Source organism: Quercus lobata, chromosome 3 (genome assembly GCF_001633185.2).
Source record: "Quercus lobata isolate SW786 chromosome 3, ValleyOak3.0 Primary Assembly, whole genome shotgun sequence".
Classification (NCBI taxonomy): Eukaryota; Viridiplantae; Streptophyta; class Magnoliopsida; order Fagales; family Fagaceae; genus Quercus; species Quercus lobata.
This window is the reverse complement of record NC_044906.1, coordinates 6,061,348-6,183,243: the sequence shown is the minus strand read 5'-3', so window position 1 is coordinate 6,183,243 and position 121,896 is coordinate 6,061,348. Positions and strand designations below refer to the sequence as shown.

The following is a 121,896-nucleotide window of genomic DNA, read 5'->3' as shown; positions in this document are numbered from 1 at the left end:
GAACAAAATGAAATTTTGCATAGTTATATACCTTTTATTTTAATTTTTTTATGAAAAAATTGAAAATACTTTTTTATTCTTAATTTCTGTTTTTTGAGAAAATCAAATTGAATAAAATGCCAGTACTAGACAATAACAATACAAAATTGGTGAAAATCTTGATTATAATTAATATAAATGTTGGGTCCAAGTACAACTTACCTAATTACACTGATAGCTCTTATCCTAGGAAAACAGTGTATATATATATATATAGAGAGAGAGAGAGAGAGGAGATAATACAATAGACAAAAGAGTAGAATTTAAATATTGAACGACTTTGTTTAAAATATAAGAAAAATGTCAATTCAACATTTCAACCCCAAGGTTTTATTTTTTTTAATAAAGATTATTTTAATCTAACATAAGCATGATTAGGCTATTAATACCCAGTATTGGGCCCACATTCAGCAAAAAAAATGTATTGGGCCCACCAATACATTTTTTAAAACATAATTCCCAATAGCCCCCTAAAAACAAACAGAAACCTCATTACTTTTTTGGTTAAACTGATGTCATGTCACCACCCAAACGGGCCAAACCCAAAGGTGCCACACTGCTCTTGCGTCTGTGTTTTCCTTCCCAAATGAAATACTCACCACCCCTGCGCATTTCTAATGCTCTTTACTTGTTTTAGTGACACCAACCCAAAAACAAAAAAGACCCTATTGGCTTGAGTTGGTTAGTTTCTTCTCCTTAAACTCTATCTCTCAATGTTTGTGTGTTTTTTCTTAAAGAATTCATTGTCTATTGTTTGGTTTGGATTTCTTATAAGCTTGAGAATTGATTTCTGGGTTATGCTTGAATTTCACGTGGGGATTTAATAAGAAGACCTTTGTGTTTGGCATGTAGTGTTTGCTACTGGGTCAATTTTACTTTTTTTTCTAGCAGTAATATTGGGTTGGTTGTGTTTCCCACCACTTTTTTGTATATGGGCATTTGAGAATTTTAAGGAATAACCCAATGCCTTGTTTGGTTTGGTGATTAAGGTGAACTATCCTTAATTGCATGTGTCTTTGGTTGCTGCATGTGTCCTGACTTAGTTATATATGCCTTTGATAGCATTTGGAATTAAATGGGTTTGTTTAATTTACTTTGAACTTGGCTTCTATTCGTGCAAGTTGAGATTTTGAGGAATGAATTTATTTCCATGTCATGTAGTGACTAAGGTGGTGTTTCATTGAATGCAAGTTTGCATGTTTGATGTATGCTATATGGACTAGTCATTTTGTTTCTTTGTATTTGATTTCTATTTGAAGTATATATATCATAGTCATGAGAATTTTTCAACCTCAAAAAAAAAAAGAGTGTTGATCTGTTTTGTTGTTTGTACACGCTGACAAAATCTTTCACTCGGTTAATTTTTCATTTTATGTTGGGTTTTGGATTAAACTTTTTACATTTCTTATTCTTCTGCTAAATGTTTAAAATCTTGACATTATCCAAAGCAACCATCTCTGTACTCTTTTTCTCAAACTCACTGTGTTTTGATTGATTATCCAATACGTTGATCAAAATATGAACTTTTAGCTGAATATTCTAAATTTTGGACCATACTCTTCTAAACTTTGTCCAAGTTTTTGGATTCAGGGCTGAACTTTTACATGCCAATTACAATTACAGGATTCATCCAAGTTGACTGGATTTCTAAATTCCATGAATATATAAAGAAACAACATAATGTTTCGTAATCCATTTCAAATATTCAAAGTTGGGATTAAGTCTTGGTTGACTTGCCTTTTCGTTTTCCTTGATCATTCAGGCCATTTTACATACATGTTATATAAGCAAGGTAATAATCCTGTCATCTTTCTTGAGTTGCTGTTTGGCAATGTTCACAAAATATTGTCAGAATCGAGCTCCAAATTCCCATGACAGAGATTAAGTTGGCAAATCTTTTTCTGAAATAAACTCTAATATACAAGGCAAAGTGGTATAATTGTTAATTGTGTCATAGAAATTGTTATTTTTGCAATGAAATTGTAGATTACTCATTAGTTTAATGAGGTTGAAAATCAATCATGGTCCACATTGATTGTTGGTCCCTGCTAAAGTTTTTTATGTATCTAATGCCTGTCATTCTTGTGTGACATGTTTCTGGCCCATGCAAAGTTTGTTAACGTACCTTCATAGGATTTTTAGTTTCAAGAAAAAGCAGATCCTGTCCAGCATGCTCATTTTGTCTATCAAGTGAAGGCCCACAGAATTTTTTTTCCCCGCAAAATTAGTTGACTGATTTGTTTTCTTCTGTATTCTCTGAATTCTTGTTTATTCTTTGTATACCACTAGCCAAAAACCACAATTTGATGACAGCCTGTTAAATTTTTCTGCCTTAACGGTTAAACATATTTCCTGATTATTGTCAATAGGGCCATATTTTTTAAAAGCTTCCAGTTTAATTTGGGTTTCTGTAAAATTGCTGATAATGGGCTCTTTCATCATCAGCAGAAATCATTTTGAGTCCAAACAACACACACACACACGCAAAGCCTTCTCAAGTGCCTACTATTGTTTGAATTATAGTAGATACAAAGCTACATCGTCTAATTTATATAGTTATCAGCATAGGCTGACCCTATCTATATTCCAATTCCAATAAAGTAAAAGAAGTGTTGTGAGCAGTTAAGAATGTAAAAAACCTTGACATACTGACATAATTGCCAATTTGGTCACATTGGGGTCATGGCCTGTATATATTGGTTAGTTCATTTAGATGTATACCAATTCATGTATTCTAGTAGTTTTTTTTTCCTTGAGGAATAACCCAAAGTGTTTAACCAAATCAATTATTTATTAAATATGGGCAGTGCAATACACACGATACACTAACAAATTTATTTATAACTGTAGTATGGTTTTACCTCCTTCAGTATGTGAAAATAAGTATCAGTAAATAATTTCTTTTACAGTCTTCACAAAAAATGGTGAAAAGTAACTCTTCTCTCCTGAAATTGGAGGGCCTGAATTGATGAAAGAATTTTTGATACTGAAGATAATGATATGCATGTTTAATATACTGTTTATGAAATTCAACGTATAAAATCTGAAATTTATTGAATATTGTCAAATGATTTGGCACTGCATATTTAAATGCCTTTTTTATTTGGATAGTTAAGCATATTATAATTGTCTTTGATCTGAATATTACTCTATAGTTGGAATTTTCCCCATTTTGTGTAGCTGCATGCCTTAATCATCAATGGGTTTACGTTTTAAATGTCTTCTTAATTCAATCTGCATATTGCTGCAATTCACATAAAATTGATTTGTATTGTTAATAGCTAGCAATATTTTTCCCTCATGGTTGTGACTAATAACACTCCCAACTATAGGTAAACAAACTGAGCTCCTATTCCTTCTATGTTGGACTGTTACTATCTTGATAAATCTGCAGCTACCAATTTCGTGTTTAGCAAAGTAGTAAGGTTGATTTTCCAACTAAGAAGAAGCACATTCTACAACAGCTTTACTCATTGAATATCTCCATATGATCTATGAACTTAAAATTCCTTTGATATACTTTCAAGACTTGCATCAGCTAAAACTACCCAAAGAGGTGTATTAGTTATGTTTTTAAAGCAAGATACTCATATTGTGTCCAAAACATCGCAAATCCCTCTTTGATAGTGTTATCCAGATTCTTTCTAGCCATTTGTGATAACCATAGTGTAATTTCTTGATTGTGATTATTTCAAGAATATAACTAATGGATTTTAATATGTCAATTTTGTGGCAAATCTTCACTTAAAAGGGTGCTTCAAGGATAAGTAGACCATATATTCTGGGTGCTATCCAGCACATCACATCTGTGTTCTGAAACCTTCTTTGGGAACATCTCAGTGTATTTCTGGAGTGGTTCTACAAAGGGCATGGCTTTTAGAACTTTGTTTAGAGTGTGGATGTTGATATGTGTTGGTTCAGAGCTAAGATTCACTCCCCTAGTAGTTGTTCTTTTCTTTAACAGTGTTTGGACTACTGACCTGTGTCAAGATCTTAAAATGATTCTCTAAGATCAGCTGCACCTTCTTCCCCTTTTTCTCTGATGACCTATGAAAATATAAATTTGGTTTCCATTCTTTATGGTATTGGACAATGCAGCATGCCCTTTCTAACAAAGATTTAACTTTTGAAGATATTAATCATTTGAAAGGGATTTTTATAGATTCCATAAAATATAGTACCCTTAAGTCATGGTATTGTGCATTACGTGCCCTCAAATGTTGCAGAGTTTACTATATAGGACAAAGAATTTAGTGAAGAACACAGGAGCGTCAATGCTAAACTCTTTCTAGTAACTTTACTTGCATGTATTTCATCTCATCTATTGATGCTATGCTTTTTTTCAAACTCTTTTTTATAACTAAAAAATCATTGTGTCTTGTTGTCTTGTTCAATTCTAATAATCTTTGTGCCATTTTTATGCAGACCTCTGATTTATAACATCACTAGTGGCAATGGATGGCTCATCTCAGATTACTGAACCTATTACTTCTGGGGGATTAGAATCTAACAATATACAAAGTCATATACTAGATGATAATCAGCTTTTCCTCTTGTACTTCATCATGGGTACTTACTTTGGCCCGGATCTCAAAGGGGAGAGGCTGCAAAAGTCAGTTTTGCAAAGAATAGCTGAGGGACTTCCTCCATATACTTCTGATCATCTAGCTGGGACCCACATGAAAACAGTGGAAGTAGAACGGGTGTACTATTATGTACTTAGGAAGGCTGCTGAATCTGTCACCGTAAAATTACCGTTGTTGTACCAGTTCTTTGAAGGAAATGTCCCTGCTCAGGGACAGGACCCTGCTGCCAATTACCCTCAATTTCCTGATCTCTTTCCTCTGCAATTGCATCCTCATTCAAGGTTCAAAAATCGACATAAAATCATTGAGAACATTGTATTTATTAACAACCCGGAGATCGTTTACATTAAGCCAGAGGATATTGAAAGGTTTAAGAGGCTAACTGGGCTGGAGGATTTTCTTTTGGATAGTGATGCAGCAAGGTTGCACACTTCTATATATGGTGCTGGTTTACATAATGCAGCAGTGCAGGAGGATGAGTCTAACAGAGAGTTGCCTTCCCCAAGTTCTTCCCGTGGTTCTCAGAAAACGAGACGCATAGATGATATCCTCAACCCACAGGATCATCAGCAACATTTCCATTTTGTGGCACCTATCAGTAGTGTGCCATATAGTGGTAAACCTATGATGTATAGTTATATGGCTTCTTTGCCAACTAAAGATGATTCCAATCCCATGGAGAAAGTTGGTCCGGCTATGATTTTTCTTCCTTCTCACCCAACTAAAAAAGAGTGGACTAATATTGTAGCTGCTACCAAAAGTGGATTTGCATTGACTGGGAGTGCAGCCATGGGACAGGTGGGACCAGTTATAGGACTCATGGACATTGGGGAATGTGACGACTCGTACCTCTTTCGTGTGTCTCTTCCAGGAGTGAAAAGAGATGAAAGTAAGTTACTGATTAGGACTAAAAAAATTACTTATGACATAGTTGCTCTCCGTGGTAGCTGTAAAATGTCTTTAGGACTGAGATTTTGTATCATGCATTCTAAATATATGAAACTCCTCTTGTTTATTTTGCATCATATATTTTATAGATTTAGGAAATCTTAAGGAATGGAATCATAGCAGTGTATAGGAGAATGGCACAACCCCCACCTCCCCCCAATCTTTCTGCTTTTATTTTTGGTGATGTCTTCGTTGTATTGATGACTGAAAGTGCTAACTTGACATCAAAATCATCCAGTGTTTCCCTATTGCTCTTATAGCCTCTTGTTTCACCCTGATGGGTCTTACTATCAATGATTGATATGATTTTTCTCTCACTGCAGGGGAATTTAGCTGTGAAGTTGAAATTGATGGCAAAGTATTGATACAAGGAGTGACAACGACTGGGGAGAAAACAGTGTACAGGTACTCCCAAGTGTTTGAAATGCAGACACAGAACCTCTGTCCACCTGGACACTTCTCCATATCATTTCAGCTGCCTGGTCCAGTTGATCCTCAACAGTTCTGTGGTAATTTTGGCACTGACGGGGTTCTTGAGGGAATTGTGATGAAAGGGAGACATCAAAATGATCAATAACCTCATGTGTTGTTAAAATTCTTCATCTTAATGCATTAGAGGGGTCACTGTATAATCTGGATAGAAGTTCTAGGTTGATGAGTTTTAAGAACCATTGTATATCATCTCCATCTGTTTTTAATTTTATTTTCCTTAAATATTGTTTTCCTGTTGGGATTTTGATGCGACAGTGGCTTAGTTTTACGCCTTCCACAATCTCCTTTCTTTGGCCCCTGATATACCCTACAACAAATCCAAACCCATGTCATAGAGGATTTCCGAAAGAATATTTGAGGATGAATCGTGGCTGACTATTCTTGTTTATACGAATACAAAAATTAGTAATAGAGATTGAGCATGTTGACCCTTATTTCTGGGTATCATCTCATTGTATTAGGTTTTTGTACCCAAATACAGGTGCTCTACCCCATTCAACAAAGTATGTCAACCCTTTGATGCACATGCGATTTCTGGCAAAAGTCAGCATATGATTTTCTTGGCGCTTAGGAAATTCCCAATTAAAGAAAAGCAACAGTAAAATTGTATCGCATAGAAGGAAGACCCTACTCAAAAGGATTACCTAAATAATGCATGCAAAATAAAACTTTCAAAAGTTTGCGTAGCCCTTATCCTCAAAAAATATGTTTCAGAAGTGTCTTGGGCTCATTTTGATGTCATCTCCAAGAAGGCAATTTGGGCAGGTTTAACCACTCAGGTTCTACCGAACAAAACTCTCCATTCTCCAATGTCGAATCAACTGGGGCATGGAAGAATTACACAAATATCTTCTGAGCATTTTCATTACAAAGGTATTAGTTCCCAGCCTACTGATTGGCACTAGGTTATGTCGGTAGAAAAGTTGCATCTCTATCTTATAAGATACAAAGCACCTTCCAGGCCTTCGATGACAATTTCACATAATTCCAACATATTATCTGCTACTATTCCTTCCTATTAGCTAGATGGAAATCATCTTGCATAGGCAAAGAAAGAAACAAATCCATAGAAAAAGAAAACTCTTGTTTCATTTGTGCTCATCAAAGATGGAGGCATTACTTTTAAGTTGATTTCTATTCATTCATCTTAAGTAACAAGTTTTGGCTAAAACAAGAAATAAATAAAACAAGCAAGAAAGAAACTCCAGCTCAATCCAGCCCAATCAAGATTGGCTATTCTTCTCAAGCATAGTTATCTACATAAAGTTTGCTTGTCTTTAGCTCAAATCTTGATTGATTGTACTTGTTCATTACTAAGACGTCCCTAAACAGTGCGTTGACATTCCCCAGATATCTTGAGAAACAACAACTCTGCCAAAAAAAGGAAAAAAAAAAAAGGTAAGCAAAAAACAGACGTACATGAAATGCGAAACAGAAGCAATAGTCCTAGAAGACAAGAAAAAAAGATAAAAAATATTATTTTTATGTTCAAAACATATCAAATCCACCTAAACATTAAGTAAAACTCATCTTTATGTTTACAAAAAGTGCAAAATGCCTCACTGCATTAGAGGATATTTTGACTGACAAGTGCAGGAACTCATGTAAGATTTTTTAAATCAATATAGCATGCTCAGGTTTCTCATATATATTTTAAAAGGGAGGGAAAAATCCACGCAAGGGATTGGAGGCTTGGAGCATGTTATTGCAAGCTTCTTGTTATTCCTTCCCCGAGAAAACTTTCTCAGAGCCTACAGCCCGATCCATCTTAAGTCCAAGATATTTAGATCGTCCCTTTTACTTGGTGTTGCTTTTGCTAAACCCAAATGTAGAACTCAAAGGGCACAACCTCCAGCAGTGACAACTCTAAAGTAAAATGGCATATTTTTTGTGTTTATACCTCCCTTAATCTAAAAAGAGAATGACAAAAAACTAGGCTTTAAGGTGTCAAAGGATGAATAGTCAACATAACAACTAGAGTTCTGACTAGAATAAAGCAAACCAAATTTATTATGAGAAAAAAAAAACATTGTAGCATGGGAATTATCCATAAAACTACAGCTAAATTTATGAATAAATGCCATGTCATGATAAATGAGAAGATCATAAAATTTGTCTGATCAAAAAGAGAAGAATGTAAAATTTGGTTACCTAAATCACCATAGTTCCAATTTTCATCAGAAAAATCTAAGACAAGATACATTTTATTTATTTATTTATTTTTATAGTTGGATGCGGAGACTTGAACCTTGGATGTCTCTGTTGGAAATACCAAAAAATGACAGTTGAGTTACAAGACTCTTGGCAAAACAGAAGACAAATTTTGAAAAAAAAAAAAGGGAGGGAAAAGTGAAATTAAAGCAAAAACACTGATCTTTACATGTTTAAATGACCACTTCACTATTTCAGCTTTCATACACAACCCGGCAATAAATGGAAATGAATACTTACGCTACTCAGCTTCCATGCAACAGCTTCTAATGATCTGAGGGCGATGGCTGTTGGTCTGGTGCCTGTGGCCACATCTGTTGAGCCATGTAGGCATGCGACTGCTGAGCATACATAGCTGGGTCCATCACAGGCTTACCCATGATCATCCCAGGAGTCCCAACCTGTGGAGCATGCTGAGATGGCATATAGCAGTAAGGGAGAGCATCAGCAGGCCCTCCAACAGGCATTGTTCCTCTTGGGATTGATGCAAGCACTTCATCTTTCAGATCCTCCCTTGGCACAATGTCAACCAAGAAATCAAAGATATCAGTCCTTGTGATTGCTGCTGCAATGTCATTCTTTTGAAGTGTCCTCCTTTTGTTCTCTTCTGTGTGATTCCAAGATCGCAAGGTCAACTCCAAGATGAACATTTCGCATGCCCTGGCAAATATTACTGGTGCCTCAGCTGATATCATTCTTACATCCTCATCAGCCTTCATAATCTTTTTGATCCTTGCCAAAGGAAGGCTATGGTTCTTGAAATCAGTCACCTTCTCAATTTCTTGGTACTGATTTGCCCAAAAGGTTTGGAGTTGTTGCTGAAGTTGCTGTTGTTGCTGCTGGTGGATGTGCTGGTAAGCAAGTTGGTGTTGTGCAAGCTGAGCTCCAGAAGGCTGACTTGTAGATTGAATAGCCCCAACTGATGTAACCACTGATCCATGAGCCGGTGCCCCAGTCATTGGACCAGTCTGATATGGGTTAGTGGCATATGGCAATTGAGCTCCGCTACCAATCACTCCCATAGATGGGGCCTGGCTATGTCCTTGCTGATCCATTCTGATCAAACTAATAACACAAAACTTAATTCCTTCAATTTAATGCAACCATAACAAAACATATAAATTAGAATTAGGCACATATTTTGAAATGAATAGTCAACATGATATAATTTTATTTAATATTAAATGCATGAATGGAATTTGAATCAACAAGTGTAACATCCTTTTTTTTTAAAATGGTAAGTTACACAAGCACCCAGTAAGCTTGAACCGCAACCTCACCCTCCACCTAGCACTTACAAGAAGGAAGGTGCCAGTTGAGCTAGAGCTCATTGGCCATCAACAAGTGTAAAATCTACCTTGTCAACAGGGCAGTAGGCTCTTAACTTTATCATTCCCAACGATGAAAGACATCAAACAAATAAAAATTTGATTCTGAGTTCATCAAAATTACAAGAAAATTCGTCAAAAAGACAGACCTCTTGATTTATCATTCAGAACCAAGCAGAAGCTCCTAGGTGCAGATATATAAACAATGATATGCACAGAAAAACAGTAAAATGGGTGGACATTAGTAATTATGAGTTTCTATTTTTTCGGTAGATGAAATTTTTTTTTGAGATTTAATACAAAGGTTGGAAATTTATACCCAACAAAGCATAAGCATTATACAAAAATAGGCCTTTCTACACTTTCATTTCAAACCAGGATATACTTACCTCACAACCTGTACAAGAGATCTTCCATCTATTAATCATGAGGAGAAGCAGACAATATCTAACAGATTAAATTCAAACCTAACAATGATATGACTATTATTGAATCAAACAGCACAAACCCCATTATAGCTCAAAAGGCTACCAAATTTACCTATGCCACAAAGATTCACATTCCCAAGAAACATAACCCAAAAAGAGTGTCATACAGAATAAACGCTCACATGAACACAAACACATACATCTTTGCATGTAAATATTAGAGAAAGATATAAATTTGGAACCTTTTTCAGAAGGATATAAGCTGTGTTCTTCAAGATTGAGGACCTGAAAAAAGAAAGGAAAGAAATTTATGTATCAGAAAAATCTTTCCAGAGATCTGTTCTATACAACAGGAATTTTTATGGGTCGAAGCTATTTTTGGAAAATTCTCAGTATACAAAAAGATCCCAAATTGGTTTTCATACCAAATTTAGGGTTTCAAAAAAAACAATTTTTTTTATATTTTTTTTGTTAGAAAAAAGAAAAAGAAAAAAACAGTGATCAATGTTAGTTTTCTGGGAACGAACCTAAGAAGAAAGCAAAGGAAGAAAGGTAACGAAAAAGCTGAGTGTGTTTTTCGATTCTGACTTTAATACTGTCATAACCGAACTTTTATGGGTACCTTTATTATTTCTGACTATATTACCCTTTAGAAAAAAGTTGCATATTTTTACCTCCATTAATTAATTTATTAGCTAGTTTTTAGCTTTTACTTTCTTCCATTGTTATTCTAAACTAGCTATTCTAAACTCTCTTGTCAAAGTTAAATCTGTTATTATTATTATTTTTTTTTAAGTTAAATCTCTTCAAACCAATAAAAAAGAATGAAAAGACAAAAAGAGTGGTTAATATCAATTTGTAAAATAAATCTTTAAATAAAGTAGATGCAATTTTTGGCCATAATCAGAACTTTTAACTCTTATTATAACTTTGATGTCTTTTTCACCTCTTCCTTTTTCTTAAGAAATACATGAGAACACCAGTTACATAATGTTTTTAATATTTTATTATTTCAAAATGATTATTTAATAATTTATTATTTTATTTATCTCTTTCAAAATGTCAAAGGAATTTGATTTTTTTTTTGGAAGATAAAAGGTAACTTGATTTTAAGAAGTACACATAATTATTTTAAATTAGCTTTTCTACATTAATGACAAATTATTTATATGTATATTTTCTCTATATTTTCATAATATATAATTGAGAGATGCTACGTCTACAACATTTTTACAACATTTTTTATAACAAATCACAAGTGGTTAGTTGTTATTGGTTCAAATTTCAAACTAACGCTAAGATTACTTTTTTACCCCAACAATAACAACTAGTAACAACTTGCCATTTAGAATTTATTGTAGAAATGTTGTCGACATATCATTTCTCTATATAATTTCTCTATATGGAAGCGCCAGATTATGAGAGATAATTACATATTTAATATTTCTTAGCTTTAGAGATACTTGCTAACAAGGCCTTTTGAAAATATATTGCTTATTTTGTTAAAAAATAAAATATAATTAGGTATTTTGGGGCAATAAAAATGTATATTTCTTAAAAAGGTAAAAGATAAATATTTAAAAGAATAAAAAAAAATTCCCTAAGACAGAGGAAAAGAAAGAAACGAATGAGGAAGCAACATCACGGTAGTCCGTAGTTTGGCATTTTTGGTAGGGGTGTCAATATTTGACCCAACCCACGAACACAACACGGGTTTTTGTAGGTTAGGGTTGAACCTTAACGAATTTGGGTCATAAACGGGTCGATCCGAAAACGACACGATAAGAAACGTGTCATAAGCAGGTCAACCTGCATGATCCGCAATAGACACATTTGATATGCCAATTTATTTGTATCAACCCAGAATAACCCTTTTAACTAGTATAACAAATAAATATTCATTTTATTTTAAATTTGTCAAGTACCTTTTATATCCAACTTATACTTTAAACTTAAAAAGAAAAGTGGGTAATTACAAATACTTACAAGTGATATAATTGTAAATTGAAACTTCATAAACACTAGTCATGATCAATTTATTGTTTGCACCAATTTTTTCAATATTAATACTTAACAATTGGCGAGTCTTGTGGGTGTTATATTTTTGTTGAACTATGTTATTTTGAATTTGGATTGAAGTGCATGCACTTCTTTTGAAAAGTAAAGAACTTATTTCTAGATGAATGTTATATTTTCGTTGAAATATGTTATCTTAAATGTGGGTTGAAGATTTGAAGTGTATGCATTGCTTTTAGGATGTAAAGAACTTATTTCTATATAGATGATATATTTAATATTAAGCAGAATAAAATGGGTTGTGTTATATTCGTGTCAACCCGTCCCAACCCGTTTATTAAACGTGTCAAGTGAGTCGGATCGTGTCAACTTGCTTCATTAACAGGTTAGATTAGGGTTGAAGAGTCATGATGCGATTATTAAATGGGCCGGGTTCTAGTTGAGAGATTTAGTCAAATACCCCTACCTCAATACAACACGAACCCAACATGCTAACATAAATTGACACCCCTAATTTTTGGACAATGATTGAGTTTCGGTATAGACAAGAGCTTGTCAAATATGGGAACTTAGTTTGTTTAGTTCCATTTGTTTTTTGCCCAAAAGAAAGAGAATTGTGTCTTCCTACAATTGGACCCATAAACCCGGGGTGGAGATATTTAACAAGCATTAATTTAACAAAAGCAATTATGAAAGAGTAATACTACAGATACAAACTATTTTATAACATTTTTATAAACTGCTGATGTGGCTTTAACATTTTCCAAATAGTTATTGTAAGTAAAAATATGATGTTAGTGATGGGCCCATATTAGAACTAGTAAGAATTTGCCACATTAACAGTTTTTAAAAATATTGTAAAATAGTTTATGTCTATAGCATTATTTATTATGAAAACCTACTTTCCTTAGAACCCACTGATGGCGGGCAAATCAAACCAATCATAACTTTGTCTTGCACCGGTCACATTTAGGAACTTTTGTTTAATTTGAGATTTGTCAAGCCTACACATGTGATTCCTCAATACTAATGATTTACTAAAAGCATGAACTTGAATGTTTTAATAACTAATAGGTCATGCTAATGAGTGCCCATAGGACAATAATTAACAATTCATTTTAGGAAAGTTTTAAAACCACTTTTATGAAAAATAAAATAATAAAAAAATTGTTAAAATATTAATTATTTTTTTTTTTACCATAAAAATTTCCTTTAAATGAATTTCTGACCATTGCCCTAAAGACATCTATTAACATTTCCCATAACTAATGGCCCTTGACTTGTTTGGCTCATGAATGGCTAAGGGTCATTAATATTTTGGGTCATCTACTAAAAGTCGATGTAAATTATTTAGTTCAAATTAGGATTGGTCATAGGTCAATCAAAGTTAGATAGGGGTAAACTTGCCACTCAACCAGCCACGATGGTGAGGAAAAACAAAACCCATCACCATTTGACTCAATTAGAACACTTAACCAAACTGGGTTTTCATATTGGCATTTGGATGTGGTGGTTTCAACTTATGGTGAGGACGACTGAGCAATTAGGGAGTTTGGCAAAGGGAAAGGGTGGTGTAGATCGCAAGGAAAGAGGGACTTTGGTGGTCGCTGATGCTAGATTTGTAGTTGTTGGTGTTGAAAACATAACCTTAGGTGGGAAGGAAGGAGGCTAAGGCTTTAAATGAGAGAGACGAGCCATTGGAGGAGCGATGGGGGAAGGGGGATATACTAGTGGGTCGAGTTTAAAATTTGAAATTTGTTACCAACTGTCGATCCTATCAAACCGTTTGTTATCCTGACCGATATATATATCCCTTATGTTTAATGATCTAAGCACTATTTAATGATGGGAAAATAATGCAAATTTGAGATACAACAGAGTGGTCAACTTCTGGCAATAATTTGAAGTTTTCTATCTAAGAGATTTGTTTTAGACCCTTGCTTTATAGACAATGAAGAGTATTAATTAGAACATCATGACTCTTCATTGTCAGTAGCAACTTTTTAAAATCATGACTATTCAAAGTTAATTCATAACTCTTCAAAAATAGTTATTCTTTAAAAGTTATTTTGTTTCTTAAAAAAAAAAAAAAAAAAAGACTTATACTGTTATAATTCAATGCATCTCATCTTATTTTAATAAAATAAAAATCATCATCTTTGATCTTTATCACATGTGGTACGTGAGCGTATAATTATACTATTTTCCATGGATTCTTGAAACATCCTCACCTGAGTAATATACCATTTTTTTTTTTTTGAATAATTCTAGGAACACACTCTTTCTCACACTAAAATCTATACCATACTTAACTGTTGATAGTTGACTCATAATTAGTGCATAAGTTGACAAAACATGCATAGGTATCCATGGTAGACCTATGTCAAAGTGCTGAAATCCAATTACTAATTGACACATAAGTAAAGTTTAAATTTGGGTGTGGTCAGGGATGGACCCAATATTTCAAGCAAAGGGGAGCTAGAGTATAAGAAAAGAAAAGAAAAAAAAGACGCTTTATGTCCACAATATCTTTACAACAAATTCTAATTGATTAATTATTACTATTTTACTGAAATTACTTTTTTACCCACTAATAACAGTCAATAACAACCTACCACTTAAGATTTGTTGTGAAAATATTGTGAACATAGCATTTCTAAGAATAAAAATATTCACAAATAAGTTACATAGAGGAGCGGCCAAGCTACAAACATTGGGCTAAGGATTTACATGAGTTTGGGCTAGACTGGAATGAATTAGGCAAATGATTTTAGAGGGGAGAGGGCCAAGCTACATAGAAGAGGGGCCCAAATATAAATTTTTATTTTTTTGGCTAAAAATATGTCATATATATTATTGTGAAATTTTAAAGTACTCGCAAGTGTACGAAACGTACCGAAGTATAGTTTGACAAGAACGAGGTCAAACCCACATGGACTTGAATGAACGTAGGAAAATTAATCAAATCTTAACTAAATTAATCCTAATCTAGTTTAATAAAACTTGGTTGTTTGAAATTAAATATACTAAGCAAATAATTAAACTAAGCAAAGGTATAATATAAAGCAGTAAAGAGATGTAAACAATCCAGAGAAAGGAATTAAGGTTTTGGAATCCGTCTTGTTAATTTATATCAGCATATATTTATGATCATTAATTTTTCCCAACTGTTACATGATAATCTTGGTCTCAAAAAAAAAAAAAAAAAAAAAACTATTGCATAATAATCTAGAAATCAATCTTGCTATCATGGAAATTATTCTGATTAAAATCTTTGTTTTAAAAATCAAAGGCATGTTCTTCTTCACTTCTTAAGTATAAAATCAAATCATAAATTGTATCCGTAGTCAAACAAATCACAAGAGATATCCAATTTTAAAATCAAGAAATAATAAACCAAGCATTCAATTAATTAAGACAAATCCTAAATCATGAGAAAAACATGATTGAACTCATATCTAGAATTCCATCTTAGTCAATTGATATGAAGCAAGAACAATTTAAATCATTAAAGAACAAATACTATGGGAAAAACCAAATCACATAAATAATACTGATAATCCTTAACAAGGTTTTATCCTCAACCTCAATTATAAATTTAGCTATTCATGGTAATTGAAATAAAACACAAAAATAAAATATTAAACATTAAACTAGACAAATAAAATGGAGAAAGAAATAGTCACAATACTAGAGAAAAGCCACAGAGGAAGCCACATGCGGCTGCCTGCTTCCAACACTCCAGCCCTAGTACTAGCCTCCTCTGAATTTTTCCCTAAAAAGCCTTTAAATATGTCAAGGAATCCTAATACAAGTTGAGTTCCTATTTGGAAAAAATCCCAAATTTTTAAGTTTCACTTAACCGACGATTTTGGCCCATTTAACGTCAGAATTCGGACTTTTGGTAAACTAAAAAGTTGTAGCCCTTTAAGTTAAATTTCCAGCCCAACTTGAATCATCTTGATTGGATGTCTGATGCAAAAGTTATGCCAAAAATACTAACTGATGTGTAGACTGGAATCCTAATCCAAATTGAACTTGGATTTGGTGCAAATTTCCTTTGATTCCTTACTCCAATTGGACTTAAATTTAATTGAGTTGGCCTTCTTTAACTTCATCATAACCCTTGTAAAATTAAAGTCTACTAGCTTTTTTCTTTACACAAATCAACTTATTTAATTCCATTTTCCTACAAAAGATAAATTCACGCAATAAGATTCAATTAAGCACAAAATTGATTATTCAGCATTATTCCAAAACCAAATGTAAAATACATGAATTAACTCAAAATAAGTATGATAATGCTTTCTAACAGTGATATGAATATGCAAAATTAAACTATTATCAATGCATATCATATATATATATATATATATATATATGGTTCTGTTAATGTATATTTTTAGGGCACACATTAATCATTTATTTTTTAAAACATTTTATGGAGAATTGAAAAAACTGTCAAAAAAGTTGATAACTTTTTCATTTTTCCATAAAAAGTCTATATATATAACGTTTAAATAAAGATGTTCTATTTTGTTTGTCTGTTTGTTTGGGTTTTTTTTTTTTTTTTTAGGAACCCTTATCTATTGTATTTTTTAAATAATTAAAATTCAAATTATACTTGATATGTAAGTCTTGTTTGTATTTCATCACTTAACAACTTTGTGACTTGTATGTATTATATCAATATGACCCTTAACGCCTTTGTAATGGATGAGTTTTTTTTTTTTGGGTTGTTGACAGATTCATCGTTGTAATGCATTGTATCTATATACACTTTATATTTGCAAAATATCCAGACAATCAAAAACCTATATCTATCCCATATATAAAATATTTAAATTTCAAGTGTTTTAAATATCTTAAAATCATACTTAGAATAGAACGTGATTTTATGAATCGGATTGTAAATGATATTTGATTGAAACACAATTTGAGGTATGTATTAAGAATAAATGAAATGTGAGATTCAACAATGAGATTTTTAAAATAATAGGAATAATGTTACTGACACAAAATATTTTACAATTATTAAATTTTTTTTTTTTATGAAGTTTACAATTATTAAGTTGAGAGGTTATTATTAATTCTTATATAAGTCCGTTATTAACACTATTTTGCCTTTTTAATTGTGAAATTTGTTGTAAATTATGGTGTAACTCTAAACTTATTGTATACGTAAGTAACGTAACAACACACCTCAAATAGGTGATGACAATCACGTGTGAAAGTTAAAATCCTAACTCAAGCAGGGGGCTAAGCCCCTAATGAAGCAGATGAATCAATTGCTGTGTAATTTCGGGTCACGATGAAATTACACGTCTTGCAGCACGTTGAAGTCGGCAAAAGACATTTGTTTGTTTGTTTTTACTCTTTGCTTTGTTTCAACGACCTACTTGCTATGATACTTCAGCACAAACTCCATGCAGTTTCAAATTTAATTAAGCAAACCAGAAGAAAAAAAGTACTTCAATGGCATTCCTACTAGAACTTGCATTCCAATATATCAATGCCCCAGATCCAAACTAGTTATAGCAAATATTGCCATGTCTTCTTTGAACTTTCAACAACATAGCAAGATAGCCATTTGTGATGAAGAAAGCAGGTTGAACTTCAAAACCCACAAGCAGAGATGGAGGTTGGCTTACATGGCGTATACTTCATCAGGGTTCTTGTTTCTTTGTACAATAAAGATGTTTATTTTCGCTAATTAACTTTATGAATGGAATATTGATGATTTACCTGAACAAGAGATTATTATTAAAATGGGTCATATTTCTATGGTTGCAAATGCTTATATTACCAATCTTAATCTTGACCATGGTGAAATTGTTGATCTCCTTACTACTGGTTTTTTTGGAACCCTTCGCGGATGGTGGGAAAAATATCTTAGAAGAGATTTTAGAAAATCTATCAAAAAGGCCATTAAAAAAGATGATGATGTTTTACCCATTTTTGATGAAAGAATTGGTCGAGGTATTCCTGATGAAGTCAATACTTTAATCTATACTATTATTAAACATTTTGTTAGAACTCCTTCTAATATTTCTTCCTATATTAGTGACTATTTAAACAATTTGCGTTGCCCACTATACCTGATTACAGATGGTACCAAGATGTTTTTATTTCTAGAGTAATGTTTTGGAAAGACTACTTGAAACCTTATTGGAAAGAGAAGTTTATTGCTGGTCTGCCTCCTGTTTTTGCTCATAAGGTAAAAGAAGAATTAACTGATAAAAATGGTATTGTTAATTATGATGATTTAACATATGGTGATATTTTTAGCTCTATTAAAAAGCTTGGTATTAACATGTGTAATGATAAAAAAAATGTTAAAACAACAGTTAAAAAATAGTAAAAAAGCTAAATATGAAATGAGTAATTTCTGTGAACAATATGATTTACCTCCTATTGCCCCTTCTAAGAAAAAGGGGAAAAAGAAACACGATAAGGTCCATAAAGATTACAAATATAAAAGACATTTTACTAAACCTAATGATTTTTATGCTAAGAAGAAAAATGTTTATAAGAAAAAGGCGAAAATGCACTTTTGGTCCCTATACTTTGGGCCGATTCTCGATTTGGTCCCTAAATTGATTTTGCTCCTAAGTTAGTCCCTGATTTCATAAAATCGATTTTATTTTGGTCTATGCCGTCAACCTAATAATAGAAAAATCTAAGGTGGCAAACGAAATGCACTGTGTGCACAGTAAATACTGACGTGGCTAATAAAATAATATTAAAAAAATTATTTGGCATTTATTAAATGCCACATCAACATTTTAATTTAAACAAAAATGCCACCTCAGAAAATAAAAAAAAAATTAAAGAAAAACCTTAAATCTAATTAATTTAAAATTCCATGTCAAATAGTTTAAAAAAAAAAAAAAAAACCTTCAATCTAATATTTATTTTTACTTTATTATATATTTCTTATGACCTGTTTAGAAGTTTAGGGAGGGATGAGAGTAGAGGGAAGTGGAGGAGAGGAGAGTAGTGGGGAGGAGAGTAGAGTAGAATGATTCCCCTCCATCTTATTTGGATGTTTTTAAAATTAGTAAGGAGGAAGGGAGTAATTAGCCCTTCTCCTTGTTTGGATGTTTTAAAAATTAGGATGGAGAGGAGAGGAAATGATTAAAATAGACAAATTTACCCATATTTGAAAATGGACTTGTAACATTGGTCTATGATTAATTTATTCTAAGATTTTTTTTTCAATCTTAGAATATGTTATTAGTGAATTTTTTTCATTACAATTTCAAAATGTTAAGAACCTTAAAAATTATTCACGCTAAATATAAAAATCAACAAATTGCGAACCATTAAAGCTTATGTAAACTAAAAAATAACTAACTAATAAATTCAAATAAAATTTTTGGAAAGGCCTTGGGGTAGCTAAAATTGTACAAAAAGAAAATTAAATTGGAGCTTCTAAATCTCAGATTCATTATCATTTGTGACTACTTGACCTAATACAACTATGTATCTTTTTCTAAGTGAAAGCTCCTTATCGGTGGACAAAACTGAAGAACAAAAAAAAAAATGCAGTTTAATTTCCTCTATTTTCCTCTATTTTCTCAGCGTCGAAACAGAGGCCAAGTAATGAGAAACGACATGTAAACACAAAAATCAAGCATTGAACTCGATGAAACCAAAAATATAGTAAAACTAGCTGAAAGTTTGAATATGAGCTAGGGTTTTGGAGAGTAATACGACAAAACTGAAGAAGAAGAACCAAAAAAAAAAAAAAAAAAATTGCAGTTTCCTCTGTTTTCTCAGCAACGAAACAAAGGCCAAGTAATGATGAGAAATGGCACGTAAACACAAAAATCAAGCATTGAACTCGATGAAACCAAAAATACAATAAAACTAGCTGAAAGTTTGAATATGAGCTAGGGTTTTGGAGAGCAATACGACAAAACTGAAGAAGAAGAACAAAAAAAAAAAAAAATGCAGTTTCCTCTGTTTTCTCAGCAACGAAATAGAGGCCAAGTAATGATGAGAAATGGCATGTAAACACAAAAATCAAGCATTGAACTCGATGAAACCAAAAATACAATAAAACTAGTTGAAAGTTTGAATATGAGCTAGGGTTTTGGAGAGCAATACGTTGTTGTTGTTGTCATCGCCGTCGTCGTCGACATCGTATGAAGATAGCTCGGCTTCTTCTTTGGCTTTGGAAGGCTTTTCAGAGAGCTTCGTGTTGGCAATCAAATTCATAGGCTCTGATACTGTTGCTTTTGCCCTAACTAGTTTGATTCAATTTTTCTTTTCATTCACCTTAATTTTCTTAGGAAACAAAAAAATGTTATTTACATAATTAGTTTTTTTTTTTTTTTTTTTGACGTTAAAAAACCTTGTAATTTTTTTAATATAATAAGGGTAAATTAGGTAATTTACATATTCAATAATTTATGTGTTCTACTCTCCCTCCAAATCTCTCCAATTTTGAGGAATTAAAAATGAGGGGTTGCAGGTAGTTGAAACCCCTTCAAACCCCCCCTTCCTTAAAAAACTTCCAAATAAGATAATTGAATTACTCTCCCTTCCTCTACTCTACTCCCCCTCATTTTTTAAACATCCAAACAGGCCATTAATTCCCCCCCCCCCCCCCAAGTGTAAGATCAAAATAAGAACCATTCCAAAATCCCTACACAGAGAGAGAGAGAGAAGGCCAAAAAGAAAGAAAACCCATCTCGTTCAAGACTTAGTGAGTCAGCCATCGAGTCGACAGCCACCATGGATAGCAAGGAGGGAACTCAGCAACCGCACCTCGTGTTTGCTCACAAGCTCTTCCTCTTGAGGCATTGGATGTCACCGATTCGATATCAAAGCTCAGATCAGTGGTTGTGAAGCCCAGATCAGTGGTTCTCAAACCTCTTTGATCCATGGCAAAAGACACCAAGCTCCAAACCTAGACACCCATGGCCAAATAAAACAAAACTCTCTCTTCAATCTACCTAGAAACCCACCTTATTCTTCCTGATCGAGTTCAGTCCAGAGAACTCTCTCTCTGAACTGGGTTTGTTTTTCCCTATGGGTGTTGGTTTGTTTTAAATTTTTGGGTTTGGTTTTTACATGTGGGTTTGATGATTTTTCTGGGTTGGAGATTTGATGATTTTTCTGGGTTGATTTTTTCATGTGGGTTTGATGTTGGAGGATTTGGTGGAGGATAGGGATTCGGTATGAATTTTGCATCTTTATTTGCTAAGAAAATACAAGAAAAGAAAAGAAAATCTTAGATTATTTTAATTTTCTAGTCAACCCGAAGAACATGTTACCCTTGTTCTTCCGAAAATAATGAAAAGAAAAAAAGAAAAAAAATTCAACGTTGTTGTTGGTTTTTTTTTTTTTTAATTATAATTTTTTTAATATTATTAAATTATTTATTTTAATTAGATTAATGTTTTTTAATTTTTAGACCTGTTTTTTTTTATTAATTTAAATACTGATGTGGCATTTTAAATGTTGACATGGAATTTAATAAATGCCAAATAATTTTTTTAATATTATTTTATTAGCCACATCAGCATTTACTGTGCACACAGTGCATTCCATTTTTGCTACCTCTGATTTTTCTGTTACTGGGTTTACAGCAGGGACCAAAATAAAATCGATTTTCTGAAATCAATTTAGGGACCAAATCGAGAATCGGCCCAAAATGTAAGGACCAAAAGTGCATTTTCGCCTAAGAAAAATGATAAGCAGAAATCTAGTAAAAGAAATGTTTTAATTGTGGAAAATATGGTCACTTTAGCAAAGACTACAAACAAAAACCTGATAAATTGAAAAACAAGCTTAATATGTTAAATATCAATGACAGTGATAAAGAAGATCTAATTTGGATCCTTCAATCACGATCTTCTGATTCATTTTCTTCGTCAAATGATGATATTCACTCCTCAACTGATTCTGGCTATCATTCTAATGATGAAACTTCTGATTCCCCTAATATTAAATTTGGTTGTAGAGAGTAGGGACTCTTGTTGTAATACTATTAATGCTCTATCCAAAGGTCACAAAACAATTAATGTTTAACCAAAGGAGAAGAACAATAAAATATGCTAATAAATTTGATAAGCCAAATTGATAATCTCAAGCTTAAAGAAGAATATCTAAAAAAGCTCAAGAAAACTATGATTAAAGATGAAATCAAAGATAAGTCTTAATGAAACCTTGGAAAGATTTAATAAAAAGAAGTTCAAAGAAATAACTGTTAATGATTTACAACATGAAATTACTATTATTAAGAAAGAAATCATTGAGATAAAAGATGATTTAAAGAATGTTAAAAATGATAACTTTGGCTTAAAACAAGAAATGTTACTTTTAAAAATTGATAAACAACTTGATAATGAACAAATTGATAGTGAGCCTAATGAGTAGAAAGATGAAGACAACCCCAGTCAATAAGCTCTTCTTTCTAAAGTTGCTCCTACTGATATTAATAGACTCAGTCTTATTAATAGACTGATTCCTCCAAAAAGGTTTTCCAAAGTTAAAATTGTTGTTTGCTATGAATATGAATTCAATGTTATTGCAATGATTGACTCTGAGGTTGATATGAATTGCATTCAAAAAGGAATAATTCCTTCTAAATATTATGAAAAATCCACTGAGAAACTGTTTTTTGCTAATGGTACTGAAATGAAAATTAAATATGAATTAAATAATGCTCATGTTTGCCATGACAATGTTTATTTTAAAATCCCCTATGTTCGTGTTAAAAACATGATTGACAAAGTGATTCTTGGTATTCTTTTTATAAATTATTTATATCCTTTTTTTACCAAACATGATGGTATTACTACTGACCCTTTTGGGTAGAAAGTGAAATTTAAATATGCTTCCAAATTTGAAATTGATACTGACGATTCTTTAAACTTGATTCATGCTAAAACCAAATACCTAAATTTTCTAAAACAAGAGGTTAGATATAAGAAGATTGTTGAACAACTTTCCAATAAATTATTACAATCCGAAATTGATAACTTTCATAAAATATTGATTAATGATGTTTGTTCTGATATCCCCAATACTTTTTGGCATAGGAAAAAGCATATTGTTAATTTGTCTTATGTTATAGATTTTAATGAAAAAAACATTCCTACTAAGGCTCGTCCTATTCAAATGAATGCTGAAACTATTAAATTTTGTAAAAAGGAAATTCATGATTTGCTTGAAAAAAACTTGATTAGGAATAGTAAGTCCCCCTAGTCTTGTGCTACTTTCTATTTTAAAAAAAATATGCTGAAAATTGAAAGAGGGACTCCTCGCTTAGTTTAATTACAAACCTTTGAACAAAGTATTAGAATAGATTAGGTATCCTATCCCTAATAAGAATGGCCTAGTACATTGGTTAAGTGATGCTGTTGTATTTTCTAAATTTGATATGAAATTTGGGTTTTGGCAAGTCCAAATTAGTGAAACTAATGAGTACAAGACTGCTTTCACCACTCCCTTTGGACATTATGAGTGGAATGTTACACCTTTTGGTCTTAAGAATGCCCCTAGTGAATTCTAGAACATTACAAATGATATTTTCAATTCCTTTAGTCATTTCACCATTGTTTACATTGATGATGTCCTTGTCTATTCCAAATCCATTGATGAACATTGGAAACATTTGTATTCATTCCTTGATATCATCAAATGTAATGGTCTTGTTGTCTCTGCTAAAAAAATCAAACTATTTCAAACAAAGGTTCGTTTCCTTGGCTATGACATTTATGTAGGACATATTCGTCCCATGATAGAGCCATTCAGTTTGCTGATAAGTTCCTTGATGTCATTATTGATAAAACATAGCTACAAAGATTCCTTGGGTCTCTAAAGTACACTATTGAGTTCTATAAGGACTTGTGGAACAATGTAAACCTCTATTTGATTGATTACAGAATAATCCCCCTCCTTGGTCTGATATTCATACTTCTCTTGTTAAACAAATCAAGTCTCATGTTAAAACTTTTCCTTGTCTTGGTATCCCTACTATTAATGCTTTCAAAATTGTTGAAATTGATGCCTCTGACATTGGTTATGGAGATATTTTGAAACAACTACCAGACTCATCCGAAAAAATTGTTTGTATCCATTCAGGAGTCTGGAATACTGCACAAATAAATTATAGTACTATTAAAAAAGAAATTTTATTTGTAGTGTTATGTATTTCTAAATTTCAAAGTGATTTGCTAAATCAAAAGTTTTTGTTATGAATTAATTGCAAAAATACTAATTATGTTATAGAAAAAGATGTTGAAAATATTGTTTCAAAACATATTTTTGCTTGATGGCAAGCTATTTTAAGTGTTTTTTATTTTGATATTGAATATATTAAAGGTTCTCAAAATGCTATACCCGATTTGCTTACCCGTGAATTCCTGCAGTGCCAAAATGGCAAGTAGAAGGTCCAAAGACAAACACCTTGCTACAGATACTACTAAACAACTTGTTAAACAAGGACCTGTTTCCCTTGTTGACATTGCTAACCGTTTTACTACTTTGGGTACTATCCCAGACCAAACTACTCCACTATGTTAGCATCCTCGTATGATCTATATGCTATAGTCCCTGCCAACCAATCTATTAAATCCACTTTCTCCAAAAACCCCCAATGCTTCTCAATATGTTAAAAAACAATACTTCCAAAACTTGTTTTCCGTAGAACCCAACAGAGTAATGATCAAAGACCTTCTTAAACTTGCTACATATTATTTTCCCCTAAACTTCCACTGGATGCTTGAACACAATGGTAAAAATTTAAATTATTACTTTGCTATCCTGTTTCATGAAAAATCGGTTTTTATCAAATCCATACTTGATAAGATTGATAAATCAAAAATTATTTACCATAGTGTTTTCATCCTTAATATTGTTATTGAAGAAAAATGAGGACTCCGTCCTACTTCTACAAAACCTTTACCTAGTTCAGCTATTCGGCTATTCCATATTCATACCATGATTATATTCATGCATGGTTCAAGTTCATGCTACACCAAGATGCTACTATGACCCACTCTTGGTTTGTTAAGTTTGATAACGATTTCAATTCTCAACTTCCTTTGTGGTTCATCCATTGGTGGACACAATTTGGCCCAATTACTGATATTTTTCCAGGACCTCTGACTGGCTCCTTCATGTATTTTACAAGTGTTTTTAAGACAGATGCACATGGTGCTAAGTTTCTTGCAACCTTACATTTTGTTAAAAAATAAGGTGCCATGGATTCTGAAATGGCAATATGTCAAGGAAGGCAATGTTCTTACTTGGTAGTGGTATGTTAAATGGTGGGACACATTTTCCCACACCCAAGATGTTATTGATAATGTTACCTAGAAATCCCCGACTTCTTTTCAAAGCACTATTAACACTACTACTTAGGTTAAAGCTCAAGCACTGCCATACCCACTTGTGCAGGTAGCCATGCCTCAACCCACTACACCTGCTACCACATCTACTACTAAACCTGCTAAGTTTTTTGCCAAGAACAAAAAGAAAAAAAATCTGCTTTTGATGGTCTCAGCAGATCTGATATAATTGCACTTTTAAAACAAAAATGGAAGGATGGAGAAGAAGTTGCAAAATGCAAATGCTAACTCTGAAGAAGAAGAAGATGACCAAGAATCCAAGGCATCCTCAAAAGCCTATGTTACTAATAACGATCCTTATTACCCTTATAATCAGGAATTATTTGGACATGATGAGGCTTCCACACTAGACTTAAGTGAGAATTAACTCTGTTGGCATAATGACCAAAATTGCTAAGTCCACAAACAAAGAATCTCTTGTTAAAGATATCGATCTGCATTGATTCCTTACTAAAGTTACTAAAACTACTTTGATTCCTTGATAGGAGTATGGCTCTTGCTCTGGTTGTTCCTCATGGGGGATGATTCCATCCAGACAGCACATGCTGATAATTTTGCTAACCAACGATGAATAGTAAAAAAGTCAATTTTATTGTTCACTCTTCACAATTTACTGTTTAAATAGTGTTTTATTTTGCCTATAAAGGGGATGTCCCTTTCAGGTTAGATCATCACTCAATTTTCCTAGTTTCAAATTCCATATAGTTTCCAGATAGCTTCCTAAGCTTGAAACCTTTTTCCATTCCAGTTCAAATCCTTGTATCTACTATTATCTCTTGTAAGTGTTTTAATCTATTATTGAAACCTTATTTTGTTAAAATACCAACTGCTTTTACTATACTGTTTTTTATTTTGAAGTTATCTTGGTATCAGTAGGGGTGTGCATAGGTTGGATTGGGTCATGTTAAGGAGATTTTTTGACCTAACCCACTATTGTGGGTTAAAAAAAATTCAACCCAACCCAACCCAACTCATCACATAAGTCCAATCTAATCCAACCCAACCCATATGGGTCGGGTTAAACCCATGGGTTGGACAAATTTTTATTATTATTATTAAATTGAGTAAAAAAAATATAAATATAAATATATTAAAAAACCCAAAGATTAGTATTAATGTAACTCCTTAAAGGCAAACAACACTAATGACTAAACAACAATAGTAATTTACTACGGTTTGTGTGAACTAATTGGTTTTTATATAGGATAGCAAGAGCTAGTTATTTTAAAAAATTTATTAATTATATAATATTTTTTAAATATATATATATATTAAATATATGGGTGGGTCGAGTTGGGTTTGGCGGGTTTGAACTTTTATGACCCAAACCCAACCCAAACCGCTATAAAAAAATTTTGTAACCCAACTCAACCCATCAAGCCCAAAAAACTGACCCAACTCGGCGAGTTCGATTGAGTCGGGTCGGTTTTGACGGGTCAGTTTTGACGGATTAGTGGGTTGGCTGCACACCCCTAAGTATCAGCATTTTACTTTAAATATCTTATATATATAAAAAAGAAGAAGCCCGGGGGCCCTCCCGAGTCCCAAGTCCATCCCTGATCGTGGTAAATGGTGTGCTCGCCTTAGTTTGGTTAAAATAATGGAGCCACAATTTTTTTTTTTTACTCAGAATTTGAATGTTAGAGCAAAAACAAAGTACCTAATATATTTATATATATAAAACAACGTTTAATGTTCAATTTTGTTAATTTTTTTTATAGGAACCCTCTATTGTATATTTTAAATAAGTTAAATTCAAATTATACTTGATATGTAAGTCTTGTTTGTATGACATCACTTAACAACTTTGTACTGGATGACTTGTTTGTATTATATCAATGTGACACTTAACGCCTTTGTAATGGATGAGCATTTCCTCCTCTCTCTTTTTTTTTTTTTTTTTTTTTTTTTTGGGTGACAGGTTCATCGTTTGTATTGCATTGTATCTTTATATACTTTATATTTGCAAAATATCAAGATAATCAAAAACCTATATTTATCTCATATATAAAATATTTAAATTTCAAGTTTTAAATATCTTAAAATCGTACTTAAAATATAACATGATTTTATGAATCAGATTGTAAATGACATTTTGATTGAAACAAAATTTGAGGTACTCTAGTATATATTAAGAGAAATGATATGTCTACAACATTTCTACAATATTTTTACAACAAATCCTAAATGGCAAGTTGTTACTAGTTGTTATTGTTGGGTTAAAAAAGTAATCTTAACGTTAGTTTGAAATTTGAACCAATAACAACTAACCACATGTAATTTGTTGTAAAAATGTTGTAGACGTAGCATCTCTCATATATTAATAACAAATGAAATGTGAGATTCAACAATCAGATTTTTATATATTTGGAATATTGTTATTGACATAACAAATTTTACAATTATTGAGTTGAGAAGTTAACATTGATTCTTATATGAGTTCACCATTAACACTATTCTGCCACCTTAATTACAAAATTTGTAACTATGGTATTACTCTAAACTTATTATAAACGTAAGTAATGTAACAACACACCTCAAATAGTGAAATAGGCGATGACCATCAAATATGAAAGTTAAAATCCTAACTCAAGCAGGGGGCAAAGCCCCTATTGAAGCAGATGAATCAATTGCTGTGTAATTTCAGGTCACGATGAAATCACACGTTTTGCAACCTGAGATATTTGTTTGTTTGTTTGTTTGTGTCTGTGTTTTTTTTTTTTTTTTGCTCTTTGCTTTTTTTCTACGACCTACTTGCTGTGATACTTCATCACAAACTCCATGCAGTTTCAAATTTAATTAAGCAAAACAGTAGACAAGAAAAAAAGACTTCAATGGCATTCCCACTGGAACTTGCATTCCAATATAACATGCCTCAGATCCAAGCGTTAGCTATGGCAAATATTGCCATGTCTTCTTTGAGCTTTCAACAACTTGTCAAGATAGCCATATGTGATGAAGAAAGCAAGTTGAACTTCAAAACCCACAAGCAGAGATGGAGGTTGGCTTACATGGCGATATACTTCATCAGGGTTCTTGTTTCTTTGTACAGAAAAGATGTTAACAAGAATGGCCCTCTCTTGGGCACCCTCTCTCATGTTGCCATTGAAGTGCAGCCTGTAGATAAGGACTCTCTGGGTGACAACTCCATTTCATTTCTCGATGGTGATCAGAAAAAGCTAATAAGGGAGAGAGTTTCTGAGTCTTTGAGGCAGTGTGAGGTTGACCTTATTCTCAGACAAAGTGTTTTTGATGCCAAGCGGAGATGGAGGTTGGCTTTCAGGGCCATATACTCTACCAGAGTTCTTGTTTCTTTGTCCAAGAAAGTTCTTGACAAGAATGGCCCTCTCTTGCCTACCCTTTCTTTTGTTGCCATTGATGTCCAGCCTATCCATGAGGACTCTGCAAATGCCAAACCTATTTCGTTTCTAAATGTTGATCGGCAAAAGCTTGATGACATGGTAAGGGATAAAAATTCTGAGCTTTTAAAGCAGCTTGGAGGGGTAAAAGAACTTGTATTACTTCTTGAAACTGATGTAAAAGATGGTATAAAAGGTGATGAAGCTGATCTTATTCTTAGGCAGAACGTTTTTACTACCAATAGATACCAAAAGCTACCTCCAAAAGGCTTTCCTAGCTTTGTGTTATTTGAAGTATTTGAAGATATAACTATTTGTATACTTTTGGTATGTGCTATACTCTCTCTCTTCTTTGGTATCAAACAAAAAGGATTCAAAGATGGGTGGTATGGTGGTGGCAGTATCGTTGTTGATATTGTTTTAGTTGTTCTTGTGTCTGCAGTGAGTAAATTTGAGCAATCAAGACAATTTGAGAAGCACTCAACAAAGTGTAGCGATATCAGAGTGGAAGTTGTGAGAGATGAGAGGCACCAGCCTATATCAATCTTTGAGGTTGTTGTGGGTGATATTGTGTGCTTGAAGATTGGTGATCAGATTCCTGCAGATGGATTATTCTTAGAAGGGTATTCCTTGAAGGTGGATGAGCCTAGTATCACAGGTGAAAGCCATCACATTCAGATTGATGAAAGGAATCCCTTTTTGTTATCAGGCACAAAGGTGATGGATGGCTTTGGTTTCATGGTTGTGACTTCTGTGGGGATGAACACTGCATGGGGTAAGTTGATGAGTTCAACAAGCTCTGACTTTAAAGAGGAGATGCAACTGCAAGCACGCCTCAGCAAAATAACATCTTATACTGGGAAGGTTGGGTTGGTGGTGGCTGCGCTTGTTTTTGCTGCTTTGCTGATTCAATACTTCAAAGGGAACACTGCAAATGACAGAAAGACTAAGTTTGTAGACGTAATGAATTCAATGGTGGGAATTGTCGCTGATGCTGTCACTATCAGCATGGTGGCTACTCCGGAGGGCTCACCTGTGGCTGTTACTCTGGCTTATTCTATGAAGTGCTTGATGGCGAATAATGTATTGGTCAGAAAACTATCTGCTTGCGAGACATTGGGCTCAGTCACAACAGTCTGTACAAGCAAGACAGGCGTCCTTACTCTAAACGAAGTGAGAGTAACAGAGTTTTGGCTTGGAAAGGAAGAAGTGAAGAAAGCAGTGAAGGATAACACTTCTTTGGATATATCAGGCGATCTTCTTAAACTACTGCAACAAGCTGTTGGTTTAAACACAGCTGGTACAGTTCACAAACCACATTCTACATCACTTCCTGAGATTTTTGGTAGCCCAACTGAGAAAGCAATACTTTCTTGGGCTGTGTTTGATTTGGGTATGAATATTGAAGATGTAAAGCAGAATTATAAGATAATCCATGTAGAGGCTTTCAGCTCAGAGAAAATGAGAAGTGGGGTTTTGGTGGAGAGGAACAATGAGAAGAAGATTCACATTCATTGGAAGGGAGCTGCTGAAATGATATTGGCCATGTGTTCAACTTATTATGACAGAGCGGGGGTGCTGAAAATAATGGATGAGGAAAAAGCACTGCAACTTGGGACTATTATTAAGAATATGGGACAAAAATGCCTGCACTGCATTGCCTTTGCCCACAAAGAAGTTGTAGAAGAAAGTGGACAGGTACTTGAGAAATTAGAAGAAAATGGACTAACACTAATAGGGTTAGTTGGCTTGAAGGATCTGTGTCAGCCAGGAATCAGAACAGCTGTGGAATATTGCATGACTGCTGGAGTGAATGTCAAAATGATCACTGGTGACAATAAGCATACTGCAAGAGCTATAGCTTTTGATTGTGGGATTCTCACTCCTGAAGACTATTTGAACAATGAAGCTGTAGTAGAAGGAGTACAATTTAGAAATTACTCACCTGAAGAGAGAAAGGGGAAGATCGATAAAATACGTGTAATGGCCAGATCATCCCCTTCTGACAAGCTTCTAATGGTACAGTGCTTGAAGGAGAAAGGCCATGTGGTTGCAGTTACAGGTGATGGAACCAATGATGCACCTACTCTAAAGGAAGCAGACATTGGACTTTGCATGGGGATCCAAGGAACAGAAGTAGCAAAAGAGAGCTCAGATATAGTCATTTTAGATGACAATTTTACTTCTGTGGTGACAGTGTTGAGGTGGGGAAGGTGTATACATAGCAACATTCAAAAGTTCCTTCAGTTTCAGCTCACGTTAAGCATCACTGCCCTTGTTGTCAACTTTGTTGTAGTTGTTTCTTCTGGTAAGGTCCCACTGGCTGCAGTGCACACATTGGGAGCTTTAGCTTTGGTTACTGAGAAACCAATTGAAGATCACATGAAAAAGCAACCTGTTGGTCAATCAGAACCTCTTATAACCAAAATCATGTGGAGGAATCTCATTGCTCAGGCCTTGTATCAGGTAACAATCTTATTGGTTCTACAATTTAAGAGAGGATCCATCTTTGGTTTGGATGAGAAGGTTAAGAGTACCTTCATTTTCAATACTTTTGTCCTCTGCCAAGTCTTCAATGAATTTAATGCAAGGAAACTGGAGGAGAAGAAGATATTTGAAGGGTTACTTAAGAACAAACTGTTTTTAGCAGTCATTGGGTTAACCATAGTTCATCAATTGGTGATGGTGGAGTTTTTGAAGAGGTATGCTAATACTGAGAGATTGGATTGGGGGCAATGGGGTGCTTGCATTTTACTCGCAGCATTTTCATGGCCAATTTCTTGGCTTGTAAAGTGCATTCCAGTTTCAGGCAAACAGTTGGCAAACCAAAGAGATTCTGCATCTTGAAAGACTGGCCAAGATCAGCTCTTGCCAGAAAAAAAATTGTATTTTCCTTTCTCTGATGGAACTGAAAGGAAAGTTTGGTACTTTATGATTCAGCTTTCATCTCTGTAATGAATCTCTCTCTATTCAAGTTTATGTAAGTATTTAATCCAATTACTAGCTTTTACTTCTCCATATCATGAATGGAATTTTCTTGAATAGAATATAAAAGAAAATAGATTACAAATTTGTCTATGGTGCTTTGCTATTGTTTTCCTTTTCGTATTTGTGGAGTTCTCAACTTGAGATACAGTAACTGCTTTAGATGCAACCAGCAACTGCCTTTTGGAAGAAAGAACAACAGAAAATTCAATAACCAAGATTGCTAGATAAGAACTACCTAGTACTTTTTTTTGCATCTATAGACTTTCACATATAAGGTCTCCCAAAGTAGGACAATATTTTGATGCAACCTATTTTACCACATAAAGGTATATAAACAGCCCTAGTATGTGTCTCTGAGGAGAAATGGACCCTGGTGTGCATTGTTCTACAAGGGGAAAGGGAAGTGATGAACTACATTCTCTAAGAAGACAATTCAAGATGCAGATTCATGAAGTTTGGCATTGTTCATATTAAGTACCATTTATACTCCTTAGTCATACTGCCAAAAGATGCAGGGTAAACATTTCAAAGACTGGGAACACCCCTACAAATAGGTCACATCTTTTGTAATTTACTTCCTCCAGAGACATTGACATATTACCATGGAAGATCCAAAATTGCTCTTATTCACATAATATTTGACAGGCATATCCTAAGAAAGGATCTTTTCCAGCTGAAGCAGTGACAAAGTACCTGCCATTGACAAGACCCTAGGAAATAGGAGTTCATTTGGAAAAGGAATCAGAGGAATTTTATCCTTGATTTATTCTTCAAAACAGGATGGTGTCAGATTCTTCATACCAAGCATAAAGAGGAAGAGATAGAAACCGATGCTATATATGATCCCCAACACCCTGCTCAAAATTCTGGGCACTTTAAACCTTATGATAGATTACTCTTTTAAATGATGCCAGTAAAACAAACAGAATAGAAAAGAAGAATTGAATCCGCTTACTCTTTTAAATGTTACATAAAAATTTAAGACAATTTATTATTAGTTGGTCAAAATATTATATAAAATGTATGCCTATCCATTTTTATTATCATTTTCCTTCTTTGGCTGAAATAAAAAACCAGTCAGACACATGGTACTGATATTACAATTTAAAAAAAAAAGTATAAAACCAGATTTATATGCATAAGAAGACTATTATGGTAATATGATTTTATAAAATGACCAAAAGAGAAGATAAAATAGAACAGTTAAAGAACGACAGAGAAGAGGTGAAGATGGTCGATGACTGGATGTAACTTTTATGTTTGAAACTGCCAATCTACTATGCTTAATTAATCTCTATTTTGAAGCTCAACATAGTGAGAACCCAGAATATTGCCTAAATATTCTACATCTACTTGTCTAGAAATTTGAAAGGACATTATTTAAGTACTTCTGACCTTCGAGTGATTTTATGGCTACTATGATAGTGGCTTATTCAAAATTCTAAAATCTGAGAAAGCCTGACTAGCTTTCCCAAAGTAAAGATTGATTTCATCTTCTTTTTGCTTGGTTCTGTCATCATTTTCCCATTTATTTTATATGTATTTGGTATTTAGATTCCAAATATAAATTGCTTTCATATTTTTTAGCTGTATCATAACAGATTATTACCATATAAAAACAGAAGCAGCAGGTTTAAACCATAAGAAATCGTTTCATAATTATATCATTCTTTCAAGTCCATACCACTGCAGGTTGAAGAAAAGGCTACATCTGTGTGTGGTTCCAGAATAAAAAATAGGTTAAAAAAATTAGGAAAACAAGAAAATAATTGGCAATAAAATTATACCATTTGAATAGAGAAGTAAATTTTGAATTGGACATTCCTGTAATAATTTGCAAAGTTTTTTGAAATGAGATCAAAGAATTATAGGAGTTTGAAGATATCATCTATTGCACTGAAAGAGTCTAGTTAATTTTTGGCATGCTCATTCTTGCCATTATAATGGAAAATAATGCCAACTTAACACAAAATTTATGGTAGATACCATCACTTTCATCTGAATATCAGTCTTCCAAGGTCACACACACACACCATACATTTTATGTCATTTCAGCATTCCAATGTCCTTAAAATATGCAAAAACTCATAAATGCTGAGCCAAAGTGCCAGTCTATAATTTCTGGAGAAGCTTAGTCATGCTTTTATTTGTTTTTAGAAGTGGCAGATTCAGAAAATGTAATTTTAAAATGCAATACATGTACATATCCTAACACCTCAAAAACCCAAAAAAGAAAGACCAACAAATAATATTTATGACCAGCCTTAATCTCATTCAGCTTGGCGCTAGTATCTGCTATCTCTGACTAGGAAACTTTAGGTAAAGAAACCGCAGCCTTAAGAACTAGTTGTCATCATGCCTTAAAATTACTCTCTGGTTTTGTAGGCACAACATCATATGAACCAAAGTACAAGAATTCAAGTAAAATTTTCTTAAATATAGTAATCATAATTCATAACTAACCATTAAAGCTCCATAAAAGCACGAGTTGTCATATAGGGAGCTTCATTTAGAGCGTCCCTCCCAGCTTTGCTCTGCATCTACTTCTTATCCTTGAGTTTTTCATCATGTAGCTTTGCTTCTGCACCTTCTAGTTATCCTTGAATTTTTCTTCATGTTCTGCAGCCAGCACTTCCTCAAACTTGCCCTTTGGTTATGTACTTGTGATGAATTCACGCACTGAAAAAGCAATTTAACCAACTGGTCATTCAAATTTGACGAGTTCATATAAGCACCAAATGCAAGATTTTTCCGAGAATACAATTGAAGGTGTCAATACACTTTCTGATACAAAGGAGCCTCATCTTCACGTTTGAAAGAGGAAGATGAGACTCCTTTGAAGGTAAGAAAAGCCATAAAGATTAATAAGCAGACGAGTGAAAGCACATTGAATTTAATGTGCATTCAATTTTAGCACTTGGGACGTTCAAACTCGGTACCTTCTATATAAGCACCATTGACTAGATACGTACTATGAAATAACACTCGAGGGTGAACACGCAACATCTTCATCAGAAAAGAAGAAAGTATGGATTAAAATGCGACCATTGACCTGTATGGTCAAGGTCTTTAACAAAAGAGAAGTATCATAGAAGTTGCTCAATAATGTCGAATAAGTATATATATATATATATATATCCATGAGTGTACCAAGAAATATGTATGTAAGTTATAAATCCACCTAAAGTCGACAGTATTCGGTTCGGTGAAACCGAGTCTGTTTCAACTTTTGTTCTAGAAGGAAAAAATATAAACAAATTCTCTTCCAACTTTCAAACTTTCAAAGCATCATCACACAGCTATTGTCGCGTTCACGTTGCATCTTAGATGTTTCTTGAGAAACCAAAAATAATTGTTTGAACTTTCTAAGTAATAGATACTCCTTTGTCCTAAAGCATATAAAACACTGTATGCAACATTTTTTTTCCTGGTCTTATCTTCCATGTTTGGACATTCTCAACGTCGTACACTTGGACAATGGGCCTAATACTAACCAGATTACAAGCGGGTTTATTTTCCTATATCTATTTCCACCCCTTTACAGGTTGGGTCAGCCCATCATGATTTGTTTCTTGATTGTCTATTTTGCCTCTGTTTAGGAAGCGCGTTTTGTGCATTTTTCAGAAGAATTGTTTTTTTTATTTTTTATTTTTAGGTCCTGTATATTGTTTACGAGACTTACAAGTATGGAATTTAGCAACTTTTTCTTTAAAATTGGGTCACACGGCACTATTCACACGTTTAAAAATTATTTTGCTATAGTGTTTTCAGTTTTCAGCAATAAGCGGTATCCAAACGGAATTTTTATGTTTTTTCCCCCTTCTTTTTAACATATGTATTAATATGGAAAATATTTAAGCATATATATAATATTTAAACACCACCAAAGGGACTAAAATCACTCATGAAAAGTTTGAGTCATGCTACATGCCTACATCGATAATATTTTTACAATAAATATTAGGTGAAAATTTGTTATTGGTTTTCATCTAAATCCACTATTGAAATTATTTTATTTATTTATTATTATCTACTACTAACATTTTGACACCCCTTTTGTTGTAAAAATATTGTCTATAGCTTTATTTTTAAAGTTTAGGTACTATGTACTTTTACCTTATAAATTATTTAGATCCTAAAACACCCACAATAGTTTTTAAAAAAATATATGTAATATAATTGGAGCTTGAAAAGATAAACATAATATCTCAAATATACTAACTTATTAATAGTTTAAATTTTTTATTAGAATATGGTCTTTTTTATTTTATTTTAATGAAAGATGATTTTATACTTCTTATTACACTATAGCGATTACATACGACATCTCTTGCACATTAGGGTGAGTTCCTCACTTGTGGGGTCTACTCCCATATAAGAGGGATGTTGCATATAATTTTACACAAAATAATAAATTTTGAATGCCACATTTTGGAAATTTTTTTTTTGATCATTGATTTGTCACTTAGATATAGTGAATAAAATGTTTAAAAAAATGGATGGGTTAATGTGTGCCCTTAAGACCCTAAAAAAAGAATATTTTCAAAAAGTGAGAGAAATAAATGAGGAAGCGACATTTAAACTGCTTTTACTAAACACTCGCTTTTTAAAAAAGTCAAGTTTCATACATCACTTTTTGAAACCATCACTTTTTTCAAAAAAAAAAAAAACAGTATAAAAAAATTGAACCAAACTCACTCTTAAGATAGTTAGACATCTTTGGGCAATGGGCTTTCGTTGAGTCTTAGTCTAAACAAGACCTTTTGCTGAATTTGAGAACTTAGTTTATTTAGTTTCGTTCGTTTTTGCTAAGAATTATTATTATTATTTGTTGATAATACCAAACCTTCATTAAACAAAGCAAAATAGTTAAGACATCTTTGGGCAATGGGCTTTTGTTGAGTATTAGTCTAAACAAGACCTTTTGCTGAATTTGAGAACTTAGTTTATTTAGTTTCATTCGTTTTTGCTAAGAATTATTATTATTATTTGTTGATAATACTAAACTTTCATTAAACAAATCAAAATGCAGTCCTTTCTCCGAGCATCCCATAGAGTCCCCAGGAGGGAGGAATTTAATGAGCATTAATTTTATAAGAGAAATTATAAAAATCCTATTTTCCTTAGAACCCGCTTATTATGATGGGGAAATTAAACCAATCATAACTTGCCTTGCACCAACCACATTTAGCATTTAGGAGCTTTTGTGGGCTTTGGGAGTGTGTCAAGCTCACATATGTAATTCCTCGATACACTCTCTTACGATTTACAAAAAGCACGGAGTTGAATGTTTTAAGGACTATTGCCCAACTTGGTGAAGTTAAATTTTAAGTTCGAGAGCCCAAGTAATCAAAGGAAGATGGATGCGCGAAGTCCAATAATCCAACAATTAACACGAAATGAGCTAACTAGAACTCACAACAATGCAAATAATAGGTAGCTTGAGAAAACCTAGATAATATTATTTGTAAACCTCTTTTATACAATTTTTTTAAATATATTTATTATATACATTTTTTTTATAAAATATTTATTATATATGCTTATTCTGCGTAAATGTTAAAGAAGAATTAATTGAAAGCACTATGAAAGTGTGGACAAAAGGCCCAAAATTGTCACAAAAACATTGGTCAGTCAAAAACACACACAGAGAGAGAGATTCGACAGAGGAGAAAAGCCTTGATGCGAACTCCTCACATTAGGGTAAGCCTTGGTGAAGTTAAATTATTAGGTTCGAAGCCCAAGTAATTAGAGAGACGGATGCACAAAGCCCAATATGCATAAGTGCTAAATGCTAATCGGGTCCTAGGACTTTATGTACTTGGCCCACCTTTCATCTAGGGTAGCATTAGCATTTACATTATTGTGTTATTATTTATTTTTATTGCTTTAAGCCTGAATCTAACAAGATCTACGCTCCAACGACTAACACGAGGTGACACACAAAAAGGAATCCAACAATATGTAATATTAATGATATATATTTTTTACAAGAGAATATTTTTTTTTTTTTTGGGCTAGAAGTGCTATGTCTACAATATATTTACAACAAATTGTAAATAGTTAGTTGTTATAAGTTTAAATTTGAACCTATCACTGAAATTATTTTTTTGCTCTACTAATAACAACCCGTAATAACCTGCCATTTAAGATTTATTGTGAAAGTGTTATAAAAATATTGTGATTATATCATTTTTTTTTTTTTTTTGAGTTCATCAAAATTTTTTTTTGAGATATATATTTTTTTGACAGGAATGAGATAGAAATATTGATGATATATGGATGATAGATTTGCCCAAGAAGTCCCAAAAACTAAACATATACTATACAGCATGAAAAAGCCTAGATAATATATATATATATTTTTTTTTTTGCTGAATGCCTGGATAATATTATTGGTAAACCTCTTTTATACATCTTTTTTATATATTTATTTATTATATACTTATTCTGCGTAAATGTTAAGAAGAATTGATTGAAAAGCAATAGAACCGCGGATGCACTGGCTAGGACAGGAAGTGCAATGCAAGAGGACTATGTTGTTTTTGATATCTCCCCATCTGATGAGATTTCATCTTTTGTGTATTCTGATGTAAATGGGGAGAACTTTTGTAGGCTTATTGCCACTAATTTAGCCATTTTGTCCTCTTAGTTTAATGAAATTTCCGTTTAACAAAAAAAAGAAAAAGAAAAAAAGAAAGATTGAAAAGCACTATGAAAGTGTGGACAAAAGGCCCAAAATTGTCACAAACACATTGGTCAGTCAAAAACACAGAGAGAGAGAGAGAGAGAGAGAGAGAGCGATTTGACAAAAGGCCTTGATGCGAACTCCTCACATGGAATGATGGAATGGCCTTCTCTCTTCTCCTGTCCCTCAAAACCACTGCACTATCCCTCGCTCTCATCTCCACACTCCTCTTCTTCCTCCTCAAATCCCAACCTCACACCTCTTCTTTTCCCACAATCCCCACCAGATCCCTTCTCACAAAACCAACCACATCACCACCACCACCACCACCACCTTGCTCCAAATCCCACTCCAACACTTTCCTAAACTACTCTTGCCTCTTCACCCAAAACCCATTTCTCTCCATCCCTTCTCTCTCCCTCCTCATCCTCCTCTTCTTCTATATCCTCATCAAAACCGCCCAAGACCACTTCTCCATCGTAACTACCAAACTAACTAACCAACTGAATCTCTCCCCAACTATTGGTGCTGTTACTCTTTTGGCCTTAGGCAATGGCGCCCCCGATGTCTTCGCATCGGTCGCGGCGGTCCGAGGAGGCCAGTACCGAACTGGGTTCGGAGCAATACTCTCTGCGGGGACCTTTGTCTCTGCTTTCGTTGTTGGTTTCGTGGCAATCTACGCCGCACCCTTTTCGTTGAACCCTGTGACTTTTGTGAGGGACGTGTTGTTTTACTTGGTGGCGGCATTGTTTTTGTTCTACGTGTATCTTAGTGCCGAGATTTTTCTGTGGCAGGCTGTTGGGTTTGTTGGGTTTTATGTGTTTTTTGTTGGGATTGTGTTTTGGATGGATTTTGGATTGGGTGGAGGGAGGAGGAAGGTTGGGGCTGAGGTGGGTTTGGTTGGGGAAGGTGAGGTGGAGAAGGGTTTGGTTGAACAAGACTGCGAGATCGGAGAGGTTTCGAGGAATTTGGAGGAAGTGAAGCCAAGGTTCGGGTTCTGTCGAGCTCTTGGAATGGTACGTTTGAGATGAGACTTTGTGTTTTTGTTGGAATGCTTTTAAAGTTTATGTTTGTTTTTGGTGTACTATGTGTGTACTAGTTTATTTGCCTCGAGAATGAGCTTAATTTAGTAATCATGTGTCAATTGGAAAGTAGTTTTGGAGAATTAGATCGGATTTTATAATCTATATAGCTACATCCTGACGAACTTGATGCCAATTGTGTTTTATATTATTCATGTTATAGGCATTTCTTGTATCCATAAGAAAAGACTTGAACTTGAATTGGATTTTTGCTTTTTTTTTTTTTGGTTGTTAATCTTATAATTTGTTTACTTATGATGCTGTTTAGCACAATGCTTCCATAGTTCCACTAGGAAATCTCTTCAGGGTAGTCGTTTCATTTTCCTCCTCTTTTTAGTAGCTTGAGTGCAATAAGCACTTTATTGCTGTGTATGTAATCTTGCAATGCTATTAAAATAGAGAAAAAACTGTTTAACTGCTTGTTTACTTGAAATACAAATGATTGAAAATGATCTGAATCTTATAGTTTCTCACTCTCAACAATTACACGTGTGTATACATACATATATAATTACCTTTGTATAAATTTCAAATGACAATGATATATATATTAGGGTTGATTATCCAAACCAAAGTCTACCCCATTATATCAGATCATATAGGTGAGCATTTGTAATTCTCCTAAAGCCAAAGGTTGAATCATACTGTAGAATTTTGGGTTTTCTATGTATAAGGGTCATAGAAAAAATGCAGTGTCGGTTTACTTATGGATTGGCATAACATATGGTTGGTTGTGCAATATAAATTGTAAAAGCTAGTTCTATAGATGAGGTAAAGAAGAATCAGAGTTTTATAGCTAGGATTTTTTGCTTGATCTTGGAGGATTAGACAAGTTCCAAGGAAAGAATACAGCTTGTAAGGAGTTTTTGAGAAAGGTGTATGCAGATGTCCTAGATATACCAAGCTTGACCAGGTAGATGGAAGGGATGTTAATACTTAAAATTATTGATACTAGGAATATTACACGTGGGTAGCTGTCTCGTAAACTGGATCATGGAGCAATATTAATCTGCATTGATGTTGATCCAGTGGAAACTGTTGAATGCTATTGTATTTTTTGAGTACTGTTTGTTGGAAGTGTAGAATGACATTCTGTTAAATGTTGATAATGATCAATTAAGCTAAATACATTAATGACTCTTGGGTTTTTGTGTAATGTGTATGTCAATAATGATCAACAATGCTAAATGCCTATTTGAGAGAGCTAATAGAGTAAGGTGTACTAGTTGAATAAAATTGAAGAAATGGTTTCTATGTGCTTGTTCAACATATTGGTCTTGAAATGTTATTGGGGTCTTCTGATCAGTAACCTAGCTTACCTTTTCTTTGGTACTAAATTTAGTTGCATACCTGCTTTTGATATATAGACTAGATCAATGAGATGAAGGTCATCAAAGAAACGCCGACAATCTACCGAAAATTCCACCCTAAAATACCTGAATGAAAGAAGCAAAAAATTGATAAAAGAAAATGCTAGCAATTTGGAACTAGAAAAGTAGAACTGTGGGCATTATTATTACTTCTCTTCAATTCTCCTTGAACTGGGAGATACCATGAAAGTGTATGTTCAATTTCAAATTGTTTTATTTTACAGGAATCAATTGGAAGTAGATTTCTTCAATTTGTATTTACTTTATTTTTTATTTAAATTGTATATGCAGATCTCAAAAGCATGGGAACTTCCAGTCATGTTTCTATTAAAGCTCACTATTCCTCAAACCACACCTTCAGAATGGAGCAGGTTCTATGCATCAGCCAATATTGTTCTTTGCCCCCTAGCTCTTTTATATGCTTGCAATTCATTCATGCCATTTGATCATCCAATTGTTTTTCTCCTTCCCCAAACCCATTTCCCTCTCTGGTTTATATTACTATTTGCTAGCTCCTCGCTTGCAGTGCTTCACTTCATAATAGAAAAAGAGCCCCCAAAAACTGAGCAGATACCTGTGCTGCTCATAGCATTTGTCATGAGTGTGTTTTGGATATCCACTATTGCTGGGGAATTGCTGAACTGCCTTGAAGCACTTGGATCACTTCTTGAATTGCCGCCAGCACTTCTTGGGCTCACAGTACTTGCATGGGGAAATTCAGTGGGGGATCTAGTTGCAGATGTGGCAGTTGCCAAAGCTGGTCAGCCTGCAATGGCCATGGCTGGCTGCTTTGCTGGGCCAATGTTTAACATGCTTGTTGGGCTTGGAACAGCTTTGGTGATACAAACTGCCGATGTTTATCCAAATGCTTATGAGCTCCATTTTCATTTGGGAATTGTGACTGCATTTGTCTTCCTGTTACTGAGCTTGATGGGGTCTCTACTGGTGATTATTTGGTACAGATTCCGGGTGCCTAGGTTTTGGGGGTTTTGTCTTGTTGGTCTGTATATTCTTTTTATGGCCGTTAGCTTAATAATTGCCAAGTTTTCTGGGTGAATTGTCTGAGATATGACCGATAGAGTATGTCGATAAATGCCAACTAATGTGAGAGGATGCAGCTGCTACCTCTTGGGTATCTGCTTGGTAAACTAGGATTGCAGCTAAAGAGGAAGAATGGAAGGATCGAGTAGACTGCAAATTGAAGATAGGTAGAGGTTATAGGTCGGATTAATTTTTTTAATTAATTTTTTTCCATTACATAGATTAGATGATTCTTTTTGCATTGACTACCAAATCTTTTTATGATTATATCAGAATTATCCTTGTCCACTTGTAATATGAAAATATCTATGTATTAAATCTTTTGTCACATATATACCATTATTGCAGTCACTTGCCTGTACCTTCATGCTCATCTGAGTATGCCTTGGTTGGCTTTTCAAACTAGTCAGTATTAGAAGTTTCCCTAAGATATGTTCATCAGCTTATTAATTACTGTGTTTATATTTACCATTTGTTTTTTTTTTTTTTTTAAATAAAAAAAATCCTTTGTTTTTCTTTATCCTCTGAAGTCTAAAACTATGGACAACGGCAGCCATTAGCATCAACCAATGGTCCAAAAGTTTCCCTTGTACCAAAGAATGTTTATTTGGAGTGTGTTTTGGCCCCCAACTTATTTATATTTTGCCTTTTTGGCCTCTGTTTTTATTTTTTGCAAATAATCTAACTTCTAGAGATTATTTTTTATTTTATTTTATTTTTTTTATCACACATTTAAAATAGTAAAAGTTATCAAAAACTATATCATTTCATAAACACTATTCAAATATGCTGTTCCCAAATGCACTCCTAGAATAAATCTGATAATTTTCTTAAATTTCGTAGCAACCTTCTTTTATGTCTTACGATAATATAGTAAAGGAAATTAAAAAAATTTGACAAAATTTTAAAACACTTTGATAGGTACCCAAAAAGTTGTGATAAACCCAATTGCTAGAGGTATTCAAAATTATACATCAGATAATTAATTAATATATATATTTTTATAAATATAATTAATTAACATTTTTTCAAATGAGTAAGTAATCATTACTAATTAGTATTTGTGACCAAATAGTTGCTATATATATATATTTTTTAGAGATAGTTTTAACTAATGACATCCGCTCCTGATCATTATTATTTATTATCAGACTAAGACACTAATTAATTTTGGTGTAGGCGGATATCGAACCCCAGATATCTTGTTTGACTATAATAGATTTTACCAGTTGAGCTAATTAAAAATCACACAAATATTTAAATGCTGACTAGGTTGTTTTTTCAAAAGATTCGTGCCCTCCCAATGAAATTTCCAAGTTAAGAGGTTATTGACACTTTGCCCTCTAAAATAAAACAAGCTTGACCATTGTTATACATCTTACAAATCTCCACACACTTGTGAAGATGATTTTTTACACTATGTAACTCATTTCCGTTATAGGCACTATGTAACTCATTCATACTCATTTTCGTTTCATGTTTGGGTGTTAATTTGTGGTTAGCAACTCTTACAAATGGGAACAACACTGCTACTTGGTGAAAAAATACATTTTGGTGCAGCAATCACAAGCTGACACTTGAGCATGCTGTGGATTTGGAGGTGAAATAGGCGTGTCCCTAGAAATTTTTTTCTCTGATAGCACAAAAGGAAATCTGGACCTTACTAAGGCTCCAAATACTAATAGTCTACAAAATACAGAGGCCCGATCAGCCCAGCTTTAGCTGTTGCTAGGATCAATTCATTAACCAAAAAACTTACTATGTATAAGCCTACAGTGTTCCATTGTTTCATGTCTTCCGATAGTATTGAATCTTTCCAGTTCACCAGTTGGTTTTCCTGCTATTATTTCACTTACCTGCTTGTCCTTGGTCTGTAGTTGGTCAGGATTATCATACTAGTGAAACCTTGAGCTTTTGCTTGGTGAATAGCTTCCCTTGCTGCCAGCATTGTTGAGTGCTTTGGATTTGGGTCTTTACTGGAATGACACCCTTTAAACACTTCTTTTCCCTCCCTGTATCATGCTAAGTACGCTATTCCTCCTCGTTCCAGCTTTTTTCTGCTATGGCCTTCTGTCAGTAGAAGAATCTGCTGGTCTTGCTGGATTTTCTTGGGCAATGGTCATTTTGGATTGGTATTGAGTCACTGAGTGATTCCTGTCTTCCCTGTTGATGTAGGCTCTCTGTTGTACCTGTCAATCAAAATGTTACCAGCCATTAGTATTTCATGAGGGTTTGGTACCTTACCTTCAAATAGGGGTTAGTTTCTGCATTTCCATATTGTCTAGAGTCATAGCAATGGTGCTGTCAAAGCTGGGGTTGAGGTTTTTATACTGCCTTCATGTTCTGCAGCCAATGTTCAAGCCAGTGATGGATATAACTAGGCTGCAAAATATCTGGACACTATTTCTGTTACTATGTTCCTTTTTTTTTTTGCCTGAAACTATGTTCCTTTTTTGTTAGCAAGATTTCACAGGCAAGGCATATTGCAACAAACCAAATGATGACTTTCTTTCATTAATTCTGCTTTTCCTTTGCATTAATGCCCTTCCATATTTTATTATGTGCCCATTTTAGTTTGGATTAGGATCAATTAGACTAGTTTGGATTAGGATTAGTTTTATTAATAGATTGTTAGATTAGATTTCTTTTGAATTTAAATGTAATCTTTATCTTATAAAGCCACTATTTATTTGGCTTGATGTTGAATAATAAAGCAGGTTTGGAGTTTGGACTCCCTTGAAGTAGTCCATAAGTTTTGGTTCCTTGAAGCAACCAATAAAAAATTGGGTACGCATCATATTTAGAGATTAGGAGAGAGATAGAGAAATGATAAAGACATCCGAATATGCAAATGAAATAATACAACTAAAGGAGAGATACCTTACATTAAACACCACAAAAGAAATTGAACAAAAACGATGCAGAAAAGACATATTTCAAAAAATATCATAATAGGACCTTGATATATTTCCTCATTCAAATTTTTGACCAAGATATTCTAGTATCCCTGGTTGGACTGTCCAAATTCATTGAACACACTGAAGCCAATCCCACTGAGTATGCGGAGCACACCTCCTTTGGACACTGGCAACTGGCTTGAGCTCCACACAAACATATGCAGCTCCTTGCTACTAAAGCCCTCTTTCTCTTGCGATTGTTGTTGTTGCTAAGTTTTCGTGCTTTTAGTAATAGTTGACGAGAAGTACTCCAAGTTGGGTATAGAGTATGGCACAATAGTCTGCGTAGGATGAAACTTGGACCTCGGAGATGAGATAGTTTGAGCCGTTGGTGCACAATTCTCTTTGAAATTTGGCGGCCTCTAGATTGGACCTCTTCATAGTTGTCATGGAAGATACTAGAATTCCGAGGAGGAGGAGGAGGAATAGAACACCTGCATTCTACATGGACTCCCATCCTTTTAACAAAAGGAGTAGATTTTCTGGGTGCAAAAGATGGGAAAAATATTTCACAAGACAGCTTAACTTGGTTTCGATAGCCTAGCTTCAAGTCTTGAAATTGCTTCTGCAATGAGCTTTGAGGTTTGCAAAAAAACCAAAGATGGTCAAAGCTATTTTTGAATAAGATTCCTCTTTTGAATGTTTGCCTACTACCATTGATGGAAATGTCAACACGATAACAATAATCACTATAATCATCCTCCATTCCAAAAGCAAGACATAGACCAAATGTGGGAAATTCTGGACCAATCCAGAATGATATGGACTTTCCGACACTTTGATGGTTGAACCAATTTGGAATGTCATGTCCGGGTAGTATAATTTCATATTCATCATCTCCTTGGGATATTTTTCTAGATAACTGTGGATCCATTGATATGTTGCTTCTGACACCTAAACATGGTATATTTGGTGGAAGTCCTAAAATTTCTCCAAACTGCATTGAATTAGCAAATTCAAGAAATTACAACTTAGCAAATCTAGTCATGTATTTGTGAAGGTAACAAAATTGGTTTCTTGATAACTTTAAGAGAGAGAGAGAGAGAGAGATGGAGAGAGAGAAACCTGAAGGAACAATTTGCTTGATGATTGTGAAGTCAGCGAGTGGCAGTTTGATATAAGTACTTTTATTATACTTTTTGGAAGCCTTGGAATTTCCTGAAGTTCATTGCACCTTTCAATGAAAAGCATACGCAATCTCTCAAATTTGCCAAAGAATTTTGGAAGGGTAACAACATTGCAATCGGTGATGTATAAACTTTCCAATGAGAAGGGGCAAAAAGAAGTCAATATAAAATCTATTTCCGAGCGAATTTTAAAGAAATTAAGAGATAGATAATTCAAGCTCGGAAAAACATATTTGGGAAAGTCTTCATAAGACTTGCATGGTGGTTGTATATCATTCTCGATGTCCTTTGGAAATATGACATCTCCATAAAGAGAGAGCCTTTCAATATGTTGTAATTTATAAATGCTACTTGGAAGATGTACCAAATGGTTTCCGAGGAGTAAGCTCTTAAGTCCAATGAGATTCCCAAATGATGAAGGAAATTCACAAATACCAGTTGGGTGTAGTGCTAACTTGCCTAAACATTTCATTTCTTGAGAAATATCTGGGAACTTCTTAAGGCTTGAGCAGCCAGTAAGAGTCAAAGATGAAAGAGATTTCATCATGAGACAACTTGGAAGAATTCGAAGTTTAGTGCAATTGTTGAGTTCCCATACTTCAAGCTTTTCAAGATGCCCAACAGAGTCATGAACCTCAACTAAATTCGTACAATACCTAAGATCCAATTCTTTTATGTTTGGGGCCTTTGATAAGTCAGGTAATTTCCTAATGTATTTACACCAACTGAAATTTACATATTTCAAGGTTTCGGAAGAAAATATCTGTAGAAGAAAAAAAAAATTAGAATATAGTTTTAAAAAGTAATAATTTATAAATATTATTAATAACCATACCTGCTTGAATTTTTTCTGTAATCGGCTGCCCGACATGTTGAGTGCAACCAATTTCTTAGGACAAAAATTGGTTGGCAATGAAGAAAATGGATATCCAGGCCAATCAAGAAACCTTAATTCATTGGGAAGATATTCAAGGTGTCCAGAGCTATGTAGATTACGAATTATAAGTAATCTGAGATTTTTCATCTTAAGAAATTGCTCCTTCAATTGTACCTTCATTGGTTTAGGTGGGCACAACATTATGCCTTGAATTTTATCTGACCCCTAGTTGGACAAAGCAAAAAGTGAATCACATTACACAATAGAATTAAAAAAAAGAAAAAAAAGAAATTACTAAAAGGAAAATATGGAGAAGAAACTGAATACATCTACCATGTGAAGAAAATGGAGAAAGTGAATCAAAACAGATAATACCTTATTTTCAATTAGTAGGTCAAGACCATCCTTATAAAACCATAGCCTGCTACGTTTTCTAGGCTTCCGTGGTGATTCTTGTCGAACAATTTCCCTACCCATTTGTTGTAGCAAGTCTTGCATCGACAATTTATTGTGTTGATCAATAGTCACAAGACACTTATCAATAAGTTTTGGAATACCAGATACTGGGTATAAATCACAGGTTTCCAGTATATCCACAACATAATCCATGTAATGTCCATTGAAGAAACATGCAATATCGAGGAAAATATCCCTTTCAGTTTCGTCTAATCCTTCATGACTTATTTTCAATATTTTTTGAATATCTTTATTAGGAAAATTTTCATACTCATATGATGAATTTTTCCATTTGGGTTTTTTTCTTCCATGCAAATCAGCACCCATTATTGTTAAAGCTAATGGAAGGCCTTCGGCATTACGTATTACTTGGTTTGCAAGTTCCAAATAATCTTCCTTGGGTTCGTTTCTCTTGAAAGCATATTGATTAAAGAGTTCAAAAGCTTCATGTTCATTTAATCCCTTTACCTCATAGGTTGAAAGACCATTTCCAAAAGTAGCTAGCAAGTGCTTATCTCTTGTTGTTATAATAATTCTACTTCCAGAAGCAAACCAATCACATCTTCCAAGCAATTTTTCTATCTGGTCTAATTCATCCACACCATCAAGAATTACAAGAACCCTTTTGCCACAAAGAGTTTCATTTATCATGTTGATTCCTCTAGATATGCTGCCCACCTTCAAATTCTTATTCCCTAAGATATCAAAAAGAAGTGTCTCTTGCAGTTGGATTATGCCTTCATTTGTCTCTGACTTCTCTCTAATGTTCTCTAGAAAGCTTCTTCCATCAAAGAGATAAAAAATCCTATTATAAATAGCTTTTGCGATTGTGGTTTTACCGACTCCACCAAGGCCATATATCCCTACCATGCGAACATCATTTGATTCTATATCTAAAAGTAATTCTATGGCCTTTGCTCGAGAATTTATTCCCACTGGATATTTAGCAACAAATAATGGCATACGATATAATTTTGAATTTGATACCTCTTCGACAATTCCTTGGATAAATTCGAATTCAGTACAACTGCCATTCATTGAAAATTAATAGCATGTAATGAGTTAGATTATAAAAAGGAAATAAGAGTATAAACTAAATTCAAGATGTTTAGTTTGTACATTACAACTAAAGTATCACTAATTAAAGTAAGGGACATGTAACTCATAAATTGAATAACTATAATTTTATTAGGATGTTTTTTGGGCACTTAGCAATTTAGTTGTCACACTCCAACCTAACGAGTGGACTAGGCACGTGAAAGCAGCCACACTTATAAAGTTGTCACTATACAAGCATTCAACGCCTTTTTATAGAGTAGTAACTATCCTCAAAGAACTATCACATCAAACTAAATTCAATTGCTAGAACAATCTCCAAAGTAACAACGAAAACAAAAATCCAAAATCTCAGGTGCATAAAATATTAAAATTTTACAAGAAATATAATAATTTAATAATCTTGACAAGATTATTAAATGTGTCGTGTTAGGGTTAATTTTTATTGTTAAATTTTTACAAGATTACAAGTTATGTTATGATTTAGCAACTTTGACAAGATTTCAAGAAACAACTTATGACTCTAGGAAGGGATAGGTTCCCTAACCTAGGGTTTAAATATTATAACATAGTAGTGGCAATTTGTGTTGGTGGATCATGTCAAAGTGGAGGTATTATATTACAAAATGAGTTAACCCTAACACAACACATTTAATAATCTTGTCAAAGTTGCTAAATAATAATATAACTTGTTTGTTAAATGAGTTGAGACCACACAATTTATGTAGCATGTTTAATAAATAATTCGTGTTGAGTTGACATAGACACAACCCATTTCAACCCACTTAAAGAATATGACTCAAACTAGGGGTGGCAATTCGTGTTCTCACGTCGAGTTCGTGTCGTGTTAACTCATGCGTATCTGACTATATGAGTCAACACTAATCCGACATGTTTATTAAACGAGTCAAGATTCCTCAACCCTAACATGACCTATTTATTTAACGGGTCAGTCGTGTCGGCCTGTTTATCTGATTTTATCAAAATAAAGAAAAAAATTTATGAAAAACAAACAAATAAATATTTTAAATATAAAATTCAGAACTAATGAGTAATCGCATCACAAATAATCATTGAAAACTAAAACATATCTCAATATTTCAAATAATCAATCACAATATGTCAAAGAAAAAAAACCATAACAACTAATAAGTTTATATACTTAGGACTTGAAGGGTATATTGGTAAAATTTCATTTAATTAAACAGGTCAGACGAGTCAAACGGGCTCCATAGATTGAACACTAACCCGACCCGTTTATCAAACGAGTCCGTCGTGTCAAGTCGAATATGACACAAACATATTAAGCCTCAACATATAAGCTACTAATTTCGTGTCGAGTTCGTGGGTCGTGTCCGATTTTGCCACCCCTAACTCAAACTGACTAACATATTTTATATTTGTAAGCATATAAACTATATTTTAGGCAAAAAGGTTAGGGGTTTTCGAATTTCAGTGATGAATTTATCAATATAAAAATTAAAATTATTTTAATTACTCAATTGTATATTTAAAATTTAAACTTATACTGGATAAAAATGAAATTTATTTTTATAGGTTAAACGGGTTTGTGTCCAAATGGAACTTGTCTTGACACGAATAATGAATCTAGTCATTTTAAGTTGACTGCGTGATGCAAGAGTATAGGGATGGGTAATAGATTGTGTGGCAACCATGTAAGCAACATGTGTCATTTTGTGTATGTCTCTAATCATCATTTTTTAAAAATTATTCATTCAAAATCATTCATGGGGTCTTGTCATTTTGTGTGTGCAACAAGTGTCTTTTGATTAAGAAAATTATTTGCAAGTTTGTGTTGCTTTGGAATTGAGTAATTCCTCCTCACAATCAAGAGTCGCATTGAGTGGCATATGTAAGTTACTTCTGCTCCCCCTATTGAGTAGCATCCTGAGACTATCATTTTTTTCGTTGGTTGAATCTTTGGTTTAACCAACACAACAAGTTATAACCTACATCATCATTGTGGGTCAAACAAGTCAACATAGAATTGACTCATTTATTAATTATGTAAAAAATGGATGATCTATTTTGATATGAACCCATTTACACTAAACACTAACCCATAAAAAAACTTGTTGGATTAGTGAGCCATGTCAAATATTCCCACCTCAATTACAAAGACCAGTGTCAAAATTACTAAGTCCTCTCCTACCAAAAAAAAGTCCTGTTGTCTTTTTCCTTTGGAACCGGGTATCATAATCTCCCCCAGTTATAAGATTTAGTCCTCTAAATTCATCTCAAAGTGAACCAAGCCACTAGGCTTCTGTTGCGCATGGACACTAATGCTACCATTTGTGATTGTCTATAAGATTTTCCTAGTATCGTAAAAGAACTACTAAATTACCAAAACTTCTTTGGATACATATAATTCCGGTCTAAGTAGTTCTTTTATATTCCTTCCATAATGAATGAAAATATCAGTGCCTATTCTGTCAAAATATCCCAAATAATGTGATAATTATCAATCACTATTCTCTAATTGCTCAAAAGTTAAAACTTAAAAGTGATCTCCAAAATTATAATGAAAAAAAAAAAAAAAAAAAAATTCATGATTTCAACGTTCATCATATAAATCACTAAACTCTGATAGCCATTTAACTCTATACCTCAATATTAAGTAATGCTTTCATTCTTTCACGAGTTCAAACTAGTTCACATGCATGTGCATGTTTTTCCTTCCTCAAAGTGCGTAAAAGGAAATTTTCAAGATGACCGTAGAGAATCAACTAAGCACTAACATTGTGTCCATGTCATAGAATACCTTGGTAATACCTCAATCATGTAATCTATCATTTGCGATTAGAATAAATAAGATAACCTAATAATAAGTTCTTTTATTTCTATCTTTAACCTATAACTAATTACCTTCTTAGAAAAATATGATGACAAAAACAAAAATTACTTTCATAATTTGTCAAAACTTAGGGGAAACAAAGAAGAAGAAGAAGCAAATTAATAATTAGGGCCGGGTAGTTGTTTAACAATAATCTAGTGGTCATTCCAAAACTATTAAAACTCTTAAAAGCAAAAAGTAATCAGTAGATACATACTTGTGCTTGTAATGCCAACCAGAAATATTGGCCACTTCATATAAAGCATTCCTCCACCTTTGTACCTTCTCAGCATCCTTAAATTTTTCTTCATGTTTAGCGAGTGCTTCCCCGAACTTTCCTTTTTGCTTACGAATTTCTGATGGATCAACATTGTAAAAAACTGGTCGCACCAACTGATCATTTTTCTTACACTCAAGAATCTTGACAAGTTCATCCAAGCACCGAGTAGAGAATGCATAGTTTTCAGAGAATACGATTATTGAAATCATTGAACCCTCAATAGTTTTGAAAAGTTCAGTAGAAATTTGTTCTTCCATTAGGAGATTATTATTGATGAAAGTGTGAATGCCCTGCTGACACAAAGCGTTATACAAGTGACTCGTGAAATCTAGACGAGTATCTTCACCTTTGAAACTTAAGAAGACATCAAAGTTCTTGGATTGGTGAGTGAAAGCGGAAGATGAGGCTCGTCTGCTGGTTACAAGCGCCATTGGGATCTCTATGAGTAGAAGGACGAGAAAAAAAATCTGAAAGGAGAAAGGAAGATGTGAAAGGGGTTGCCAATATATGACTGAGAAAAGTAACCGACAAATTAGGAAGGTGAATTCAAGCAAGTGGAGATTTTGAAGAAGGGCTTGCTTTTGGTGTGGCATTGACATACTCTTCGAAATTTCAAGTGCCACATATTGATGCTTTATAGTTTTTAAGACCCTTTATTAAAAACAATTCAACTTAACGAATGCTATTCCTTAACAAAAGCCCTTCTTTCTTTCTTTATTTTATTATTATTATTATTATTTTTTTTTTTTTGAGAATAAATGGTAGATCAAAGTAATAGCAATAGATTTAGATATCCATAATCCTACGAAGTTCAAAGAAAGGTTTTCACGTTTTTAACTTCTCTAGAAAAGTACCAATCTTTTTTTTTTTTGGGAGAAAAGAAAAATAACAATTTTTAATCTTTAGAGAGGTCCACACATTTTTAACTTTTCTTGAAAAGTAGCTATTATTATTTTTCTTTTAAAGAAAAGAAAAGAAAAGAAACTATATATTTTTAGTCTTCCAAGTTTCACCACTCCTTCAGTAATCAAAAGTTATTCTTTTTCCTACAAAATCCTCACTTTTCCATTTCCTTGAGATTCCTCACTCACTCAGATATATTTTTCCCTGAGGTTGCCCAAAATCAATTCTGCTATACACGCCACAACAAAGAGGAAAAAGGAAAAGGGAATGTGTGAAATGTTCATCGATTTATTGTACATTAATACGCCGGCTAGAAAGCAAATAATTAATTAAACATTGATCTTTTATTGTTGTGCATAAAGTTTTATGCTTTCTAACATTGACACGAATATAAGTCCACCTTTATGGTTGAAAGATAAAAGCGTACAAGACGTGGCATCAGAGGAGACTTTGATTTGATGCAGTCTTGATTTTACATTGCTGTATCATTGAATTTTTTTGTGTGAAACCGAGAATAACTCTTTGAACTTTCTTATTTTTATTTTTTTGATGTAAAATATTCTTTAACTTTATTACAAGTTACAACCATACCGGTCCTTACGGTGTAACATTTCACATTACAAAATCTACTCCTCAGTCCTCACGCGTAAACTGGGCCCTTATGAAAAATTTGTCCTTATAGTGAATTCATTTTCCGAGAACAGTAAACAATACAGCTTCTCAGTACTTGGTCAATCGAACACTTTCCTTATATTATTTTTTATAAAAATTTGGTGCCTTTCGAATTCGAATTATTTTAAATCAATATGCCAAAAAAAAAAAAATTACAATTAAACTTTGATTTTCTTTTTTTATTGTATAAAATTTTACAATAAATCTAAAGTTATAACATATTCGACAATTATTTAGATAACAAGTTATTAAAATATAATAAAGTAGTAGGCCAATTTTCCTACCAACTCAACAGTTATTTGTTGTGAAATTTTTTGCCTATGTAGTCGTAGTAGCAATTAATGGCATTACTCATGATTTTATGCTTCTTAACATGGACATAAATAATTCCATTACTGTCATATATGTTGAAAGATATAAGCTGGCGTCTGCGTGCTACGCATGTTTACCATAGTGTGGCGTTCTCAGTACTCTTTAGTAATAACCAAAGGAAAAAGGAACAAGAAAACTCTTTATCCTAGCAACATTACTATAATGAGAAAAAATGGCACCTTCATTTTCCAAACAAAATAGTTTTTCGACTCTCCACTTTTCTATTCTTTCAACCAAACACACATTAAGAAAAATTAAATATTTTCTTTCCCCTTACTTTTCCATTCCCCAACCAAATAGACCTACGTTTCCATGCCTCTTTCATTTAGTCACCTTCTTTTTAGACTAATGTGTGAACCCATTTCCATGCATGCCCGAAAATTAATACTTTGTCTTTGACCAGTGGTTAGGGTCTCGTGTGGGGTTAGGCCATTTTTGTCCGACGAACTTGAGGATCCGTCAAAGGATATTTTGAATTCCATCATTTTTTTTTGAGGAATGAATTCCATCAATTTTTTTTTTTATCTCATCAAAGGGTATAGATTTATGTGTCTATTTGCGTTAATATACTTATGTTTATGTGTTTATATAGTACCCTCAATATATATATATATATGTGTGTATATATATATATATATATGTTGTTGCGTGTTTATATTGATAAAAATATAAACACACTACATATTGATGGAATAAATGTTTGTATGTTTATGTTTCATAATATATTTTTACGTGCATATTTACGTATTTATCATTTCTTTGTGTGCAAACACGGATATTAACACACACACACCAGTATATGAGTTGTACGTCTGAATGTGTTCTCCAAGCATTGATCGATATCTCTCGTCCGGAATGCGTGTCCCGTAATAACTATCCTCCTCGTCCTTACTATTTTCACCCTGCCTCCTTTTCTTCAACAAACCCAATTCTCTTTCACGCATAACCCCGTTACCGTGTTTCACATTCTGTTTGTGTAACTAGCAATAAACCACAATGCAGGCAAACATACATACATAAGTGCACACCCCACTAAACCAATAGTCCATACATACATAAAGTGCATAATTTGCACACTAAAATTGCAATCACAAGCAATGGTTCCAACTATGACCAAATCCAAATTCTCTCCCAAGTAGGAGCTTTCTCTCACACATACCGTGTGGATTCTTCCTCCACCTTTGTGTGGTCTTCTCCACCATCTGTGGGTGGGTTTCTCCACCACTGGGTGAGCCTTCTCTACCCATTCTCTTCGTGATCACTTTACTATTTTTCTGAAAATCCCTAAATCTAAATCCCAAAAATCTCAGCTACATATCAACCATCAACCATCCCATATCTCTCACAATTGTCACTCATTTTGTCTGCTGGTTTTAGTGCCTCAATCATTGGATTCAGCAGGAAGTGGGTCGGCATCTGATTAAATAAATCCCGGTCATTTTGGAGCTTTTCTCTCTCGCCGAATGAGCAAAGTTCTTCTGGAGAGTGGGTCTTCTTGGTCTGGGTGGGTTTTGATCTATTGTTGATCGATACTCGATGGCTTTTCTGCCTGAAGCAACTGTTGCAAGGATCATTTGTAGGGCAATTCACCGACATTTAAGGGTAATTCTGATTTGTATTTCTTTATTGCTTCTAGGCTCTGAATTTTGGGATTATCTCTTTGTTTGGTTTTGTTTGGATGTTTTGTTTGTTTCAATGGGCATTTTTACTCCTGGTTGGATTCGCTTTGTATAGACTAAGATATGAAAAATACAGAATGGCCACACCACTGAAAACAATGAATTCCCTTTGTTGGAATTGTCGGGGAATTGGGAACCCCTGGAAAGTCTATACGCTCCGCGATTATGTGCGGCGCTGGAATCCCAACTTAGTTTTCCTCTCGGAAACTAAATCAAAATGCAGACGTATGGAAAAAATAAAATTCAAACTTGGTTTTACAAATGGATTATGTGTATCGAGTAGGGGCCGAAGTGGAGGGCTTGCTCTTCTTTGGTCCAGTGACACAAAGCTGGAGATTAAGAGCTATTCTAACCATCACATTGACGCGATAATTACAGAGGTAGACACTGGTCTTGTTTGGAGATTCCCCGGGTTTTATGGATACCCGGAGACCCACCTTAGGGAAGAATCCTGGAAACTCCTCTCCTATCTACATAGTCAATTTAATTTACCTTGGTTTTGTTGTGGTGATTTTAATGAAATCCTTTCAATGACTGAAAAAGCTGGTGGAGTTCAACGTTCCTAAAATCAAATGGATGGCTTTCGTAGAATTGTAAATCACTGTGGTTTTAAGGACCTAGGATTCTGTGGCCCAGATTATACTTGGTGCAACATGAAGGAAGGGAGTAATAGGATTTCGCTTTGCCTTGACAGAGCTTTTGCTACTAATGAATGGCTCGGGCATTTCAAGGACCCTAGTATTCACCATTTGGCTGATTCCACATCCGACCACTGCATTCTTGCCATCACTGACTCTCCTCCTCCATCCCGTAGAAGTAAACGTCATTTCCATTTCGAAGCTATGTGGGTCAAAAGGGAGGATTGTCATGATGTGATTGAGGCTGCATGGCACTCCGGTACTTTCTCTGCCACTCCTAAAGGGGTAGCTTCAAATCTCCAAAAATGTGCAAGTGCGTTGGCAAGCTGGAATCAGAATGTAGTAGGCAATATTCCAAAGAAAATAGCCGAGAAAAGGAAAGCTCTTAACTCCATTACAACTGTTGATCAGCAAGGCAGCAGAGGAGCTGAAATTAATCAGCTTTGAAAGGAAATAAATGACCTTTTGGACAGTGAGGAGACCATTTGGCGACAATGTAGCAAAGTCCATTGGTATAAGGAAGGTGACAGAAATACAAAATTTTTTCACGCTCGTGCTTCGGAGAGGAGGAAGAAGAATTCCATTTTGGGGCTTTGGAATGAGGATGGTGTTTGGTGTGAAAGTAAGGAAAGTATCACAGCCACTGCTATAGATTATTCTGAGAAAATCTACACTACATCTTCTCCCACCGGAATCAATGAAGTCACTAATGCAATCCCTAGGCGTATCACAGATGAAATGAACTCTAAGCTCACCAAAACCTTCACAAGTGAGGAAGTCTTGAAGGCACTCCAGCAACTCCACCCCACCAAAGCACTTGGGCCTGACGGTATGTCCGCGATCTTCTTTCATAATTACTGGGACATTATTGGACCTAGCATTATAAACATGGTTTTAAATGTGCTGAATTCAAATCTGCCCATGACTGAAATAAACAAAACCAACATCTCCCTCATACCAAAAACCAACCAGCCAGCCAGAATGACAGAATTCCGTCCCATTAGTCTCTGTAACACCACCTATAAAATCATTGCAAAGGTCCTTGCAAATAGGTTTAAAGACATTCTACCAAACATCATATCTGAAAACCAAAGTGCATTTACCCCTAATCGCTTGATCACGGATAATGTTCTTATTGCCTTCGAGTTCATGCATTATCTAAACCATAAAAAAGAAGGAAAAGAAAATTACATGTCTATTAAATTGGACATGAGCAAAGCTTTTGATAGGGTAGAATGGAGCTTTATTAAAGGTGTGATGGAGAAATTGGGTTTTGTGGAAAAATGGATTGATATTATTATGAATTGTGTCTCTTTTGTTTCTTATTCAGTGCTTATAAATGGGAAAGCTTGTGGGAACATTCCTCCCTCAAGGGGCATTAGACAGGGGGATCCTCTCTCCCCTTGCCTCTTCCTCCTTTGCGCCGAGGGCTTTTCAGCTCTTATTCATGAAGTTGCCATGAATCAGCAAATTAATGGATTTTCCATTTGTAGAGGCTGCCCTTTAATTACTCACCTTTTCTTCGCCGATGATAGCCTCTTGTTTTGTAAAGCAAAGGAGCAAGAATGTCATACACTTGTCAGTATCCTTAACAGATATGAAGAGGCTTCGGGGCAGAAAATTAACACTGACAAATCCTCAGTTTTCTTTAGCCCGACCACTCCACAAGAATTAAGGGATGGCATCCTAAACATCCTTGGCCCAATGCAAGATTCCAGACATAACAAGTATTTGGGGTTGCCTTCCATCATTGGGAAATCCAAAGCTCAGGTGTTTGCTGAAGTTAAAGACAGAGTGGCAAAAAAGCTTGCCGGTTGGAAGGGTAAACTCCTTTCAATTGGTGGGAGGGAGATCCTAATTAAAGCGGCGGCTCAAGTAGTGCCTACATACACTATGGGTTGCTTCCAACTTCCCAAGACTCTTTGCCAAGACTTGGAAAGTATGATGAGGAGCTTTTGGTGGGGGCAAAAGGACAAAGAGAACAAGATTGCGTGGGTTAGTTGGAGGAAGATGTGTCGATCTAAACTTCATAGAGGTATGGGCTTCAGAAACATTCAAGCCTTTAACCTTGCCATGCTAGCTAAGCAAGGTTGGAGAATTCTCACAAACCCCGACTCCCTAGTGGCTCGAGTTTTCAAAGCAAAATACTTTCCTTTTGATGATGTCCTCAATTCCAAAAAAGGGAGTAACCCCTCATATGCTTGGCGAAGCATCCACAATAGTCTTGAGGTTATTAAAAAGGGCACAAGATGGAGGGTAGGCAATGGCCGGCGAATCCATATTTGGGATGATAGATGGTTGCCAACACCATCAACCCACAAGGTGATCTCCTCCCAAGCTGGCTATGGAGACTTTCCTTGGGTGTCTTCCCTCATAGACATTGACACTAGATGGTGGAAGATTGATGTAATTAATGCTACTTTTCTGCCCCATGAAGCCAGCACCATCCTTAAAATCCCACTAAACTATAATTTGCCCGAAGATTGTCTTATCTGGATAGGCAACAAAAGGGGTGAGTTTACAGTTAAAAATGCATATCATATAGCTTCAGGTATTGTGGATTCAATGGAGGAAGGTGAAAGCACCTCAAGCAGCTCATGGACCCTTTTATGGAAGTGGATTTGGCAGCAAAAAGTCCCTTCGAAGATCAAAATTTTTGCTTGGAGGACTTGTATCAACGATCTTCCAACTATGAAAAATCTAAACCACAGAGGTGTTCATTGCTCTAGCTTCTGCCCTCTATGTGACAAAGCCATTGAGACCACAGCCCATGCACTTCTTCATTACGATCATGCAAAAATGACTTAGGCATTTTGGTATAATTGTCCTGTGGACCTCTCTTCCTCTTATTGTGACTTGGTGGATATTGCCTTAGATTTTATTGCAAAAGGCTCCCCGAATGATTTAGAGCTCTTCTTTGCCATTGCCTGGTCTATTTGGTGGAATCGCAATCAAGCAATCATGAGGACTCGGGTTCCCCTCCAATTCATGCTTGGGAAATGGCAGGTGGAGTCTTGGCCGAATTCAAGGCAGCTTGCTCCTGTCCGAGATTATCTCAGTCCATTCCTCAGTCCAAGTGGAAAGCTCCACCTACGGGCTTCATTAAAATTAACACTGATGCAGCAGCTTTTGAAGATGGGAGGAAATCGTGCATTGGTGTAGTCATTCGCGATAATATGGGTGAAGTTCTAGCAGCATCAAACAAGGTTCTACCCGCGACATACTCTGCTGAGATCTCAGAAGCTCTGGCCATGCAAGATGGTGTGCTTCTTGTAGCGGAAATGGAAGTCTCCCACGCTATTTTTGAGTCCGACGCCTTATCCATTATTCTAGCAATTAACGATGGAATCCATGGTGGTGAGCTTGGGCACATAATCAGAGACATCAAAGAAGTGGCTGCTTTGTTTTCCTGGTGTTCTTTTAAACATCTGAAAAGGGAAGGCTACAGAGTTGCCCATGAGCTTGCAAAGGTAGCTGGGAATTCTGGTGTTTCACAGGTTTGGAAAATGTCTTTTCCAAGTTTTCTTAAGCATCTTCTTATTGAGGATCTCTATTTGTAAAGTTCAAGTTTTTTCTCTCTTTTGTAATTCATTTTCAGTTGAATGAAATTCTCTTATTTCCCATAAAAAAAAATATATATATATATATATATATATATTACAATCACAAGCATCAATCAAACAGGTCATTGCGATTTCAAAGTAAAAAAATAATAGTAATAAAATTAAAGTTAAGAACAAAAAAGCCTACCTTGGCTACCTCTGCTCTCATCCTGACTACTATTCCCATAATAATCAAAATCATCATCCTGTTGTGGAAGTTGAAAGTTCACCAAAGACTACAGCACAACCCAACACACAAATTCAAAAAAAAAAAAAAAAAAAAAAAAAACAAAACAAAAAAAAACAAAAACTTTAAGCTTAATATTACCAAACCCAAGATTCCAAAAACAGTGAAACATCAAGAAACCCCCAAAATTCTCCACTGAACAACACCAAATTAAATCTCAAACTTCAAAAGGAGGCAGTAATATCCGTGTTTGCACACAAAGAAATGATATTTACACAGATATCAAGACCACTTCTCCATTGTAACTACCAAACTAACTAACCAACTGAATCTCCTTTGTCTCTGCTTTTGTTGTTGGTTTCGTGGCAATCTACGCCGCACCCGTTTCGTTGAACCCTGTGACTTTTGTGAGGGACGTGTTGTTTTACTTGGTGGCGGCATTGTTCTTGTTCTATGTGTATCTCAGTGCCGAGATTTTTCTGTGGCAGGCTGTTGGGTTTGTTGGGTTTTATGTGTTTTTTGTTGGGATTGTGTTTTGGATGGATTTTGGATTGGGTGGAGGGAGGAGGAAGGTTGGGGCTGAGGTGGGTTTGGTTGGGGAAGGTGAGGTGGAGAAGGGTTTGGTTGAACAAGACTGCGAGATCGGAGAGGTTTCGAGGAATTTGGAGGAAGTGAAGCCGAGGTTCGGGTTCTGTCGAGCTCTTGGAATGGTACGTTTGAGATGAGACTTTGTGATTTTGTTGGAATGCTTTTAAAGTTTATGTTTGTTTTTGGTGTACTATGTGTGTACTGGTTTATTTGCCATGAGAATGAGCTTAATTTAGTAATCATGTGTCAATTGGAAAGTGGCTTTGGGGAATTAGATCGGATTTTATATTCTATATAGCTACATCATGACAAAGTTGATGCCAGTTGTGTTTTATATTATTATTCATGTTATAGGCATTTCTTGTATCCATAAGAAAAGACTTGAACTTGAATTGGATTTTTGTTTTTGTTTTTGTTTTTTGGTTGTTAATCTTATAATTTGTTTACTTATGCCGCTGTTTAGCACGTTGCTTCCATAGTTCCATTAGGAAACCTCTTCAGGGTAGTCGTTTCATTTTTCTCCTCTTTTTAGCAGCTTGAGTGCAATAAGCAATTTATTTGTGTGTATGTAATCTTGCAATACTATTAAAATAGAGAAAGAACCGTTTAACAGCTTGTTCACTTGATATACAAATGATTGAAAATGATTTGAATCTTTTAGTCTCTCACTCGCAACGATTACACGTGTGTATACATACATATATAATTACATATGCATAAATAACAAATTACAATGATATATGTATCAGGATTGATTATCTGAACCAAATTCTACACCATTATATCAGAACATATAGGAGAGCATTTGTAATTCTCTTGAGCCAAAGTATGAATCATACTGTAGAATTTTGGGTGTTCTATATATAAGGGTCATATAGAAAATGCAGTGTTGTTTTACTTATGGATTGACATAACATATGGTTAAGGTATCTGGTGTGTAATATAAATTGTAAAAGCTAGTTTTATAGATGGGGTAAAGAAGAATAAGTGTTTTATAGCTAGGATTTTTTGCTTGATGTTAGAATATTAGGCAGGCTCTGAGGAAAGAATACAGCTGTAAGGAGTTTTTTAGAAAGGTGTATGCTGATGTCCTAGATATACCAAACTTGATTGGGTAGATGGAAGGGGTGTTAATACTTAAAATTATTGATACTAGTAATATTACAGGTGGGTAGCTGTCTCATAAACTGGATCATGGAGCAATATTAATCTGCATTGATGTTGATCCAATGGAAACTATTGATTACTATTGTATTTTTTGTGTACTGTCTGTTGGAAGTGTAGAATGACATTCTGTTAAATGTTGATAATTATCAATAAGCTAAATACATTAATGACTCTTGGATTTTTGTGTAATGTGTATGTCAATAATGATCAACGAAGCTAAATGCCTATTTAAGAGAGCTGATAGAGTAAGGTGTACTAGTTGAATAAAATTGAAGAAATGGTTTCTATGTGCTTGTTCAACATATTGGTCTTGAAATGTCATTGGGGTCTTCTGATCAGTAACCTAGCTTACCTTTTCTTTGGTACTAATTTAGTTGCATGCCTGCTTTTGATATATGTGTACATGAACTTGTGATGATGTATAGACTAGATCAATGAGATGAAGGTCAACAAAGAAACACCAGCAGTCTACCGAAAATGCCACCCTAAAATACCTGAATGAAAGAAGCAAAAAAGTGATAAAAGAAAATACTAGCAATTTGGAACTAGAAAAGTAGAACTGTAGGCATTATTATTACTTCTCTTCAACTCTCCTTGAATTGGGAGATACCATGAAAGTGTATGCTCAATTTCAAATTGTTTTATTTTACAGGAATCAATTGGAAGTAGATTTCTTCAATTTGTATTTACTTATTTTTTTATTTAAATTGTATATGCAGATCTCAAAAGCATGGGAACTTCCTGTCATGTTTCTATTAAAGCTCACTATTCCTCAAACCACACCTTCAGAATGGAGCAGGTTCTATGCATCAGCCAATATTGTTCTTTGCCCCCTAGCTCTTTTATATGCTTGCAATTCATTAATGCCATTTGATCATCCAATTGTTTTTCTCCTTCCACAAACCCATTTCCCTCTCTGGTTTATAATACTATTTGCTAGCTTCTCGCTTGCAGTGCTTCACTTTATAATAGAAAAAGAGCCCCCAAAAACTGAGCAGATACCTGTGCTGCTCATAGCATTTGTCATGAGTGTGTTCTGGATATCCACTATTGCTGGGGAATTGCTGAACTGCCTTGAAGCACTTGGATCACTTCTTGAATTGCCAACAGCACTTCTTGGGCTCACAGTACTTGCATGGGGAAATTCAGTGGGGGATCTAGTTGCCGATGTGGCAGTTGCCAAAGCTGGTCAGCCTGCAATGGCCATGGCTGGCTGCTTTGCTAGGCCAATGTTTAACATGCTTGTTGGGCTTGGAACAGCTTTGGTGATACAAACTGCCGATGTTTATCCAAATGCTTTTGAGCTCCATTTTCATTTGGGAATTGTGTCTGCATTTGTCTTCCTGTTACTGAGCTTGATGGGGTCTCTACTGGTGATTATTTGGTACAGATTCTGGGTGCCTAGGTTTTGGGGGTTTTGTCTTGTTGGTTTGTATATTCTTTTTATGGCCGTTAGCTTAATAATTGTCAAGTTTTCTGGGTGAATTGTCTGAGATATGACCGATAGAGTATGTTGATAAATGCCAACTAATGTGAGAGGATGCAGCTGCTACCTCTTGGGTATCTGCTTGGTAAACTAGGATTGCAGCTAAAGAGGAAGAATGGAAGGATTGAGTAGGCTGCAAATTGAAGTTAGGTAGAGGTTATAGGTCGGATTAATTTTTTTAATTAATTTTTTTTTTCCACTGCATAGATTAGATGATTCTTTTTGCATTGACTACCTAATTTTTTTATGATTTATATCAGAATTATCCTTGTCCACTTGTAATATGAAAATATCTATGTATTAACTCGTTTGTCACATATATACCATTATTAATTGCAGTCACTTGCCTGTACCTTCATGCTCATCTGAACATGCCTTGGTTGGCTTTTCAAACTAGTCATTATTAGAAGTTTCCCTACTGTGTTTATATTTACCATTTTTTTAAAAAAATCCTTTGTTTTTCTTTATCCTCTAAACTATGGACAACGGCAGCCATTAGCATCAACAAATGGTCCAAAAGTTTTCCTTGTACCAAAGAATGTTTATTTGGAGTGTGTTTTGGCCCCAACTTATTTGTTTTTTGCCTCTGTTTTTTTTTTTGGCCAAATAATCTAACTTTTAGATATTATTTTGAAATGAATTCGCTTTTAGGTTTTTTCTTTTATTACACATTTAATATGGTAAAAGTTATCAAAAACTATATCATTTTATAAACACTATGCAAATATGCTGTTTCCAAATGCACTCCTAAAATAAACCTGATAATTTTCTTAAATTTCGTAGCAACCTTCTTTTATGTCTTACAATAATATAGTGAAGGAATTTTAAAGAACTTCGACAAATTTCAAACTCTTTGATAGGTACCAAAAAGTTGTGATAAATCCAACTGCTAGAGGTACTCAAAATTATACATCAGATAATTAATTAATATATATATTTTTATAAATAATAATTATAAATATAATGAATTAACCTGCTTTCAAATGAGTAAGTAATCATTACTAATCAGTATTTGTGGCCAAATAGTTGCTGTGTGTGTGTTTTATATATATATATATATATATATATAAAAGTTTCTTTTTAGAGATAGTTTTAACTAATGAAATCTGCTCCTGATAATTGTTTTTTATTATCAAACCAAGACATTAATTAGTTTTGATGTAGGCGGATATCGAACACCAGATCTCTTATTTGACTATAGTAGACTTTACGAGTTAAGTTAATTGGAGCTTACACAAATATTTAAATGCTGACTAGGTCGTTTTTTCAAAAGATTTGTGCCCTCGCAATGAAATTTCCAAGTTAAGAGGTTATTGACACTCTACCCTCTAAAATAAAACAAGCTTGACCATTGTTATACATCTTACAAATCTCCACACACTTGTGAAGATGATTTTTTACAATATGTAACTCATTTATGAATCTATATAATATCTAAAAGTTGAAGTGTAACATTTATTGTTGCTACGCTCTTATTGAGCCATATTAGTATAGCATTTTGGTCCATTTGGTTCACCTTAGTCCATTTCAGTCTAGTTCAGTCTAATTTGGTCCACTTCAATCAATTTGGCTATGATATGTTACTCTTCAATCCATGATACTCCTTTTTTTTTTTTTTTTTTTGATATCCAATCCATGATACTCCTTAAATGTACAAAAACATGATAGAAATAGCATAAAAAAATAAAATAGATAAATATAACAGGAAAGCAACTAAGCCATGCTGTTCTATTTTATAAAATGATTGAAAAAATTATAATTAATAACTATAATTTATTAATATAATTTTTTGATAAATATAATTAATTAACTTGTTTTCAAATGAGTAAGTAATAATTAAACTAATTAGTATTTGTTGCCGAAAGGGGGTGACGAATATTTAGATGTTGACTAGGTCTTTTTTTTTTAAGATTTGTGCCCTCTGAATGAAATTTCCAAGTTATGTGGTTATTGACACATTGTCCTCTAAAATAAATTATGTAACTCATATTCTTAGAAAGTAAAAAATAAGGTACATTTTATTTTTAATCATTTATATATGAAAGAGATTACAGGCACAAGGGTGGATGGGTAAGATTAGACGTTTCTCAAAAAGAAAAAAGAAAAAAAAAAAATATTGGACCTGGGTTATTGAAGAAAATGTAACTTGGTTCTTTATGATGTTGAAATAAATAGCAAGTAGGGCATTCTTAGGCTTAAATATAAAGTGAGAGATGTGTACTAATACAACTCATGATTCATTAACTCAAAATTGAAAATACTAATACGCATCTCCCACTTTATATCCTGCGTACTGGAACCTAAATTCATACTCATTTTCGTGACATGTTTGGATGTCAATTTGTGGTTAGATTACAACTCTTACACATGGGAACGACACTAATACTTGGTGAAAATATACATTTGGGTGTAGCAATCACAAGCTGACACTAGAGTATGCTGTGGATTTGGAGGTGAAATAGGCGTGTCCCTAGAAATTTTTTTCTCCAATAGCACAAAAGGAAATCTGGACCATACTAGGGCTCCAAATACTAATGGTCTACAAAATACAGAGGCCCGATCAGCCCAGCTTTAGCTGTTGCTAGGATCAATTCATTAACCAAAAAACTTATTGTGTATAAGCCTACAGAGTTCCATTGTTTCATGTCTTCCGATAGTATTGAATCTTTCCAGTTCACCAGTTGGTTTTCCTGCTATTATTTCACTTACCTGCTTGTCCTTGGTCAGGATTATCATACTAGTGAAACCTTGAGCTTTTGCTTGGTGAATAGCTTCCCTGGCAGCCAGCATTGTTGAGTGCTTTGGATTTGGGTCTTTACTGGAATGACACCCTTTAAAGTAAACACCTCTTTGTCCTCCCTGTATTATGCTAAGTATGCTATTCCTCCTCGTTCCAGCTTTTTCCTGCTATGGCCTTTTGTCAGTAGAAGAATCTGCTGGTCTTGCTGGATCTTCTTGGTCAATGGTCATTTCAGATTGGTATTGAGTCACTAAGTGATTCCTGTCTTCCCTGTTGATGTAGGCTCTCTGCTGTACCTGTCAATCAAAATGTTACAAGCCATTTAGTATTTCATGAGGGTTTGGTACCTTACCTTCAAATAGGGGTTGGTTTCTGCATTTCCATATTGTCCACAGAGTCATAGCAATGGTGCTGTCAAAGCTGGGGTTGAGGTTTTTATACTGCCTTTATGTTCTGCAGCCAATGTTCAAGCCAGTGATGGATAGAACTAGGCTGCAAAATATCTGATCTGAGATTGATACTTGAACCTAGCCACATTACTTTTGTAGATAGACATGTGAGGAATAAATGATCCAGGTGTTCCTCTTGAGACTGGCACAAGACACTTTTTCTGTTACTATGTTCCTTTTTTGTTAGCAAGATTTCACAGGCAAGGCATATTGCAACAAATCAAATGATGACTTTCTTTCATTCTGCTTTTCCTTTGCATTAATGCCCTTCCATATTTGATTATGTGCCTGTTTTAGTTTAGATTAGGATCAATTAGATTAGTTTGGATTAGGATTAGTTTTATTAATAGCTTGTTGGATTAGATTTATTTTGAATTTAAATGTAATCTTTATCTTATAAAGTCACCATTTATATGGCTTTATGTTGAATAATAAAGCAGGTTTGGAGTTTGGACTCCCTTGAAGTAGTCCATATATCAATTAAAAGGTTTTGGTTCCTTGAAGCAACCAATAAAAAATTGGGTACACATCATATTTAGAGATGGACAAAGTTTAGCTATAAAATTGGTTGTATCTTAAGGCTACAACCTTACTCAATATCTTTTTCTTGGAGGTGAATTTTTACAAATCCACCATTGGGTCACATTTTCTTCTTATATTCTCCATGCTTGCAAAATTTCTAGAAAATTAAAGATTAATAGTTATATTATCAATAACTTGTTTAAATTGCAAGTTTTTGTAGTTTAATATTATACATAAAATATAATCTTATAGATCATATAGTAAATAATATCCGATTGACACAAAATTTGACACGTGTATTAAGAGCGTAAAGAACATGCAATCTAGCGGTTAGATTTTTGAAATATGTAGTAATGTTAATGATATTGAGTAAGGTTGTAGTTTTAGGCTACAACCAATATTGTAGCTAAACTTTGTCATTTAGAGATTAGGGGAGAGATAGAGAAGTGACAAAGACATCTGAATATGCAAATGAAATAATACAACTACAGGAGACATACCTTTACATTAGACACACAAAAAAAATTGAACAAAACGATGCAGAAGTACCTTGACATATTTCCTCATTCAAATTTTGATCAAGCTGTTCTGATATCCCTGGTTGGACTGTCCAAATTCATTGAACACACTGAAGCCAATCCTGCTGAATATGTGCAACACACCTCCTTTGGACACTGGCAACTGGCTTGAGCTCCACACAAACATATGCAGCTCCTTGCTACTAAAGCCCTCTTTCTCTTGCGATTATTGTTGCTGAGTTTTCGTGCTTTTAGTAATAGTTGACGAGAAGTACTCCGAGTTGGGCACAGAGTATGGCACAATAGTCTGCGTAGGATGAAACTTGGACCTTGGAGATGAGACAGTTTGAGCTGTTGGTGCACAATTCTCTTTGAAATTCGGCGGCCTCTAGGTTGGACCTCTTCATAGTTGTCATGGAAGATACTAGAATTCTGAGGAGGAGGAGGAGGAGGAGAACACCTGCATTCTACATGGACTCCCATCCTTTTAACAAAAGGAGTAGATTTTTTGGGTGCAAAAGGTGGGAAAAATATTTCACAAGACAGCTCAACTTGGTTTCGATAGCCTAGCTTCAAGTCTTGAAATTGCTTCTGCAATGAGCTTTGAGGTCTACAGAAAAACCAAAGATGGTCAAAGCTATTTTTGAATAAGATTCCTCTTTTGAATGTTCGTCTACTACCATTGATGGAAATGTCAACACGATAACAATAATCACTATAATCATCCTCCATTCCAAAAGCAAGACATAGACCAAATGTGGGAAATTCTGGACCAATCCAGAATGATATGGATTTTTCGACACTTTGATGGTTGAACCAATTTGGAATGTCATGTCCAGGTAGTATAATTTCATATTCATCATCTCCTTGGGATATTCTTCTAGATAACTGTGGATCCATTGATATGTCGCTTCTGACACCTAAACATGATATATTTGGTGGAAGTCCTAAAATTTCTCCAAACTGCATTGAATTAGCAAATTCAAGGAATTACAACTTAGCAAATCTAGTCATGTATTTGTGAAGGTAACAACATTGGTTTCTTGATAACTTTAAGAGAGAGACAGAGAGGGAGAGAGAGAAACCTGAAGGAATAAATTGCTTGATGATTGTGAATTCAGCGAGTAGCAGTTTGATGTAAGTACTTTTATTATACTTTGTGGAAGCCTTGGAATTTCCTGAAGTTCATTGCACCTTTCAATGAAAAGCATATGCAATCTCTCAAATTTGCCAAAGAATTTTGGAAGGGTAATAACATTGCTATCGGTGATTTATAAACTTTCCAATGAGAAGGGGCAAAAAGAAGTCAATATAAAATCTATTTCCGAGGGAATCTTAAAGAAATTAAGAGATAGATAATTCAAGCTCGGAAAAACATATTTGGGAAGTATTCATTCTCGAGGTCCTTTGGAAATATGACATCTCCATAAAGAGAGAGCCTCTCAATATGTTGTAATTTATAAATGCTACTTGGAAGATGTACCAAATGGTTTCCGAGGAGTAAGCTCTTAAGTCCAATGAGATTCCCAAATGATGAAGGAAATTCACAAATACCACTTGAGTGCAATGCTAACTTGCCTAAACATTTCATTTCTTGAGAAATATCCGGGAACTTCTTAAGGCTTGAGCAGCCAGTAAGAGTCAAAGATGCAAGAGATTTCATCATGAGACAACTTGGAAGAATTCGAAGTTTAGTGCAATTGCTGAGTTCCCATACTTCAAGCTTTTCAAGATGCCCGACAGAGTCATGAACCTCAATTAAATTCGTACAATACCTAAGATCCAATTCTTTTATGTTTGGGGCCTTTGATAAGTCAGGTAATTTCCTAATGTATTTACACCAACTGAAATTCACATATTTCAAGGTTTCGGACGAAAATATCTGTAGAAGAAAAAAAAATTAGAATATAGTTTTAAAAAGTAATAATTTATAAATATTATTAATAAAAATACCTGCTTGAATTTTTTCTCTAATCGACTGCCAGACATGTTGAGTGCAACCAATTTCTTAGGACAAAAATTGGTTGGCAATGAAGAAAATGGATATCCAGGCCAATCAAGAAATCTTAATTCATTGGGAAGATATTCAAGGTGTCCAGAGCTATGTAGATTACGAATTATAAGTAATTTGAGATTTTTCATCTTAAGAAATTGCTTCTTTAACTACACCTTCATTGGTTTAGGTGAGCACAACATTATGCCTTGAATTTTATCTGACCCCTAGTTGGACAAAGCAACAAGTGAATCACATTACACAATAGAATTAAAAAGAAAAAAATTATTAAAAGGAAAAATATGGAGAAGAAATTGACTACATCTACCATGTGAAGAAAATGGAGAAAGTGAATCAAAACAGATAATACCTCATTTTCAATTAGTAGGTCAAGACCATCCTTATAAAACCATAGCCTGCTACGTTTTTTGGGCTTCCGTGGTGATTCTTGTCGAACAATTTCCCTACCCATTTGTTGTAGCAAGTCGTGCATCGACAATTTATTGTATTGATCAATAGTCAAAAGACACTTATCAATAAGTTTTGGAATACCAGATACTGGGTATAAATCACAGGTTTCCAGTATATCCACAACATAATCCATGTAATGTCCATTGAAGAAACACGCAATATCGAGGAAAATATCCATTTCAGTTTCGTCTAGTCCTTCATAACTTATTTTCAATATTTTTTGAATATCTTTATTTGGAAAATTTTCATACTTATATAATGAATTTTTCCATTCGGGTATTTTTCTTCCATGCAAATCAGCACCCATTATTGTTAAAGCTAATGGAAGGCCTTTGGCATTACGTATTACTTGGTTTGCAAGTTCCAAATAATCTTCCTTGGGTTCGTTTCTCTTGAAAGCATATTGATTAAAGAGTTCAAAAGCTTCATGTTCATTTAAGCCCTTTACCTCATAGGTTGAAAGACCATTTCCAAAAGTATCTAGCAAGTGTCTATCTCTTGTTGTTATAATAATTCTACTTCCAGAAGCAAACCAATCACATCTTCCAAGCAAGTTTTCTATTTGGTCTAATTCATCCACACCATCAAGAATTACAAGAACCCTTTTGCCACAAAGACTTTCATTTATCATGTTGATTCCTCTAGATATGCTGCCCACCTTCAAATTCTTATTCCCTAAGATATCAAAAAGAAGTGTCTCTTGCAGTTGGATTATGCCTTCATCTGTCTTTGACTTCTCTCTAATGTTCTCTAGAAAGCTTCTTCCATCAAAGAGATAAAAAATCCTATTATAAATAGCTTTTGCGATTGTGGTTTTACCAACTCCACCAAGGCCATAGATCCCTACCATGTGAACATCAATTGATTCTATATCTAAAAGTAATTCTATGGCCTCTGCTCGAGAATTTATTCCCACTGGATATTTAGCAACAAATAATGGCATACGATATAATTTTGAATTTGATACCTCTTCGACAATTCCTTGGATAAATTCGAATTCAGTACAACTGCAATTCATTGAAAATTAACAACAATGAGTTAGATTATAAACAGGAAATAAGAGTGTAAACTAAATTCAAGATGTTTAGTTTGTACATTATAACTAAAGTATCACTAATTAAAGTAAGGGACATGTAACTCATAAATTGAATAACTATAATTTTATTAGGATGTTTTTTGGGCACTTAGCAATTTTGTTGTCACACTCTAACCTAATGAGTGGACTAGGTACGTGAAAGTAGCCACACTTATAAAGTTGTCACTATAGAGGCATTCAACGCCTTTTGATAGAGTAGTAACTATCCTCAAAGAACTATCACATCAAACTAAATTCAATTGCTCGAATAATCTCCAAAGTAACAACAAAAAGAAAAATCCAAAATCTCAAGTGCATAAAATATTAAAATTTTACAAGAAATATAATAATTTTTCATAAATAAGACATTTATTTCTAACAATTTCATACTAGTAAGGGAAAATGTCATAAATCTCAAATAGTACCTACTCAAAAACTCCTTTCAAACTTCTAGCATTCTCCAAACTTAACCAAAAACTCAATCATACATCGATGCATGAAATTGCTGAAAGAGTATCCAAAATACTGTATTTGATTACTCTAAGGTCTTCTCAATGATATAAAACCATTCTTGAATTCCCTTAACTACTAATATCAATTCCTAATGGTAAGAACTATCAAAATTCTATTATTCAGGCACAATTCACAAAGAAACATTCATAAATCATGACCTATATGTCTAGATCTACCATCCGTATTTCACATGAAAACATGCCAAAGATATATATATATATATATATATATATATATATATATAACTAACCTCCTAGGCAATCACTATTCCAAAACAATAGATCAATAGCAAAAAGAAATTTTTTTGGAAACTTAGCTTGAGAATTGATAGCCTCTTCTCTCAAAGTCTTTGGGTACTTTCCTCTTTGGGATGTCTAAGAGGCGGAAACAACTTATGACTCTAAGAGCAACCGCATTAGTAAGTGTAAAAGTTTCCTTTTGTTTTACACTAAAAGCTTATTTTTTCTATTTTACACAATCAATTTGCAAAAACACCCGCATCAGATTATCTATAATACACCATCTTTTATTAAAATAATTCTTTTTCACATTTTTTTATTACTTCCCTTACACACACACGGCCCGACCACCTTACCAAACACCACTTCTCTGAACACACTCTCTCTTTCTTTTTCTCCTTCTTCTTTCTACTTTCTTCTTCTCCTTCTTTCTTCTTCTACGATTTTTCTTCTTTAGCATCTTCTTTATTTCTTCTTTTTCTTTTTCTTTTGCTATTCTTTCTTTCTTTCTTCTTCTTCTTTTTCATTTCTAAAAAAAAAATTCTTTCCCTTTCTCCCCCTCTCTTTCTCTATCAAATTGGTGCTCTCTTCAAATCTGAAAAAAAATCTCTCTACCAAGCTTCCATGGCTCAATACATTCACACACTCTCTCTCTCATGGCGGCGGCAAGCTTGGGTTTTGGGTTGATTTGTATTTTGCCAAATGAGTTTTCTATTGTGTTTTATTTTGAGTTGATTTTGCTTTGAGTTGATTTTAATTTGGGTTTGTGAGTTGATTGTGTTTGGATTAAATTGATGTTGTAATGGGTTGGTTGTGGTGGTGGTGGTTGGTTAGTTGTAATGGTGGATGGATGTTGGTGGTTGGCTTTGGCTTCTTCTTCTTCTTCTTCTTCTTGGCGTTGAAGAGTGGGTGAGAGAGAGTTTGACAAGGCAAGGGAGAGGAGAGAGAAAAAAAAATCATATAGAAAGCTATAGTAACCGTGCATATATGCACGGTTACTGTAGCAATTTTGCATATAAACAGTGTTTTAGACAGATGGGTAGTTTTTGAGCAAGAATGTGTAAAATTTGCAACTTTTTCTATTTTGCACGGATTGGTGCGATTGCTCTAAGGGGGGGGGGGGGGGGATAGGTTCCCTAACCTAGGGTTTAAATATTATAACATAGGAGTGGCAATTTGTGTTGGTGGATCATGTCAAAGTGGAGGTATTATATTACAATATGAGTTAACTCTAACACGACACATTTAATAATCTCGTCAAAGTTGCTAAATATAATATAACTTGTTTATTAAATGAGTTGAGACCACACAATTTACGTAGCATGCTTAATAAATAATTTGTGTTGAGTTGACATAGACACAGCCCATTTCAACCCATTTAAAGAATATGACTCAAATTAGGGGTGGCAATTCGTGTTCACATGTCGGGTTCGTGTCATGTTAACTCATGCATATCCGACTATATGAGTTAATACTAACCCAATATGTTTCTTAAACGGGTTAAGATTCCTCAACCCTAACATTACCCATTTATTAAATGGGTCAGTTGTGTCGACTTGTTTATTTGATTTTATCAAAATGAAGAAAAAAATTTATGAAAAAAAAAAAAATTTAATATAAAAGAATTAATGAGTAACTGCATCACAAATAATCATTTAAAACTAAAACATATCTCAATATTACAAATAATCAATCACAATATGTTAAAGAAAATCAACCATAGCAACTAATAAGTTTATATACCTAGGGTTTGAAGGGTATATTGGTAAAATTTCATTTAATTAAATAGGTCAGATGAGTCAAATAGGTTCCATCGATTGAACACTAACTCAGCCCGTTTATCAAACGAGTCTATCGTGTCAACCCGAATATGACACGAACTTATTAAGCCTCAACCCATAACTACTAATTTCATGTCAAGTTCGCAAGTCGTGTCCAATTTTGCCACCCCTAACTTAAACTGACTAACATATTTTTATATTTGTAAGCATATAAACTATATTTTAGGCAAAAAGGTTAGGGGTTTTTGAATTTCAATGAAGAATTTATCAATATAAGAATTAAGATTATTTTAATTACTCAATTGTATATTTAAAATTTAAACTTATACTGGATAAAAATGACATTTATTTTTATAGGTTAAATGGGTCTATGTCAAAATGGAACTTGTTTTGACATAAATAATGAATCTAGTCATTTTGAGTTGACTGTGTGATGCCAGAGTATAGGGATAGGTAATAGGTTGTGTGGCAACCATGAATGCAACATGTGTCATTTTGTGTATGTGTCTAATCGTCATTTTCTAAAAATTATTCAGTCAAAATTATTTATGGAGTCTTGTCATTTTGTATGTGCAACAAGTGTCTTTTGATTAAGAAAATTATTTGCAAGTTTGTGTTGCTTTGGAATTGAGTAAATCCTCCTCACAATCAAGAGTGGCTTGGTCGAATTGAGTGGCATATGTAAGTTACTTCTGCTCCCCCTATTGAGTAGCATCCTAAGACTATCATTTTTTTCTTTGGTTGAATCTTTGGTTTAACCAACACAAGTTATAACCTACATCATCATTGTGGGTCAAACAAGTTAACATAGGCCAAAGGCCTTGTAGCTGAATTGACACCTCCCCATGCACAAAGTGCTTAGGGGTCTAGGGGGAAAGGGTTCAAGTCGCGGGGTTAGCAGCATGTTGTAATTATCTAAAAAAAAAAAAAAAAAAGCAAGTCAACATAGAATAGACTCATTTATTAATCTATATATATCTAAAAACTGAAGTGTAGCATTTATTGTTGTTACGCTCCAGTTGAGCCACATCAGCATCCACGTCATTATCATTTTTCTTTCCAATTTACCTATAATTTTTTTTTAACATTTACTCTTTTTTTTTTAATAAAATATTTACACTTTCTCCAACATTTCTCTATCTCTTACTTTTTCATCTCCCCACTACCCACTACCCACTACCCTCTACCTTAATATCACTCTTCATCTTTCCCTTCATCTTCCTTTTTTTTGTCCTTTCTTATTCACAACCTCTTACTATAAATTTTTCATTCTCTCTTCCATTCTTTACATACTTTTCCCTCACAAAAAATGGTTCTCTCTCTCAATTTTTCGGTGGATTTTTTTTTTTTCTTTTCATCTTTGCTTTAGGTTGATAAATTGTTGTGTTCTTTAGAACTTTATATTGAGCTGATGCGATTTAGTTTTGTGATTTAAGTTTTTTTCTCTCTTTAATTGTTAATTTTATTATATGTGTTTTTCTTTAAATTCTTAGTTTGAGTTGCTTTGAATTCACCTATTTAGTTGTTCTATATATGTTATTTTTGTACAACATGACATTTGTTCTATAAAATTCCTTTTAGACTTGATACCTTACCTTTTCATTTGATTTGTTTTTTCTCTCCCCATGTGTAGTGATTGACTTCTAACAAAAATTATTCTATTTATATATTTAGAAATCTATTTCTTCTTAATTCCAATAGATTAAATTTTGTATGGGCCATAAGGAACAAAGGGGTCCATAATGCACTCATGTTCTCCTCATATCATGATAAATCTGAGTAGTTGAATAGTGTTGTTTAATTTACCACTATTACATATTTTTTCCTAAAAGCTACATACCATCGATCATAACACCAAATGAATATTTCAAAGTTCATTTGCATGATTACTTTGCTGTGTGGTGAGTTGAAACATTGTTGGGTAATGATGTACGTTAGATTGAATGTGTAGCCTCTTGACTTGCAAAGGGTAAGTATTGATTTATGCTAAGTTTTTGTTTTTGGTATTCTTTAGAGCTATAATGGTTGATAGGTCTAATGATGGTCCATTAATTCATGCGAGGCTTCAATCTCACCCAAATGACAAGCAACAAAACAAGACAATTCATGTTTAGCTTTTAGGTTTATTCTTTCAAAAAAAAAAAAAAAAGCTTAGCTTTCTTGTATAACCACCAATTCGTTTTGTTAACTCAACATCATAAAGCAACTTTAATTTAGTTATATGGATAGGGTTTATCATTTTTCATGTTGCAATCTATATATATATATTCAAGCTAAAATCAATAGCACTACAACAATTGACCATTTAAATTCAGTCATATCCTCCATATCATTAAATTATTAATATTTTCTCTCATTTTTTTAATTTTTAAAAATTAAACATATAATGTTTTAATTAAATACAAATAAATAAAAAATTCCTTATAAAATCACACTCATTTTTTTAACATTTATACTTTCTCCAACATTTCTCATTCGTTTCACATATTCATCTCCCCACTACTTTCTACCTTAATATCACTCTTCTTCTTTCTCTTTATCTTCATTTATTTTGTTTCTTCTTATTCTTATCCTCTTGTTATAAAATTTTCATTATCTTTTCTATTCTTTATTTCTATGCATAATTTTCCCTCACAAAAAAAGGTTATTCTCTCTCTCTCAATTTTTGGTGGATTTCTTTTATTTTTCTTTCATCTCTACTTTAGGTTATTAATTTTTTTTGTATTTTTAATAACTCTACTTTGAATTGATGCAATTTATTTATTTATTTTATTTTTTTTCTCTCTGATTGTTAAATGTTATCCTATTGCATTATAAAGAATATAATATTATTTTATTACATAACGTGATTTGGATAATTTTATCATATAAGAATTTTACATAAGTTAAATAGACAATAGTAAAACAACAACAACAACAACAACAACAACAACAATAATAGTAACTAGCTTTTGAGCACGCGCTCATGCGCGTGCTTAGAGGCTCTTCTATTTTTTGGGTAAAGATTAATAATTTGCATTTATTATAATTTGGGATTTCTACCTTTTCTAATCCAAAAAAAAAAAAAAAAATTAAGGGTGTAATGAAATTAAAAAAAAAATTGAAAAAAAAAAAGGAAGACAGAAGAAACAAATACATTGTGATGAAGTTAAAAAAAAAATGAATATGTGGGGTGGGTTTTGTAAATTGGAGGAGTTTTAAAACTAACAAAGGAGTAATCCTATTTTGTAGGAAATTAGTGAGTAGAAGTAGGAATTTAAATCAACGTAAAAGTAAGAGTTTATTAGAAGTAAGAAGGTATTTCAATGTAAAAGTAGGAATTTATTATTTTTGTCAATTTACTATTTTAACCCCATTTTTAAGTTGTTGGTTAATTAATTTAAGAGTATTTTTGACAGGAAAAAAAACAATAACTAACTTTTTGAATCCTCTTAATATATGCAGATAATAATAATAATAATAATATATATATATATATATTTATTTATTTATGAGATAAGTCTAAAAAAATTATCATGCACAATGTGCGGGTTTGCGACTAGTTATGTAAAAAATGGATGATCTATTTTGATATGAACCCATTTACACTAAACACTAACCCATAAAAAAACTTGTTGGATTAGTGAGTCATGTCAAATATTCCCACCTCAATTACAAGACCAGTGTCAAAATTACTAAGTCTTCTCCTACAAAGAAAAAGTCCTATTGTCTTTTTCCTTTGGAACCGGGTGTTGAGGCTCATTTTCGACAAAGCCCAGTAAGAGAAAAGGCCCAGCAACATGGGCAGAACAAAGTTAGCAAGCAAGAAAAATCCATTGAGCCCAAGTGGCAGGAATGAATGGCTTACAGGCTCATAAAGTGGGCCCTGAAGAAGCAAACGGGCCTGAATGGGCTCGGAAATAGAGAAGAAGCAAACCCATGGATAGTATGTAGAAAAGCGAGAATAGGCCACAGTAGGTCCAAAGTAATGTAAGCAAAAAAAGTAAGGGGCTAATGGAAGACCCATCAGCCCCAAGGATGAAGTATAAAGTAATTGGGCCAGGGAAGCCCAAGAGAGTTAGTAAAGGCCCATGGGAAAGCAGGATTGGAAAAGGGCCGAGGAAGCCCAAGGAAAGTAGATGGGCTAAGGATGCCCAAGAGGAAAATGGGACACAGGAGCTTGCAAACAGTGTGAGGAAAGACCCAGTGAATACACTGAGTCACTGGGAGGGAAATAAACAGCAGGCCCAAAGAAGCCCAACAAGATTGAGCCAAGCAACGTTACAGCAGGAATAACAGAGTGGTATGGCAGGAAAATACTAGCCAGGCCACGGAGTGAACACAAAATAGGCCGGGGGAAGGAAGACCCATGATCCAACAAAGCCCAATCCCCAAAAGAAGCAAGTCATAAAGAATGGTAGATTGGAAAACAACCCACGCTATAAGAAGCCAAAAATGCACGACAGAACATACAGACCAATCTCCAGATCACGGCAAATGGGTGAGCAGTAGACGAAGAAGGTGAAGCACGCGTGAGACCTAGGCACCACCAGCCTGTGCCCAGTCAATATAGGCAGTGGTGGGTCATGGGTCAGAGAGCATGGTTTGGCGGTGGGGAGAGTAAAAAACCTATTCTGAGGTTCTTACTTAGGCTCTTTTGGGGGAAATGTCCTGTTGGGATGACATACCACCCAAAAGAAGAAAGGATGAGTTGGAACCACCAGGTGCATGCCATAAGGGATAGAGAGAGAGAGAGAGAGAGCACACACATTGTAATGGGTAGAAAAAGCCACAACAAGCAAAAAAACAAAATAGCCTTCTTTGTCTGGTAGAGGGGAACGGCACAGCCAGCACAGGTAATTGGTGGTGGCTAAACCACTAACGACCAGTAAATGGTCGGCAAGGACACCCACACTAGACAAAGGCAGTTAATGGCTAAAACAGTAAATATTAGTCACGGTAGGCTCTATAAAGGACCCCTTGTTGTGCACTGAGGAGGGGGATTCGAAAAATCACGGTAATACAAATTTTTAGAGAAAAACATAACCTAGAAGTAAGCATTGAGAAGGGAGGAAGTAAAACAAAATAAAAGGAAAACTAAGAAGTAGAAAGGAGAGAAAAAGAAAAAGCAGAGAGTTTAGAATGGCAGACATGCACCAATATGTTGATTTCCTCTCTCCCTCAATAGCCTTGCTCTCTATAAAAGGCAAAAAGATTTGTATTTGGGCATGGACCATTTAGGTCTGTTCTCTCAAATCAATTAATTTCTTCTCTGAGATTACTCGCGTTGAGGGAACAGTTTTTCCCTTCTTGGTATCAACCCCGTGTATTACTTGGCGTGGCAGACTAACACTTTGATTTTGCTAACTCTATTTTTAGCTTATTCTGTGTACAAAGGGCCTTTTGTTGCTCACTTTCATTTATTGTGGCTAAAAGTAGTGATTGTGCTTCTTATACCATCTTTATTATATCTACCTGCCATAACTTACTCACAGTGATTCTGCCTGCCATGGGTCTGTGATTAAACTCTAACGAACGGGGCATAGTTTGTGCACAACCCAGACCAAAATGAGTTACAATTAGACCGGTCCCGACTCCCTTACTCAGAACATTTGGGCCAAATACCGCAGGAGACAGCCCAGCCCAACATTTCCAAAAAGGCCCACTACACCGGGTATCATAATTTCCCCCATTTATAAGATTTAGTCCTCTAAATTCATCTCAAAGTGAACCAAGCCACTAGGCTTCTGTTGCGCATGAACACTAATGCCACCATTTGTGATTGTCTATAAGATTTTCCTAGTATCGTAAAAGAACTACTAAATTACGAAAACTTCTTTGGATACATATAATTCCGGTCTAAGTAGTTCTTTATATTTCTTCCATAATGAATAAAAATATCAGTGCCTATTCTGTCAAAATATCCCAAATAATGTGATAATTATCAATCACTATTCTCTAATTGCTCAAAAGTTAAAAGTGATCTCCAATAATTATAATGAAAAAAAAAATTCATGATTATTTCAAAGTGCATCATATGATATCCATTTAACTCTATACCTCAATATTAGGTAATGCTTTTATTCTTTCACGAGTTCAAACTAGTTCACAATGCATGTAAATGTTTTTCCTCCCTCAAAGCGCGTAAAAGGAAAGTTTCAAGATGACCTTAGAGAATCAACTAAGCACTAACATTGTGTCTATGTCATAGAATACCTTGGTAATACCTCAATCATGTAAACTATCATTTGCGATTAGAATAAATAAGATAACCTAATAATAAGCTCATTTATTTCTATCTTTATCCTATAACTAATTACCTTCTTAGAAAAATATGATGACAAAAACAAAAATTACTTTAATAATTTGTCAAAACTTAGGGGAAACAAAGAAGAAGAAGCAAAGTAATAATTAGGGCCGGGTAGTTGTTTAACAATAATCTAGTGGTCACTCCAAAACTATTAAAACTCTTAAAAGCAAAAAGTAATCAGTAGATACATACTTGTGCTTGTAATGCCAACCAGAAATATTGGCCACTTCATATAAAGCATTCCTCCACCTTTGTACCTTCTCAACATCCTTAAATTTTTCTTCATGTTTAGCAAGTGCTTCCCCGAACTTTCCTTTTTGTTTACGAATTTCTGATGGATCAACATTGTAAAAAACTGGTCGCACCAACTGATCATTCTTCTTACACTCAAGAATTTTGACAAGTTCATCCAAGCATTGAGTAGAGAATGCATAGTTTTCAGAGAATACGATTATTGAAATCATTGAACTCTCAATAGTTTTGAAAAGTTCAGTAGAAATTTGTTCTCCCATTAGGAGATTATTATTGATGAAGGTGTGAATGCCCTGCTGACACAAAGCGTTATACAAGTGACTCGTGAAACCAAGACGGGTATCTTCACCTTTGAAACTTAAGAAGACATCAAAGTTCTTGGATTGATGAGTGAAAGCGGAAGATGAGGCTCCTCTGCTAGTTACAAGCGCCATTGGGATTTCTATGAGTAGATGGATGAGAAAAAAATCTGATAGGAGAAAGGAAGATGTGAAAGGGGTTGCCAATATATGACTGAGAAAAGTTACTGACAAATTAGGAAGGTGAATTCAAGCAAGTGGAGATTTTGAAGAAGGGCTTGCTTTTGATGTGACACTGACATACAACTCTTCAAAATTTCAAGTGCCACATATTGATGCTTTATAGTTTTTAAGACCCTTTATTATAAACAATTCAACTTAACGAATGCTGCTCCTTAACAAAAGCATTTTTTTTTTTTTTTTTTTTTGGAGAATAAATGGTAGATCAAAGTAATAGCAATAGATTTAGATATCCATAATCCTACAAAGTTCAAAGAGAGGTTACACGTTTTAAACTTTTCTAGAAAAGTACCAATCTTTTTTTTTTTTTTTTTTGGAGAAAAGAAAAATAACAATATTTTTAATCTTTAGAGAGGTTCTTCTCAAAAAAATCTCTAGAGAGGTCCACACATTTTTAACTTTTCTAGAAAAGTAGCTTTTTATTATTATTAATTTTTAATTTTTTTATTTTTAAAGAAAAGAAAAGAAACTATTTTTAGTCTTTCAAGTTTCGCCACTCCTTCAGTTTTCAAAAGTTATTCTTTTTCCTACAAAATTCCTCACTTTTCCATTTCCTTGAGATTCCTCACTCACTCAGATATATTTTTCCTGCAGATTTCCCCTCTTTTTCCCTGAGGTTGCCCAAAATCAATTCTGCTATACACACCACAACAAAGAGGAAAAAGGAAAAGGGAATGTGTGAAATGTTCATCGGTTTATTGTACATTAGTAGGCCGGCTAAAAAGCAAAAAATTAATTAAACATTGATCCTTTATTCTTGTGCATTAAGTTTTATGCTTCCTAACATGGACACGAATATAAGTCCACCTTTTATGGTTGAAAGATTTAAGCGTACAAGACGTGGAATCAGAGGAGACTTTGATTTGATGCAATCTTTTTTTTTTTGAGCAAGATTTGATGCAGTCTTGATTTTACATTGCTGTATCATTGAATTTTTTTGTGTGAAACCGAGAATAACTCTTTGAACTTTTTTATTTTTTATTTTTTTGATGCAAAATATTCTTTGAACTTTATTACAAGTAACAACCATGCCGGTCATTGCCGCGGTCTAACATTTCACATTACAAAATCTACTCCTCAGTCCTCACGCGTAAACTGAGCCCTTATGAAAAATTCGACCTTATAGTGATTTCATTTTCTGATAACAGCAAATAACTTCTCAGTACTTGGTCAATCGAACACTTTCCTTATATTATTTTTTATAAAAATTTGGTGCCTTTCGAATTATTTTAAATCAATATGCCAACCAAAAAAAAAAAAAAAAAAAATTACAATTAAACTTTGATTTTTTTTTTTCCTGTGTAAAATTTTACAATAAATCTAAAGTCATAACATATTTGAAAATTATTTAGATAACAAGTTATTAATAATGAATATAATAAAGTAGTAGGCCATATGAAAAATTTCCTACCAACTCAACAGTTATTTGTTGTGAGTTTTTGCCTATGTAGTAGTAGTAGCTAGCAATTAATAGCATTACTCATGATTTTATGCTTCTTAACATGGACATAAATAAGTCCATTACTGTCATATATGTTGAAAAATATAAGCTGGCGTCTGCGTGCTACACATGTTTTCCATAGTTTGGTATATATTCTCAGTACTCTTTAGTAATAACCAAAGTAAAAAGGAACGATAAAACCCTTTATCCTAGCAACATTACTATAATGAGAAAAAATGGCACCTTCGTTTTCCAAAAAAAAATTGTTTTTCAACTCTTCACTTTTCTATTCTTTCAACCAAACACACATTAAGAAAAATTAAATATTTTCTTTCCCCTAATTACTTTTCCATTCCCCAACCAAATAGACCTACTTTTCCATGCCTCTTTCATTTAGTCACCTTCTTTTTAGACTAATGTGTGAACCCATTTCCATGCATGCCCGAAAATTAATACTTTGTCTTTGGCCATTGGTTAGGGTCTCATGTGGGGTTAGGCCATTTTTGTCCGACGAGCCTGAGGATCCGCCAAAGGGTATATCCTGATATTTTGAATTCCATCATTTTTTTTTTTGAGGAAGGAATTCCATAATTTTTTTTTATCTCATCAACATACACATTTATTTATATGTAAACACATAGGTAAGTATGTGTATATGTTTGTGTATTTTCGATTCGGTCAACGTACACATTTATGTGTCTCGATTCCATTAAGCTATAGATTTATGTGTCTATTTGCGTTAATATACTTATGTGTATGTGTTTATATATTACCCTCTCTCTCTCTCTCTCTATATATATATATATATGTATGTTGTTGCATGTTTATATTGATGAAAATATAAACACACTACATATTGAGGGAATATATGTGTGTGTTTTTATATTCTCGCCAATATAAATGTTTGTATGTTTATGTTTCATAATAAATGTTTACGTGCATATTTACGTATTTATCATTTCTTTGTGTGCAAACACGGATATTAACACACACACAAAAATATATAAATATTTATATATATATTTTTATGAAAACATATTTGCATATTTATGCATGCATGATGTAATATATTTATATATTTTACATGTGTAAACCTAAGAAGAATTTGAAGTTTCGACCCATGTTAGATCCATGGGCCCACCTTGGGTACCTCATCCATTAGGTTCGTCTTCTTAGCCCATGACCAATATTGTTAGACTAATGGGCCAAGAATGTGCTAAAAATGCTTGGATTTAACACAACTCTTGTATCTTTTTAATTTGCACATTAATTTGCTGAGAAATAAACTGCTTGGATATTCATCACTAATGATTCCACATTGGAATTTTGGTCCAGGTTAACCTTGCTAACCCCTTTAAATTATTTATTTGAGCTACGTGTTTTTAATTTGAGTAATATACATGTGTTATGTTTTCCTATGTATGCACTATTTTGAGTCAATGTGCTATTTTGAGTCATTCAACCTATTGTGGTCTTTTAAAATATATATATATATATATTAATTTTTATTTTTATTTTACTTTATTTTATTTTTAAGATTTTGATTTATGAAAGTTTGCAACTCATTGTGCTCTTCGCTCGCTCCTCAAACTCGCAAAATTATCCTTAAATTGGCAAAGTTATTGGGTACTATAAAAATACAGCGATTTGGTATATATTCCATTCTCTTACATAAATAATGAATACAATCATGAATTCAATTAGTGTGACTCATTTATTATGTGAAAGGATAGAGTACTTTTTTTTTTGAGAATGAAAGGATAGAGTACTTTGTTGTTGTATTCCCAAATATTGAATAATTACTTATTCTAGACATAAACTAGTAATGAGTAATGACCCTTCCCATCCCTTAATAAAGCTTGTGATCAGGAGCAAAATGTCACATGTGCTAATATATGCTAGTTTTGTATTTGTGAAGGATAGGATCTGCTATGGAATTCACTGCCATGTATCTAATTCTTATTTACTTATTTCATTTTAAAATTTTGAGTACTTTTTACAAGGGGGGGAAAATGTTGTAAATTGTGATTTTTTTTTTTTTTTTTTGAAACCATTGTGAATTGTGATTGGTAGTACAAAGTATAGCACTCACAGTCATATATAGTAAGACATAATATTTCCATTAAAAAAAAAAATTACAAAACAAAGCATTAAGACCGGCCGAAGCATCGAATAAATTCAAACGTGTGAAAGCCGAGCTTGTTTGGCAAGTATTTTTATTTGGAGAAAAAAAAAAAAAAAAAATTCCACAAAGCATCAATACCGGCCGTAGCTTCGCTTGGTTTTCGCCACAAGTGGCAAAGAATAAATTCAAACGCGTGAAAGCCGAGCTTGTTCAGTAAGTTTTTGCGTTTTTAAAATTTGTTTTAAGTGCTCAAAAGTAAAATCATGTAAGAAACTTGTTTGACTGCACTGTTTTTGAAAACTCATCACAAAAATCATGTCCCAAAAACATTTTGCAGACTAGTTGTGCAGTTAGCTAGCTATTCACACTTCTCTACACGCTGCTATATTGCTACTAAAACAAGCTAACCTTCTGTGTGAACCGTGATCTAGCTCTCTTGCAATGGCGACACGGGACAATCCCGTGAGGAAGTTGGCAGATTCACTTCAGGTGCTTGCTGATACTGTAAACTCGGACAATCCACACATCAAGGTCAGCGACCTGGTTCAGTTTTGCCGTATCAGTTATACTGCTATCTTCTACTTTGGCATCACTGTTAAGTTTCCGGACCTGGACCCCCAAACCAAGGTGTGTGAACTATAGAATATATAGTTTTGATTATAACTTACAATATATCTGCTTCAACCATAGAATATAACTGCACTCAGTTTGCTCACTCTATCTCTCCTTATATGTAATATAACCAAAGGTGGATCACTTTTTGGAAGCCTCAAAGAAATACGACACAATACAGGATTTAGTGGAAAGTGAAATTAAGAATGGTACTGCGAGGGATAAAGGTAGCCCATGCAGAACCCTGGCGCGATTTAGGCGTGTAATTGACTTGGCGAGGGAAGTGCTTGAGAAAATTCTTGCTAGCGGCAGGTACGTCAAATCATCGATTTTCCATATGTTAATTCTGTGTTTTCCATTAAAAAATATCTCTGTTTTTAATTTAACTAACTTAATTAAGGGTTCTTCTCAAAAAAGAAAAGAAAAAGAAAACTTAATTAATTAAGGGTGTTCATGAGTTGGGTTTGGACTCAGCTTGAACCTGACCTGAGCCTATTAGGTGGCTGAAAACATAACCCACCATTCATTGAAGAGCAACACTAGGTCGAATCGGAAAATAGTTGTAATTGTAGCGTTACTCTAATTAGATTTATATGTGAATAAAAATATCTTATTATTATCATAAAAAATTCTTTTTTTATTATTATTTTTTTTTTTTTGGAGAAGAAATTTTCAAAACTATTTAAATTATTAGTGGGTCATGATTCATGTGTGTAAAGGTTTTTTTTTGGTCACCTTGCCACACCTTCAGATTTAATTGGGGGGTTCTTGAATTCGGGTTAAAGAGAGGACATTAAGAGCATGTATGACATTAGTTTCAGTTTTTAGTTTTTAACTTTTAGTTTTTATTTATAATTTTTTAAAACTTCATTTTTTTCTACTTTTTTTTTTTCTTCCTTTTCAAAAATTTTTAAGGTATAAATACACATTAACACATTTTCAGTAAAAAGTTAGATAAATTATCTCCAAACAAACGCTAAGTTCGAAATTTCTTCATTGTCAAATGGTCAAAGAATTAACGCTGCCATTTTGTACCCTAATGAAAATACGAGATGTATTAATAAACAATATTCATGCCTAAGTAATGTATGGAGAGAAACATAAATGACACAGCAAACTGTTGGTGATGAATTTGGAAGATTGAATTGGATTTAATTATATTAGGGAAGTAGTAGAATAAGAAAAGAAAAAATATTAGAAAATTACTTAAATAAGAAAAGTAGTTTGCATGAATTAATAAAAAAGATGCTTAAGAGTCTTAGCTTAGCTTAGGTGCACTTTGGCGATAGAGCGCGCTAACAATACAATACATAACTATTGCTTTAATTCTTTGGCAAAAGCCACATTTCGTGGTGAAGTGACCCATTTAGTATCAACAAAATTTGTTCAATAACAATTATGCCTATTCTACGACAACTCGACTGGTCTGGATGCAAAGTATTACTCATTTAGCAATATTCTTGGACTTTTAGCTGTAACTTTATTTACCAGTTCAGTGATAGAGTACTCATCCAATGGCAAACTCTTACATCCAGCAATAATCCAAGATTTGGAGTTTTACTTTGCTGAGTATTAGCCGGATCTACAACTCCGCCATTATTGATTTTTTAAGCCACAAGTCCGCCAAAACTTCACAAAAATAATCAAAATGCTCCTATGAATGCCAAACTCACCCGATGGAGACTGTACTCTAAATTCCTGTAGTTCAATTTTATTCCTGCTCGGCCCAGGCCTCGCTTAGGTCTTTGGCCTTTAGTTGAACATTACTGATTTTTTTGTTTATGTGGTAGAGTTGCTGCACAATCGACCGAGAGGAACATCCAACAATATTTGAGGCAGGTTTTCTTCTTTATTTTAGGAATCTTTTATCGTGTATTTTATGTTTTTTCTAATGATGGATATTGGCCCAAGTATATATTATAGCATAATATGCATAAAGTGATGGAAAATTGGATTAAAAACAATACTGCATGAATCTAAATCTATTAGATGTTTATTTATTATTATATATAGCATAGTTTATGTAGCATTTTTGTCCATTCGACCCACTTCTATCCAATTTGGTCCATTTCCATCCACTTCGATTCATTTTGATTTACTTCAAAAAAAAGTATTAATTAAACACACCAAAAATAATAAAATAAAATAATTATAGAGATAAAAAGATTAAAAAAAAAATACTTGTAAAAATCTTAACAAAAGAAAAAAAATACTTGAAACAAAAGTTTCTTTTTATATATTACACTTTATTGAAAAATAGTTATATATTTCCAAGTGTTGTGTAGGGTTGTGACTAGTAATAATAAAATAAAAATTGACCCACTTTAATCGAACTGGGACTTGCGTCTTAATAAATTGGGAATTGAGTGAATTTTCAAGAAATATGTATCTTCCCAATAGAATTTATATAGGACCAATTTAATAATTAATCATGAAAATTCGTTGCAAAATGATTGGACATAATATAAAAATAATTTTACATTCCATGAAAGTCAAAGGATTTCCCACAATTAAAATGAGGCTTCAAGGTGTGCATCTTAAATCAATGAAATGATATTTTTGTCCAAAATAGTGGGATTCATCTAGCCAAAGGAAAAACGATTAGAGCGCAAACTCCATTAGAATTCAGAATGACATTTCAAAGGAAACTAAAGCAGATTTTACAACAATAAAACACGTTTCCTAGGAAATATCAAAATAAATATTTAATTGAGTAGTTTTCTTATTTTTGCGATATCTCTCTCGATTCAAACTTAATTTTGTTTATGACATTGAAGGGAATTTCATGGTGTTTACTTTGTTATTAATAGAAAACAGAGGAGAGTTCTGGAGAATGAAACTCTATCTCATTGAAAATGAATTGAAAAATCAACTAATACAATCAGATAGGTATATATACACCAAAGCTGTAACTGAACCAGCTGTAACTAATCTTTCTCTCTACCAGTAACTAACTAACTAGCAATCTAACAGATTTAACCAAACTGATACACGTGCCTGTCACATGCTAAGTTAAATACATATGTGAAACTAAAAACTACATGCCGTTTCTATCTATTATGCTTGTCGTCATTTACTGTACAAACTGATTGGAGCTCAGCTTCGTATCTGTGCTCTGCTTCTTATCTGTGCTCTTGACTCTGCTCCTCTTAGCTACTGCATTACTTCCTTTTGTATCTTGACACCCTCCCTCAAGTGGAAGAGGGGCATGAATATTGACCATATTCAACTTGGATACAAGAAAGGAGAATTGTTGGGCATTCAAGGCTTTGGTTAGCAAGTCTGCAATCTGAGAATTTGTCCTAACATGTAACATTCTAATATACCCTTCCAAGACTTTATCTCTGACAAGATGACAATCAATTTCTATATGTTTTGTTCTTTCATGGAATACAGGGTTTGCAGCAATGTGAAGGGCTGCCTGACTGTCACAGAACAAAAGGGCTGCTTGAGGATGCTTTATTTGAAAATCATGAAGAACATATAAAAGCCAAATGATCTCACAGACTGCTACTGCCATTGATCTATACTCAGACTCTGCTGAAGACCGTGAAACTGTTTGTTGCTTCTTTGACTTCCATGAAATCAAAGACTCACCAAGAAAGACACAAAAACCAGTGACAGATCTCCTAGTGTCAGGGCATGAAGCCCAGTCTGCATCAGCAAAGGCCTTCAAGTGCAATTCTGATTTGCTTGAGAAAAACAAGCCTTTCCCTGGTGAACTCTTTAGATATTGCAAGACCTTATGAGCTGCTAGCAGATGGGGTTCTCTAGGATGTGCCATGAACTGACTGAGTCTATTTACAGCAAAGGTTATGTCAGGCCTGGTTATTGTTAAGTATAGTAACCTTCCTATCAATCTTCTATAAGAGCTTGGATCTTGCAACTCCTTTCCCTCATACTTACTAAGCTTGAGATTCTGATCCATAGGCACTTTGGCTGGTTTACATCCTAACATACCAGCATCACCCAACACTTCAAGTGTATATTTTCTTTGGCATAAATTGATACCATCAGTTGTCCTTGCAACTTCAAGGCCTAAGAAAAATTTCAAATCACCCAAATCTTTTAGCTTGAATTGTTGATCTAATAGAATCTTCAACTCATCAACTGCTTGCTTGTTGTCACTAGCAATCAATATATCATCAACGTAAACCAATAGGGCAATGAAAGAAGTAGAGTTCTTCTTAATGAAAAGAGAGTAGTCAGCCTTGGACTGCGTAAATCCAAGAAGAACTAATGCAGTGGAAAACTTGGCAAACCATTGCCTTGAAGCTTGTTTTAGTCCATACAAGGACTTAGTAAGCTTGCATACCAGCCCCCCCTTGCTGTGGAAGCCTGGTGGGAGATCCATATAGACTTCTTCCTTCAATTCACCATGAAGGAAGGCGTTATTTACATCAAGCTGACAGAGATACCAGCCTTGCACAGCAGCCACTGCGAGAAGACATTTGACAGTAACAAGTTTGGCAACAGGGGAGAAAGTTTCAATGTAATCAAGGCCTTCTTTTTGAGTGAAGCCTTTAGCCACCAACCTAGCCTTATATCTTTCCACAGTCCCATCAGATTTGTACTTCACCTTATACACCCACTTACAACCAATTGTCTTTTTGTGAGGTGGAAGAGTTGTGAGGGTCCAAGCTTGATTAGCTTCAAGAGCAGAAATCTCAGCTGCCATAGCCTCTCTCCACTTGAGAGTTTTAACTGCTTGATGATAGAATTTGGGTTCCTCAATTGAGGAAATGGCATTACAGAAATGCAAGTGTCTAGGAGACAATTTTTGGGAAGACAGGTAAGAAGATAAAGGGTAAGCAGTACTAGATGGAACTTGAGACACCTGATTGCACTTATAAGCTTACAAATAAGCAGGTCTGTGAGAAATCCTAGTGGATTTTCTAAGGGGTGGAATGGAAGAAGAAGGAGGTGCATCATGGACAGAAGGAGAAGGATGACCAAGGGAAATAGTAGGCTGATCAAGATGGACATTAGACTGATCAAGGGGAATAGTGGACTGATCAAAAACATTAGAATGACCCAAGGGAACAGGTAAGGAACCAATAAGAATAGAAGAAGGGTCGGGACAAGGATGAGAATTAGGAATATGCTCAATATTAGAGTCTGCAATTGGAATAGGAATGGAAATTGGACAAGAGGGAGAGTCAAAAACAGTAGCAGGTGAACCAAATGAAGGAAAAGAGTGGGAACCAGACAAGGAATGAGAAGAATCTGAAAAAGGAAAGATAGACTCATGAAAGACAACATCTCTAGAAACAGTGATTTTCCTAGTATGAAGGTTAAGAACCTTGTAACCTTTCATGTTAAAAGGGTAGCCTAAAAAAACACATGGAGAAGCTCTAGAATCAAACTTCAACATGTGAACAGAAGGGGTGGAAACAAAACACAAGCAACCAAACACTCTAATATGAGTAAAAGAAGGTTGTTTATGAAATAAAAGCTCAAAAGGGGATTTTTGACCCAACAAAGGCATAGGCAACCTGTTAATCAGATAAGTGGCTGTCAAAATACATTCTCCCCAATATGCTGAGGGTAGATTGGATTGAATTTTAAGAGATCTAGCAACATTCAAAAGATGTTGGTGCTTTCTCTCAACCACAGAATTTTGCTGAGGTGTATAAGCACAACTCTTTTGATGCACAATGCCATGATCACTATAAAAGTTTGATAAAGAAAATTCAGGAGCATTATCTGATCTGATTGCTTTAATACCAATGTTAAATTGAGTCAAAATCATATTATAAAATGAAATTAAAAGCTGTTTAACATCAGACTTAGCTTTCATGAGATATACCCAAGTAGACCTAGTGGCATCATCAACAATGGTAAGAAAAAATCTAAAACCATCATAAGTGCAAACAGAATAGGGACCCCAAACATCTACATGAATCAAAGCAAATGGTTTAGTACTCATATTATTGTTTGAAGGAAATGGCAGCCTCTTCTGCTTAGCCAAAGGACAGATGGTACAAATGTCATTACATTTTGAAGAAAAAGAAGGCAAAACATCTTGCAAAGATGACAGTTTATTAAAAGAGGGGTGTCCTAATCTAAAATGCCACAAAATGGACATATCTTTATTAGAGACAGATGCTGAAAAAACTGACTTGGGAAGCTTGTTGATGGAGAGGTAATCTGACAGAGAAGGTGGAGTCCTATGAGTACTGTTCTGCAGCAAATACAGACCATGTTGGACTTCACCCACTCCAATCGTCCTCTAACAAGAAAGGTCCTGGATGAAGCAAAATTGGGACAAAAACACAAGACAAAGAGGCAAGCGTTGAGTGATTTGACTGACAGACACAAGATTAAAGGAAAAAGAAGGAACACAAAGAACATGTTCAAGAGTAAGGGAATTAGACAGTTTGACAGTACCAATGTGAGTGACATGAGCAGATTCACCATTAGGTAATTCAACAACACAATGGGAAACAGCAATATAAGATTGAAAGAGTGAAAGAGAACAAGCAATATGATCACTTGCACCTGTGTCAAGAACCCAAGTACTACCACCAAAAGCAGATTTATTCACAAGCTTAGCAGAGAAAATGGAATGCTTGAGATTACCTGCCAAAGGAGTTGAATGATAGGTAGAAGCTTTGTTGGAGGAAACACTGTTGGCCATAGCAATTGGACTATTCTGAGAATCAGACCCTCCAATCATAGCAAGCAGTTTCTGGCATTGCTCCATTGTGAAAGGAAAATGCTGTGGAGTTGGTGTTGCAACAGAATCTTGAACAGAATCAAGGGAAGAGACCTGGTTTGCCCTTGCTTTGGTTTTATATCCAGGAGGATATCCATGGATTTTGTAGCATTTTTCCACGGTATGACCAAGCAATCCACAATGGCTGCAAGTAGGCCTCTCCTTTCCTTTCTTGAAAGTCTTAGAACCAGAACCAAAATTCATTGTTTTGGCTGCAAGGGCTGTGGATTCAACAAAAGGACCATTGTTGCTATGTCCAACTGACCTCTGCCTTTCATCTTGAACCAACAAAGAGTATACTTTGTCAACAGAAGGAATGGGATCCATCAACAGAATTTGACCTCGAATGTGAGAAAATGAATCATTGAGACCCATTAGAAGCTGCATAATTGCTTCTCTATGATGAAGATTGGAGATCTTTTCATTCACATGGCACACACACTTCTCACAAGAGCAAAGAGGAAGTGGTTCATAGTTCTGTATCTCATCCCACAAGATTGAGAGGTTGGTAAAATAATCACTCACAGTGAGTTCCCCTTGAGAAATGCTAGCAAGATCTTTCTGCAATTGATAAACCCTAGGTCCATTGCCTTGAGAGAACATGTTTTGAAGCTTCTTCCAAACTTCCTTGGCAGTTCTCCGATACACCATACTAGTTGCAATCTTAGGGGAAACACAGTTGATGATCCAAGAAACCACAATTTCATTGCACCGTGACCAGCTTTGAACAAGAAGAGGAACTTTCTCCATGGCAGAAGTCAGAGAAGCAGAGCCATCAATTAACCAAAATTTATTTTTGATTCTAAGAGCTCTCTCCATGGATCGTGCCCACGTAGGGTAGTTTTCTCCTCCAATCAGTGACTGAGATACAAGAATCGCACCAGGGCTCTCAGCGTGGTGAAGGAAAAAGGGATGTGATTCATCAATGGTAATGCTTGTAGATGCTTGATCAGAAGACGCCATTGACGAAGCTTCGGAAAGTAAAACCTAGCTTTTGAAGAAGAAGAAATTGAAACGAAGGAATTAGGTGGAAGCAAGAAAAGATTGCTCAGAATCGAAGAAAAACAAGAAAACGTTTCAAAATCAAAATTAGGGAGATCTCTCAAGAAAAATTTCTCAGAATCGAAGAGAAAAGGAGAAAATTTTCCCGAGAAAATTTTCTGATTTGGAGAGAAAAGAAACTTCTAGAATCAAGGAAAGGAAAAGAAAAAGCTAGGAAATCAGTAAAACTGTGCTAGCTGCTCTGATACCATAATAGAAAACAGAGGAGAGTTCTGGAGAATGAAACTCTATCTCATTGAAAATGAATTGAAAAATCAACTAATACAATCAGATAGGTATATATACACCAAAGCTGTAACTGAACCAGCTGTAACTAATCTTTCTCTCTACCAGTAACTAACTAACTAGCAATCTAACAGATTTAACCAAACTGATACACGTGCCTGTCACATGCTAAGTTAAATACATATGTGAAACTAAAAACTACATGCCGTTTCTATCTATTATGCTTGTCGTCATTTACTGTACAAACTGATTGGAGCTCAGCTTCGTATCTGTGCTCTGCTTCTTATCTGTGCTCTTGACTCTGCTCCTCTTAGCTACTGCATTACTTCCTTTTGTATCTTGACAGTTATCAAACTTAATTTAATCAAGTGGTTGGATTTTATTTAAAAATTAAGCATAATTGGTCATCTTAATGAAAATTGACCCAAAAAAAGAGAGAAAGATCTACCATTTGAACCATGAAATTATGTCCCTGAAGGCTGAAATTAGAAATCAAACTTTCATTAAAATTAAGAGGCTAGACAATTAAAATATACGTTATCAACAAATGGTATTGAAATTCAGGGATGAATTGACTTCTCCTTAATAAACAAAAGATATTAAGACCCATTTTAGGGTTGTAGCGAAGTTAAATACAATTTTATCATGTAATACAACTATTGGCTTTGCATGTATGCAAACTATTTTTTCATAGATCTTTTTTTATGACAGGCAAAATTCTGCTGAGACATTTGCAGTAGCTTATGAGCAAGTTTTTGTTCCATATCCTGGATGGACTGCCGGTGAATGTTTCAGTTTGTCGGTCGGTTTGTCCAAGAATATTGTGCTTGCTGCATTGGAAGAACTTCCTCCTCCGGACCTCTTATTGAAGATTTTAAATGAAGATGGTAAGAATTCCTCGTTACATTGCTAGTTTTAGTTTGTCCAAATATAAACTTTTATACATTCTGGTTGTATTTATTCTTGCACTATTCAGAAAAATCCATACCCATTGTTTTATAAACAATTAACAAGTTACCTTCTTCTATCCGCAATGACCAAACTCCTCATGAACAATTATTTGGGAGCTCGATCTCCCACTAATAGTCAACTTAAGATGTATGGTTCTTCAACTTTGTCCTGCTCCAATCTCAGTAACAAACTAAACTACAATCATGTTCTCGCCTCTACGTCTTCCTTGGATATGGTGTTGAACATAAAGGATACAAGTGTTATTATAGTCCTATATATTTCCATGAGTCTGAAGATCTATTGCTCACAAGTCACAATCATATGTGTTTTACAAGTAGACCAAATGTATCGAGTTTGATATGAGTGTGGTTCAATTAGCAATATATAGCTCCACTCCATTGCATCTCATGACTCATGGTCAACTAAGTAACATGTTCAAACAATCTCACACACCTAGACGTACAGTTTCAATATCTAGTATTCCAAGTCAAATTGGTTTCTCGTAATCCATCTTGATATATACACTACTGGAAATTTGGAATATATCAGGTTTCGACATGTTTGGCCCAAATCTGGCGTGCTAACCTTAACTAGGTGAAGGCATAGATTGAGGCAATTCCTATACAGCTATACACCGATGATAATGCATAGTATTTTTCTCACATTTCTAATGGTTTAATTTCGATATCTGAGTTTTAATCGTGCTATTGTTCGACATATATGTTAAACACGATTACACCAGTAGTGAATAAGTTTTCACTCGAGCAAAAATTGACTTCCTTGTTTGATATTAATTATAACAACATATATATTAAAAATTATTACATATTTTGAATAGTTTCGGTTTTGGTTTTGGTTTTTTTTTTTTTTTCTGAATTTTCTTTGCTTTTATCAGAGGATTCATTGAAGGAGCCTATTCACAAGTATATTAATGCGGCAAAAGTTGTTCTGCAGTACATTGACAGCGTCTTCCTATCAACTGAAACAGGGGCTGAGATGCTTAGGACGATCTAGTTTAAATTCCATTTTGTCAATTGCTTATGAAGGATGATCAGTTTGTAACATTGGCATTGCAAACTAGTGTGATTTCATAAAGAAACCTGTATGCTGCTCTACTGGTTTCAACTACGAAAACTATGTCAGGAGTTTGTGCTACATAAACAATGTGTGTTTTGATAATGATGTGAAATTTGATAACTATATCTAGCCTACTTAACCATTCACATGTTACCCTTTCTCACATAAAAATGGATTTTGTTAATTAAATTTTTAGTGAGACCCACTATGAAAAGAGTGAGTGTGTCATGATCCTAGAATATTGAATAATTTAAACACATATGTATGTATATATTAATTATACATAAAGTATGTATGTAACATTGTTTAAGATATAATAATTAGTCTTCACATAATTCAAAACAATTTCCTTTCCATTCAAGTTTGTTTTCTAAAATATTTACTTGCTTAAAAAATTATCCATTGATTAAAATTATCATAATTGCAAGTCAATATCATTAAAAAGTAAAAGCGTAATCTGAGACTTCGATGAACATGCAAAGTCAATCAATTCCAAAATATATTAAACTTTACAAATCATACAACAATCAAAATGACATATTGGACAAAAAGAGCAATCCGATAAGAAAATCAAGCCATGTCAAGATTTAACAACTAATATACTTTCTTGTAATCTAAAGCTTAAATTGTGTGAAAGAAATTTTGAATAATGGTCAAAAAGTAGTGGAATTTAGAATTCCATGCAACCACACAATCTGACTATCTAGAAAACCTATCAACAATAACAAACATGGAGTCTACTCCTCTTTTGAGTTTTTGGTAGTCCTAACGCAGTTCATTATTAGGTCCTCTCAAATTGATTATGTGAAGCTAATTGAAGAGAGTGATGCTGCATTAAAACAAATTAATGTCTCTCTTAAAAAACTCTCTCAAAATTTCTGCAGACTTCTTCTTTTAGAAATTGTTCTTTTGACCATTATCCAAAATTTCTTGCTCACTTTTGGCTCACTTTGTGGAGGAGGTTTGACCTGAGCTTAAATTAGAGCAGTATCATGCACCTCAGACCGATGGGCAAATGAAATTGAGGTGAGGCCATGAATAGAACTTTGAGGAATTTAAATTGTAGTATTTGCCAGGATAAGACAGAGCCATAGGATAATGCACCTGGAAAAGCTGAATTTGACTACAACGTGTTGTCCATAGTTTTACTAGACAATCACCATCCTCTATTATCTATCAGGGAAGGTTCAGAAACATGCATTGAACTTAGTCAGACTGCCTAAAGTCCATGATTTTCGCACCTCAACAAATAATATGGTGGAACAAATTTAGCCGGTTCAAGTAGAGGTAAAGAAATTTGGAAGACATTTAATATGTTGGACTTGGTACAGATTACATAATTTTATATGTTAGACTTGTACAAATTACATCCACCTGAGGAGTACACCATCCAGAGATCGAAGTTCTTCACAAGTGGAAAGGCAGATGGGGTGTAATTTAAATTGCAAATAATAAACTACATGTGTTTAAATTAAATTGCCATCCTATTTGAGCCTTTCCACGTGCTTTCTGAGCACAAAGAAAGGTTTAAATATAAGAGTCAACAATGTATAGTATCATGTTTTTTTTTTCTTTACTGGTATATCTTCAAAACAGAGACTACGAAGATAATCTCTCAAATTCATCAGACTTCATCTTTGTGGAGACATTAGTTATTATTTAATGAAAACATCAGTCAAAAGTCATATTTTCCGCCTCATGTCTAATGGAATCAAAGAGTGCAGTAGACAAATAACGCTCCCCATAGCTGGGGAAAATCACCTGTGTGGCACGCAAAATCAGAAGATATCGTTAATGTAATTGGGTTCAACATATGCTGACTAGTACAGACTTAACTTTTAAGCCATATACTTGACACAATTCTTCTTTGTTAAAAAAAAAAAAAAATTATATAATTAATTTATAGGTCACGTGAACGAGTTTCTTACATCAATGATCAATAAACTATATTAAGAAAATTTTAACATTACCTTTATAAAAAAAAATATAAAAAAACTGTTAACAAAATTAATTATTTTATCATTTTTTCATAAAATATTTTTAAAAATAATTTTTTAACAAATAATACCCCTAAAACATTTGGGTATTTTTGGGTCAATGGAAAGATTAATAAAGAAGTACGGCAAATTGGAAATTCAACAAATGGAATGAGTGGATGACAATTTATCCTCACTTTCTCCCACTGAACCCCACGTGTAGACCCCTTCTCTTATCTTCTTCTCTTCTCCACCACTCTTTTGGAGGTTGCTTTCCAGCAATATTATATGGAAGCTCTAGATTTTCCTCTCTATTTTTTGCCGTCATAAAAACAAAGGTAATTTTCATATTTCTTTGATAGCTTAGTTTAAATATGCGTGTTTGTCACTAATGGTGGATCCTAGTCATATTAAGTTAATACTACTACTTGGGTTTTGTTTAATTTAATATAAAGGGTTGTCTTGGATTAATGGTCGAAAATATCTCAAGTCAGGGGTTGGAAGTTTCAATTTATGGCATCTATGGGTTTGGGTTTTTGTGTGATATTTTCATGCAATTAGTTTAATGCTTAGCCGTTAATTTTGATGTATGATGTGGTAGATTTGAAAACTGAATTTGAGGGCTAGTTTTCTTGAGCAACATTATTGGGTTTTATTAGGGTTGTTGAAGTTGACTACTTAGACTCATGTGAATGTGATTGTTGCATGTCAAGTGTTCGATAAATTGCCTCAATGAATTATGAGGTTGCATTTACTTGACTTGAGGGTGAGATGATTGCTATAGGTGAAGTTATGAGTTTTCAATCTTGGTTGTTAGTACGTGTTGACTTGAGTTGGTGTAATCCTTGAATTTGTGACATTGTATGTTGGCACCTCGTCTTTGTGACACCTTGTCATGTGGCCATCGATTGGATTTTCTAGTTTTGGAATGGTGTACTCTGTGATAAGCCTTATTCTTAATAGACTTGATGATTGTCTTTCTAGGTTCCATGGTACTTGGTGGTGGACCTAGTAATTTGACTTGCTTGCTTGTGTAATGTCCAACTGAGGTAAATTGGTGAACTTTATGAGGTAAGTATATTTTTAATGGAGTTTTTGTAAAACAATCATTATTGCACATTTGCACTCAATTATTTTATGGTTAAACCCCAATTTGGAACATTGTCCTTGGTTTTCCTAAAATGTACTATGTGTACTGTTCTTGTTAGTTAATCGTTTATGGAAAATGCAGGAAACATGGCCAGTAAATTTATATTTGAAATTGCATATAAAGAAATGCATGATTTGTTGGCATGGAAATTCTAAAGATGTTTTATATTGACTTGTGTTATTCGGAAAGTTGATAGAAAACTTCCTGACAAAGAATGGTTTTGGAAACCTTGTGAGCCTTGTGGAAATATAGGTTCGTTTTGTAAACCTTATGGAAATATTGGTTATTGAAGGTTTTTCTTGGAATTACGTGGAAATATGTTTTGAAATTTAATTACATCATACTTGTGATCTCATTATGTTGTTCATGCGTGTGTGCTGTGAATGTGTGATAATTGTGATTACCCAATTGGATGCAACAGCCTTTGTGACGTTGGCATGGAACCACCTAAGTCTTTGTGACACGGTGGCCCAATAATTGCAGTCTTTGTGACATGGCCAGTAGCACAACTCCCAAGTCTTTGTGATACAGTGGTTTATATGGTGACACCTGAGTCTATGTGACACAATCTATGTGACACAATGGCCAGTAACTAATACTTGCAGTCTTTGTGACATGGCCAGTGGTGCGACACCTGAGTCTTTGTGACATGGTGGCTTAATATAATGACACCTGAGTTTGTGTGACACGATAGCTAGTACCTATTACTTGCAGTCTTTGTGTGGCACTTGATTCTGTGTGACACTATAGCCAATGCCTGGTACTTGCGGTCTTTGTGACACAGCTAGTATCATGACACTTGAGTTCATGGAACTTGTCTATGTGACATTGGTGACTAGATATATTAGCCTATGTGGAGTCCTACTAGAAGATGTTGGATTCTATTGGAGGTCCTAGGAGTTTGTGGGCCTTGGGTGTGCTAGACCTAGATTTGTTGTTGGAATTGCATATTCTAGGAAGGGATGTGGCCTTGAGTTGATTCGTTTGGAGTTTTGGTATATATTCATGTATATTATGGAGATTCATGGTTTATACTTCGTTTTGTTTGTATACGTGTTATAGAGCTCTGACTTATATTGCGAAGATTCCAGTATTTTTATATATTTTTATCATATTTGAAAGGGGGGGTTGGGGGGGAATCTCCTACAGTTTCTCTTGCTTTGGAGCATTTGGGATTGCTTTGGAGCATTTTGGGTTTGGGGCATGACATAGGCACTGCTATAACAATTCAAAAATGACCTAAGGGTGGGAAAATGTCAGGTTTAGATCTGACATAAAGACTTTTCTGGAGTTCCAAATCGATAATTGACCTGAATTCTATACAAACTCAACCTGTTCTTTGTTCCAAGCCATGATAGGAAATATACATTTTATATTTTGAAATAGGTTAAATATCCAATTTTAAAAGAATTTTTTTGGATTAGGTTGATAATTGATATGCATTACTTTGGGTTGGTTAAACATGTCTGACATATTTATGACACTACTAGGAACACTAACTAGGAACACTAATAGGAAGGTTATAAGACTTACGACAATGAGTTTCCCAGCATTTTCAGGCCTCTTTCCCACCTTTATAGCAGCTGCTGCTGCAGCACCAGATGAAATCCCCACCTGCAATAAACATGCTCTTACATTCACCAAAGAATTGGAAAAACCAAAAAGACAAGCAGCAAAAGCGGTGTTGATATTATCTGTTTAACAAAAAAAAAAAAAGAAGAGTAAAGGAATTCCTCTAGAACCTTTACATATTATCTTAGATAATCACTATACCAGCAAACCTTCCTTCAGGGCAAGCAGCTTAGCAGTTTCAATAGCTTCCTCACTAGATACCTGGAAAAAGTTGCCAAAAACATCTCAAATCATTGCAAGGAAATCCATGCATAGTGGCACCTAATAGAAATCAGAAATGTTGCCATGGTAACAGTATAGCTGGGATAAGCGTATACTTTGACAAGATTTACAAAGAAAACACAAAGTATGGTAAATGTTTACTAGAATGATCCATTTCATGAAAATGTACGCATTTTCCTTTCCAAGCCTTCCTTAACAAAAGAAAAATAAGAAGATAAACAAGGTCTCCAATAAAATAGTCCATTTTCATTAATATAAAATCCTTCTAAACCAAATATGATTTTGAATCTTTCCTTTTCTAAAATATAATTATAAAAGTAGCCACAGAGGACCAATTTCTCAGAAAGAATTAGCTTTCTTTGTTATGAACTGGTTATCAAAATAGCGAATAAAAACAGTTTTCAACCTGAACCAAGCAAACTTGAGTTTTAATCTTTTCTTTTCTAAACTATACTCAAGAAATCAGCTTTGCAAGAAGTAAACTTTCAGAAAAAATTAGAACTGTTCATTACATAAAGAAACCCGACCAACTGCAAGCTCCATAAATCGACTCACATCTGGATGATATATCTTGAAAAAAGTACAACTGAAATGAACTTTACCAATAGACAGATTGAAATAAACCAAAATTAAAAAAGATCAAAACATCCCTCAAAGGCTTAAATAAATTAGAAAAGACCTGTCTTGGTAAAAAAACCTATACATTTGAACTTAGTAATGTCTTTAAGGACTAAGGAGCTGATTATCTGTTACTTCCAAAATACATCAATCATTTTATATTAATGATTACACAATTTTAAAGATGATAATGGGTTGTACCCCCATTGCAAGACTATTGTAATTGCATTTCCCATTTTCATGTATTCTGACTGTTCTAGTGCCTTCACAAAATTATAGCACAAGAAGATAATATTACATGTGAAATCAAGATGAATGCAAATATAATACTCTAGACTCACTTGAATAACTTCATCAAGCACATTGGCATCCAGAACAGCAGAGATAAAACCAGCACCAATTCCTTGAATCAGATGCTTGCCTATGAGATGTGCATTCGCGTGACAGTTAGAGAACTGTCATTTAAAATCAAATGCAAAACATATAAGTTAAATAAATATTACATATAATGAGACATTAAATGATTTATGCCAGCCAAATTTAACAAGGAATTGACTATTCAAACATGAGTGATCTCTATCCCATAAAAGAAAAAGAACCGACCATTTTCAGTTCTAAAACCAACAATGGTGGTCCAACCTATTTTGATTTCCTAATGACACTCCAAAATGATGACTGCAAAATGTATTACCAATTGATATTTAGTTTAACTAGAAAATCCTCTTATTGTCAAATAAGATATCTGGAGTTTTTAATAATAAAAAATAATCATTAAGGGCAGGCACTATGGGTTTAAAACTCTCTCTAAAAAAACCTAATATTTAGCAAAATCACACAATGATAAAGTTTCATCCTTTTGGGTTTAGACACCTCGTAATATCTCATAAAATAGAAGATATTTGATATTGGTGAAATTTGAAAATCTAGAACTTCTCTTATGTACAAATAAAATAATAAGATTTTATGCACAAAAAATGCATAGATATTATAGAAGGGAAATGCACCAAGAGAGAATAAAGAATTGAAGCTCCTAAGCATTAACTAACCATGTTGTCCTCCATTCAAGAGGGCACTTTCAACTGGTTCTACCCCATACACCTACATTTATACAAGATAAAATGGAGTCAATGGACCATTAAATTCTCTCTCTCTCTCTCTCTCTCTCTCTCTCTAAGAAACAAGCATTGTACACAAGTGGACCTCTATCTCTGGGTTTTTCTCCTTGAGGAAATTCCCTGCACCAGTTATTGTACCCCCAGTACCTATCCCTGCAACTAGAACATCAACTTTTTGTGCTGAATCTCTCCATATCTCTGGGCCAGTGGTTTCATAATGGATCTGAATTAAGAATGACAGAATGATTTGTTAATGGTGTCAATCATCTATCCATATCAAAAGATAGCGGACGCAGACGCAAACAATACCCTTGGGTTGGCAGGATTTTCAAATTGTTTTAACAGATAACTATTAGGGATTTTGCCTAAGAGCTCGTCAGCCTTCTTAAGTGCTTCTTCATGGCCCTTGTCAGGATCTGTGAGGTACAACTCAGCTCCAAAAGCTAGGGACACAATTCTTCTCTCAAGGCTATATGAAGCTGGCATGATAAGGATTAGCCTGTAACCCTTGATGGCTGCAATGAAAGCCAACCCAATTCCAGTATTGCCACCTGTTATCTCCATGAGAACAGTCTTTTGCCATTGTTCAAACATGTCCAAAATCAATGGAAAATATGTTAGTTCAACTGTTCAGTAATTTGGACTAGTACTACATATGTAACAATGTCTCATATGCAATTAAATATGAGTTATTAAAGATAAACTAAAAGAACAAAGAATTAGAACTAGAAGTGAGAATAAAAATAGAAATAAAACAGTGTAATATGAGCATTACTAAACTGTGAAGCAAATCCCTTAATGGTTGTGCAAGTCTCACTTTGAGTTTAAGTCATAATGAGGTTAATAACAGCATAGTGTGCAATGAAAATGTGTATCAAATGCCTTATGAAAATCCACAGGTGCAATCAGAGGATATATTTTATTTGGGTTCAATTCTATTCCACCAAGAAAGGAAATTTTGGAAGGTGCAAAACCGATATGACAAATGTACCAACCTTCCCGGGTGTGATCAGACCCTTATCCTCTGCATCTTGGATCATACTATATGCAACCCTACATGCCAAAAGTTTCATTCAAATGCAAAAGTCTAAAACAAGATTTTTAAGGAAATATAATATTTTCTAGGGTAAATTGTAAATTACACTTCTAAAGTTCAGGGATGTTTAAATTTTACATCTTAAGGTTTCAAAATTTGGATTTAAATCTTGAAGTATCTCCTAAAGTTGAGAGTTTTTGGATTTTACACTCCTAAATTTTGAAATTTTAGGGTGTAAGATCCAAACATTCACAAACTTTGGGAAGTGAAATCCAAACACTCCTAACATTTAGGGGGTAAAATCCAAATTCTAAAACGTTAGGGTGTAAAATTCAAACACTCTCAAACTTTAGGGGGTAAAATTCAAATTCTAAAACTTCATGGCGTAAAATCTAAACACCCTTAAATTTTAAGAAGTTTGCAATTCACCCTAGTTTTTATATCAACATATATAAATCAAAATACAATCAATTAAAAAAAAAATGTTAATTAAGAGTTATATGCCTATCTTTAATATTGGAACATGGTTGCATCATCTCAAGCTTGGCAGCTACACGGGCAACACAACCATCCACAACATTATTGAGATATACCATTGGGGTATTGCCTATCAACTGCGCAAGCCAAAAATTACCATTAGCAAAATGGATTATGAGAACAAAAGAGTTCATAATAAAAAATAATGAGAACAAAAGCAACATTAAAGCATTGATTCTATTGGAAAAAGAATACTTCTGTAACATCTTTCTTGATTCCACACTTGTCTTCCATGTTATCGTCTTAAAAATACTGCAAATTGATAAATAAAAATGAGGAAGAGTGTGAGGAAACTTCTAAGAAGGCTTTATAAAGACCTGAAAAAATATAATGGGCACATTTGCACATTCGTGAACAATAACATTGTTCTATTTTTTTTTTTTTTTGGTATAATATCAATCCTTTTTCAAGTTTTAAAAACCATAAAACAAATAAAAACTTTTGATCATTACAAAAAGTTAACATGATATGAAATATATCAAAATGTACAAGGTTTTATATGAAGACCTACCTATGATCCCAAACACTGCACTTCAAAGTGAGAATCAAATGATACCTGTAGAAATTATCAATACTGAATCTCGTAAAATAAAACAACAACGCACCTTTTTTAAACTTAGTGTTCTAAAATTTTTACAAGCAAAACCGACAACTCACAATTAAAAACCAATTAATATAAACTAAGAAAAATCCACCAAAAGAAAGGCTCAAAGAGAAATATTTTTTCATTCAGATTTTCTAGATTCACCGAAAGCTCAAAAGTTGATTAAAAAAAAAAAAAAAACCATTTAACATACTTACTATTAGGTCTGTAGGACTTGATTGGCAAATTGTGACCTTGTGTAAACTCTTAGAATCATTGTAAGTCTTGCGTTGGTAATGAAGACATGTTCAAGTGCACGACAAGTCAAGATTCAAGATGTATTGGTTAAACTCTTAGAATCCTAGTAAGTCTTGGCTTTGATCAAAGCTGAATCTCGACCGATCGAGATTTGTATAGAATTGAATCTAATCTACTTTTTGCTCAGCCGTTTGATTCAAGGTTTTGTGGTTTACAAGATAAGTATAAAAGCAACCTTAGAGCACATTTTTCAAGACTTTTTGAGAGCAGTGTTACTGTGAACAGATCTTGGAGTTTTCCATCTCTCTTGAAGCATCAACCAAAGATCCATTGATTAAAGTGAAGTTGTTGCAATCAACTTTACCTCAAAGTTGTTGATTTAATCTTCAAGTGGTTTCGTATGGTCATGAGCAAACATTCATGTGCAACAAGATCTAGAATAGAGAAGTTATTGAAACCAGAACTATGTGTAGTCACGTTAATAAATATAACATAAAGTAGTAGTAGATTTAGGATCAAATTTATTATATAAACTTTCATTCTATTCTAGAGGTTTTTGATTACCTTAGGATTGTAAGGTTAAATCCCTCCAAAATTTACGATTTATTCCATTCATTTTCCCTAGGACACCACATCGTTTGTTTCTTTATGATTCGTTTGTCTCTTTGTGATCCATTTTGTTTGATGTAATGATGTTTACCAATTGAGATCTATTGCATAATTGGACTAAGTAATTGGTTAAAATTGATTAATCTTGTTACAATTGAGGCCTAAAACCCTAACACTTACCAAACAAAAAAGTCATAAACAACACAAACCTTAATAGCACATTAAATTGAAAAGACAAAAATAAATCCATTGAAAGGGGCATTCTAATTACACATACCTTAACCAAATGCCAAGATTTTTCGAATTTACAATTGCCAACAAAAGTAGAGTAGAAATTATAGAATAGCTTAGATATCATAAGCAAATTATATTACTAGAAATACCCCAAAGATGGAGATTTTCAATCATCTCCACAAACAAAGAACAAAACAAATCACATGTAAAAAAGTTCAAGCACCCAACAGATGTGGATTAAATATTTCTAGAATCACCAAAAACTTTTAAGGCTAAAAGAGCGTATATTCACCAACCCACCAACAGCAACAAAGAATGAAAGGCAGGAATGACCCAAAAAAAAAAAAAAAAAACAGAGCTATGGCATAGTAAAGAAATATCGACTACTTCATAGTAGTTCTTATAAGGAGTAGAAATGCAAGTAAGAGAAAGTTCCATTGTGCAAGGAAATGATGTAGTAGCTGAGGAAAGAAATATGAAGTTCCTAATAGTGGAAAGAGATTAACAATTCAGAATATTGTATTAAAAACAAACCATAATATTATGTATAGCTCACTATTCTGATAAGGACAGGTTTGAAACTAAACATAGCATCAAGAAGGAAAGTTGTAAGTACCTAATAATAAGGAATAGGTTCAAAAAATCAATGATCAGCTAGTCAACAAATGGAGACCAAACCGACAGCTTCAGCTTAACCAGTGAAGCTAGCAACATTAAGTCAACATGTGCAACCCGTGTCAGTGCATATAAGGTTAGCAACATCAAGTCAATGCAACCCAGCTCTGCAAATCACGTCAAAGGGTAAGTTGTCTTTGATTGATGCATTTGTTATTAAGTTATTAAACCTGGCATGGCCAATCAGATGGGTAGGGCAATGAACCAATACCTATGCCGGTCTAATTGTTTAATTGGATCACTTATACAATTGAACGGGTAAAACATAAAAATGTTTTTTTGTAAACTGGATGGGCTGTTTTGACCCAACCAATTTTGTAATTTTGAATAAAACTACCTTTATAGGTTCAGTACCATTTTTTCACACCCCGATTTGAGATGGACCAACATGCTAATACCAAACTTGTGCATGATATTAACACAAAACAATTGAAAGGAACATTAAGTTTTTTTTTTCTTTGCCTTACATAATGCTGTTGCATTAACTTACTATGGAGTCATTATTAAACTTAACTAAATTAACATGTTAACAACTTAAATTTCTTGCCATTTCATAGTTGGAAACTTCTAATATTATAACACACTCCTTAGTCCTTAACAAAATATGGGTAACTTATCCACCTACTGGAATTCATTAGAGCATCTATAAGCTGTTTAAACAAAACATAACATCTTGCGGACATAATAGCATTAGATACAATGGAAGACTATCTATGCAAATACAACCCTTCTGTCTCATATACATCAAATCATCAAATAGCTACTACTAGCTCCATATACAAAATACTGCTTCTCCATGTTAAGACTCTTGGCTGCACTAAAGAATATCCTACAAATCTAAGCAATCAACTTGCTCAGTAAGGGAGGCATGACATCGAAGATTTAATAGTATGCATGATTGCATGATAAACAAAATATTCTCACGTGGATATAACTTGCTTATACAAAGTTAATTTTAAAATAAATATTTTCATGAGCTTTCTAAAAATATGGATTTTTTACTAATGAACATAATTTCTAATAATTTTGAAGGCATATTATAGTGGCTAAAAACTGAAACATATAGCATGATTCCATTCATATATAGCCATTACATATTCCATAATATGATCTAGAGAAAGACAGATCTCATACTGTTGCATAATACTAGAAAAACTACAAGGAACATGTAGTTGTACTGTTATCTAAAAACATGGCCCCTAATGATCTGGTTGCCAATCATTAGAGATCCATCGAGCCCCTCGTGGCTGGGGTTGCCAGTCTACAAAGACCTAAATATCCCTTTGTGGCCTAGTGGTTGCTAGTTTACAAGGAATACAACCCTCATGGCCTAGGGGTTGCTAATCTACAAGAAATACAATCCTTTGTGCCCTAAAGGCTTGTCAGTCTACAAGGAATATAACCCTTCGTGGACTAGGTTGCAAGTCTACAAGAACACAGCCCCCTCGTGGCTTAGGTTGTCAATCTACAAGGCCATCACACTCAAAACTATTTTTTGTGTTTATAAAATGAATTATGCTTTTATCTTTGAATCTCTCTCTTGCCTTACTAGGCCAAAGTTCATAGCATATCTACAAGACTACAACTGGTTTTTAAAGAGTGTCATAATTGTAATCTTTCAAAGTTTGTTTTCAATCAATGCTCAAGTAAACTCAAATTTTACTAGACCGATAGCAAAGGCTAATTACTAACTTTGCAACATAACTCAAGTTAACCACAACCCTTGGCATATATCTCATTGATTAATACCTAATCTAATTTCTTCAATTATCACTATTCCAATCGGTCCTAAGCCCCTAATAACCCCACACAATATGTTTAAGGGATCCCAATCAACCAACATGCCAAGAATCAGTCAACCATCAAACAATTGCAAAGCAGTGCACTAAACAGAAACTGCAGTTGCAGCGTTTACAATTTATCATATGCGTATTAAACAACATAAACAAGGCATTTCAAAATTTATCTAGGTTCTAGACATACCAAATGATGAGCATAACAATTTACAGCTCACTTCATTCATTTTAGCTATGGAAATAAATCCCCAAAGTCAGGTATGTCACTTGATGTTTACTGCTTATTCCAGCAGGGTAGACTTCACTTACAAAATTCTAAATGGGCTATCAAATTACATCCAAATTTCATGCCAATTTCCAAAGTGACTACTATGGATATCTAGTACTTTTCAAGAATTTTTCTGAGCCAAAGCATAAATCCATAATTTATAAAATATCATACAAGCCACATCTTACTCAAATCTGCCACCCTAACAGAATTTTAGTCGAATTAGAAATTCTATTATAATTTTATACTCATCCAATTGGTAGGAAACCTTCCATTGCAAAGATAAGAGATTTAGGTTTCATTTAAATTATTCTAGACATCCAAATTTACAGTATACAATTTATTACATAATTTTTCATGTTGTACGCACAAAAACTTCCCTGTCAACAGTTTTGTGGAGTTTTCTTGTAAATTCACTAAGTGTCCTCAAAAGGCCTTATCCTCATTTGAAATTTCATAAACATATGTTAGACACACGATGTAATAACCCTCAATATACTGTTTCCATGGTTGTCGTAGAAAATTTCAGAACTTCAAATTATCAAATAACTCAACAGATTAGCAGAACTTTTAACAAGTATATGAAATGCATAAGCTCAAATCACTCAATCAACTACACATGCCGCACATAAATTAGCGATTTCATAAGTTCATCTAGTCATTTTACTCATTTAAACACTTACCCAGAACATATTTTGCCTTAATCTATCGTCTAAGAGTACAAGCAAGCATAAGTTTCAACGTTCAAATCAAATCATACATGCAGGCCATATTCTTGGGAAATCACCACACCCACATGTAAATTCAGGTAGCTACTTAACTTCACAGTAGCGTCCATTAGAAAACAGTTTCTACAAGAAATTTCTCAAACGCAAACAACAACCAACTAATAATTTCATGAAAATTCATGGTTAGAAGAGTTTAAACCTAGATTTTGCTCACCTTACTTAGGGTTCTTTGAGGGAAGTGGAGTTAGAATCAGTTTAGCATGAACTTGTGGTGGAAACCTTGTTAAGAAATGAAGGACCCGACGGTAAAGACGGAGAGAGAGCTTAGAGAGTTTTTTGTTTTCTAACTTCTTTTTAGATGTGATAACTAAATGAGATGAGGATTGGCCTTTGATTTGCATGGCCCGTTATAGGGTATTAAATCATGCATGATAACTTGGTCCACGTGTCTTACTTTTTTTTCTTTTGAGAAATGGTCCACGTGTCTTACTTTGATTTACAGATTTCGTACTTGATGGTGGTTATCCAAACTAGTACTGCAGTTAGAGTTCGACGTTGGTATATGAAACATTATTAATTCTTGAAGGGTCTGATCAGTAGCCAAGTTGAAATAGTTCTTAATCTTCACATCGTTATCTTGAAGTTGTGGAAAGGGAAATAGTTCGTAAGATAATATAATATTAAATTCTTTTATTTCGATCATTATTGCCATAATAACCAGCTTAGTAGAAGATATGAGAACAGAAGAATACTTTCATACACGTACATACATACACACACAGTGGCGATGCCATGTTGGGTTCAGGGTGTTCCCAGAACACCTGATCTGAAAAGAAAAAAAAAATTATATATAATAATTTATAAATTTTTTTTTTACCCATAAAAAAAAAAATAGGAACACCCTCAAGCAAAATCAGAAACACCTTCAAAATTTTTATGCCAAACAAATTTTGAACTAGAATATTAAAAATGAAAACTAAACATCTCTTCGAACATGCATGATTCAACTTTTAGAAGAGAGAAGATAGAAAGCTAAAGATATCATTTTGAATTGACGATGCGGATGAAGTTTTGAATGTGAGAATATTGAGATTTGTTAAAAGATAAGACTAGAGAGAATAGTTAAAAATAAATAAAAACCAGAGAGAATAAGGCCAGGGGAACTCGTGAATGAGATAAGAATGAGAAGAAAAAGTATTGTGGAGTGGGGCCGGTAGAGAAAATGAATGAAAATTGAAAACAAGTAAAAGTAAGTTAAAAAATTCATTAGGTTCTCCAAATTTTCTGAAAATTTTTAAATAATATAAGTGATATTTTATCATTTTTGTAAAAAATGACAAAAAAATATCATCTTTTCTTTAATTAAAATATATTTTAATCTCTTTATATATTATTTTAATTAAAATTGTTAAATTTTGTATATGTATTTTATTAGTTTTATATTAATAAATTATTAAAATAATTATGACATCATTATGGTTCGATCTCGGTTTGACCTTAAAAACTTTGAACCTTTTCTTTTTACGGTTCATTGAACAGTCCGGGTCTGAAAACCATGTGTACTGGTACCTTTGTTCATTTCTTTTCTTTTCATTTTTATCCCTTTTGAGATTTTTCGGTGTACTGCAAATTTGTTTTGGTTTTAAGAACAATTTTTTTTTAAAACACAAACTTCATACTGGCCAAATCTTGGATTTTGGCTGGTATTTACGGAAACAGACCGAAATGACCCGAAATTTTTTCAAAGTGGAATAGGGTAGGTTACTGTTCTAGTTTGTCCAAGAACACCCTAGACAAAATTTCTGGAGTCGCCACTGCACACACACACACATATATATATATGGCAATTTTTATTTAACAATAAAATTCGATGGTGATAACAAAAATAAAAATAAAAACAAAAACTCTAGAAGAACAACTAACTAGAGTAATCACTACATTCTCAAAAAAATATAGATAAAATAAAAAATAAAAAACTAGAGTAATGAGTAATCACTAAATAAAAACCTGTTCTTGTAGTCCCAACCAGAAAGACCAGCTGCTTCAAATAGAGCTTCTCTCCACTGTTGTACTTTCTTGTTATCATTAAATTTTTCTTCATGCATAGTTAATACTTTGCCAAACTTTTCTTTGTGTTTATGAATTTCTGATGGATCCACTTTTTAAAAAACAGATCGCACCGACTGATTCTTTTTCCTACACTCAACAATTTTAGCAAGGTCATCCAAACACCAAGTAAAGGATGCATAGTTTTCAGAAAATATAATTATTGATGTAGCTGAGTTCTCAATGGTTTTGAGAAGCTCCACAGAAATTTCTTCTCCCCTTGAGAGATTATCATCGATGAAGGTGTGAATCCCCCGTTGACACAAAGCGTAATATAAGTGGCTTATAAAACCACGGCGGGTATCTTCACCTCTGAAACTCAAGAAAACATCAAAATTCTTGGATTGGGGGGTGAAAGAGGAAGATGAGGACATCGGGATTTATGTGCAGATGAATGAGAAGATCTGAAAAGAGAAGAAGGAAAGCAGTGAAAGGGTTTGTCAATATAACTGAGCTAAGTGAAGGACGAATTAGGAAGAGAGTGGGTGAATGCAAGCAAGAGGAGAGACTCTGACGTAGTCTTTACTTTCGGTGTGACCATCATCAAGTTTAAAGAAGGAAATCCGAAGAAAAGAAGAAAACTGTACTTTATGTCAGTTTTCTTATAATAAATACAAGAAAAGTAGATTCCCACTTCCACGCAATACAACAAAGTTCAATTTAACAACAAATTTATAAAAAATAATACGAAGTTCAAAGTGAGGCCCACACGTTTTCACTTTTCTGGGAACATAGCAATCTTTAGTTACACTCAGTCAGATACCAAGCATCAACTAAAGTTTTTCTTATAGATTTCCCCCTCTTTTTTTTTTCCCTTGAGATTGCCCAAAACTAATTCTGCTATGCACGCATCATCAGAATTTCCCCCTCTTTTTTCTTGAGGTACACTCAATTTTATCGAAATATTCTCCTCTCTCCTGGTCTCCTCATGCTAGAGCTAGACCTACCGCAACCAAAAAAAGGAAAAAGGAAAAAGGAACATGTGAAATGTTCATTGGGCTTGTTTGATTAGGATATTTGAACAACAGTTTTTAGTGTTTAAATACAAAAAATTGTGGATTTAGAAAAATATCGCGTTTAATAAGTGTGTTTTTTTACTGGAATGTGTGAGTTATATTACTCAGTTTATGGTGTTTAAACATTGAATTTAAAAAACTCTTCTTACTAGTTTTCAATTTTCAAGCAACATTGCTCAGTGACATTTTAGTAAATATTTTTAAAACTATAGGTCTCACTAATTAGACTGTCATAACTTTTTTTTAAAAACACATACACAAATACCAAACATACAATCGTGTTTTTTCACTTTTGAAAAGACATTATTAGAAATATAATAATCAACACATTTTTTGCATTATGAGTACTTTAAACGTGTTTTTACAACATTTTTTAAATCATAATTTTCACATCATTTTGCACTAACAATACTCAAACGCATCTACCAAGATATTCTGTGCCTACTGTTTTATGAGAAATGCTAACAAATGCCCTTAGGGCATTAGTTAATAATCCATTTAAAGAAAGTTTTTAAAGGGAAAAAAAAATAATAGTTTGACAACTTTTTTTATTTTCCTTAAAAATAATGTCAGAACTTTCTTAAAATGAATTATTAACTAAGGGTTATATTAAGGAGTGCTTTAAGGACACTCATTAGCATTTCCCATTAACTAATACTCTAAAAACATTCGTTAATATGACCTTTTTTTTTTTTAAAAAAAAAAATTTGAGAAAGAAGTAAGTGAGTTTTATTGAATAATTTTAGAATGGAATACATCATCCATGTCACTGGATAACTCTTTTACCCAAACATTAGTATATGACCTTTGTTTTATTGTACATCAAATTAAAAGATTCGGTGCCATCAATACTTGCTACCTAAAAAGCAAAAAATTAATTAAACATTGATCCTTTATTCTTGTGCATAAAATATTAAAATTTTATGCTTCCCAACGTTCACATCAATAAGTCCACTTGCGTTGAAAGAGATAAGCGTGCAGCACCCGGAATCAGGGTGAGGAGACTTCGATTTAGATGTAGTAGTCTTGCTTTCCATGTGGCCAGTGAAAATTTTTAATCTTTCAAGTCACACTTTCACTTTGCAATATCATGCAATTTTCTGAGTGAAACCCAAAATAGCTATTTAAACTTATTTAGAGCACCCACAGCAGGTGTGGTAAATGTGCCAAATGCCAAATATTTGGCACATTTACCACACCAAGCACAAAAATGATGCTTTATGAGATGTGCTAAATCTCAAAATTTATACCACATAGCTACAGTACCGTTGCAAATTTGCAACGGTACGGACTAATGTGGTATAAATTTTTATTGTTTTATATTCGTTTTCTCTCTCCTCTCACTTCATTTTTTTTCTTTTCTCTTCTCTCTCACTCTCCGGTTCCCTCTCTTCTCCCTCAAACCCCCAATCCTCTTCTCTCAAACCTCACTCTGTCTCTCTGTCGAACTCCCTGTTTCTCTCGGTGTCGTCGCCCTGCTCGACCTCGGCGCCTTCGTGCTCACCAAGACGCTGACTTTCGCCGCCGCGTTCTCCGCCTTCCGATCCCGTGGCTCATCACTCTCGCTTTTTTCTTCGCCCAGTTCATCGCGCTCGCTTTCTTCATCGTGCTCGCTTTCAACACGATCGGGTGGACCGACAGGGCCAAGGTGGCGATCGTGCCTGGGTTGGTGTCGTTGATTGTTGGGGTGATTTGTAATGGGTCCGGCGTGGGGCCATGGTTGTTTGGGGTGATTTTGTAATGGGTTTTTGTTGTTGATTGTTTGGGTCGTGGTGGTGCAGTGGCGGCATGGGGCCGTGGTTGTGGCTGGGTGTTGATCAATCAAAGATCTCTCTCTGCCTCCAAACCAAAACAGACTAAGAAAAACATCCAAAACCTTAAAATTTTACAATAATGGCAGAGATTAACGGCTGTGGTGGGTTTGTTTTAAATTGTGTTTTGGGTTGTGGAGGAATAGGTGGCTGTGTAGTGGTGGCTGTTGGTTGTTTGCAGTGGCTGTAGATTGTGTTTAATGCGTAGGAAATATTATTTTATTATGTAGGAAATACTATTTTAATGTATAGAATTGTATGATAAAACATCTGGTAAATGGGATGTTGTAAAATGGTGTGGTAAAATAATAAAGTAGGTCTTTGATGTTGTAAAATGGCATAATTTTTGCCACATCTGCTGTGGATGCTCTTACAAGTTACAACCATGCCTATCGTTGCGGTCTAGCTTTTCACATTGCAAAATCATAGAAAGCTTCGCAGGAAACCAACCTAAATTATAATCTCTGAGTCTGAGCTTTACAACTTTTATAAGCAAAACTCCCCCAAGCGTAACAGTGAATTCATTTCTCAGAACTTACCAAACAAGAAAAAGAATTCATTTTCTGAGAACAGTAAATAATAAATAGCTATGTACTTGGCCAATCACTATCAATATAATTGATGACGCGCCACTTACACAACGTAATAAATTTTGTTTTATTTTTTTTTTTCATGAATAAAGATAAAGCATAAGAAAAATATTTAAATTACTATATATTTTACTATAACCTACAAACTAATGTGATAACTGGGTTGATGAATTTTAAAATATATTATATAAATGTCAATTGTTTTTTCTTTTTTTGTGATTAGGGACAAGAATTTATAAATATTACATAATAAAATCACATAAAAATGACATGTGTCATAAGTCACGTAAAGCCATGTGACAACATCAAATAAAAAGAGCCATGTGACAACGTAGAAAAAAGGACTTACATGAAAGGTTATTATTAAATGGAAAATTGAATTAAATTAAGATTTGAATTTAAAATTCAAAATTAATAATTAAATTTCAGTAAATGATGAGAGAAAATGAGAAAATTAACAAAAAAAACTTAAAAGAGAAAACCCTATTAACACTTTGCTAAAATACATAGTCATCTCTAAGTCCAAAATCAACTCTTGCTCCCTCACAATCAAGGCCAATTCCTACTTCTTCAAATCAAAGTAGGAATTTACCTTCAACTTCCTTTTGATTTAGTTTGGGATTAGGCCAACAACCCTCAATATCAAATCAAATACATCCAATTACACATCCAACTTGGACACATCAAAGTTCTATTCAAGATCAAGCTTCATAACCCTTTCAATCTTTAAAACATTGTGGAGATCAAATTAGAGGAATTCATTGTCTTCTTTTATTGTAAAGAATCAAATAGAGAATTGTACCCATTTTCATACAAATCAATATAAATTGATCATTTTTTGCACTATTTCATGATCGTGTAATTTATCCCTTACGAAATTTTGTGTGTACATGGCCAAAAACCGAACTTTGACCCTAAAACAAATGGTAGATCAAAGTAATAGAGGTGGACAGCAAATATTAATTATAGAGTTGGCAGGTCTTTCTCCTAACCTTTCCTTCCATTGGGTAGCTAGGGGAGCAAATGTGGCTGTCCATACTTTGGCCAAGAGGTTTTTCGAAAATGTGGGTTATTTTGTATATGGCAATTGCCCTCCCTGTTTTTGTGCTATGTTCTCAGGGAAGAGGCTATTTTTTTCTTTCCTTTGTAATTCCCCTGCCTTTTAACAAATATTTGTAGTTCATAGAACAAGATGTAGACATCCGTCTTCCATGCAATCCGACGAAGTCAAAAGAGATAGGCCCACACGTTTTTTTACTTTTATGAAAAAGTAGCTATCTTTTTCTTTCTTTCTATTTTATTAAGAAAAGAAAAGCAGGCTATTTTCAATCTTTCACCGTTCCTAGTAGTCAAGAGAAATTATTAGGTCTAATGGTTCCGATTAGCTCAACTGATAAAGTCTTAGAGAGTTGAATAAGATATTTAAAGTTCAAGTCCCATCTACACTAAAAACTTATTGGTGTCTTAATCTGATAATAAAGAGCTATCATAAGGAGCAAACACCATAAGTTGAAAATTTAAAAAATAAATAAATTACTAGGTCTATCGGGAGGACTGCTAAAGTGGTCCTCAACTAATGAGACAATGCCACCTATACAAATGTTTGAGTGAGTTTCCTAATCAAAACAAGAAATAAAAATAAATAAATAAATAAATAAAATTATTAGATAATGTTATATTTGTATAAATAATAACAATTTATTGATTGGGAGATCAAGGAGGACCACTTCAACGGTCTCCCGGTTGATGTAATAATTGAGCAATCTGATTGGACCAAATCCAAGATTTGACCTATCCGCCCAATGCAGTGGTCGATGATGGATTGCCTTCTTCAAAATACAATGTGATCAAATTGAGTGGTGAGTCTTTGCAAGAAAATATGACTGCAACTGATTGAATGATCTCCACCATTGGATATTGCCATTCTCTACTAATATGATGGTTTCTCCACCGTTCTCCACGAGATTTCAATCAAATCTTGACCAAATTTGGTAAGATCTTCAACTTAGCCACATTCGGCAAGATCCATCAAATCTTCAATAGATTGATCCAACCATTGGATTCATGAAGCCATGGTAGTCGAAGACCCGGAGATGCATGGTCGGCAGTGGGTGACTTGATCCTAGACTCAAGTTGATTTGGTTGAGTGTCTAATCCGATTCAAATTGACCTATGGACACCCCTACCCTCAATTATGATTTTTTTTTTTTCCTTTTTCCAACCAATTTCTTCTCTTTTCCTTTTCTTCTAGATTCGCCAAAATCAATTCTACTAAACTTTGATTTTTTTTTTTTTTTTTTTTGTTCTTGTAAATAAAATTTTACAATAAGTTTAGAGTCACAATTTATTTCGCAACTGTCCAAAAAAGTGAATAACAAGTTTTAAATAATGGATAATAAAGTAGTATGAGTAGTGGGTTGAGAAAATTCTTCCAACTCATCAGTTTTAATTTTGTTAAAATTTTTGTGTAGATACGTTATTGCCATGTATATACGTTGAAAGATATAAGTGTCTGCACGCTACAAAAGAGATGCGATTTTTTTTTTTTTGAGAAACAAAAACAATTCGCAAGCCGCAGTGCCATGAGTTGCGCAGTTAAAGCTTCAATCCATATTTCTTTTGGGAAAAATATTGATTAGCATATTTCATCGACAATCAAGGAAATCAACCTTAAATTCAGCTACAATCAATTCGGCCCATGTCATAAACTTCGCATCCTATATTTTGTGAAAAGCATGTCCCAAGCATTTATTTTCCAATTTCAACAAGGAAATCATACAGGACATTGCATTGAAATATGCCTTTACATTAATATGGGATTTGATTTACTTGACAAAACTCAGAAAAAAATTAGGTACCAAAATTATCTCACATTAACAAGCAAAATAGATGCTACTATTGAAGCTTTTCCAATAACCACTTTCTCCATGCCATGACATTGATGGCCACAAACATCTTGGCCTTTCTCTCATCTTCTAAAACTTCACAAGCCTCTAAGAAGAATTCATCAACTGTCTCTTGTATCTCTTTCTTGATGGCTCTCTGAACTTTTTGGATACATGCTGAGGTTGACAAAGTTGCATAATTTTTCTTTCTTCTCAGATGAGATTTTTCAAACTCCCTAGCTGGAGATTTCCTCATCTCCAATCATATCATCAATCCCCAATATCCCAAGGGTGTCATTATTAAACTACATGTGCATGGCACTCATCACACACTAAAAGTCGTGAATATTTGTGGTTCGGTCTAGTCAGTAACGTGTTGCCCTTATATTAATTGGATATTAGTAGAGTTAGAAATTGATTCTGTTTCATAATTAATTCTGGTATTTCATCTACTTCTATTTCTCTCTCATCCTCAGCTCGTGTCTCTGAGTTTTTTTAGATATATATTAGCTTCCCAAACATCATCATCATCATCTGTGACTTTTTGGCTAATTTCATTCCAAGCAAAGCCATTATGATTGAGCCGATCTGTGATGTCCATAGTCCATACACTTTCCTCAAGCTCTAATACCAATTGGTTACAAAATAGCGAGAGAGAAGGGGTAGAGAAATGGGTTTTGGGTGCAAACAACACCATCTTTGCCACTTTAGCATGAATTTTGATGATCCTAAATGGTAATACTTTGTTTTTTAATATTTTGTTTTTATTTATTTATTTATTTATTTTTTGATACAACCAAAAGGAAAGGTTTGTACAAGTTTTTATTATAAAGATCAGGAGATATTCATATATGATTTAGAAGCTAATTTAGTAAGAACCATGTTATGAATAACAAAACCCTCCAGCAATTTGGAAGAATTTTGACAAAACCCTTCAGAAGTGAGTACCTGTAAAAGAGAGATTTAGGGAGCTTAGGACAGATTGCATAGAGCATAGGATCTTTTTTTAACAATTTAGAAGCACAGAATGCTTAAGTACGTCACTCTTTAGTCAGTACACTAGAAAGGAAGGTCAATAGCTCTTGCCTTCTAGGGTTATAACATATGTTTTGTCTAGACATGACCTCTCCTCAGTCCTCACTACCTGTATCTCTTCGTTGATGATTCTCTGAACTTTTTGAGAACACTTTGGGTCCTACAAAGTTGCAGATTTTTTAATTCTCTCTTATAAGGTTTTCAAACTCCCTAGTCAGATATCGCGTATCCCAATTATCATCCATTCCCATCTGAAGGGCATTACCTTTCACCTGAAATTTTATGCCCAAAAATGTCATTTCGAAATAGAAGCAACATTACTAAGATAATGGAAATTAGCCATTCTATATGAGGAGATCCTTGATGTATGTATATTCTTTCATTAAGCTTAAATACTGATCTTCTAGTACATCTTTGCCACCAAGGAGTCCAATTTTTTACCGAAAAATACAATCTAACATGTCAAAGCTTGCGCAATGTATGTAGTTACTATTTATTCCTTCTACGCAACTGCTTTAACATAAGCTCAATAAAATAATGGGCCATGAAAATCACTATTAGCAAAAGATCAGTCATACTCTTCACTACACTTCAAAATAAATTCTCTCTATTATGAGAGAATTTATTCTAAACCTGTAAGGTACCAAAGAAAAAATGGAACAATTCTCATTTCATATTGTTTAACAAAATCAATAACCTCCAACATTATCAGAAATTGGGAGATTTAACTGATTTTACACACTTTCATTTTATCATTGTGAAGTTAAAACTTCACAACACTATTTAGACAAATATTTTACACTAACTATAATAGCAAATGGACAACTAATGCACCTGTATTTTAAACATGCTAATACAGTTTTCACATTAATTAAAGCCCTAAATTGATCATACCAATCTGGTCTACCAATATGCAGTATTGAGAGAGAGATCATTTCCCCCATCTCATAGCCCTCCACATTCAGAGAGTGACTTTAGTAATTGCTCACTAACTACGGTCTGCGGAGGTACTTTCTTGACAACATGCTATTGTTATCAATGCAATCTGAAGAAGCACACATATAGTAAGACACATTGAACACCTTAACCAAATTGCTTATTAATTAGTCCAAATAAATTTTTTTTTTTTTTTTGGCATGCCGGGAGTTGGGGGAACAAATGCTGCAGAGTGTTTATAGGTTAGTCCAAAGAAACCCACACCAACACCATTACAGCCAACATCTAGACCTGCTTGCCTAAACCCTCAGAAGTTAGCTTTCCATAAATCAAGCACAAATAAACTTAATTTGGACAGAAATTTGAGGGGCCTACAGCATCAGATTTTGGATAGCAGTGACAAAAAACTGAGATAATTCAACTGAGAGGACGCTGATGTTGTAGGTTAAGGAACAACACTAGGAAAATATAACAATATAAGCAGACAATACATTCTTGAATTATTTTGAAAGCTCTTATTGCAGAACAAGGTGGATTAACATACTCAAGACTGAAGAGAAAAATGAAAAAAGGTTGACAAACTCCAAAAAGTACTGTAAAAGAGAAATCCTGTCCCCTTTTGATAAATACAATTTCTCACATGTCACTTTTGTTCAATCATCAGATTCTGAACTGGCAAAAACAAAGATCGTAGTTGCAACCACAAAGAAAATTTGGCATGGTAAGAGAACTCACCTTACAACCTAGAACACCAGCCAAATCATCTTCTGCCCAAACCAATCCACTTAAACTCAGATTATTTTAATTCAAAAACATCTCAAAGCTAAGAAGCAGAAAATTAAGATAGCTTAGCTTGGTCGTATATCTCAGATAGAAGATGAGGGGGTCATCTACAAAGAGGTGTGAAATCTTGATTCTCTTTACTGCCTGAAACCAAATTAGAAAACCTCCGGCTGCTCTTGCAATCACTCTTTTCAGCATCTTCACTGCCAAAAAACACATGAGAGGGGTTATAGGCTCTCCCTTTCTTAAACCTCGTTAATGTTGAAGAAGTAAGCTGGGAATAACAAATATCATAGCCGAGACACAAGCTCAAGTCCATCTTGATCCATACACAGATCTGTTATTTGAACAAAAAGAAATGTATGGAGTGTTATACCACCAACGCATATAGAAAGGAAAGGAAGAAAAAAGGGAGAACATCCAGACTAGAAATCCAAACAACATGCATGTATCTCAAGTTCCATTACGTTACTCTTCCAAAGAATTCCATATCACTGGCTACCATTGTGCTCTTATTCGAAACAATAAGAATATGTAAACAGGATAGAAAAATCTAGATCTAACAAATCTATGAGCCTACAAATTCCAAAAGCCCAACCTCCAACAAAAATAACTAACAATCTTAAGCCAAAACTTATTAGAATTCGCACAGATGCTAACAGTTGAGATACCTAGAATTGAATGGATCCTCCAAATACTGCCTTACCAAATCCTCAAAACCCATCCTGAAATTCCAATATAAAACACTATTAAAACGACTTACCCCAACCATGGAATCAAGTCTTAAACAAGCACTAAGCGAAAATATAAGAAATCTAGAGACATGAAAAACTCACCTTGAAAAACATGTCTATAATGCAGGAGAAGATCAAAGAACATTTCTGGTGTAACTAGAAACGAGGGTGATTGTCTAACAAGTAATTAATGACATAGGGTATGCAGACTGAAACATGGAAAGAACTGAAACTCTAAAGTTTGCAAAATTATGTGATTGATGCTTTCTGTTTCAGATATGTTCAATATTGTCCCTTTTTTATTAATGGAAATAACACTTTCATTAAATCTTGGAAAATATCCGGGGAGTTACATCAATTACCTAAACATAGAAATGGAAACAAAATCAAGTTTCGCCTGTGTTTTTATTGCAGCAGGGGTGTCCTCTAACCACACCTGACTTCTGTAATTTAAGAACATACCCCAAGCATTTCCTTTTTCTTTTTTGCTAGGTAATTGTTGAGGGGAGTGGGGTTCAGACCCCAAACACGAAGCACCACAAAAGGTTCCTGTGCCATTGGGCCAACAGTTCAAAACCAATGCACTGCCAACGTTATTTATGTTTTTCTCCCTTTCTTGATCTGTTGAAAACAATGCTTGTACTTAAGCTGGAAACACCAACGAATAGAAACAAAGCAGTATATTTGTTTCTTTTTTGCTTGATATTTTTGAGCTTACAAATATACTAATGTTCTCATTTAGAATCTCTCTGTTTTTTGGGTTTATAAAATAGGATACTTAATACGTAAACAGGTGAATAAGAGAGAGAGAACCTAATATCATGTGATGCCCCTGAAGTGAACTTCATCATAAACAATTGTACATATAATGGTTACGTGAACATTTAAAATATCTTATGGTATATAATTCATGATCTTGATACAAGGGCTAAATGGAAAACCTTTGAATTTATCCAAAATTATTAAGAAGTGCAGACATAACTATTGAATGGAAAGAAAAAGAGTCACAAACTGCACAAAACACTCAAGTCTTTTTTCTTCATTTGTTATCTTCTTTCACTTGATCAAGCCAATAAAACTCCCCTCCACTAAGCCTTGAATCTTAGAAAAAAAACGCTTATTTCAAGTCCTTGGCCTGTAAAGACATGAAAAATCAGGAGTGAGAAGATCATATAAATGCCTCTAAGAAAGAAGAGCAAAATTTGTTACTTTCGAGTATTCAACTTTGAATAAGAGAAAGGGCTACCTAACATCTTAAGCAGAAAATGTACTAAAAACAAGTCCAACTAGGAAGGCAAAAAAATAAAAAGACAGTTTGCTAAAAACAAAATTGTTAGCTCAGAGTCCACAAAGTTTGAATAAAAAGAAAGGACCATGGTTCTAAGGCAACATCTTAAGCAGAATATGTATTAAAAACATGTCCAACTAGTAAAAAAACCGATCAATGCATAAGATTTCTCACTTGGTAGAATCATATGGTACATGTTTATTTGAATACCTAATTGGAGGCCACCTTCTGGGAGTGACAGCTTACCAAAGCCAATTATTCTAACCCTGCAAAGTAATAAGCCCATGCGATTATATTTACTGATCATATTACTAATTTCTTTCATTAATTCTTTCCTTTTCTTCGCATTACCATATCCTTTCAAAGATACCCAAAGATGCAAATCAAACAATACAACTAAAGAGGGAAACATACTCTGGCATTCAACAACACAAAATCAATGGAACAACAACTACGTAATGGGAAACAGTATTTTTTTTTTTTTTTTTTTTTTTTTTTTGGGCCAACTACTTCATTCAAAGTTGCAGATTTCCGCTTTGTTCTCTGATAACTCCATAGCTGAAGATAGCATATCTCCAATGATTTTATATCATCTATCGCCCAATATCCCAAGCTGGGTGTTATTATTATGAAACTACATGTCGCCCAATATTTATTTGTTTATGAGTAGTTTTGGTAAGTCTGACACGTGTCACACTTATATTGGATATTTGTAGAGTTAGTTAGAAAGTTATTCTGTTTCATAATTCAGTTATTACTGTTCATTGTGCAATGGCATTCATTTCTGGTATAGGATTTAGAGAACAGAGACAACTTTCACTCTCATTTTATTTCATCTA

The 121,896-nt window shown here is 34.0% G+C and overlaps 9 protein-coding genes across 14 annotated transcripts; 5 read left to right on the top strand and 4 right to left on the bottom strand.

Moving 5' to 3' along the window:
- Window positions 1-547: 547 nt before the first annotated feature.
- On the top strand, window positions 548-6,454 carry LOC115982073 (increased DNA methylation 2-like). Of its 2 annotated transcripts, XM_031104573.1 has the most exons (3): window positions 548-720; window positions 4,465-5,514; window positions 5,897-6,454. In XM_031104573.1, the coding sequence occupies exons 2-3, from the start codon at window positions 4,494-4,496 to the stop codon at window positions 6,148-6,150; spliced, it is 1,275 nt and encodes a 424-aa protein (XP_030960433.1). In that variant the 5' UTR covers window positions 548-720; window positions 4,465-4,493; the 3' UTR covers window positions 6,151-6,454. The 2 variants fall into 2 exon arrangements, with proteins under 2 accessions (XP_030960433.1, XP_030960434.1); XM_031104574.1 differs by lacking the exon at window positions 548-720 and having other exon boundaries at window positions 4,464-5,514.
- Window positions 6,455-7,132: 678 nt separating this feature from the next.
- Window positions 7,133-10,612, bottom strand: LOC115981849 (nuclear transcription factor Y subunit C-9-like). Of its 5 annotated transcripts, none has more exons than XM_031104248.1 (4): window positions 10,560-10,612; window positions 10,275-10,317; window positions 8,517-9,341; window positions 7,133-7,436 (listed from the first exon to the last, which is right to left on the bottom strand). In XM_031104248.1, the coding sequence occupies exon 3, from the start codon at window positions 9,329-9,331 to the stop codon at window positions 8,543-8,545; it is 789 nt and encodes a 262-aa protein (XP_030960108.1). In that variant the 5' UTR covers window positions 9,332-9,341; window positions 10,275-10,317; window positions 10,560-10,612; the 3' UTR covers window positions 7,133-7,436; window positions 8,517-8,542. The 5 variants fall into 5 exon arrangements, with proteins under 5 accessions (XP_030960108.1, XP_030960110.1, XP_030960107.1 ...); XM_031104250.1 differs by having other exon boundaries at window positions 8,517-9,332; window positions 10,560-10,593; XM_031104247.1 differs by lacking the exon at window positions 10,560-10,612 and having other exon boundaries at window positions 8,517-9,363; window positions 10,275-10,445.
- Window positions 10,613-28,147: 17,535 nt separating this feature from the next.
- Window positions 28,148-34,654, top strand: LOC115979382 (calcium-transporting ATPase 12, plasma membrane-type-like). Its single transcript, XM_031101408.1, has one exon. It carries the CDS (start codon window positions 28,250-28,252, stop codon window positions 31,619-31,621), a length of 3,372 nt encoding a protein of 1,123 aa, XP_030957268.1. The 5' UTR covers window positions 28,148-28,249; the 3' UTR covers window positions 31,622-34,654.
- Window positions 34,655-38,515: 3,861 nt separating this feature from the next.
- LOC115978814 (cation/calcium exchanger 5-like) lies at window positions 38,516-42,275 on the top strand. Its single transcript, XM_031100688.1, has 2 exons — window positions 38,516-39,466; window positions 41,194-42,275. Exons 1-2 carry the CDS (start codon window positions 38,612-38,614, stop codon window positions 41,956-41,958), a joined length of 1,620 nt encoding a protein of 539 aa, XP_030956548.1. The 5' UTR covers window positions 38,516-38,611; the 3' UTR covers window positions 41,959-42,275.
- Window positions 42,276-44,003: 1,728 nt separating this feature from the next.
- Window positions 44,004-48,230, bottom strand: LOC115980193 (disease resistance protein RPP2B-like). The gene is made up of 6 exons (XM_031102471.1): window positions 47,280-48,230; window positions 46,863-47,129; window positions 45,966-46,790; window positions 45,555-45,837; window positions 44,188-44,207; window positions 44,004-44,132 (listed from the first exon to the last, which is right to left on the bottom strand). Exons 1-6 carry the CDS (start codon window positions 48,228-48,230, stop codon window positions 44,004-44,006), a joined length of 2,475 nt encoding a protein of 824 aa, XP_030958331.1.
- Window positions 48,231-58,813: 10,583 nt separating this feature from the next.
- LOC115980191 (cation/calcium exchanger 5-like) lies at window positions 58,814-62,843 on the top strand. The gene is made up of 3 exons (XM_031102470.1): window positions 58,814-59,311; window positions 59,939-60,313; window positions 62,078-62,843. The coding sequence occupies exons 1-3, from the start codon at window positions 58,814-58,816 to the stop codon at window positions 62,840-62,842; spliced, it is 1,638 nt and encodes a 545-aa protein (XP_030958330.1). The 3' UTR covers window position 62,843.
- Window positions 62,844-65,751: 2,908 nt separating this feature from the next.
- Window positions 65,752-80,120, bottom strand: LOC115980190 (disease resistance protein RPP5-like). The gene is made up of 6 exons (XM_031102469.1): window positions 79,627-80,120; window positions 69,437-70,544; window positions 68,557-68,955; window positions 67,754-68,036; window positions 65,937-65,956; window positions 65,752-65,880 (listed from the first exon to the last, which is right to left on the bottom strand). Exons 1-6 carry the CDS (start codon window positions 80,118-80,120, stop codon window positions 65,752-65,754), a joined length of 2,433 nt encoding a protein of 810 aa, XP_030958329.1.
- A 3,944-nt stretch (window positions 80,121-84,064) lies between these two features.
- LOC115979765 (accelerated cell death 11-like) lies at window positions 84,065-94,561 on the top strand. Its single transcript, XM_031101826.1, has 5 exons — window positions 84,065-84,418; window positions 84,540-84,715; window positions 86,194-86,241; window positions 93,123-93,295; window positions 94,255-94,561. Exons 1-5 carry the CDS (start codon window positions 84,233-84,235, stop codon window positions 94,371-94,373), a joined length of 702 nt encoding a protein of 233 aa, XP_030957686.1. The 5' UTR covers window positions 84,065-84,232; the 3' UTR covers window positions 94,374-94,561.
- A 1,163-nt stretch (window positions 94,562-95,724) lies between these two features.
- On the bottom strand, window positions 95,725-103,250 carry LOC115981587 (cysteine synthase-like). Its single transcript, XM_031103856.1, has 11 exons — window positions 103,234-103,250; window positions 102,918-102,974; window positions 102,690-102,799; window positions 102,145-102,202; window positions 101,459-101,722; window positions 101,235-101,372; window positions 101,081-101,132; window positions 100,376-100,455; window positions 99,336-99,395; window positions 99,096-99,176; window positions 95,725-96,197 (listed from the first exon to the last, which is right to left on the bottom strand). Exons 2-11 carry the CDS (start codon window positions 102,954-102,956, stop codon window positions 96,108-96,110), a joined length of 972 nt encoding a protein of 323 aa, XP_030959716.1. The 5' UTR covers window positions 102,957-102,974; window positions 103,234-103,250; the 3' UTR covers window positions 95,725-96,107.
- Between the last annotated feature and the right edge of the window lie 18,646 nt (window positions 103,251-121,896).

Bases quoted from the DNA above. Each gene is read 5' to 3' on its own strand.
- LOC115979382 (XM_031101408.1), top strand. From the start codon at position 28,250: ATGGCATTCCCACTGGAACTTGCATTCCAATATAACATGCCTCAGATC.
- LOC115982073 (XM_031104573.1), top strand. From the start codon at position 4,494: ATGGATGGCTCATCTCAGATTACTGAACCTATTACTTCTGGGGGATTA. The intron at 5,515-5,896 runs GTAAGTTACTGA...CTCTCACTGCAG, and splicing joins AGGAGTGAAAAGAGATGAAA to GGGAATTTAGCTGTGAAGTT.
- LOC115980190 (XM_031102469.1), bottom strand. From the start codon at position 80,120: ATGGCGCTTGTAACTAGCAGAGGAGCCTCATCTTCCGCTTTCACTCAT. The intron at 68,037-68,556 runs GTACATCTTCCA...AATTCAATGCAG, and splicing joins TACTCCTCGGAAACCATTTG to TTTGGAGAAATTTTAGGACT. The intron at 65,957-67,753 runs GTAGTAGACGAA...ATGGAAATGCAG, and splicing joins TGTTGACATTTCCATCAATG to AAACCAACCCCTATTTGAAG.
- LOC115980193 (XM_031102471.1), bottom strand. From the start codon at position 48,230: ATGGTAGGGATATATGGCCTTGGTGGAGTCGGTAAAACCACAATCGCA. The intron at 45,838-45,965 runs GTTTCTCTCTCT...AATTCAATGCAG, and splicing joins CAAGCAAATTGTTCCTTCAG to TTTGGAGAAATTTTAGGACT. The intron at 44,133-44,187 runs GTAAGGTACCAA...TTTGATTGACAG, and splicing joins AAACTAACCCCTATTTGAAG to GTACAACAGAGAGCCTACAT.
- LOC115978814 (XM_031100688.1), top strand. From the start codon at position 38,612: ATGGCCTTCTCTCTTCTCCTGTCCCTCAAAACCACTGCACTATCCCTC. The intron at 39,467-41,193 runs GTACGTTTGAGA...TTGTATATGCAG, and splicing joins TCTGTCGAGCTCTTGGAATG to ATCTCAAAAGCATGGGAACT.
- LOC115981587 (XM_031103856.1), bottom strand. From the start codon at position 102,956: ATGGAAGACAAGTGTGGAATCAAGAAAGATGTTACAGAA. The intron at 101,723-102,144 runs GTTGGTACATTT...CAATGGCAAAAG, and splicing joins GTCTGATCACACCCGGGAAG to ACTGTTCTCATGGAGATAAC. The intron at 100,456-101,080 runs GTTAGTTAATGC...CACATCTCATAG, and splicing joins CTTGAATGGAGGACAACATG to GCAAGCATCTGATTCAAGGA.
- LOC115980191 (XM_031102470.1), top strand. From the start codon at position 58,814: ATGGCAGGTGGAGTCTTGGCCGAATTCAAGGCAGCTTGCTCCTGTCCG. The intron at 59,312-59,938 runs GTTTGGAAAATG...AACTGAATCTCC, and splicing joins GGAATTCTGGTGTTTCACAG to TTTGTCTCTGCTTTTGTTGT. The intron at 60,314-62,077 runs GTACGTTTGAGA...TTGTATATGCAG, and splicing joins TCTGTCGAGCTCTTGGAATG to ATCTCAAAAGCATGGGAACT.
- LOC115981849 (XM_031104248.1), bottom strand. From the start codon at position 9,331: ATGGATCAGCAAGGACATAGCCAGGCCCCATCTATGGGAGTGATTGGT.
- LOC115979765 (XM_031101826.1), top strand. From the start codon at position 84,233: ATGGCGACACGGGACAATCCCGTGAGGAAGTTGGCAGATTCACTTCAG. The intron at 84,716-86,193 runs GTACGTCAAATC...TTTATGTGGTAG, and splicing joins AAAATTCTTGCTAGCGGCAG to AGTTGCTGCACAATCGACCG. The intron at 86,242-93,122 runs GGTTTTCTTCTT...TTATGACAGGCA, and splicing joins ATCCAACAATATTTGAGGCA to AAATTCTGCTGAGACATTTG.